Source organism: Malaclemys terrapin, chromosome 1, assembly GCF_027887155.1.
Source record: "Malaclemys terrapin pileata isolate rMalTer1 chromosome 1, rMalTer1.hap1, whole genome shotgun sequence".
Taxonomy (NCBI): domain Eukaryota; kingdom Metazoa; phylum Chordata; order Testudines; family Emydidae; genus Malaclemys; species Malaclemys terrapin.
In genome coordinates, this window is record NC_071505.1 from 211,260,852 (window position 1) to 211,387,197 (window position 126,346).

The following is a 126,346-nucleotide window of genomic DNA, read 5'->3' on the forward strand; positions in this document are numbered from 1 at the left end:
TTGGCAAAGGCCAGGTATTACATGTTGATTTGTCTAAATCTGGCACTAATGAAGGCATGAGGTACCTGCCAATCAGGTGCTGGAGATGTGATCGTAGTCTCTAAAGGGCTGGATGGGCTACAGCATGTGCCTTTTTCAAGGAAGGGTATCATCGCTGGTTTCAAGCCCCATGGTGAGAGAGGGGTGGCACTACATGGAGCTACGCTGAGTACTAACACCCACTGTCCCATTTACCACAGCTGTGATGAAGAGGAGGGCAGTGGGGAACCACCTCTCTGCCCACATTAGCTTGACTCAAAAGAATTAAAATGTCTCAACTCTCACATGAGAAACTGGAACTCTCCTGGCTATTCCCAGTACTTCAGCTAACATTCTGGTGAAATGGTCACAAGCATACCAGCATTTCCAGCTTCCCGCTCTCAACTTCTAGGAGTCAGTCTACACGTCCAGTCTGCTTTTGAATGAAAGTCTCCTCAGAACTGGGGTTGTGACAAATAAGTGTTTGTCTACCAAGGCTTAAAAAACACTCAGGAAGTTGCACAACATTTCAGACAGGGATGTACAGGACTATTATACAGCAGAACCAAAATACATGTGCTCAAAACTGGTGCAAATTTGTTATCCAACTGAAGGAATGAACAGTTTTAATTATAGTACTGGATGCCCAACAAGGGACAAAGCTGCAGCTACAAAGAATATCACATTGCTGTGGCCTAACGCATGGATTTACCCTTAGTGGTACATACTGCATTTAAGTTCTGGAGCTTGCAGATGTGGCTGCAGCCCATTCTGTGCCTTTTTTTATTGTAATGGATTAAGGATGTAGAGTAGTCGGGATGGGAATGTTCTTTTAGGAGTGAGTAACAATAGCCCAAGGCTTCAATTTTAAAATTGGGCTCTTGATAACTAAAGTGTGGTTCTACTTTGAATATCAACTTGTAGAAAAGACATTGTTTATTTGTTTTCAAAATTGTACCAGTTGTGCTCAATTCACTAGAAAAACATTTTTACTTGCTGTTAGCTCTGCAAACTCAACTGGGGATCTGACACTTAAACCAGATTAATTTATTACTGGCAATGATACATGGAAAACAAGGTTCTACAGGCCTTGTGGTCAAAGACTAATTATTTTCAGTGGGTTTGCAGAGGTCTGCTTCCCTATAACTTGATAAGGCCCAACTAGGAAAAGAATTGCAGCTCTCTGTGTTGGCTCAGCAGGACAAAAAAAGGAGAAAAAGCTGATTTTAATAATTGCAATTAGAGGATATGAGTTTGAATACACACACATGAACCCAATCTAGTAGTAAGAAAGTACCATTTTTACATATTCAGTTTAGATTTAACCACTTTAAAAACCAGTCTTGGTACAGTATTGGAGGAACAGCTATCACTTTCTTTGATAACGATGACAGGTATTGCTACCCCATGCAGTGTTCTTGGGATCCATTGTTTTAAATGAATGGTTTATGTATGATTGTATTCTACTCCAGGGGGAGGACTACCACAGCTCCTCCAGGAACAAAAAACAGTGGGTTTGTGATTAAGGCAAATCCAACCAGATTGTAATCCCCTCAGAAAGGTACTGTTTAGGGTTACCATATTTAAAAAATAAAAAAAGAGAACACTCCATGGGCCCTAGCCCTGCCCCAACTCCGCCCTTCCCCCCCTTCCCCAAAGTCCCCGCCCTAACTCCCCCTCCTCCCTCCCAGCCACGCGAAAAGCGCTGCCTGAGCGCTACCGGCTTTACGGTTTGCCGGGCAGCCTCCAGACCCTGTGCCCCCGGCCGGCGCTTCCCTAGCGCAGTTGGAGCCTGGGAGGGGACGCGCCCAGCCGGGGGCGCAGGGTCTGGAGGCTGCCCGCCCAACCATGAAGCCGGTAGCACTCAGACTTCGGCTCTGTTTAAGATCCAAGCTGCCCGAGCCAGCGCTACCGGCTTCGGGCAGCCCCCGTGCCTCCGGACCCCAGCCGCCGGCTGGGCACTTCTCCTCCCCGGCTCCAACTGCTCTGCTCCGGCAGCGCAGGGTCCGGAGGCACGGGGGCTGCCTGAAGCCGGTAGCGCTGGCTCGGGCAGCTTGGCTCTTAAACAGAGCCGAAGTCTGAGTCCGGGGAGGAGCAGAAAATCACTGATTTTCTGATTCTCTATTTCTCCAGAGACCAATAGACAAAGAAAGTAGCTTTGGATAAATAGCCTGAGTTGAAAATGACTAGGGGCTTGCTTTCTGATCCAGCAAATGGACAAGACCTACTGTCTGGGACTGCAGGGCAGTCCTTGCAGAAGAGGTGGAAGGACTTGACCTGTGAGGGCCTCATAAGACTGATGGGTGACCTCTGGTAAACTTTTAGCATGCATATAAGAACTTATTTTTTCCTCTGTAATGCTTTCACCTTAATAAAGGTGCTTACTCACCAAGAGCTGGGTGGTAACTTGTAACACACTGTTTGTAGCCTTTGGAGGGAGAGGAAAATGCAGGCCACCAGGCTTTTTAGGGAGTCTGGTTTGCTGGGGTTATCAGAGTGTAAGCAGGGACCTGTGCAGCCATAAAACTCCCAGTCACAAAGGGAGTGAGATTGTAGATCTACTCAGAAAAGGTGACAGCTGGGAGCCAGAAATTTTTAAGTGGTTGCCCTCAAGGGACCACATGGGAAAACAGGATCACTTACTGTCTCATGTTCAGAGTAACACCTAGCTTCTACTAATATAATCTGTCCAACTCTCACCTCCTAGTCAAGCCATTTTCAGCTATTATGAAAGAAAAACTTCCTGATTTTAGTGTTCACTGACAGACCTATAATCCACAGGTTCCTTGTTCTTGACTTAATTTAAGCAAGTTCATTCAGTTTTGGCCCTATCTACATTATAATTAGAACTAGGTTGGGGGGACCCCATTGTAACATGATTAACTGATGTAGTATAAACATGATCCTGCCCCATGCTAAAACACTGTACTATTCACATTTAAAATCAATACTTGTGGCAAACTTTCATCTTCCCCAATTCTTACTACTACTAGTGGGGAAAATTAAAGTTTCGGGGAGGAAGCAACCAGGTGAGAAAGAGATTGTATCTGTGTTGTCTCAGAAAAGGAGATAGCGAAAGCAAAAATGAAAAATCAGAATGGCAGATGCATGACACTCCCATGGATTATAAATTCACAACTCTTTTAGGAACCAGCTTGAGGCCCCCTACCTTGACCACCACCAACCTGACACCTCATATTAAAGAGCATCTTGTAGTCAGGACCAATTGGGGTGGCGGGGTGGGGAAAAGGACACCCAAAAGGGGCAGTTTTCCCTGGGGAAACAGAGTAGTCCTGTGAGCTGGCAGTAGGGACACAGTGCCACTCAGGTTTGGCCTGACCACCCTCCCCACCCTGTCACAAGGAGGGGGTTGGGCACCAGGCCAAACCTGAGTGGTGACGTGACCCCGCATACCAGGTTAGAATGCCACTCACTGACATTTGGTACTGGAGGGGCAGCGGGGCCAAACTTGAATGGAGCTGGACCCTACACGCCAGGTCACAACACCTGGAGCAGGGAGCTGGGCCCAGCCCTGTGGGACAGGAGTCAAGCTGCTGCTCTGGGGTAAGTGAAGGGCAGACTTACTCTTCAACAGTCCATTCTCCCCACCCCCATACTTTTTTTTTAGGTGGAGGAAGGCCTGAGTTTCAAATTTTGCTCTGGTCCCCCCAAAACAGCGGGGCAGCCTGCCCACAATTCCCCTAGCAGTGTGCTGATGTACTGGCTCATTAGTGATGGAAGGAAAAGCTTCAGATAGTTGCATCATTGGTATTTCCTCTGCAGTATTTTGATTTTCTGGGGGGCCTAACACTGCCTCACTTGTGAAATATGCTGCTATCACAGTCTAAGTCACAGTGACAGTCGTTGCAGCATTTCACTTAATACTTCTAGAAACAGTTTTTAATTTCCAAAATCAAAGTTGAGAGTTTCAAAGCTGATTAGATGTAAGTACCTTTGTTAAGGTTTATCTAGGGGAGATTTTTTTAGTTATAGCAGTACAATAACTAAAGTACTATCGTTATACTGGAATAACTCCACCACTGGACATTCTTATTCTGGAATAAGAATGTTTTTTTTTTCAGTTTAGCTTAAACCGCTTCCAAAGTGGCAAGCTAACCTGCAAAAAGCCACTCTTTTATACTGGAATAAAACATGTTAGTTAACATATTTTTAAAAACCACTGATTTTCTGAGTCTGAGCAAGCCATGGAAAATTATCCAACATAAATGTGCAAAGAGAAAAGACTATATTGCCATCTTCTCCTCTACTATGTATCTCAGAGCAAGAGACAATTAGTCTCCTTTGGAATTTAAAATTGGGACAAATTTACATTGGAGTCTATGGTCCCTGTGGCACATTCCAGTGGGAGCCATACAAATTAGTCTGCAGTATTACTGTTTAATGAAAGAAGTTCTGTGTAGGACTAAGTCTAGTTACAAACAGCAAAGCAATGTCTTAATCAGAATAATTTTCCAATCAACCTAAATATACCGGACCCTCGCTAGAACGCAGGATTTGGGATCCATGAGTGGTACTGCGTTAACGCGGGGACCGCATTAAAATGAATTGCAATTAAAGTAATTACATTTGGGTTCCATGGCCGCGACCGCATTATATGTGAATTCGTGCTATATAGAAGTGCGTTCTAGCGAGGGTCTGGTGGTACTGAACAATGTAGGCAAAACTGAAGAGCTGGTTTAGGAGTTGTAAAGGATTTGTAGCTGAACAATAGTAGTATCACCATCATATGCTTCAGCTAGTCCCCAGATTAGAGACTTCAGTTTAGGTAGTCAAACTATGTTTAGTGTTAATTCAAAATAACCTTAGGCCTTGCATCCATGAAATATCAAAATACAACACTATATTCTAGAATATAAAAACAATTGCTTGGATGCTTAGTGTTCATTTGGTGCCAGTTGTGAAGTATGAGAGGCATGCTTCTCACTATCCAAGTATCCATAATTTTTGTCCTTGCTGTTTTTCGTGACAGGTTACCTAAACACTGTAAAACAGTACTCAAGAGGAGAAAACAGGTGTTGGTGAAATTGAACTTCAGCTTTTAATTGAACAAATCCTTATGTTCTTAAACCGCATGGAACTAGATCCAACTCCCAGTGAACTGAGTGTGAATTTCTCCGTTGATTCCTAGTGGAGTTGGATTGGGCTTAATTGGCTCACTACTATACCCACTGAAGCCAACAGGGACAAGACTGAGCTCTAGGTACAGTTAAGTAAACTAAATTTGCCATCAAAAAACCTTCAGGAAGTACGTTTTAGTGCAGTTCAGGTAGCAATCAAAAATCAAAATAAACAACCCCTTCTTTCTTTACAGGAATTCTACACCTTACCAAAAAAAGTCATTAAATTTACATCACTCACCTAACTGTAGTTTTGCCCAGTCTTGTTCTGCAATGGAAATAGCCTGTTGATTTTATTTATTTTTTGTTTAATTAAAAAGTGTCCAAGTTTCAAACGGAATAAAATTTTAGGGTAAAGTTGTATTGGTTCTATATATTTTCGCACTTTCTTCATCGAGAAAAAGGGCATGGACATGTCCATTGAGAGTACCAGCAAACTGTGACACAAAGCTAGCTTGCTGGCTCCACATCATCTGGGGATTGTCCTTTGCTGGTAGAATCTTCATATAATTGATTAAGATGGTTTTAAGTTGCTTTGTTCCCAGAGCTGTATAAAATAATCTTAATATGGCCCTGTATCTGGCCCTATAACTTTAAAATTGCTGTTAGGATTTCATTTCAACCTTCCCAGAAAAATTCTACCATGGAATGAAATGCTGCACGTGAATTTTCAGGCAGACTGGTTTCGTTTTGGGAAGTAGTGAGCAGAGGCTGGAAATTGAGGGATGCAATCTTCACCATTAAGTAGCTAGTACTACTCCATAATGAAAATGAAATAAACAATGGCACAGCAAAACAATTACTGTAATCCTGCATTGTACACAAAATATACAGTGTTCATAGATAACCCATCCGTAGCTCAAATTCTAAATCTGTTACAGTCAAGGTGAAAGCAATTATATGTATTTAATCCATGTTCTCTATGATTAAAATTTGCAACATATTTACAGCAGGGTAGAAAAGATTTGAAAATGTTTTCTGTTTACCACTACTGCTAATGTGAAATAACCATTATTAAAATTCAGAAATTAGGTGTGAGCGAAGATTCTCCAGTGTCTTCAAGAGATAACGCCTGAGACCAGGCATACAATTTAGCTGCCTCATGCTCCCACTCTTCATCTGAAAAGACAGAATGCTCCTCAAGGTCTTCAATTGGTGCAGTCATAGTTTCTTGATGTTCAGTGAAGTGGCTTCTATTTGTAACATCCAATTTCTGTTCCTGAACAACATTATACACACTATTACATCAAAGCAGGAAGAATTGTCTACTACAGATCACATTATATAGCTTTGTAGTAAATTCAGATACACCAAACAGAACTCAACATTAGAGATTTTCTATTTCTCACTGTTACATGAATGCCAAAGCAAAGCCAAGACATGCATTTTTCAAATCTAGAGGAGCTAATTCTGTGACAGGATTGTGTTGCAGTTACTAATTCAGAGTATGAATGTTAGGACAGATACGTTTAAAAGGTTTTGAACACCACTGTTGAAAGAAATATTTAAGTGTATTTAACAGTTCTTCTTCGAGTGCTTGCTCATATCCATTCCATTAGGTGTGCGCGCGCCGCGTGCACGATCGTCGGAGAATTTTCTACCCTAGCAACACCGGCGGGTCGGCTGTGGAGCCCCCTAGAGTGGCGCCTTCATGGCGCTGAATATATACCCCAGCCGACCCGGCGCCCCCTCAGTTCCTTCTTACCGCCCCTGACGGTCGTTGGAACTGTGGAGCGCGGCGTAGCTGTTCTCCACTCTCCCTAGCTTATCCAGTTATTCACAGTTATAGTTATAGTTCTAGTTGTTTATAGTTATATAGTTGGTTATTCACTTGTTTATAGTTGTTATATAGTTAAAGGGGATTCAGGGGGTTGTCTCCCCCTTTTTCCCCGGCCGCGTGGCCGGGCTCATGCCCAAGGCTCCCGGCTTCAAACAGTGCGCCTCCTGCGCTAAGCCTATGCCAACAAGCGATCCGCACGACTCGTGTCTGAAGTGCCTGGGAGAGTCCCATCAAACAGATAAGTGCAAGATCTGTAAGGCCTTCAAACCGAGGACCAAGAAGGAGCGGGACTTTCGACTCCGGCAACTCCTTATGGAGGCGGCACTTAGCCCGGACGCTCCATCGGCGCGTCAGGCCCCGGCACCTAGCACCTCGGTGCGCAGTGCCCCGGCGGCACCGACCATGCCGACCACGTCGGACAAGCCTCCACGGCACCGGACCTCATCGGCACCGCACTCACAGCAAGTGCCTCGGCGCCGTTCATTATCCCCGGGACATAAAAAATCCCATAAGGCGGGGACCTCAGTGCCGAAGACGCCGGCTCCCCCGGTGCCGGGGGTAGAGCCGCGTCCACCTGTGGAGCACCGAAAACAGGTGCCTCCAGCACCGTCGACTCCGGCTCCGAGGCCGTTGAGTCCGGTGCAGACAGAATCACCACCGAGACCGGCGGTGATACAGTGCCTCCCGTCGACACCGGAGACCTTCGCGACGGCGAGAGACTTGATCGCCCTCACGGAGCCGGCACCGCCCCAACCACCGGCACCGTCGGCACCGTTGACTCGCCCGGTCCAATCTAGAGGAAAACCTGCCTTGATGCGCCCTCCATCGCAAGGGCTGGAACCACGGCACCGGTCCAGGTCCCGAAGCAGGTCCCCACGCCGCTCGCAGTCCCGGCGCCGGATATCACCTCGGCACCGGTCGTACTCGCGGCCAAGATCATCGCGGCACCGCTCTACATCTCGGCACCGTTATGATCGTCGGCACCGATCAACGTCGAGACGTAGTTCTCGGCACCGGTACGATCGACGTTCGACGTCGAGAGGCCGCTCCCGGCACCGGGCCTACTCCAGGTCATCGTCTCGATCCAGGTCCGACTCCCGGCACCGGCGAGGTCATCGGCACCGATCGCGATCTCGGCACCGATCGCCGGCACCGCGTAGAGATAGAACATCTCTAGACCGGCACCGTACGGCACCGTATCCCACGGGATTCGTCTCGGCGCAGTCGGCACCGCCATGGCCATCGAGATCGGTGTCTCGCTCCTCTGAGGACTTGTCAAGATCGGCATACCCCCCTCAGGGGCAAACCGGGGAGCAAGATTTAGGCCATTGGCAAGAGGGAGCAGAGGACCCTGACCATGGCCCATCTCACTGGTCGTTCTGGACCCCGTGGGCATACCACCAGGCGCAAGGGGCTCCAACAACCTCTCGCTCGGGTCACTCTGATACAAGGGCCCCAGAGTCCACCATCTCTCGCCCTCCTTCAGGGGGCATGGAGGCCTCTGTATCTGCACCACCTGACGTCCCGGACCCAAGGGCAGGTGATGCTCCGACCCAGGAACAGGGAGACCAGGATCCTCCCCTGGATCCCTTACCACCAGAGGCATCTTCCTCTTCCTCTCCGGATGAGGCAGTGGCGGGCACGTCGTGCACAGGTCCACCCCCAATAGATCTTCGGGCTCATCAGGACCTGTTACGTAGGATGGCCCGTAACATGGACCTACAGACGGAGGAGATAGTGGAGGTGCAGGACCCCATTGTAAATATCCTCGCGGCGGATGTCCCATCAAGAGTGGCGTTGCCCCTGATCCGCACGATCCAGGCGAACGCAACTACGATATGGCAAACCCCTGCCTCTATCCCACCTACAGCGAGAGGGGTGGAAAGAAAGTACTTTGTCCCTTCCAAAGACTACGAGTACTTGTATACCCATCCCCAGCCGTGTTCACTGGTGGTGTCATCAGTGAATGCAAGGGAGCGCCACGGTCAACAAGCTGCAGCGCCCAAATCAAAGGAGGCTAAGCGACTCGATTTGTTTGGCCGTAAAGTTTATTCAGCTGGAGGGCTGCAACTTAGAGCGGCTAACCAGCAGGCGCTCCTGAGCCGCTACAACTTTAATTCCTGGAACTCTATGGGGAAGTTCAAGGAATTGGTTCCCCAAGAGTCCAGGGAAGAGTTTGGGGCCTTGGTTGAGGAGGGTAAGAAGGTGGCTCGGACCTCCTTACAGGCCTCCCTGGACATAGCGGACTCGGCCGCGAGAACCCTGGCCGCAGGTATCGCTATGCGAAGGACCTCCTGGCTCCAAGTTTCGGGTTTGCCCCCTGAATTACAGCAAACCCTACAGGATTTGCCCTTTGAAGGACAGGGGTTGTTCTCGGAGAAGACGGACTCTCGATTGCAGAGCCTCAAGGACTCCAGGACAATCATGCGCTCCCTGGGGATGCATGTTGCGGGTCCCCAGCGCAGACCATTTAGGCCCCAGCCTCAACGTTTTTACCCCCCTCCACCTCGTCAGAGACAGGACCCTGCCAGAAGGCGAGGGCGAGGTGGTAGGAGAAGATGGGCTGGCCCTCAACCCGGTCAGAACCAGGGGCCACCAAGACCACCTTCAGGTCCTAGACAGAACTTTTGAAGGTGCGGTCGAGGACGGCGCCCCAGTCATCCCCCAGGATCCAGCCCCCTCCTTTTGGGATCGCCTCTCCCACTTCCACCGTGCTTGGTCCCTTATAACTTCGGACCGTTGGGTCCTCCGCACGGTGGAGAGGGGATACGCTATCCAGTTTTCTTCTATCCCCCCCTCCCACCCCCCTTCCCCGTCCCTCTTCAGGGACCCTTCTCACGAGCAACTTCTTATACAGGAGGTTTCTACGCTCCTTGCCATGGAGGCCATAGAGGAGGTTCCGATAGAGTTAAGGGGCAGGGGATTTTATTCCCGTTACTTCCTGATCCCCAAGTCCAAAGGAGGTCTGCGGCCCATCTTGGATTTGCGCGGACTCAACAAATTCGTAGTAAAGTTGAAGTTCCGCATGGTCTCTTTGGGGGCCATTATCCCTTCCCTCGATCCTGGAGACTGGTTCGCCGCCCTCGACATGAAAGACGCTTACTTTCATATCGCAATTTACCCGCCTCACAGACGCTTCCTGCGATTCGTGGTAAGCAGAGTGCACTATCAATTTGCAGTCCTTCCCTTCGGCCTATCCTCGGCCCCAAGAGTGTTCACGAAATGTATGGCTGTCGTGGCAGCGTACCTTCGTCGACAAGGGATACAGGTGTTCCCGTACCTAGACGACTGGCTGGTATGTGGTCGCACCAAAGAGCAAGTTCGAGATCATGTCCACATAATAGTGCACACATTCAACAAGTTGGGCATCCTTCTCAACAAGGACAAATCCACTCTAGAACCTACCCAGAGAATAGAATTCATCGGCGCAGTCCTAGACTCCAGACGTGCACAAGCCATCCTGCCAGACAACCGCTTTTGTACCATCACGAGCCTCATTCAAGGGCTCAGGGCCTTCCCAACTACCACGGTGAGGTCGTGCCTCACCCTACTGGGTCACATGGCTTCCTGCACGTACGTAACCAGGCATGCCAGACTTCGGCTTCGCCCACTCCAGACCTGGGTGTCATCGATATACCGCCCACATCGGGACAGCCTGAACATGGTGGTCACGATCCCGAACTCGATCCTGACCTCCCTCACCTGGTGGCTAGATCACAATGTGGTTTGCGAGGGGATGCCATTTCACGCACCACAACCCTCTCTGCAACTGGTTACAGACGCTTCATCTCTGGGTTGGGGCGCCCACCTCAACGAACACCATACTCAGGGCCTGTGGACTGCATCTCAGTTAGCCCTGCACATCAATGTTCGGGAACTGATGGCGGTGCGCCTGGCGTGCCAGGCATTTCTCAATCTCCTACGTGGCCGTTGTGTGTTAGTTCTCATCGACAACACCACGGCCATGTTTTACATCAACAAGCAAGGAGGAGCACGTTCGTCAATTCTATGCCAAGAGGCCATTCACCTGTGGGACTTCTGCATCGCCCACTCAATCCATCTTACGGCATCGTTCCTCCCTGGAGTCCAGAATACTTTAGCGGACCGACTCAGCAGGTCTTTTCAGACGCACGAGTGGTCCATCCGTCCGGACATCATACATTCCATCTTCCAGAAGTGGGGGTTTCCCCAGATAGACCTGTTTGCATCTCGAGACAACAGGAAGTGCCACGTGTTCTGCTCCCTACAAGGTCGAGCTCCGGGCTCCCTCTCGGATGCGTTTCTCCTTCCCTGGAAAGACCACCTGTTTTATGCCTTCCCTCCGTTTCCTCTGGTCCACAAGGTACTGCTCAAATTGCGCAGACCAGGTAATTCTGATCGCTCCAGCGTGGCCGAGACAACATTGGTACACCACACTGTTGGAACTCTCGATTTGGACACCGATCCCGCTTCCATTATGTCCGGATCTCATCTCTCAGGACCATGGCCGACTGCGTCACCCCGACCTGCATTCTCTTCACCTCACGGCGTGGCTGCTCCATGGTTCTCCCAGACAGAACAACAATGCTCACTATCGGTCCAACAGATTCTGTTGAGCAGTAGGAAGCCCTCAACACGAGCCACGTATTTGGCCAAGTGGAAGCGGTTCTCCTGTTGGTGCGAACAACGAGCCACGTCCCCGTTACAGGCACCTATTCCTCTCATATTGGAATATCTTCTCTCCCTAAAACAGCAGGGGTTGGCGATATCTTCAATTAGAGTTCACCTGGCCGCTATATCAGCCTTTCACCCAGGGGAACTCGCGTCCTCGGTATTCTCTAACCTGATGTTCGTTAGATTCCTCAAGGGCTTAGACCGGATGTACCCACAACAACGTCAGCCCGTCCCGACGTGGGACCTTAACCTGGTTCTCTCCAAGCTCACAGGTCCTCCATTTGAGCCACTGGCCACCTGTTCACTTTTGTACCTATCCTGGAAGACAGCCTTCCTCGTAGCCATCACCTCAGCAAGGCGCGTTTCTGAACTCAGGGCGCTTACATCCGAGCCCCCTTATACAGTTTTCCATAAGGATAAAGTGCAGCTTCGTCCACATCCTGCCTTTCTCCCTAAGGTGGTTTCTCCATTTCATATCAACCAGGATATATTTCTCCCGGTCTTTCATCCTAAACCACATGCTACTCGCCAGGATCAACGTTTGCATTCTCTGGAAGTACGCAGGGCCCTGGCTTTCTATATTGACCGCACAAGGCACTTTAGGAAGACGACGCAACTCTTCGTTGCAGTGGCCGACCGAATGAAAGGCTCACCGGTCTCCTCACAACGCCTATCCTCCTGGATTACGTCTTGCATCCGGACTTGCTATGACCTGGCAGGTGTCTCAGCACCGCACCTCACCGCTCACTCCACGAGGGCCCAAGCTTCCTCGACTGCTTTCCTGGCACAAGTTCCGATCCAGGATATTTGTAGAGCGGCGGTTTGGTCATCAGTCCACACGTTTACAGCTCACTATGCACTAGTGCAGCAGTCCAGGGACGATGCTGCATTCGGATCAGCGGTTTTGCACACAGCAATGTCTCACTCCGACCCCACCACCTAAGTTGGGCTTGGGAGTCACCTAATGGAATGGATATGAGCAAGCACTCGAAGAAGAAAAGACGGTTACTCACCGTTGTAACTGTTGTTCTTCGAGATGTGTTGCTCATATCCATTCCAAACCCGCCCCCCTTCCCCACTGTCGGAGTAGCCGGCAAGAAGGAACTGAGGGGGCGCCGGGTCGGCTGGGGTATATATTCAGCGCCATGAAGGCGCCACTCTAGGGGGCTCCACAGCCGACCCGCCGGTGTTGCTAGGGTAGAAAATTCTCCGACGATCGTGCACGCGGCGCGCGCACACCTAATGGAATGGATATGAGCAACACATCTCGAAGAACAACAGTTACAACGGTGAGTAACCGTCTTTTTTAAGAAATAAAGGAAATATTAGTATGTCTGTTCAGTTGTTGCTATCCATTACCTTAGAGATTTATATCAGGGGATAGCCGTGTTAGTCTGTATCCACAAAAACAACAAGGAGTCCGGTGGCACCTTCTGTTAGTCTTTAAGGTGCCACCGGCCTCCTTGTTGTTTAATAGATTTGCTATTTCTCACTGTTATTATTTGTCACTGTTACTTAACTGAGGAGCCTACTGGGTGAGAAGTCCAAGCTAGGAGGTCTGCAAAGGACTGTGAGTCAGGAGGGAAGGCTATAAGCAAGGATGATGAAGAGCTGGAAAGACTTTTGATTAGAGCTGGGTGAATAACAGATTTATTTTTTTTGCAGTCGGAAATAAATTATTAGTTTGGGTTGAACGGAATTTTTTTTTTTTTTTTAATTTCATGACTCCAACTAGTTGGGGAAAAAAATTGGGTTGAATGAAATGTTGGGTTTTTTTTTGTTTGCTTCAAAGTGAAACCCTTTGGGTATTTTTAACCTTTTTCATAAGAGCAAAAGGAAATGAAGGGCTAGAGTCACAAAATGTTCTAAGCTGTAGATTTGTGGTTAGAGCATTCACCCAGGATTAGGAGACCCAGGCTCCAATATCTCTTCTGCTTTATGTGGAGCAGAGATATGAACCCACATCTTCCACACTGCAGGTGACCATTCTAACCACTGAGTTAAAGATACTACTGTCCATCGTATGCAAGGAATGAGGCTTGGATCCTGTGGAAAAAATGTGTGATCATGTAACTCAATACTATATCACACTGCATACACACACAGGGGTGTATTAAGGTTTCACAGGCAACTTTAATTCTGACATTTCCTAACTTTTGTGTGCTGGACATAATATTTCAGCATAGCTCTTGTGTGTATAATTTCCTAGATGTCTAAAAAAACAAACAGAAAAAATCAGCAATTCCATTAGGTGACATTATACTGACAGCTGCAGGGTTGAAACCTTAGATCCATAGCAAAGACCTCTGCCATTTGAGCTGAATAACTGATAGCAATAGTAGGTTTTTTTATCCTCTATTAGGACCAGCACTAGAGGGTGTTGGAATTGGACAATTTCATAGATATTTGCTGACAGCAGAGGAATGCTGCGGCTCAGGAATCTTGGGTTCCAGTCCAGATTCTGGAGGTAAGTGTGCTCTACGGGTATAGACTCTTCTGTCCATTCCTCTCACCAGCTTGACCCATCCCGCCCCATCCCTCCAACCAGTCACTCTCCCAGTTCTTTCTCTACCCCACCATAGCTCCTCATCCCAGTCCTATTCTCTTAACCTAATCTTCCCAGCCTCCATCCTCAGACTTCTACTGCTAGTCCTAGTCTCGCCCCTCCAGGCTTCTTGCCAGCGGCTCCTTGCCTAGCCAGTCTCAGTTTCTCCCTCCTCCTTGACTTGTCTCTCTCCGTCTCCCCAGCCTCCAGTTGCCTGCCCACATTGTCTCTCTACTGGCTCCCAGTTCCAGTCTCCCTTCCTGCCCTTCTCATCTAATGTGTCCTCTCCTCCCCCAGCTCCTTGGTTCAGTATCTTTATCCAGCCAGGCCCAGATCTCACCCTGCATCCTGGCTGCTTGTCACATCTCTCTCTACTTTCTCCTACGCCATTATTTCTCAGTCTCTTTGCCCTATCAGTCCCACCTCCCGCTCCTGATCAGATTTTCTTCTGCCTGCCTCACCTCCCTGCAGCTCCCAGCCTTTAGTCCCTGCAATGCCTTAGGTCTGTTTTTTGTCCAGGCTGCATTTGAATTAGAGGGCTTTCTCCCCCATGCTGCTTGGGTACCTGCCTATAATTGCAGGCCAATGAGTATTTCCAATACAGACTTGGTAGAGTATTCGCCTGAAAAAACATTCAGTGCATTTTCTATTTTGTATCGTTAATGATTGATTTACCTCTCTTTCTTTTTCAAGTGCATGAACTCTTTTCATTTTTGCTACTTTCTGTCGAGCTTGGCGAGAGCGACGCACTGAGGGTCTAGGCAGTGAAGAGGGTTGATAAGACCTGTGTGAAGAGGTGGCTGTTGAAGGACAAGGTGTAGGAGACCTAGAAAATGTGAGCATTATGTAAAGAACCTAAATATGAAACATCTTGAAATTTATGTCAGATCTGCAATGCTGAATGCTTAAACCAATGAAAGATTTAAAAAAAGCAAAACCTCCTAGACCACATACATGAATGCAAGTTATGAAGCCATATCCATTATTTCAGGAAAAAATGGTTATAATATGTTTAAAAAATAGAAAATTCTATTTTAGTTCTAAATCCTCAGAATCCTTTCTTTATATCAGGAGCCCCACTTCTCTTAGTACATCCCATAATCCTTCCGCATAGCAGAGCCCAGAGGTATTAGTGTCCCCAGGTAGCTTGCATGAGATTGGAGTGCACACATCAGACCTCAAAGATGGTATAATGGGTGCATCAGGCAATCTGGCAATTATGTTGTTTCTGACACACAGATCTTCCTCACTATCCCCTCTCCCGGCCTCTAAGGTTCCTCTCTTGTGGCTATGTTCCAGACCTCACAGAGGTTACAATTTTGCAGACTGTGCCTAACTAAATAGTCTTTCCAAAAAAAAAAAAACAGTCAGAAGCCTCAGGGCTCACTGAAGCAGTATGTTACACTGCAAAGAAAAACCCACAGCGCTGAGTGTCAGAGGCCAGGTCAATTGACTTGGGCTTGCAGGACTCAGGCTGTGGGGCTAAAAATAGCAGTGTAGACAATCCCACTTGGGCTAGAACCGAGGATCTGAAACCCTGAGAGGGGAGAAGGTCTCAGAGCTCAGATTCCAGCTTGAGCAGGAATATCTAAACAGCTATTTTTAACCCCACAGCAAAAGCTCTGCATGCCTGAGTCAACTGACCCAGGCTCTGAGATTCAGTACCAGGGTTTTTTCTCTGTAGTGTAGACATACCCAAATACTTCAAACTTGAGTTTCTAGAACTAGCTTACCTTTCTTGGAGTTAAGGTACCAAAACAAAACAAAACAAAAAACCACACCATTTTGCAAAAAGATAAATACCTCTAGTTTTTCAAGCTCTCCTAGATCTCCAACACTTTGTCTACCACCAAACTTTCCTTAAAAAACCCGAGAAGCACACAAATGTATTCAGGCCATGTTAGTTCAGTTTTGTTAAAATTAGGAGAGAAACTTTATTTAAAAATCAGGGTTGTGATACAAATGGAAGTATAGCTCTACTGTTTCTCCATAATTTAGCTTTTACCTACTAGGGTTGCCAGGAGACTGGTTTTCAACCAGAATGCCCTGGGGGCTCTGGTCAGCCTTGCTGACTGGGCTGCTAAAAATCTGGTCAGTGGCGCAGCAGGGATAAGGCAGACTTCCTGCCTGCCTTAGCTCTGCACGGCTCCTGGAAGCGGCCCTGCAGTCCCTAGGTACAGTGGCGGCCAGGGAGGCTCCACGTGCTGCCCCTGCCCGCAGTGCCAGCTCCACAGCTCCCATTGGCTGGGAACCATGGCCAATGGGAGCTATGGGGGCGGTGCCTGCAGACGGAGGCAGCGTGCAGAGCCACCTGGCCGCACCTGTGGGACATGCTGGCCACTTCCAGGAGCCGTCTGAGGTAAGCGTCACCCAGAGCCCACACCCTGAATGCCCTCCTGCACCCCAACCTCTTGCCCCAGCCCTGATTCCCCTCTTGTGCCCGAACTCACTCCCAGAGTCCGCACCCCCTCCCGTACTCTGAACCCATTGGCCCAGCCTCCTCCTGCACCCCAAGCTTCTCAGCCCCACTCCAGAGCCCGCATCCCCAGGCAGAGCCCTAACTCCCCCACACTCCAACCCCCTGTCCCAGCCTGGAGCCCCCTCCTGCACTCTGAGCCCCTCATTTCTGGCCCAACCCCAGAGCCTGCATCCCCAGCCCAGAGCCCATACCCCTTCCCTCAACCCGATCCCTGCGAGTGAGCAAGGGTGGGGAGAGTGAGTGATGGAGGGAGGGGAGATGGAGTGAGCCGGGGGCGGCACCTTGGAGAAAGGGTGGGGTAGGGGCGGGGCCTTGAGGAAGCAGCCAGGAGAAGGATGTTCAGTTTTCTGCAATCAGAAAGTTGGCAACCCCATTGCCTACCTGTCTGCTCATTTCCTTTAGCTCACTCATGTGTTTCTGCCCAAGTCACATGATTAACAACCCTTTGTTTCCTTTTCCTGCTCTCATCTCTGTACCTTCTTCCACGTGCCCCTGATGACTAAAACTCCTTTTCTAGCCTATTCTGTCATGCCTCAATCCTCTCCTCCTTCAAGGTGACCCCCTTAAAACAAATTTAGTTAACAAGCCTATAAACCCTAGCCCACCTCTCAAGGAAATGTTAACTGATGATAACAACAACAAACAAAGTATCATGGAACCAGTTAGACAGATGGAAACAATCATTGCTGTGACATTCCCCATCCATTCTCTAGATGTATTTATTTAGGTCCCAAACTTGCAAACACTTAAACACATGCTTAACTTTAAGCATGGGAGTAGTTCCATTAACTTCCATGTAACTCTTCCCATGCTTAAAGTTAAGCATGAGAATAAGTCACAGTATTTTTATAATCTGGGTTTTAGAATGTAAACTCTTTTCAGCAGAAACTAGTTGTCTGTAGGGCACTCAACACACTTTTAGCATTATATAAAAATATAATAGCCAACATATTCAAATCCTTGAGAGAGCAGAGTATATATACATGCACTAGCAAAAATTTCTGAAAAAAAAGTCAAAAGTAACATGAACATGGTAATCCAGCCTAAAGTTACATAGTCATAAAAAAGGTAGCACTTAATAGTAAAGAAAGGATTGCTTTTCTAAATGAGAGAGCAGAAATGGATAGACTTGCAGGCACCATCATCTATTTAAGTGTGTGTATGCATTTCCAATGTAGATTGTTATATCAGTGATTGTCTAACACAATCAACATATTTATGTTTATGATTTGTTTAAAAGTAATATTCAATTTTCCTCTTCCTAGGAAACAAACTATTGAGGGATAGTTTTGATTTTGAAAATGATTTTTTAAATTGTATGTTTATGAAATTAAAAAGATAACCATGACACACTGGATGACTCGAGAGGCTGCTAATGGGATGCAGAGCCTCTCAGCTATGCTGTAAATTCAAATCCAAAGAAGCAGCTTGATTCAATTCCACTAAACGCTAAGAGCTTGTCTACACAGCTCTGCAGTTCAGACTAAGGGGGGGTGGATTGCAGCATGCAATAGCCTGTTGTGCTGTAACTCCCCTGATATACATCCTGGTGTTAATGCGTACCTAGTTCGCATTCACTTAGTCCTGGTTCACATTCACTTAGAGGAATATGTTAACATGAATTAGATATCTTTTAGTTTGCACCACCAGTAGCCACATGGGGAGTTACAGCACAACACACTAGTGCAGAGGTTCTCAAACTGTGGTCCACGAGCTCCATTCAGGTGTTCTGCGGATAGTTCCCTCTAAGGTGCGTGCCTGGGCGGCCGCACACGAGAGAATGAAGGACCACCCACCTAATTAGTGGAACCATGCAGGCATGGCTTCATTAATTAGGTGCCTGGACCCTGGAGAAGATGCACATGTCAGGTGAGGGGGTGGCTTTGGGGGGAATAGGGAGTAGGTGGGAGGGGGCAGTGGCGTGAGAAGAGGGGGGTGGGGCGAATTTGGGACCTGCAGGGCTGCAGCAGCCAGAGAAAGAGGTGACTTTCCCCAGCTCCAGGGCTCCGGGGAGAGATGACCCTCCTTCCCAGCCTCACCTCTGTGGCTGTTGTGGCGGGAGAGAGACCCCCCTCCTTCCCAGTCCAGCTCAGTGGCTGTCGCGGTGCGGGAGACCCCCCTCCTTCCCAGCCCCAGTTCCGGGGCTGCCACAGTGGGAGAAAGAGGGCACAGCCATCACATTAGAAAGGTAAGACTACTGATACTGAAATGAGTTGTGTGCTTTTATTTGTAGAACAAAAAAACGTTAATTATTATTAAAGTTTTTTTTATATAGAGCTTTTATCCAACACGCTTTACAATAGTTAGCTAACGGTACAAACAACATTTGGAAAGATCATTACGTGGTCTGCCGAGACCCTCAGCAATTTTCAAGTGGTCCACGAAAAAAAAGGTTGCGAACCACTGCGCTAGTGGATGTTGTACTTCACAGCCCCATGTTCCAAACTGTGGGACCATACAGACATAGTCTAAGACACCCTTGACCTTCACAAGGAGTTGGACTGCATGGTTGCCAGTTGCCATGAACAGAAAGCTGTTCAGTGAGCTAGGTGATCTCATTCTAATTATTAATGCACAGATGACCACATTAGAAAATTACCAGTTGTAGCACTAATTGACACCCTTGCTAGCAGTGTCAACAATCTATGTACCTTGTAAGTGAGCTATTCAATTATGCAAAGGAAAGGTGTTGACTGCAGGGAGGGAGTGGCATAAGAACTCTGGAATTAAAGCTGGGGATTGCTGTGGACTAAAGATAAGGAGGTGGGAGACCAAGAATTTAATGCACATAACTAAACAAAAGTGTCAAAATAAAACCGTCACTACTAAGATGTGTGTCTGTCATCAGGTGGATTACTTTGCTTCCATGACATATGGATTTCTTTCACCCTTCATCTGCCTTCATAATTTTAGATTATAAACTCTGCAGTGCAGAGACTGTTGTCATCTGTGTTGGGGGAAGCAGCTAAGCATACAGGGTGCTGCCACAACGTAAATAATAAAAATGACAGCTGAATGGGAATAGAAATCCAACTACCATTTCACCTAGTAGACATGGGCCCTTCAAAATACTTGAGGTATATTGGTAGGGAATCACAGGGAAGTTTGCATGATCACTGCCTACACCAGGGGTAGGCAACCTATGGCATGCATGCCAAAGGCGGCACACAAGCTGATTTTTAGTGATACTCACACTGCCCGGGTCCTTCACCAGTCTGGGGAGCTCTGCATTTTATTTTAATTTTAAATGAAGCTTCTTAAACATTTTAAAAACCTTATTTACTTTACATACAACAATAGTTTAGTTATATATTCTAGACTTATAGAAAGAGACCTTCTAAAACATTAAAATGTATTACTGGCACGCGAAACCTTAAATTAGAGTGAATAAATGAAGACTCGGCACACCACTTCTGAAAGATTGCCAACCCCTGGCCTACACCTATGCTGTGAACTACTGGTTGGAACAGATGACTTCATACTTCATGGCTGTCAATACAGTAATATAGCTGAGAATGTAACTTTTTCTAGGGGACAGGCAGAGGCCTGCCAATTTTGACAGTATTCCTTTAATTAAAATGAAAAAAACTGAAAAAAATCAGTTGACTTTAAAAAGACCAGAAAAGGAAGTTTAAAAAAAGATGTGCTGACAATCAACGCAAGAATGACATGACTCAGTGTTGTGTTTTCCATTTCAGTGAACATACTTAGAGAAAAGATTTGGAGTAAGGCCTCTTTTAAAATCAAGTAGATTTGTGATTTAAAAGAGACTATCAAGACATGCCAGCCCCTTGGCATTGACACTAATTATTTCTCAGTATGTGTTAGTGAGAAACACATTGATGTTTAATGGTAGAAGTTACAAAATGGTAGCAGTAGTTTAAATAGGAATATAAAAGAAAATCCAATTTTCTCCACTATATGTTGAGATTTGTGGTACATATTTGTTATTATATTGCCAGTAAATGATCATGCAAATCTTTTTCTACTAAAAATTAAAATGTTGACTTGTTGGACAATCCCTAAGACAATATTATTTAGTGGATAACGCAAAGCACTAGGAGTATCTCCTAGGTTCTATCCTTGACTCCATACTGACTTAGTGTATGAACTTTGGCAAGTCACTAAACTCCTCTGTGCCAGTTTACCCATCTGTAAAATGGGGATAATTTTACCACTGGTGTTTTGTAAACATTAATTAATACGTATTTTGAGATCCTTAAAATAAAGTACAAAGTATAGAAATTCAAAATAAAAATTAAGCTTGTTATTGTGGATAAATTGTTGGGTATTTTTTTACCTGACTCGAGAAACAGTCATGAGTTGATCATGCCGCAGCTCTTCATTCTGTGGCCTCAGGAGCAGAAATGTCAGTTTCTCCTTAAGTCGGTTTGACAGTGTCCCAGACTGTGCATAATCCATTATGTCATACATTATCATTGTCCTGGGAAAGTTTTCCAGAGACAATTTTCTCCAGCAGTTATCCCTGCCACCACAGTATGCTGGGGTCTCATCCAGGTTACTGATATACTATAAGGCCACAAAATAATAATATTAATTTATAAAATAAATGCTTGCAATAAACCTAATTCATTTTATTGGGGTCCCAAGTCTCCCCTATTCATATTTTCTCGTCCTCATTAATCATTTTAATGATGAACTTGCACATTAAAGAAAACCTCATTCAGAGTAAATCAAATGGTTGGAACCCCTGAAATGACCTACTCTGCTTTAAAATTCCTATAATACAATGACATCTGTTCTCTGGATATCTGTATCTACCTCTCTTACATAAATATACATATAATTATAATATAATCACCAAATTTAAACTGATCACAAAAATATGCATATGTACATTAATAGCCTGAGTTCCTTCACTGCTCTATAGTAACAAATAATTAATTGAAATCAGAGTATTGTTTATAGCCATCTTTGTGTCACCGTCCTTCCTAAATCTGGGTGGCATAGCCAGTCATCCAGGATTTGGCCCTAATTTTTTAAATATAGGAATTAACCAGAAAAGGTTTCACTGCACTACTCAAGCATCAGCACTTCTTGGTGATGATTCTTCTCTCACTTATACCACTGTAAATCAGCCATAATTCCATCAAAATCAATATACTAACACTGGTCTAAAAAAAAAGGTACTGATTCTCTTCTTACTTTTTCCATTTAAAGAGTATCACTGTTATCAGACTGATCTTTTAAAGATTTCTACCATCCTTGTGTAACCCTGACAATACACATTATAGAAATTAATCCATACAACTTCAATAACTTCTCTGGAGCTTCACAATCATAGGGCTTCATTCTCCACTGCCTTGTAATTTGTAGTCATTTACATCGGTTCAAGGTGGATGTAAAACACTACCAAATCAGATTTCTGCATTCACACGGAAGTGCTTGAGGTACCCTTTACGCTCATTTTGAGCTGATATAAATGGCTGCACAAGGTGTAAGCTGTTGAGAATTAGATCTTTAAATTTTAGTCTTGCAGTCATACTCACTATCTATATTTTAGATCACATCATAATCTTTTTTCCCAAAAAGAAGGTTTTTTTTATTACCAAAACCTGTAAGAAAATATTTGAAAACGTTTCTTACTTGCATGTAATCTTTCACTGTAGCAACGTCTATTTCGTCTATTATTTTGTGGTTTTGGTACTGAAGTTCATCCCATATCATTTGATCATAATATTTCCGATGTCCCATCAACTTGCAAGCATCAGCTGCTGCCTAAAAAGACAGGAAATATGTTGTAGCTAAAAAAAACAAAAACACACACACACAAAATTCCTAGACTCCTCATACTTCAACTCAGGGAAAAGTCTTAATCCTCCTGAAATCCCAGTGCTCAACAAAAAATTAAAATAAACAAGGCATTCTAATTAGTACACAGAAAGCTCACAGCGACTGGAGATGGATTGTCCACTAACTCTGCATTATTAATACTATTATTTATACAATTGTCACATCTAGAAGCTCTAATCATGGACCAAGAATGCCATTGTGCTAGGTGCTGTACAAACAGAAAAGCCTGTCCCAGCCAGCTTACAATTTAAGTATAAGACAAGAGACAACAAATGGATACAGACAGTCAGAGGAATGCAAGTAGATGTAAGCAGAGTCAGGATGAGCTCTACCCTGACATCTGGTGGTGAATTATGGCGAGTGTGGAAAAGTACTCCAGGGGCTGATCTTGTTTGCATAGGCACACCCACTCGCCTGGCATGAAACAACAGCAACTCAAAGTGGTTACTTTGGCTGGTGTGGGATCCCCAGTTTCTCTGTTATTGGGGCAGGAAGAATAAAGTTTTGTTACCCTGATTCTGTGAATCAAGGCCAGTGGAACTGTGTATGACAGAAGGACTGAGTGAGTCATTCACCATTACCTAAGTAGCATGTGCTTGTCAAGGGGCATGGGTTACAAAACCCAGTGAATTGAGAGAGGATGGGGACAGGTATTTGTACCTGATGGTATGGGCCCTCTCTGAGGGGTTGAAACACCAATTGCACTACCTCCTCTCTCCATTGTTGAATATCAGAGCTAACTTTTGATTCCATTAGAAGTCTAGTTACAGACTGCTGAACTGAATTCACTTTGGGCCAGTGGTGCACTAGCACTGGGGCTCCCCTACTATGAGCTGAAATCACAAAAGAGCTGAGATCACTGAGGCGGTGTTAACTAGTGGGGGAGCCTGAAGCTATAATGCTAAGCGGCTGGCAGAGCAGCTAGCGGAGCGGAGCGGAGCGGCTCACAGGTCGGTGAGCGGAGCGGAGCAGCGCGGTGCGGCACGGCTCACAGGTCGGTGAGCGGAGCGGAGTGGAGCGGCGCGGAGCGGCACGGCTCACAGGTCGGTGAGCGGAGCGGAGCGGAGCAGCGCGGTGCGGCACGGCTCACAGGTCGGTGAGCGGAGCGGAGCAGCGCGGAGCGGCACGGCTCACAGGTCGGTGAGCGGAGCGGAGCAGCTGCCAGAGCAGTTCGTGGGACGGCAGGAGTGGGACTGCGGGTGGAGTGGAGCAGTTCGTGGTGAAGGCTGGGTGGAACCCCACGGAGAAGCAGCCGGTTGGCCTCGGATCACGTAAGGTGCCCCTTAACACCCTGCTCACACACGCCCCCCCTTTTGAACTCTGGGGCTGCACTGATCAGGGACAGAGACTTTGGGGGGTTGTCGGACTTTTGGGACTTTGGTGATTCTTGGGTCGCTGGTTCCAAGAACCAACGGGAGAGGACACGGCCCAATTTGCTGGGGTGGGTCTTCGCTCATGGTTTGGTCTATGAACTCTAGTTGTGGTGTTTTTCCAATTTAATGCTGATGTCGTTTACCTCATGTTATTAAACATTTTCTGTTACACTCAGACTCCGTGCTTGCGAGAGGGGAAGTATTGCCTCTTAGAGGCACCCAGGGGGTGGTATGTAATTGTCCCAGGTCACTGGGTGGGGGCTCGAGCCGGTTTTGCACTGTGTTATTGAAGCGGAACCCCTAGATACAGAACCCGGCCCTTGTTGCTGCCAACTTAGATGGGCAGAAGGGTTACATAAACAATGAGAAAATAGTGGTCAGCATATTGGTGAAACAATTTCAGATACAAATTTGAAAATCATGCTTAGTGACACAGCTGCTTCCCCCAGATGCACCAGGTAACTAATCTAGGATTTACCTTTTAGATGGAAAATTAAAAGTTAATTACTCAGCCTCTAATTAACTCTTATTTCATTCATATAAGCTTTCACAATGACAGTTACATTTGCCTCCTCGTCCCTCTGACAGCATTATTGCTGGAATGGGTAACAAGATCTGTAGTTAGGGTCCTCTTCAGATGTTTACAGCTTTTTAAAACCTTCATCTCTATGGCTGAAATTTGTCAAGTCTGATTTTTGTCTAAGGGTGGTGGTTGTTTAAGTTTGAGACTCTGTTTAGCACTGATTCAGAAGGTTTTGCTCCACATCCTCAACTTGTATAACTTGTTATAGTGCGATTGAAGTCAATGGAGCTATGGCAGATCAGCTAAGGATCTGTCTCTTTGAATATAAAAAAAAACCCACTTTGCCAATATAAAAAAATGGATTCTTCTAAATGTTGCAAACTTTTTCAAACAGCTTTAACACTTTAGTAGTTTGGAGTAGACATTAGAACTTTAACATCCCTCTGATACAGAAATGTCTGTATTTCAGTGGTGTATAATTACTAGGATCTCTTGGTATTAAAGATGTTATAAGAAAGGTAAAGTTATTATATATAAAAATAATTGTTTTGGCCATACCCAATTTTTCTGTTGTAAGAGTGCTGAGGAACTGACTCCACAGCAGCCACCAAACGTGATGGAATTAAGAATAATTTTTTAAAAATTACAAATGAAAGCTACATGCAAACACCAGAAAAATTCTTTCTTGCAAAGCTGCCACCCTCCTTCATTTCACAAAAAGGAAATTATATTCATTCATGAGTGACTGAATTAGTCAATAACACTATATTGACACAGCAACTTTTTCCTTACTTGGGTGGAATAAACCTAAAAAACGGGCCTCTTTGCTTAAAATGTAAAGATGTTCTCACTCATGTTAAATATAAGCTAAACTGTATAGGTTGGAAGATCAGTAGATACTGACCATTTCTGACTTATCATGCTGTGCTATAAATATATTAAGACATAATATATCAAATGAAGTATAAGTCATGATGCAGTAAACTGTATCAAGCAGCACTGATGCAATGACAGAACTTCTCTAAAATATACTACTGTATTGGAATGTTAATTTCTGCAGTATTTCACTATTTGGATGTTTAGGGTAGTGCTTACAGACCACTGTAGGCAGTTTATGGGACTCCTCTTTACTCCATCATTTTTGAAACACCAGTGTGGTCATTTTGTGTTCTTAAACTATTTCCTCTAGTTTGGTATCCACCATGGCAGTGTGTTTCTTCTAACTGGAAAGCTAGATGAGCAGCCTGCTCTGAGGCCAAGGGTGATCCAAGATTCTGGCAGCTGATGTTTACAAAGTAGATAATCCCAGATCTACAAAGGGAGTTAAGAACCCAAGTCCCAGATCCACAAACCCCTGCTCTACTGCCACCTAACCATATAAGTGCCTAAACTCACTCGGCACCTAAATTTTCACCGCAAGAGATCCTATATACTTCCGTTTCTGCCTCTAGGCATGTGCACTGGTGTCTCAGGCAGATGTCCAGTACCTATCTATAAGCCCCAGCATAAGCCTCAAACCAGGTGAAGACAGGCATTCTCCCACCTTTTGCTTGTAGGGTCTGATCCAGTAGGTGTGTTCAGAGCATGCCTAATTCCACACAAAACACTTGGGTGGGGAGAGAGAGGAGGCAGCAGCCTCCCTTATAATCATTAGTTATAACCAGTGGTTAGGGTACTCACCTGGGATGTGGGAGACCCCACTTCAACTCCCTCTCTGCCTGATGAGAAGAGGTTCCCACCTCTCAGATGACTGCCTAACCACTGGACTATAGAGTCATCCTCACTCTATTTTTCTGGCCCAATGCATACTTAATACCAAGTGGTATTGGAATGGCTTTAATAAGAGAGATTGAGACAGATCCACATAAGAATTTCCCATAGTACAGTGATAAGGGTATTGATGTGAAAGGTCGGAAATCCCTATTTAAATTGTTTTCTCCAGTGTGCACTACTTCACATTTATTAACTTTGAATTCCATTTGCCATTCTGTTATACAGTTCAACCAACTGCAGCAGACTTGTCAAATCTCCCTCAAGGATTTGTCATGCACTACATACTTTCCCAAGGGTTGGCAGATACATGGCAAATCTGTACCATTCTCATTGTCTGCATTCTTCTACTAGCTGCCTTGTTGACTTTCCAAGGAAACAGAAGAAAGTGGTGAGAGAATAGGTGAAGATTATTGAAGCATTCTTCACATTATGATTCTCCTACAATCAAAGGGTCTAATATACTAAGTAAAAAATGTTTGATGTACCTGATACGTATTTAAAACGTCCTTTATTCAAGATACTACAGTCAATAAAGAATAGGCAGTTTTAAAGGAAAAAAATACTAGTATGTGCTTTCAGAAATCCAGCTTGAAACCCAACCTGCACCACACAATTGCTACAGGAGTCTTCTTGTTTTGGTCCAAAATAATTTTTGCTTCTTGTATTACAGGACTAACATACATTAGAGTGTGGACTTGCTTGAATGCTTGAAGAAGAAAAACACTGTATTATTATTAGTAGTATTATTGTAGCACCGTCATGGACCAGGAGCCCACTGTGCTAAGCAATTTTCAAATGCAGAACAAAAAAGCGATCCAGCCCCTAAAGAGCTTATAATCTAAGTGCGCACAGCTTATCCTTTATAGGCACTTGTATACTACAGAGATGAGCATAGTACAGAAGTCTATATAGAATAGAACTTCTTGTTCAATGCATCAGAAGTTGTGATTTTATTTTTAAGTACATCGTCACTGGAAGGATAACACTGCTCTACAGCCAAAATGCTTCTGAAATAAATGTAGTCAAACTTTACTAATTCTGGGTCACTGAGAACGAAAATGATGCTTAAAATTGTTGATTGGCTCTAGTTTTCAAGATATGCTATTGGGTCAGTATATACGAGCCTTGACTTGGGAATGGCGGAGGATAAGTGAGTTATAAAGGGAAGGGATCTCAATTTAAACCAGAAATGACTAAAATACATCTTTGACTGAATCTATGAATAAATCTATGACTGGGTTTGGACAGTACTTGCTTCTTAGGCAAAACAATGAATGATGCAATCTGAAGCTGGTATTGCGTCATACATGATATGAATTGCATCATGTTATTCCTAGAAGTCATGAATGATGCAATCATAACGAAGCTTACATCACTCTGCTGAACAAATTGCCCTATATCAGCTCTAGAAATCATACAGTGTCATGCTCTCTTATTTGTCAGTGTTTGATTTTGCAAAGGGACACATTTCTGTTTAGCCAAAGTGAGCAGAGATGCCTCGTACTTGTGTGAACAGTGCAGATAACTTCTGCTATGTTTGTGGCGAAGTGACTTTTGCATCACAAAAGCGCAATATAACCACTATGGTTAAGAAAGCCTATCACCTTTATTTTGGCTGCAAAATTGGAGATCATGACAAGAGGTGGGCCCCACACATATGCTGCAACACTTGTGCAACAAATCTTCGCCAGTGGTTGAACAAGAAAAGGAAATCTAAGCCTTTTGCAGTGCCAATGATTTGGAGAGAGCCAACAGATCATACCAGCAATTGTTACTTCTGCATGGTGCCTCCAGTTGGGAAAGGTGTGTCAAAGAAGAAAAAGTGGACTGTGCATTATCCAAACATTCCATCAGCTATACGCCCAGTACCCCACGGAGAAGGACTGCCAGTTCCTGATGCACCAGAATCATTCTCACTTGACTCAGACGAGGAAGAGGAAGAGGATGAAACTTCTGGTCCTGAACCATCAATGTCACAGGACCCACATTTTCTCCCATCCTCCTCCTCTGAACCACACCTCATAACACAAGGTGAACTGAATGACCTTGTCAGGGATTTGGAACTACCCAAGAGTAAGGCAGAGCTGTTGGGCTCCAGACTACAGCAGTGGAATCTCCTGGCAGGTGATGTTGGGGTTTCCATGTTCCGTGACTGTCAAAAGGATCTTGTACCATTCTTCTTCATGGAAGGTGATCTTGTAGCCTGCAACAACATCGATGGTGTGATGGCAGCCCTCAACATCGTTCACGATCCAGATGAGTGGAGACTGTTCATTGATTCATTGAAGACGAGTCTTAAAGCTGTTTTACTGCATAATGGCAATGTTTTGCCATCAATTCCAGTTGGTCATGCAGTCCATATGAAGGAAACCTATGACAACATGAAACAACTTTTGAGGTGCATAATCTATGACCAACATCAGTGGCAGCTTTGTGGCGGTTTGAAGGTTGTTGCTCTCTTGCTTGGTCTGCAGACTGGATACACAAAGTACTGCTGTTTTCTCTGCAAATGGGATAGTCGTGCAAGAGATTCCCACTACATCAAGAAAGATTGGCCACTCCAGCAGTCATTGGTGCCTGGGAGGAAAAGTGTTCAGCATCCACCACTTGTTGAATCAAGGAAGATTTTGTTACCACCCTTACACATCAAGCTGAGTCTGATGAAGAACTTTGTCAAGGCTGTTGACAAAACACAAGCAGCTTTCAAGTACCTCCATGGAAAATTTCCAAGGTTAAGTGAAGCTAAGATAAAGGAAGGTGTCTTTGTTGGTCCTCAGGTTCGTGAACTTCTTCGAGATGATGCATTTGACCATGCACTGCATGGCAAGGAAAAGACGGCATGGAAAGCCTTCCAGTTAGTGCAATAAATTTTCTCGGAAACAACAAGGCAGACAACTACAGGTTGTTGGTGGAAAACCTCCTCAAGGCATACAAAAGCCTTGGTTGCAACATGTCACTAAAGATACATTTTTTGCACTCTCATCTAGATTTTTTTCCACCGAACTGTGGAGCAGTGAGCGACGAGCACGGCGAGCGATTTCACCAGGACATTGCAACAATGGAGAAACGCTATCAGGGCAAATGGAGCCCATCAATGCTTGCAGACTATTGCGGGACAGTGACAAGAGATGCTGCATTTAATGAATACAAGAGACAAGCGAAGAAGCGCCGAGTAGACACTGAATAGGACTAAACTATGTACATAATAGTTTTTGCCTTTTGTTTCATAATAAATTTTATTTATATAACCCTTTTGCTGATTTTTAAAGTGTTACATAAACAGGAGAGGTGAAATGTTATCATGTAAAGCAACCATAAACACATGAAAAGACCTAGGTTTACAATTTATGATTAAAACTCTACTATCTACACAATATACATAGACATAAAATGTAAAAACTTAAATATCTTAGAAACAGTAGCCAATCAGTTGTTTTAATTGTCATATTTGAATTCAGCACATCAAAATAGATAATAAATAGCACATTTTATCTCTGAAGCAGACGACTTCTCAAAAATTGTAGACCAGTGTAACCTGTCAAAAGAACAAGGTTAATGGAATCCTGTTCAGCAAATTTATAAAAACAAATCTTTTGACGTAACTAATTTCAGGGGCCTAAAAATATAGTTTTAATGTCTATTTAAATAAAGGCAGAACTGAATGACAAAAGAACTGTAAAAGACAGCTATACAGAACAGTGCCTCTAGTGACTAAATTTCCTAGAAATAAATTAATCCAAATAGAGAATATGGGCATAGATATACAAAGAGTTTTTATGTACTATGCTCAAAGAATCATTGTTTCTTTGCTAACAAAAGTAATGTTGTTTAATGAATGAAGCGGTTGCTTGTTAGAATTGGAAATATGTGTGACTGAGGATAAAGATGTTATAGGATTTTACAAAATAAATTTCAGAGCCAAGATACAGATGAAGTGAAGAGAAAATGATCACACAGACATTCAGTAAGTCACCTCACTTGCTGGACTTATTGTTCTTTTTCCACTTATGTACTTGCTGCCTTGGCCTCCAGTATGGTGAAAAATCTTAAACACAATGAAAGGTGGAAACTCATGACCAGCAAATCTAAAGAAACAAGGAACAAAGTTAACTATCTGGCACTATAAAGAGCAGATTCCTTATTGAAAAGATAGGAAATGTGAAGTTGTGGTAAACATTAAAAAAAAACAACAACCCTATACTTTAGACAGTATGGAAATACCAAATCATGGTATCTTAACTCTCTTTTTGTATCTGAATCTTGCAGCTGCCCAAATTCATGAGACAATCTAATGCATGAACATGGATGGTCACATATGTATTTTATGAAGAGAGCATGACCCCAGTGTGTTTTTGTAAAGCGTGCTTTAGCTGCGTTCAGTTCTTTATATACATTTAAAACAGACTAATAAGTTAAAAAAAATCATCCCTGGAATCCCTTCCAAACTAGTAACAGGGCTGGGAATAAGGGGCTGAGGGAGCTGGAGCCGAGGGGTTTCGAGTGTGGGAGGGGGTTTCCTGGCTGGGGCAGAAGGTTGGGGTGCAGGAAGGGGTGAGGGCTCTGGCTGGGGGTGCAGCTCTGGAGTGGAGCCAGGGATGAGAAGTTTGGGGTGCAGGAGGGGCTCTGGGCTGGGGCTGAGGGGTTCAGAGTGCAGGAGGGGGCTCAGGGCTAGGACAGGAGATTGGGGTGTGGGAGGGAGTTCAGGGTGCGGGTGGTGCTAACCTCAGGTGCTCCCAAGAAGCAGCAGCTCCAATGGGAGCTGTGGAACCAGTGCTCGGGGCAGTGCCTGCGGGTGGGGGTAGCACGCAGAGCCCCCTGACTACCCCTCTGCCTAGGATCTGGAGGGACATGCCAGCTGCTTCCCAGGAGCCGTGCGGAGCTGGGCACAGAGTCTGCCTGCCCCGCTGCTGGCCTCCAGCCAATTGGACTTTTAGCAGCCGGGTCAGCTGTGCTGACAGGAGCCGCCAGGGTCCCTTTTCAACTAGGCATTCCGGTCGAAAACTGGATGCCTAGCAACCTTAGTCAGCCCACCTACGTGTTGTAAATTGCAGGATTGAAATCTTAATTCCTGCCAAAATGGAATAATACAATTGAAATGCTGACAGTTTAAAAATTGTTAAACACTATAATTCGTTTAAAACATCTTATTTAAATGTAGAAACAAGTATGGAAATTCATGGCTATTTGCATTTAGCATTTAATTAATTTTTTTAAAGGACAAACTCAAATCAAATGCATTTGTTTGGTTGATCACACAATGAATAAACAATACGAGATTCAGATTTTGTATGCAGAGCAATTGGAGGCAGTAAGTCTGCCCAGAGGGTATGGGAGTTGCAGAAATGCAAGGTATCCGCCATACCCCTTTGTTAAGGTACCTGTACTTGGTTAGTGCAGACTAGTCAGAGAAGGGACATGAACAATGCAGCTAGTGAATATGCTGATTCAGCTCATCCCCTGGTCAGGCTTCACTGGGAAAAGGCTCTCTGTGGAAGCCTGGCTGCAATTTAAAGCTGCTCTCTTCTGCCTGAAGCTATGGACGTAGTAGTGAAAACTGCAAATACCACCAGCTCCCTCCCTCAATGTCAGTTTTCACACAGAGCACAACTTATGCCCAGTATGTTTATTTGAATGTCTAAAAATATATATTTATATCTGGAGTGCTGCATGTTGGTGTGTTGTAAAAAAGAAATATAGCAAAAATAATGGTATGTGCATGCAAAATAGATAATTTTATTTCTAAATTACATTTCCTCAGGCATGTATTGAGCACTATTTCTAGATGAGATCCAAGTCCATAGTAAGTTTGCATTTTTAAAAAGAAAACATAGCTTATGGTGTGCAATAAAAGTATCTGAAATTTTTCTACTATACATAGGACTACTTACCAGTCTGGCTTTCAATATGAAAAGTTAATCACCACATATCAAAAAATTCCAGTTTTTAGAAAACAAGAAAAACAATCACTTCCAGTAGAACCTCAGAGTTATGAATACCAAAGTTACGAACTGATCAGTCAACCACACACCTAATTTGGAACTGGAAGTACGCAATCAGACAGCAAAAAAAAAAAAAAAAAAGCAAACACAGACAATACTTTGTTAAACGTAAACTACTAAAAAAATAAAGGGAAAGTTTAAAAAAAGATTTGATCAGGTAAGGAAACTGTTTCTGTGCTTGTTTCATTTAAATTAAGATGATTAAAAGCAGCATTTTTCTTCTGCATAGTAAATTTTCAAAGCTGTGTTAAGTCAATGTTCACTTGCAAACTTTTGAAGGAACAACCATAATGTTTTGTTTAGAGTTATGAACAACCTCTATTCCCAAGGTGTTCATAACTCTGAGGTTCTACTGTATTGCAAAAATAATGCCCCCATCCCAAAAAAGCAAAGTAAACAAAAAAATCATTTTCCCCACTCCGTGCTTCAATGACTTTAAGATGAACAAGTAAAACTTTATCAAACTTTCCAAAAATACTCACCTGTGAGGTAAAAATACATGAGAAATATTAGCCCAAAAGGTATTTGTTTGAGTATTACTGAACTTAGGGACCTAAAACAACATGCCCTATCAACTCTAACATTGCTAGTGTGACACTATAATAAAAACAATTGATGGCACTTTTGGTTAACTTTAGAAAAAGTCATCATATATGCTAGGTTGAATAAACAAATATGCCTACTTTACCTGAATCTGACTTTATACTGCATACTAGGATCTTTTATAAGTTCAGCTTCTAAAGGACTCACTCTCCTCATAATCTCATATGTAATGCAATGCTCCTGAAACAGATGCAGGCATTATTCAGTAAAATTGAGCAGTTTTGGTTCCTATAATAATATACCCCACACCTGTTTCACATGGGAGTTGAGTGTTAATTAATATTTTAAAGTGCTTTGAAATTCTTAAATGACAGTTACTATAGAATTGCAATATTGTTTCTTTTTTATTATTCATTTTATTCTTTTACCCAATGTTACTCTTTTCTCTACTGAAGTTATCTTTTTGCCCTTCCTTTCCAATGTTCTGAGTTTTATTTTCTCATCTTTGCACTACAAAAAAACCAAGGTAGTTTTCAATAAGAACAACAAATATTAGGAAATACATCTCACATACAATTTTAGCTCCTCCCTTTTACTAAATCCCCCAACTGTTTAGTTGCTCATCTTCTTTCCTTCTCCGTCTGTCTTTCATCTGCTCTTAAACTATCATCAATCTCTCCCTCCACCCCATTCTCTGAACACCTCCCTATGTCTCTTGCCTCTTATTCCATTCAATGGAGTGACATTATTGCAGGAGGAAAAAACAGCTTTTCTGAATCCATTCTAATATTTGCTCTGCTCAGTGTAAGACACACAGACAGTAAGAGCAAAGAATGTGGAGAACTGTCCAAGAAGACAGGAGCTAGCCTGTCTGCTTGCCTGCATAGCAGATTCAGAAGAGTGATACTACCCTAACTCCAAAGCTACAGCTGAGGGGTTTCATCACTTTAGCGTAGGGCTCCACTGGAATTCAGGGTCTTAAGGCCAAACCTTTTGGGCCTGCTGGTTAATTTGGACCTGGGTACTGGCACTTCTCCAGGAAATACTACTTTCTTCTTCAGAAGGGATGGATCAGTCAGGAGCCCATTCCACCTTTGGCAGAGTCGGGGGGATCTTCCTGAGCATATGTAATTATTCATCTGATGTGTTTATGTGATAAAATGGAGCCATGAATTATAAGCAAGGAGAAGAGACTGTGGCAATCACCATTTGTATTTGGTGCTTCTAATTGGACAGTGGCACAGTGATACATCAGGCTGGTTTCTCTTGGAGAAAAAAAATGGTGTAAGCAGTTAGATCCATATTTGGGAAACTGGAAGCCTTCATAAACAGCAATTTCTTATGTACTGTAGGCCTCTTTATGGACAGCACATGTTTACTCTAAAAACAACAACAATTATTGACATCCTATGCCTGGATAGATCAATAGGGACTATGTGAAGTTTACAGCAAACAGTTGTGCACCCCTGTGAAGAGGGCCAGAACACTTCTGAGGGATTAAATGGGCTTTAAAGGGTGCATAGACTTTGTGCTGGCTATTTGCACAGGAGTGACTTTCACCCTAACTGCATTACCCTGGAGAAGATAATTTATGGTTATTTAATACACTGTTAGAGAATTTACCAACATAACTGTTAAGATATTACTATACCACCAGTTATATCAGTGTAACTCATTGAGGGTCTTTTTTTTCCAATTTGGTTTTACTGCTTTCTGAGCTCATTCCACAAGAAGTGTCTTCCCCTAGGAAGCTGGAGTGGTGTAACTGCCCCAGCAGTATCCCAGGCACCGGTAGAGTTGTGCTGGTAAGGTTACCCCCCCATAACAAAGCCCTGGGTAGTTTACAGCGCGGACGGGCAGGGTTTTTCTGGAGGAGCATACCGCGGCCCGGATGGTGTGTGTTAGCAGCCTGAACAGCCTCCTGTTGATGTGACTCCACCAGGCTCGCTGGAGGATTTTAGCTGCAAGCTCTTCGTCCGCCCTGGCAGGAGACACGAGATCAGCACCAGCCCCTGCGCTCACAGTAGCGTGAGCATATGTCTTGTTTAGTCCCTTTTCTAAAGCCCGGTCCCAGCCGTCCCGACCTTTTTTTGTGTGCGTGGCAGAAGTGGGCATTTGTCCAGTGTGCTCCTGCCGACTTGATCAGTTGGCAACTGCTCACTTTTATCCAAAAAGTGGGGTGCGGAGGAACATGCTGGGGTGGGGGAGGGGAGATGCCAGCCCCACGCGGGGGCGGGGAGGTGCTCAGGCGAGCAGTAGGGGGTGCCCCCTTTTCGCTTTAGGAAATATGGGCACCCGAGCTCACAGCAGCTGGGTCCCTACAGGCGGACCCGTGGGTGACACCGCCAGGGCCGTTTCGGGGGAAGGGAGCGGAGCCGCCGGGGCAGCGAGCTGCGGGGACAGACAGACACGGGGGGCGCGTCCACACAGCACGTAAGCCGAGGGGGGAGGGGACCCGGCCGTGCGGACTCGCTGTTTCCAGGCCCTTGCCTGGGCGTCCGCACGGCGTGGCGGGGACCCCGGGCTGGCAATGGAGGGGACCGGATCTCACAGCCCCGCTAACTCCTCCCTCCTGCGGGCAGCGCGCGAGGCCCGGGGGGCGCCGCGGTTACTCACGGGCACGAGAGACTCCCCGCCCGGCGCGCGGCTCCGCTCAGCAGCATGACCCGGCTACTCAGAGGCCCCGCCCCCGCGTCCCTGTTGCCTGGAGACCGGGACACGTGTGTGGGGGGAGAGGGGAAACCACGCCATCCCCGCCCCTTTCCCAGCCGTTTTTGTCGTTCGGCCTCCGTAGCGGCGCGTGCGCTGTGCGGCTCTGGCATCATCGCGCAGCGACGCGGCTGGGAGCGGCGCCGCGATGTTCAAGGTGAGAAAGTCCCGTCCCGGGGGCGCAGCGCCAGGGATACCCCCGCCGCTGTCCGTCCGCCATGTCACCCGTGGCCCGGCTCAGGCCCTCGCTCTCCGCTGCCGGGCGTGCTGCCGCCGGGGGGGCTGAGGAGGGTGAGCGGCACCTTGGCACCCACTGGGTAACCCGGCGTGAACGAGCGGGAACAGCCCAGCCCGGGCCCGGGCAGCCGTTGGCAGCCTCCCCGGGTGCACGGGAGGGCCGGTGGCCTAGTGACAGATCCGCCCCAGGTCCCCATGCAAAGCGTTTGCTCCCCTGCTAACTGCCTGCTGCGTCAGGGGTTTCATTCCTGAGCTCAGGTGCCTGTGCTCGCTGCGTGTTGCCTAGGCCACCCTTCGCTTCAGTACACGGGTGTGAATCGCGTTTGAAAATATTGGGTACGGGCTATTTGGCGCTTTATTATTATGTGCAGCCTGTCAACAGAGGGTGCTACAGGCTAAAGCTGTGGCAAGCAAAATTCTTTAACGTTAGGCATCTGATAACTTGTAGCATTTGTTATTTTATTTGCGGTCTCAATTCTGCAATTCACTGCAGCCGAGTGAATTGAGCCAGACAGACCCTGAGGCAGGTGCTGCAGGTGTGTCTATGTGGGGTAGCGCTACAAGCAGGAGGGAGGCACTAGCATGGCTCTGAGACCTGGTTCCTCCTCCATTGTGAGCGTGGCTTCACGTCTGTGTATGCTCAAGCACAGGCTTGGAACCAGAGAGTCTGCAAGGCAAATTGGTTGAAAGTGTATTAAAGAACAGAATTATCAGACACAGAGGTGAACATGATTTGTTGAGGAAGAGTCAACATGATTTTTGTAAAGAGAAATCATGCCTGATCAGTCTTTGAGGGGGTCAGCAAACATATGGACTTAGATTTTCAGAAAGCCTTTGACAAGGTCCTTCACCAAAGGCTCTTAAGCAAAGTAAACAGTCATAAGAGAAAATATCCTCTCATGGATCAGTAATTGGTTAAAAGATAGGAAACAAAGGATAGGAATAAATGGTCTATTTTCAGAATAGGGAGAGGTAAATAGTGGTGTCCCCCAGGAGTCCGTATTGAGACCAGTCCTATTCAGCATACTCATAAATGGTCAAGAAAAAGAGGTAAACATGGAGGTGGCAAAATTTGCAGGCGATATAAAATTACTCTAGATCGGAGTCGGCAACGTTTGGCACGTGGCTCACCAGGGTAAGCACCCTGGCGGGCCGGGCCAGTTTATTTACCTGCTGGCGCGGCAGGTTTCGCCGATCGCAGCCTCCACTCGCTGCGGTTCACTGTCCCGGGCCAATGGGGGCAGCGGGAAGCCGCGGCCAGCATATCTCTCGCCCGCGCCACTTCTCGCCACCCCTATTGGCCCAGGACGGTGAACCGCGGCAAGTGGAGGCTGCGATCGGCCGAACCTGCCGCGTCAGCAGGTAAATAAACTGGCCCGGCCCGCCAGGGTGCTTACCCTGGCAAGCCACATGCAAATGTTGCCGACCCCTGATCTAGATAATTAAGTCCAAAGCAAACTGTGAAGAGTTACAAAGGAATCTCACAAAACTGAGTGACTGGGCAACAAAATGTCAAATGAAATTCAGTGTTGATAAATGCAAAGTAATGCATATCAGAAAACATAATCCCAACAATACAGACAAAATGATGGAATCTAAATAAGGTATCACCACTCAAGAAAGTGATCTTGAAGTCACTGTGGATAGTTCTCTGAAAACATCCACTCAATATGCTGGAGCTGTCAAAGAAGCTAACAGAATGTTAGGAACCGTTAGGAAAGAGATAAGATGAAAAAAATTATAATGCCTCTATAATATAAATCCATGGTATGCCCATATAATACTGAATGCAGATCTGGTTGCCCTGTCTCAAAAAATATATATGGGAACTGGAAAAGGTACCGGATGGGCAACAAAAATGGTTAGGGCTATGGAATAGCTTCTGTATGAAGAGAGATTAAGAAGACTGGGACTTTTCAGCCTGGAAAAGAGATGACTAAAGGGGATATGACAAAGGTCTATAAAATCTTGACTGGTGTGGAGAAAATGAATAAGGAAGTGTTTATTTGCACCTATACATAACACAAGAACTAGGGATCACCCAATGAAATTAATAGGCAGCAGGTTTAAAACAAACAAAAGGAAGTACTTCTTCAGACAACGCACAGTCAACCTGTGGAATTCTTTGCCAGAGGATGTTGTGAAGGTCAAAACTCTTAACAGGGTTCAAAAAAGAACTAGATAAGTTTATGGAGGATAGGTCCATTAATGGTTATTAGCCAAGGTGGGCAGGGATGCAACACCATCTAGCCTCTGTTTGCCAGAAGCTGGGGATGGATCACTTGATGATTGCCTGTTCTGTTCATTCCCTCTGAAGCACCTGGCATTGGCCACTGTCGGAAGAGAGGATACTGGGCTAAATGGACCATTGATCTGACCCAGTGTGGCCATTATTATGTAAATTTCAACAAGTGCTTAACTCTATGCATATGTAGCCTTTCCAGGATTGACTGGTTTCAGAGTAACAGCCGTGTTAGTCTGTATCCGCAAAAAGAAGAACAGGAGTACTTGTGGCACCTTAGAGACTAACAAATTTATTAGAGCATAAGCTTTCGTGGACTACAGCCCACTTCTTCGGATGCATATAGAATGGAACATATAATGAGGAGATATATATACACACATACAGAGAGCATAAACAGGTGGGAGTTGTCTTACTAACTCTGAGAGGCCAATTAATTAAGAGAAAAAAAACTTTTGAAGTGATAATCAAGCTAGCCGAGTACAGACAGTGTGATAAGAAGTGTGAGAGTACTTACAAGGGGAGATAGAGTCAACGTTTGTAATGGCTCAGCCATTCCCAGTCCTTATTCAAACCGGAGTTGATTGTGTCTAGTTTGCATATCAATTCTAGCTCTGCAGTCTCTCTTTGGAGTCTGTTTTTGAAGTTTTTCTGTTGTAATATAGCCCCCCGCAGGTCTGTCACTCCAAAGAGAGACTGCAGAGCTAGAATTGATATGCAAACTAGACACAATCAACTCCGGTTTGAATAAGGACTGGGAATGGCTCAGCCATTCCCAAACATTGACTCTATCTCCCCTTGTAAGTACTCTCACACTTCTTATCAAACTGTCTGTACTCGGCTAGCTTGATTATCACTTCAAAAGTTTTTTTTTTTTCTCTTAATTAATTGGCCTCTCAGAGTTGGTAAGACAACTCCCACCTGTTTATGCTCTCTGTATGTGTGTATATATATCTCCTCAATATATGTTCCATTCTATATGCATCCGAAGAAGTGGGCTGTAGTCCACGAAAGCTTATGCTCTAATAAATTTGTTCGGCTCTAAGGTGCCATAAGTACTCCTGTTCTTCTTTTTTCAGGATTGACTGGTTACAGAACAGATCCCTCCAGAGCAGCTATTTGTTTATCTGTTGCTCCAAATGTAATAAACAGCATGAATTAATTGGAGGAGCATTAGAATAGTTTGGTTTAATTCAAAAGAAAATACAGCAGCACAGGGAAATATCCAGGCTTAGCATATCATGTGAATCTGCCAAGTATGAAGTCTAAGGGCACATATACTCAAAAATATAAGTCAGCCTATGTTAGGTTGACATACAGCCACAGCAGTGATTAGTGCTGTGTTTGATATCCACGCTACCTTCCTCTTGTGAGTGGTGTGCAATCTGACTTAAGGGGCAGTGTGGGCACTTGTAGCCTGGCTCTCGGCTCCCTGCCAGGCTGCGCCCTGGGCTCCCCACAGGGAGCCTGGTGGCTACCCCAAAGTTCCCCAGCGGCTGCCCCAAGGCTCTTTGCCGGGAGCTGCCCAGACTCAGGACATGGAATTCCCCTGCTGGGATCCCGGCTGAGAACCGGGGGGAGGGAGGGGGAAGAAAGCTGGGCTCCTAGCAGCGGGGAGCCAAGAGCCTCCAAGCAGTACCAGCAGTCCTTGCAGGGAGTGGGTAGCTGGGAGCCTCTGTGCAGCACTAGGGCTCCCTGCAGCTGTGACAGCCAGCTTTCTTGTCAGTTTCATGGACCATGAAATTGACAAGAATGACAGCCAACAGCCAGTGTAAGTATAGTGGCTACAGGGACACTGAATCGCTCTAACTACACCAATATAAGCTCTACGCCTCTTGTGGAGGTAGATTTATGGCGGTCTAGTAGGGCACTTACAATGGCTGTAGTGTGTACACTGACATAATTAGATGTGCCTTATATTGACCTAACTCTGTAGTGTAGACCAAGCCTAAGACAGTTGTATGATATTTTTCTTACTACTAATGACACTACAAAGATCCGAAGAAGTGGGCTGTAGTCCACGAAAGCTTATGCTCTAATAAATTTGTTAGTCTCTAAGGTGCCACAAGTACTCCTGTTCTTCTTTTTGCGGATACAGACTAACACGGCTGTTACTCTGAAACTACAAAGATCAGCCCTTAAATACTGAAATAGTTTTCAAGATCTTAGAAATTTATGAATGTACTATACAAATCTTTCAATGCTTATCTTTTACTTTCTACTTGCTTGTTTACAATGTTTCTTATTCATTTGTATGGTTGTGAAATTAACATGTCCGTGTCTTTGCATACCATCCTCTAGGGCCTGAAGCATTTTTATTCATGTATCCAGTTACAGCTTTGGCCAGCACAGCTTTGGAAATGTTTTTTAGAACTATTGCTGTAGAATTAGCTGAAGATAACTGACTTTTAAAGTGATTAATTTCGCATTAGTTACACTGAATGTTTTACAAAACTTCTATTGCTCATATTGATATTTTAACATAATTGTGTCAGGTTAAATATATCAGGATAGCATTTTAGACATTGTTCTTTCTAACTTTCTCTCCTTATGCAATCTTTTTAGTTAGTTATTGGGAGCTATTAGGAGCTAGTTAATGGTAGCTTGCAAATAGCTTGAGTACTGTTAGTGTTCGTGTCCAAAGAGAGAGGGTGTTACAGTTATGCCTGCAATTAATGTTTAGAAAGAATATATGTTCATAGTTTTCAGAGAGTTCATATGGTTCTTAACCAAAAAAAAAAAGTTAAATTGAACATGATAGTAAATTACATCTGTCACATTCCCCCATGATATTTTAAAACTTATGGTGTCACAAGATCCACAGAGTTTGGCACAACTTTATTATTTTCCACAGAGTAGTACCCTAAAACATCCAATATGGTGTTGAACTGTAGCTAATCGATGACCTCAAAATGATTTTTTTAATGAATTTATTGTGCAGTGCTGAGCATATTATCAGCGTTCAGGATAAATAACCATTAATTACAGATGTAAGATGTCCTATGACTTACATTTTCACGTTCATTTAGCAATCTACATTCTTAAGTGGAATTGCTACAGAAACCACACTTGTAAATGTTTCCATTAAAATGTGTAAATATTTTTTTCAATATGACAGCAATGGTCTCTAGTGCCATCTATTGACAGGTAGTAGGAATTGACAAGTGGAACTGGCTGAAAGTCAAAATTTCCTTCTGTGGGAAATTCCAAAATTTTGAAAACAAATTTAGTTCTGTTTGCAGCAAAATGTAGAATTTGAAATTTCTCACAAAAGGGGAGAACCTTAAACTCTTTTGGAAATAATTTAAATGTATTTTGTTTCAAAAATTGTGAAAGGAAGTTGAATCTGGGTGACTAAGCACCTAAGCTCTGAGGCTCCCAGCTCAGCTGTGGCTCTGAGGGCTTCTGGGCTCCTACCAGGAAACTCTGAGCAGGATTTCTCAGGGATTCAAGACCCCTTACCTTGGAGCCAGGCAGGGTGGATTTGATTTAAATCAAATAGCTTTAAATCATGATTGATTTAAATCACTAGTCAGGAAGTCTCAATTTAATCATGGATTTTTACATGAAGGTGCATTCTTCGTTGTTATAACCTTAATACATACAGATGTAGGTTTCATTTTTAGAAGGTACACACTATACATTTTTAAATAGTGATTTATTTTGAAAACTTTTCAGATTAGTTTTACAGCTATATCAAAATGAATGATTGGTTATTTCATTTACCAAAGGTAATTGAAGCATATATTTATGAAGTCATTGGGAGGTTAACTATCTCCAATTCAATAGGTTAATCATTAATATTTGGAGGATTTTCTTGCCATGCTGTATTAGGAGGAGAACATCACCAGACAGACTTTTAAATTGTTGTATTTAACTAAAACAACATGATTATGTATTCTGGATTTTTTTTCTTCAGCAGCAAACATATAATGTTTTAACAAAAGAAGCATATGAATTTTTGAATTTAGTTAAACATTCAAGTTTTTTAAAATCAGGTTTGTTTTTATTAAAATTGTTTTTAACTAAAATAGTAAAAAAAAAAAAAAAACCCCACAAAAATTAAATCAACTACATCAGCCGGGTCAACAATAGAAACTTAAAATATTGGCTTCTGCAGCTAACTCAGTCATCTTCACCTTCATTTTCCTGTTTGTTCATAATCTGGAAAAGAAAAACAAGCTTTCCTGTTTTTTTCAGGTCCCAAATGATATCTCAATTTGGAAAGAATTAGTCCAAAGGAAGAAAATATTCTTTCTACACTGGCAAAAGATTATCACTTCAACAGTCTCAGAATCCAAGTGCTTAAGTGACTTCCACCAGTTCACTGGTGTGACTTTCTTTAAAACAGCATCAGCAAACATATATTTCTTGAATGGTTCTTATTCCCAAACTGGGTCTTTTTTACGGCCTGCTGCCATTATAGGTTTTCCCTTTTAGTGAGAGAATGGTATGGTAGATCTCAAATCAATGAAGGCTGCACTCAGAAAGACCTCAAGACTTCTGGAATATGCTGCTCAAATAGTTTTATTTTTGTTTGTACTGCCTGTCCCTCCCTTCTCATATTTGTCTCCAGACTTTTTCTCCTTGTCCAGATCTATTCCGCCCCCAACAATCTTCTATTCATTGAACTTTTTAAAACTTTGCACTTTTAGAGAGAGAGAAAAGGGATTGACTCTGTATACACAAATTTGCAGAGGGACAATAGGGTTGAGGTTTGTTATTTCTCACCTCTATATATTATTTATTTATTTTAGAACATTTTTGCTGTTAACAAGCATGTTATCTCTGGAGACATAAATCCACAGTTTGAGAATTGCAAAACTAAGCATCTCTGATGGTATCTTCTAGACTGAGCCCCATTGGGTAAATAGAAAGATTAACCTAAATAATCTATACAGAAGCCTATGGAATCCCATAAGATTAGGTCTCTAATCCATGAACTATTGGAACTCATTTACAAAACTTTTCTTAAACATTACATGAATATATTGTGTCATACTATAGAATTAGAATTTATAATCCCTATTCCATGATGAGATATCTTTGAGCTATAATCTATCTGATTTTTTTTTTATTTAAATCAGATTTTTTATTTTTTAATCGTTGATTTTTATCCACCCTGGATCCAGGCATTACAGCTCTGCTGCAGGGATCCTGAAAGTTCTCGGATCCACTGGGGCACAGCACATAGCAGTGCTGCCCCAGAGCTGCAGACCCTGGAAGACCTGGGGCTCCTGACAAGCTGGCAGGAAACTAGGCAGGGTTCTGCCAGAAGGAGAGCAACAAAAATGATAAAAGATTTAGAAAATGTGACCTCTGAGGAAAGATTGGGCTGGTCTATGCTACATGGGCTCTGCCAATACAGCTGTACTGGTGTAGCTATATCAGCAGAGCCCCCTGCTGTAGATGCTGCATATGTTGACAGAAGAAAGGTTTGCTCCTGGTATAATACCGCCTCCAGGAACAGCACTAGCTGGGCTAACAGAAACACTCTTATCTTGGCATAGCTATGGTGACTAGGGGGTGGATGTTTATTTGTTTTTAACACCCCTGAGTGGCATAGCTATGCCAACAAACTTGTAGCATAGACCTGGCTCTTGAAAAAATTGGGGTTGTTTGGCCTAAAGAAAAGAAGATAGTCAAAGGCGGGGACTTGAGTCTTCAAATATGTAAAAGATTCTTATAAAAAGAATGGTGAAGAGTTGTTCTCCATGTCCGCTGAGGGTAAGACAAGACATAATCAGCTTAATTTGCAGAAGAGAAATGTAGGATACCTATTAGGAAAAATCTTTCAAACTTTAAGACTAGTTAAGCAATAGAGCTGGTTACCAAGGGAGGTTGTGGAATCCTACTCACTGGAGGTTTTTAAGAACAGGTTTGACAAATATCTGTCAGGGAGGTCTAGGTTTAATTAATCTTGCCTCAGTGTGTGTGGGTCAGACTAGATAACCTCTCAAGATCCCTTCCAGCCCTACGTTTCTATGATTCCATGAAACAGATACTGTTAGAGGCTTATTCCTTCACCCTCTCACTTCCCTGGTCCTTCTCGCATGAACAGAGAGCAACAATACCCGAAGTCCGAAGGTGCAAACAATTCAACGTTTATTGGGGTGAACTTCCAGCAAGCATGATTCCAGTTTCCTTCCTCAGTGTCCCCCTTCTCAGCTCTGACACCACAGAGCCTTGCCCGTGTTCCTGTTCCCATTTTCCCCCCCCCTTAGCGAAACATGATTCCAATTCCCCCACCCCCATTCCCTGTTCCCATTCCCCCCCCCCCGCACTTCCTGATTGACTGCAGACTATATAGTAAAACTTGAGTTCTGCTTAGCTATACCTTAACCAATCATTTTACTGAAATTTAACTAACCAATCCTAACATACTGTAACATGGTTATTTAACCAATTATATCCCACCACCTTAATTGGCTTACACCCAACAAAATTAATTATACAGCAGACCGAAACAATCACAGAACCAGACAGAGATTATACAGACAAACAATAGGGAAGTGGAGACTACAGTGATAGAACAATACAGAAATGAGGATTTCACATCCCAGCTATTGATAAGTGAGTTCTTGCCAGACAGAATGCTATCAAATTAAGTTTCCTTTTATATCTTCTAGGCTCTTCCCTTTTTCTGGAGGTGATAGGAATATCAGGACAGGATTGTATTCCTAACATCCCAATAGCACCTTATTTCAAAGCGACTAGTTTGAAATGTAAGGATGTGACCATACGCTTCCCAGTTTATGGCTGGCCTCTGCTGCTTAGCCAAAGAACAGGGCTTCAGACTGTCACAGTAAGAGAAGGCCCTTACACTGGCAGACAGTGATTTTGATTCTTCCTTTTATACCTCTATAACTAGCTAAGTGATAAGAATACACCTAAATTCTTAAAGTATAGGCCTTTGCAGACAGGCCTGAATATCTATATCCTAACACTCCACCCCTTTTTTTTTTCTTTTTCTTTTGGGATCCTCCTGCCCAGGTATCCCTGGAAAAGCATAGGACATATGGCGACACATTTCCTGATAGGGCCAGGCATCAAGGTGGAAGGTGTCGATATTCCATTTGTCCCACTGCCCCTTATGTAGTATAGTGCCCTGCACCTTCTCTCGTACGGGCATACCACACGTATTCCAATTAGTGTCCACAGAGAAATGGGTTATTGTCCAAACCAACTTAACCACTTGATATGGAATCAGGCAGTATGCCGTGGTTCAGTTATTCACAGCAATAAGATTTACAGATCCATTTGTGCACTAAAGTCCAGATAGCAGCATGTAGATGTGTATAGTTGGTTATGGGCTGGTGTAACTGTGCCCCCCAGTAATATGTACATTTCCAGCAAAACACCTCATACACAGTACACCCAATTGTCCACCCCTTGCCATAGGCCATTGATCCTGCTTCTCCATAGTCATAGGAGAGGGGTACAGCCAAACATCTCTGGATTTACACCATTTTACACACTCCTCCATTGATTCCCAGTGAGCTCCTCCCCTTCTCATTATTCCCATAGGGCTTGTGGGGCCACCTTAGTTGCCATTCTATTTCCAGGCACCATGGTAGCTATTACCCAGGTGCTGGCATTTTGCATTCCCATACACATCTCTCCAGCCCCCTCCCCCCCCCCCCCAGCTCAGCCTTTTGACGCCATCCCCACCCACGTCATGAGGTTTTCTGTTCATTGAAACACAGTGATACTAGCAACAAGACAAACACTACAGACAAACAACACAAAACATAGATCCATGGTATTCTGGGTCATTCTTCCGCTGGCATCAGAATGCTTGTAAAGTGTCTGAAAAACAAAAGAAACAATTTCCACCCCCTGGTAGGGACAGATTATTGCTTAATAATAATACCAATTCCTTTTACAAATTTCCTTGCTAATTGCAGGAAAAACAGAAGAATTACCTCCAGGCTGTCCTTATTTTGTTCTATAGTCAGGCTAGTGAATTACCCCACTCACTGGTCTTTTATGAAATTCATGAGGTGGTGTACCTCAGTTTCCCCTCTTGTACAACAGACCAGGTTTTCAATAGTTTCTCTGCTGTACCAAGCTTTAAGTTCATTCTCAGGTAATAGCTGAGAGACAGCTTCAGATTTCTCTCTCTCTCACACACACACACACACACCCTTAGGGTTAACCTGTCCCCCTTATTTTCAGGCTTGACTTGTTTTTGCACCTCCCTTTTCTGGAGGGCCATAATCGGAGTCTTCTAGTAGCTTGTTTGCTGACCAGATATATTCATTATTTGCAGTTTCTTTGTGCTGCTACTTATGGGCAGTTTCCTCCTTCCCCCGTCAGCTAGGTAATTTGCATCCACACAGAGGCTTTCTTGGCTTGTTTTTGAATCCAAAGCTATCAGCAGCTCAGAGACTGTCTTAAAAGACTGTCCACTTCAACCAGAGTTCTGATTAGTTTTCACTTTCATTTCCTGCTCCAAAACACACACAGATCTGAAAGAGAGAGCACAACCTATTGTGGCTCCTTTTGGAGCCCTAATAGGATTTTAATTAAGTACCATGTTTTGTTTGCATTTCTTTTACCCCTTTTCCAATATACACTGCACACGTCCTGGGAAATAGTTTAACCTCCGTAACATTATATTAGCCATATTAATTCTACACAAGGTGTAACTGCCTCCCCCCGTGCCCACAGAGTTTTCATGCACCCCCACCAAAGCGACAAACCAATTCCCCAGAGCCACCCCAAGGCTCAGTGTTCCCATCATTGCTCCCCTTTTCCTTTTCTTTTTCCTGTGTGCGCACACAAAATTATCTTTTGCCTAACATCCCTTGCACTGTGATTACTTTACCTTGATTACACTCCCATCTTGTACAACCAGAGACAGCCAGGGGCAGTCAAGTTAAGTTCCAGTAGAAACCCCTGACATTCCTTTAGTGATTTTGATTACATTACCCAATAGTCAAATAATTTTGATCAGATTATTTCTCTGCCTGCTGCCTGCAGCAGTCCCTTATAGACCATTTTTGTGGGAAAAGGGCCCATTTTCCCTCAGAATAGCTGTAAAGGCTTCTGGGGACAGAAGCATAGTGGTGGTAGTAGCCACTCTACCTGACCCCCTGGTATAATTTAATTACCAAGCTTCCATCCAATGTGACTGCACAGAGTTGCACATACAGTTACATTTATATAACTGGGTTTTATTATCAAACCAAAAACTTGCTTCTTGTAATACCACAACTCTTACCTTTTACCATTTCCACAACTCCCAAATGTTTGCTTTCCTCCAAACCCTGTATTATCAATTTTTGCAAAAGGTATTTGTAACTTTTCACTTACTTCTTTAAATCACTTACTACTACATTTAGTTCTTTAAGGTAGTGCAATTTGTCTGTAACATCTCAGCCACCAAGTACAATTATTGCCACACAGCTGCCTTAACCTGTGCTGTCTTTACCTTGAGACTGTTCAAAAGGCAGTAAAACATCTTTTACTCCAAAAAATTCCAGTGGAATATAGCAGACCTCTGTCATACTTTGTCCCAAACAAAACAAAAAAAACAAAAACATTTCGCATAAGTATCCAAAGTGTACCCTCCATTAAAACTTCTGAAAAATAAAAGTGTGGAAAGGCAGGGAGAGCAGAGGAGAAAGAAGTGGAAAGAAACCAATGAAGCCTGTCAGGTCAGTTTAAAGTATAGGCTACCAGCAGCAAATTAAGTAAACTGAGAAAAAGAAGATAAGGATATAGTTAGCTCTGAACCAAGAGTGGGCTCCCCGGGTTGAAACAGTTGTGAACCTTTACCCCCAGGCTGCCAGCCTAGCTCTGGGAGAAGAATGGGGGTTGTTACCTGCTCCTGCAAACCCTGCCATTTTTCACTTTGAAACCTTTTCTTTTTTTCCTCCACTCCTCCAGGACCAAGTCCAAGCTCCTGTCTCTAGGTGGTCTGTTAACTCTGCTTCTGACTCTAAACCCTGTTGTGCCAAATCATCTTTAACCACCCCAACTAATTTACAACCCTTCAGCAGCCCTTGCTGAAACAGCACCAAATTTGAAAGATTACTGGCAGCTTCCCATAATGCTGCCCCTACTTCAAACCTCTCACAAGTGGACTGAAGTGCCTCCTTTCCCTGGAAGGCATTCAGTCCCAATGGGCAGGGACCTTCTTCCACTACCCATATACCAAAGGAGGGTGGGCTCCTCAGCCATCCCGCATCCCTCTGGGTCCCCTAACACTGCCTCCATTTCCTTTTTAATCTCATCCCAGGTTGACCCCTGCACCTGGTATGGGCCCTGGTTCTTCTTTCTTTATTTATCCAAAAATCCTTTACCTTGGCTTGCCAGAACCCTCAACTACCATCACAAGAGTTCGCTATACCCCCTCTAAGCAGCTGCACGGACTGTTGGGGAGGGGGACTTACAGGCTGCCCCTCACCTATCCAATGCAATCTGAGTCAATGCGATCCAAGAACAGGTTTGACAAATATCTGTCAGGGAGGCCTAGGTTTAATATCTTGCCTCAGTGTATGTGGGTCGGACTAGATGACCACTCAAAATCCCTTCCAGCCCGACATTTCTATGATTCCATGAAACAGATACTTTTCCAAAACATTTTGGTTTTGACAAAGTGGCATTTTCTGATGACAACCTGTTTTGTCAGAAAATTCCTGACCAGCTCTATTCACACCAAGTCAAGTGGGGACTTTGAATTTTACAGCCATTTGAATGGATGATTTGCACTAATTTCCCTTTATAAACTGTATTTTTCAGTACATTAGAACCTCAGAGTTATGAAACCAGAGTTTCAAACTGATTGGTCAACTGCACACCTCATTTGGAACCAGAAGTACTCAATCACGCAGCAGCAGAGACCAAAAAAAAGCAGCAGCAAATCCAGGACAGTACTGTTTTAAACATAAACTACTAAAAAAATAAAGGGAAAGCAGCATTTTTCTTTTGCATAGTAATGTTTCAAAGCTGTATTAAGTTAATGTTCTGTTGTAAACTTTTGAAAGAACAGCCATAACCTTTTGTTCAGAGTTAAGAACAACGTCCATTCCTGTGGTGTTCGTAACTCTGAGGTTCTGCTGTATATGCCACATAGTTCCAAGTGATGATAATAAGCAAAGTTGGCATTAAAAGTGAAAGCCTTAATTGTAAAATCACTCGTAAAATTCACTCCAGAAAATTGAGGTGTTGTGGGTGATAACTTGTTAATTTTTGTTTGAATTCCAGTTGTTTACAGTCAAAAGCTCTGATAGATTGGAATTATCTGTACGCTTTTAACAGCATGTTATTTTGCTGTTGCTTTTCACTGTGAAAACAACTTCTTGAGTTGTCATGATTCAGGCTCAGACTGATTTTTAATTTCACTACTCAAAGTTAATTACTGTTACCCTTGAGCTTTCTTTACCGACTATATTAAAATATAAACAGCACAAAAATACTAAATACACATTAATATTTTAATCACATTTTCGTTCCTTCTAGTTATCTACATTCAGTACTGGTTCAAAGTGGTTTAGGGTGTACACAGTAGTAGGCGTTTTTAAACTTCTGAAAAAAATATGCTGTGCTGTTGAGGTTTTCTGCTTCTTAAATTCATGCATTTCCATTGCTGTCTGTTCTTCATTTCTCAGAATACACGTGCTATTTCCAAACTTTGGAATATTTAAGTCTTTAGATACTTATAGAGTATGTGGTTTTGTTTTAAAAACTGTTAACATTTATTCGGTGCTTTTATTTTCTAAGGAGACCATTTGCTCTTGGCTAATATGCCTGCATGATATTTTGTTAGTTGTAGCTTTACAGTTAGGACAAGAAAGAATTGCCAGTTATTGTCTGTTAGAAAAACAAAGATAATGTAAAATGTATATAGTTTGTTTCCAATTAAATTATTACACTAGATCAAACCACTTGTTTTAAGACTTTGTTACATTGTATATAAATGAAGAAACTAGTGATAATTAAAGGAAAAATAAACTTTCTTGGGTATTTTAGGACAAAATTCTCAAGTCCAAAGCTGAGCAAACTGTACTATGTTGATAAATTTACAGCAGCTAAACTAGAAATTATTTTTCATTGGTTAGATTCATATCACATGTTGAACTGCTGTTTTTTTTTTCTCTTTTGTCTTTACATAATCACTTCCTGCCCACAGTCTCAGTAGACTTAATTGCTTGCAACACCAGATTTGATCTCTAATTTACATGTAATTGTAGAACACAAACTTTGTGTCATAAGATTATAATAAAAACAACGAGGCGACTTTGTGGCACCTTGGAGACTAACACATTTATTTGGGCATAAGCTTTCGTGGGCTATATCCCACTTCATCAGATACGTGAAGTGAAAAATACAGTAGGCAGGTATAAATATACAGCACATGAAAAGATGAGTTGCCTTTCCAAGTGGGTGGGATCAGTGCTAATGAGGCCAATTCAATCAAGGTGGATGTGGCCCATTTCCAGCAGTTGACAAGAAGGGGTGAATATCAACTGGGGGAAATTTTCCTTTTTTGTAGTGACCCAGCCATTCCCAGTCTTTATTCAGGCCGAATTTGATGGTGTCAAGTTTGCAAATTAATTCCATTTCTGCAGTTTCTCATTGAAGTTTCTGTTTTGAAGGGTTTTTTTTTGTTTTTGTTTTGTTTTTGTTAAAGAATGGCCACTTTTAAGTCTGTTATTGAGTGTCCAGGGAGATTGAAGTGCTCTCCTACTGGTTTTTGAATGTTACAATTCCTGATGTCTGATTTGTGTCCATTTATTCTTTTGCATAGAGACTGTCCGGTTTGGCCAATGTACATGGCAGAGGGGCATTGCTGGCACATGATGGCATATATCACATTGGTAGATGTGCAGGTGAACGAGCCCCTTATGGTGTGGCTGATGTGGTTAGGTCCTATGATTGTGTCCCTTGAATAGATATGTGGACAGAGTTGGCAACGGGGTTTGTTTCAGGGATTGGTTCCTGGGTTAGTGTTTCTGTTGTGTGGTGTGTAGTTACCGGTGAGTATTTGCTTCAGGTTCGGGGGCTGTCTGTAAAAAAAAAAAAAAAAAAAAAAAAAATCCCTTAAATCGCCCATAAAGTATAGTATACTGTACATGGTTTTGTATATACAACACTGTACAGTAATATGTATAGTGTACGCATAAATAGCATTTAATTTATGTTACACTCTTGGCCATTCAATTATTTGTCTGTTTTATTTTGTTTGTAAGAGTTAGCAGTTTTCTTTTAAAATATATCTTGCAGAATTTGTTTATAGGGGGAGCCAGTGCCAGTAGAGGACGCTATAATGACACACCAATCTCAGTGAAGAAAACGAATGTTTGAAGGGCTATTTTAGGAACATAGGATCTGCCATATTAGGTCACATGATGGTGCATCCAGTTCAGTATCCTCTCTTACAGTGGCTAGTACAGATGTTTAAGTTAGAGGAAGTGTGATACATCCATGGTAGATGATGATGGAGTATCTGGCTCATCACAGGTGGGCAAATCCCAGTGCCTAAAATCAACCCCCTGACTTCAGGCAATGGGGAAATGGCCAGTTGTTTCTTCTTGGTATTTGTACTCAAGGATACAAGAGGGAAAGAACACCTTCTCTGTGTACTAGGGCAGTGATTGCCGACCCTTCATTATGAATGCATTTGAGATCCTGACAGTTTAAAAAAAACAAAAAAAACACAGGCAATCCAGCAGCATTTGGGGCTTGTCTATATGAACATATGATTTGCTGGAGTACAAATGTACAGGTGAGTCACATCATACGCGCATTTAACTTATGCAAATTCAACTATAAGCACTCGGCAAAAAAAAGAAAAACAACAAGATACCTGTAAATAGTGTGAGCGATTCCACCCACCATTCCACTCAATGAGCATATGCCCCGGAGTGAGCGTGAGATGGGAGACGTGAATCTGCTGTTCCCTCAGTCGGTCTCAGTTCCCGTGTGCCTCTCATAGTATGATCATCTAGCCGCGCTGAGTGTGATTCTAGCATTTAAAGATACGTATTTTTCGTACAACATGGTCCCTAAACACAAGCCAACTACTTCATCTGGTGCTCAACCAAAGAAATAGCGACCTGTTCCAATGCTGGAGGAAAAACTGACTGTGTTGGACTTATTGGGAGACGGTATGTTGGTCTCCAACGTGGTGCGTAAATATGGCCACAATGAATCTAGCATCCATGCCATCAAGATTTGAGAGAGAGAAATTCGTCAAGCCGTGGCATCAAGTGCTCCAATAACTGCTAAGGTGACGAGCCAGGTGCGTGATAAGACTTTAGTGAAGACTGAAAAGGCATTAAACTTATGGCTGGAAGACATGAACCGTAAACGTGTGCCTATCGATGGCAACACGTTGCGAGAAAAGGCTCTTAGCCTCTATGCGCTGTTCAAACCTCCTGCCGAAGAGGGACAGCCTTCTGATGAGAAGGAATTCAAAGCCAGCCAAGGTTGGCTTAACAGTTTTAGGAACCGCTTCAACCTCAAAAACGTGCAGACTACTGGTGAAGCTGCATCTGCCAATGAAGAGGCAGCAAAAGCCTACTCCGAACAATTAAAGAAAATCATAGAAGAAAAGGGCTATCTTCCGGAACAAGTTTTTAATACTGACGAGACTGGGCTCTTTTGGAAAAAAATGCCCAACCGCACTTACATTTCAAAATCAGAAAGACAAGCCATTTAATAAAAGCATTTAATAAAGCCGGGCTTGCTCTACAGGGCTGCAAATCCCCGTGCCCTAAAAGTCAAGAACAAAAATCTCCTGCCTGTGTTCTGGCAATCAAATAAAAAGGCTTGGGTGACGGCAGCATTATTTCTGGATTGGTTCCACAAATGTTTCCTTCCAGAGGTCAAGCGGTACCTCAAAGAGAAAGGACTTGACTTTAAAGTGTTGCTGATCGTAGACAATGCTCCTGGCCACCCTGCGGCACACCAGTTTGCACACAACAACGTTGAAGTTGTCTTCCCCCCCCCCCCCCCCGCCCCTCCAATACCACCTCCACCCTCCAACCTCTCGACCAAGGCATGATTCAATGTTTCAAGGCCACGTACACGAGGCTTACGTTCACACGGATATGTAGCGCTATGAATGCTGATCCCAATCTTAATGTGATGGAGTGTTGGAAGTCCTTTAACATTGCCGATTGCATCACTTATATTAAACAGGCAGTGGATGCAATCAAGCCTGAAACAGTCAATGCATGTTGGCTAAATCTATGGTAAGAATGTGTGAATGATTTTAAGGGTTTCCTGACCATTAAAAAAGAAGTGAAACGCATTGTTCAGGTGGCCAGGCAAGTGAGTGGTGATGGCTTTGTCGACATCCTTGAGGAAGAAATTGAAGAATTAATTGAGAGCCATAGAGAAACATTGACTAGCGAAGAGTTAAAGGAACTGATAAAATCGTCCACAGAAGACGACGATGATGACCGCGAACAGGAAGAGCCAGCAAGTTGGAATCTTCATAAATTTGCTGAAGTGTTTCAAGCAGCGAAATACTTTAATGATTTAATTTCTGAATACGATCCCTCTATGGAACGAAGCCTCAAAATCACACATAGTATTACAGATGATTTGAGACCGTATCAAGAAATGTTTGAGCAGCTCAAGAGACAACAGCAACAGTTGCCAATCACCATGTTTTTCAAAGAAAAACAACCAGCAGGAGATGAGCTTACGCAATTAACTTCTCGAGCTGAACCACTTAGTCTACGACTCGTTCTCCATCACCCAAGGTCTCCATCACCTCCGTCTCCTGGATCGACATCAAGCCCCGACCACCCCCTGTAATTACACCCTGTAATTAAAAATACAATACTGTAAAATTATATTTTGCATATGTACTCTTTATTATATACTGTACATTACTGTATACATTCTACATATTACTGTACAGGGTTGTATGTACAGTATACTATACTTTATGGGCAATTTAAGGGATTTTCAAGGGTAATTTTGACTGAATGCAATTTTCTCCTTACACGCTGACTTTAGAACCTAAGCCCCCGCGTAAGATGCGACTCCACTGTACACTGCAATACCCTGCAGTGCACTGTGTTCATGTGAAACCTGCTGCCCTGCACTAATAGTTCTCTAGTGTACTTTAATCTACCCTGTTTGAAATGGGACCGTTAGATCAAAGAGTACTAGGGAACATTTAGTGTGCAGCAGCAGGGTCCACACAGACCCTTAATATGTGGCAGGCTGGTGTGGGGTAGATTTACACTCCAGCTTGCCCCACACTAATAAGTGTTTGTGTAGAAAAGCCCTAGGAAATTTACATAGAAGAAATCATCAGAGAAAAAAGCTCCACTTTATCCCTTAGCTCCTTTTTCCTGTTTATCTTGTGAGACAGAATAGGATTTATTTTCCTATGGGAATTTTTTGAATTGTTAAATATTTTTGAGACAGTAGAAAGTAAAACAAAACAATGCAAGATGAAATATGATAGCATTCCTCCACCAGTTTGCTGATGTAGTTTGCTCTACAAATAAAGCTGAACTCTGCTCACAATTTGCAAAAGCAACAAGCGTCACTTATTTTTTTGTCAGCTATAAAAATACAGAGCATTGGCTGGAGAAAATCTGTGCACTTATGCAATCTTTTTTTGCTACCCACTGAATAGCAGTAAGAGTGACGCAAGTCGAAGATACAATTAATATCAGAATGCTTTCTAAAATAGATAAGTTAGGAATTATTCTTAGTACAGTATTACAAAATCAGATTCTAAAGTAAATTCTGAAAACGGAAAATGGGACAAGCTAACCTTTCATGATCTAAAGTAAATAAAGTTTCTATACATATAAAACATCTTTTAGCAATGGTTTTGTGTGGTACAAACTTTATTGATGTATAGGGCCATTACAGTGTTGCTGTGACTTGAAGGGTGCCTTCTCTTTAGAAGTGGAAGAGTAATATAGTCTTGTAGCTTAAATTAGTTTGTTTATTTTATAATGAGAACAAAAACACCCGGTTGAAAGTGCCTGGTGCACTTCTGGTACTACTACAGTATGAAAAATAAATCTAACTCCCTTGCTCTGTCTGTGTGTACCCCTATAAATACTGATTCTTATTTGAGAACTGAGATGTGCTGGAATGGAGCCATATAATATATACTTGAGTGAGACTTTTTATACATCACTTTAAAAATAAAAAAAATTACAGTAGAACCTGGGAGTTACGAACCGACCAGTCAACCACCCACCTCATTTGGAACCAGAAATATGCAATCAGGCAGCAGCAGAGACCAAAAAAAAAGGGGGGGGGGGCAGTAAATAAAGTACTGTAGTAAATGAAACTACTAAAAAAAGGGGGGGGAGCAGCATTTTTCTTCTGCATAATACAGTTTCAAAGCTGTATTAAGTCCATGTTCAGTTGTAAACTTTTGAAAGAACAACCATGACATTTTGTTCAGAGTTATGAACAACCTCCATTCCCAAGATGTTCATAACTTTTGAAGTTCTACTTAAATCTACTATACTAGATTTAATACTTTTGCTCCATTGGTTATGGCTACATAATCTAATTTCTTAACAAAGAAAGAGTGGTAATACTCCTACTTACTCTTCTTAATTCCAAGTTCCTTTGAAGTCCCGATAGCTCGCATCCATGTGTTTTCTTTTCTAAATTATTTTTTCTGTTGTAATAAGATACTGCAGAAAAGAGAAACCTCGAACAATCTGGAAATAATAGTCAATGAGGTTTTTCTCCAAAAGAAGTAAGAAGACTACTTGAAAATTTAAATACTGATTTTTCTCTTCTATAAATACATAACTACTTGTTTAAACTTTGGTCTGTTGCCTAACAGTACAGTAGATTATTAATTTGTTTTCTTACATTGGAGTTGTCGTTAAGAAATTGAAAGATAATTCAGTGAAAGCAGCTTGTTTTTGTATAGATATGGGATGTTTCTACAATGAAGACTCATTGCAGAGGAGATTGGATTGAAGGCACAAACATTGTATCTGCACATGCTAAATAGAGGAAAAATAGATTTTGTGCATAGCTTACCAGAGAAGTGGAGAACCATTTTGGAGTTGCATTTTTTAAGTTTTATATCACAAAGGAGTTTATTCCTAATTACTGACTTCTTTGAAGTGTAGTTCATGGTTTAGTAGCTATCACAGTAAAACAGTTTAGTTTTTTACTACTTTGTGTGAAACATATGCTAACTTTAAATATTTGAACTGTTCATTATGGTTTTGGAAAAACTATTATTGAAAAATCCCAATGGATATAACTTTCCTGAAGGAGTACTTACAAATGAAATTGCACTTTGGATTTTTGTCTGATTTAGTGGCAAAACAGGCTTGCAGTAAAATAAAAATAACATTCAGCTTCCAAGTAGCCCAGAAAAAATAGACCCTAGAATTAATCATTAGTTAAATATTCTCGTCAAGGCCTATTAATGTGTATGTAAAGGCTTCTTGTTAGCTTAAGCAAATGTTTTTTATTAACAAAGTAGGTCACATCTTTGCTCTGCTGTGTAACAGAGTTCATGGTTCTGGCAAGAGTATTGTTTTTATATAGAGCTGTGCTAGCAAGGCACTAGTTATGGCTGATAAAGCACTTTCATTGTAAGCAACAGTTCTTTTTTTTTTCTATCCTCCTCCTCCTCCCCCCACCTTCTCCTTCAAACACTTAAAACTTCCTGAAAAATACATGATCCTATGAGCTAGTTCTCACATGATATGTCTTGGCACATGAGTAAAAAGCTTTAAGAAGTTTGATAAGATTCTATTTTGAGATGTTGGATCACAAAATACAGTGTGCCAGGTTCACCCCCGTTGTTACAGATGCATCCAATTTGCGTTCCTCTCCCCCTTGCAGACCAGCTATGCTGAAGGGTGTATTGACCTTGGTATAGAGCAGAGATCGGCACCTTGGCAGGCCGTGTGCCAAAGGTTAAGCCCCCTGGCGAGCCGGGCCAGTTTGTTTACCTGCCGCGTCCACAGGTCTATCGCGGCTCCTGCTGGCTGCGGTTCGCTGCTCCAGGCCAATGGGGGCTGTGGGAAGTGGTGGCAGCCCGTGCCGCTTCCTGCAGCCCCCATTGGCCTGGAGCGGCGAACCGCAGCCAGCAGGAGCCGCGATTGGCTGAACCGGCGGACGCAGCAGGTAAACAAGTTGGCCCAGCCTGCCAATGGGCTTTCCCTGGTGGGCTGCGTGCCAACGGTTGCTATCCCCGGTATAGAGGAACTTTATTTCTCAAGTGGTGGACAGGAGATTCTCATGCAGACCTTGCTTGGTATTCAGCCCCTTTCCTACCGTGTCTAGCTCTGGCCTCTTCTGGGCTGATCCTACATTCACTTAGGGCAGTGCCAGCCAGCTCTAGACCACATGGCAGACCAAGAGTCACATATGGCTTGTTCCACTGCACTCAATCCTGGTGAGCTGCCTTCTGCTGGGGGCCATGGTGTCTATCAGTTTGCCCTGTTATCTGGTATGTGGATAATTAAAAAACAGTTGCTGCTATCATTTGTTTTATTTATATAAATAAAAATCTTCAAACTTAAACTGTACTTAGTCAGCACGCAGTCTCTGACGTGATGGAAGAAATTTGGTTTAAAAACACTGTGTGTGTGTGTGTAAGTAAAATAAGTACATATTCTCTACATAATTGGTGGTTGAATTTTTAGATAAGAAAGTGTACCAGCTGTGACAGAGGTGAGGAACATGCCTCTAAGGCGGGGTGGGCAAACTTTTTGGCCTGAGGGCCACATCGGGTTTCTGAAATTGTTTGGAGAGCCAGTTAAGGGAGGCTGTGCCTCCCCAAACATCCAGGCGTGGCCTGGCCCCTGCCCCCTATCTAACACCCCCTCCCCGCTTCTCGCCCCCTGATGCCCCCCCGGGACTCCTGCCCCATCCAACCCCCCCATTCCCTGATGGTCCCTTGGGGATCCCTGCCCTATCCACTCTCCCTGTTCCCTGACTGCCCCCCGCCGTCCAATCCAACCCCTCCTCCCATTCCTGACTGCCCCCCCCCCAGGACCCCTGCCCCCATTCAACCCCCCTGTTCCTTGTCCTCTGACCGCCCTGCCCCCCATCCACACTCCTTCCCCCTAACTACCACCCCGAACTTCCCTGCCCTCTATCCAACTCCCCCTGCTCCCTGCCACCTTACTGTGCTGCCTGGAGCACCAGAGCACCAGGAGAGGCAGCTGTGCCGCCCGGCTGGAGTCAGCCATGCCACCGCGCAGCACAGAGCACTGGGTCAGGCCGCAGCTCTGCAAGAGCCCCGCCGCCGAGAGCACTGGGCCAGCTTCCTGGGCCAGGAGCTCAGGGGCCGGGCAGGAGGGGCCCACAGACTGGATGTGGCCTGCGGACCGTAGTTTGTCCACCTCTGATCTAAGGCATTTGCACTATTACTAAGGGCTGCTATAATCACCATTATTAAAACATAAACATGTCACTAGTTTAACTAAATTGGTGCAACATAACATCTTTAATTATACTATACCAGTGCAACTTCATGTGTAGACCAGCCCCAAGTTTATTTGTGAAAAGTACTGTATGTATGGAAGGCTCTCGTATGGGTTAACTGGCTTTTTTGGATTAAACCTCTTGTTTTGGGCGAGTTGTGGGGGCAAATAACTCTTGGAAAAATGTCTTCCTTGCTCCCAGTTTCAATTCACAGTCGTCTTGAGTGGCCACATATTCAATTTGTTTCTGTTTTAAACTCCCTCACTCTTTGCTGTCTATTTAAAAGATGCATTGCAGCACATATCCTGGAAATGGGAAAGATATCTGCTTTCAAGATGGTAGTCTTGTTATGTATTCAGATACAATAGTCTTTCCTTCTTACTTGAACCTGGCAACATCACCTCTGTTGCTAGTGCTTAATTTGTGCCAGGGCTGAACCCCGGCACCTCTAGGCTTGGCAGTTCATAGCCCCAGCACTCTGAGCTTGCTGCGTCAGTTATGAAAGTAAAAAAAATTGCTTGAGCCATGGCACCTCTCTCTTTATAAATTAAGCAGTCTGTAGCATCTTAATTCAAGGCTCCCATGTGAGTGTAGGTAGGCGGTACTTCTGAGTCACTGAGATGGCTGGGATTATACGTCAGAACTTTCATATTTTGGCACCGTAGTAGAAGTGGGCCGTCTTTTATGGGTGCTGAGCAGGTTCTACTGGAGGAAATGTGATGACCCCTCCAAATCCCAACTTCAGTAAAATTGGGTGAATTATGAATTTATGAGCACAGCTTCAGGTATTTACAATTCAAAATTTGGCCATAATTTGTAATTCAAGCGTGTGTGTGTGTGGGGGGGGGGGGGGGGAATCTTATGAGGTGAAAATGCAGGAAATATACACTCCTAGATATTGTGCCATTCAACTCTACACTTGATTTTCTGAGTATTTTGGCTCTTACTGTTGAGTATGTTGCATTCTTCAGTGCTAGTACGCCCTGCCTCTGACCACAACTCAGATTTATATGTGCTGTGCATATAGCTCTCTGTATGGAAAGTATTCAAACATACTTGTCTAACGTGTTTCTAGCTGAGTGCATAAACTATGTATAATCATATATTGTGTTTAGGTAATACGTCTGGGGGCTGCACCTGCTAGCCTGAGCTTGCTGTCCATCCAAGTATATGCTTCATCCTCTGAGAAGGAAACTCCAAAAAAAGAGTTGTTAAAAATTGATGAGGTAAGACCCTACCATTCTGGTTGCATTCATAGTGTTTTGGTGACGGTGGAGTTATGTTAGCAAATTAAGAAGCACGTGTCTAACAGAGTAAGATCATTTATTTTGGGAGGGCAAAAATGTTTGCATGGCTGTCTTCATATTACAAGGACAAAAGAATAATTAATTTAAACTTGCAATGGAAAAGTCCATAAACTCTGCTTTTACTTTCCTAACTATATGTTTTGAGGTCTGTTTGACATTTTGAGACTTGCTCATGTACAAAATACTGTAGTATTTTTCCATATCTGAAAACCTCTAATAAAATATTTTTGGTTGAGTAGCTCTCTGTCCTAAGAAAGCTGCCCATACTAGTATATCTAATCCACAGGAATGTCTTTATCTCCTGCTTTTTCTCCAGCAGACACTATGTGCTATTTATATGATGTGTTCTGTTGGCTTACGTAAAGCAACAAAGCCAAAAGCTTGTCTCTTAAAATACAACTGTATTTATCATTCACTGTAGAGATGAAACATGCTCCCTGCCCTCTCTGGTTTACAATCCTGCAATGCAACCTATTAGCTTGTAATTCTACATGTGTACAGGGATCCCCAGACTTTGCACTGAAGGATCAGGGCTTAAATATGGATAAAACGCAATGAACAACAACAGAAAAAAAAAATCAGGGTGAAAAGCAGGGTTACAGAAATAACAGCCTATGGGCACTTTAGTTATGCATTCATCTGGATAACGGTTACTAAAAACTATTTGTTTATATACTAAAGCTGCGAATGGATTGGCCGTTAATTTTTTTTTTTTTTTTTAAATCTGAATAGTTAGTCAAAATTTGAGGCCTTGTAAGTTGCAGGGCCGCCGGGGGGGGGCAAAGGGGGCAATTTGCCCTGGGCCCCACAGGAGCCCCCATGAGAGTTTTTTTCGGGGCTCCTGGAACGGGGTCCTTCACTCACTCCAGGGTCCCCGGAAAACTCTTGCGGGGCCCGGGCCCCCGGAGCTTCTTCCGCTCTGGGTCTTTGAGGGCAATTCGGCTGCAGGGGGTCCTTCCGCCCTGGGACCCGCCGCCGAAGTGCCCTGAAGACCCACGGCGGGGGGTCCTTACGCTCCCGGACCCGCTGCCGAAATGCCGGGTCTTCGGCAGCAATTCGGCGGTGGGGGCCCCCCACCACCGAAGACCCCAGACCCCCTGAATCCTCTGGGCGGCCCTGGTAAGTTGTTCAGTTGGGAATAGAAACTGATCATGGAATCTGATATATTCTTTGATGCCATCTTGTTCACAAGGAATGTACTTATCTTAGGGCTTTCTATAGTGCTGACCACCACAGTGTCTAGTCCATTAGTCTTGCTCAATTTAACTGAAAAAGCTGTGCTGTGAAACTCCCTCCAGCCCATTTGCAACCCACACATAACTTGATTTAACACAGTGTAGAAGCTTTGGATTGCAAGAGAGGTATTTTAATCTCCAAATGCATGGGGAACACAACAAACCAGGGGGTAGCTTCTTTGCTTAGAGCCCCAAGTCTGTTTAGACAGCACCAGACCCAAAAGATCTCTTCAGGCTTCTCCAGGAGTCACTCTGTGCTTAAACTGGTGCTTGGCTTTCTTGCCCTCTTCGGAATCTTTTTGTTTCTTGTCTCCCCTTCTACCTCCAGTCATCCAGCTTGCACTGTTTTCCACGGACACCTGTAACTAGTCAGAACAATACCCCGTGGAACCGTCCATGTACATGGTGCTAGTTTCTGGGCAGACTTCATTATGCCTTATTTCAAAGAGACCCCTTGTCTCTAACATCTATCTTAATTGAAGGGTGCATTCACACATCAATTGCAACAAGGTTTAACCCAGCTCATAACACTATATAGCAGTGGTTCTCAAACTTTTGTACTGGTGACCCCTTTCACATAGCAAGCCTGTGTGCGCGACCCCCTCTCCCCCCCTTAGAAATTAAAAACACTCTTTTACATATTTAACACCATTATAAATGCTGGAGGCAAAGCGGGATTTCGGGTGGAGGCTGACAGCTCGTGACCCCCCATGTAATAGCCTCGTGACCCTCTGAGGGGTCCCAACCCCCAGTTTGAGAACCCCTGTTATACAGCAAACCTCAGTGTTCCTGAGAACCCATCAGTAGCTCTAATACTTTAAGATGTAACCAAAAGACATATTGGAGAGTGTTTATTTTAAGAATTAGTTATAGTTGCCCACGCTGTCCTGCTCCAGCCTGGAGTGTGGATCTTTCAAGTAAAGATTTGGCTACTGTTACATGTTGCATTCACTTAATTTTTTTTTTTTAAGAACATTTTGCACTCTAATAATTCTTTAATGTCAAAAGTATTTTTCTTTCCTACAACTAAAAACGGCTTTTGGTTTGTTGAAATTTAAAGAGCTTAAATAAAAGTAGTTTTGGAGTAACACTAGGGATGAGAAATGTCAACCTAAAAAGGAACTTATTGGAGAGTATTATGAGGAACTGAACTTAAGATTTAGAATGAAATGACTGTCAAGTTGCTTGTGTATTATGTCAGCAAATCTGCAGTTCATGTTTCTTATTGCTTTAGAAAAATAAGTTGTCATACTTTGTTTAAGAGAGTACTAATTATATATGCATTTTCTTGCATGCATTCCAGTTAACTGGTTGTAAATATCTGCCAAAACTTCTGCAGCTCATATTTAAGAAAATAAACAAAACTCGACAATAGCATGTAAAATAGAAAGAGTATTAAGATATCAGTCTTCAGGTAGTGTGACAAGTTGACACTTTTTTTTAAAGGCTAATATCCAATTACTATAGCTGTGAGTCTTTCACAGAGGTCAGGGAAGTTCTGGATTCTGTGACTTCCGCAGGGCTGGTGCCATGGCCTGAGCGGCTGGTGCAGCCCTGGGGCCAGCCGCACCAGCCACTGCTCCAGTGGCCCCAGGCAAGTGGTCCCGGACGCTGCCCCAGAGCAGTGGTCCAGGAGCTGCAACAGCGCCCCGGACCGCTGCCCGCCCGGAGGAGGAGTAGCATCCACTGGAGCACCTCTTCCTCCCCAGCACCTAAGATTTAGTTGGGGTATTTTTAGTAAAAGTCACGGACAGGTCACTGGCTGAGACTTTTTGGTTATTGCCGTGACCTGTCCGTGACTTTTACTAAAAATACCTGTGACTAAATCATAGTCTTACTAATGACATTAGGTGTGTCTTCATTATGTAAATACTACTTCTTTAGATGTCCCACCTATGTCATTCACAACAGTGTTGCTAATGCTGTCCATTACTACTGAAGGTAACAATTGCAACATCCCAGACATAGTACAATTTTCTGTAAATCTCAAATTCTCTGCTAAATAAAAAGCCCACCAGACTGTTAATTTAAAAACTACTTAAAGTCTTTAATAATGGCTTGGGTAAATATAGAAAATGACTGCTCTAAGATCTAGTACACTTAATACAAACGCTGAGAACCAATATTGCTGATTAAGTATAGAAAACACTTCTCACAATTATGTATGTGATTTTTTTGGGACCAAATGAGTCTGATGTTCTAAACCTGTAGTTGGATTAGCCATCAATTTGTTTGGCTGAACAGAGGAGCAATTAGTAATGCTCTCCTCATGATGTGTAATTATTCTTTAATTCACATAGCGTTCTCACAGCTTGACTGTATTTTTATTTATTTATTATTGTCTTGTAGTATCATTTACTTTGCGCTAGGCACGGTTGAATTATACAGCTCCGGCCCTGAGGACCTTCTTGTACAAGTCTACCTTTTTAACCTCTTGTTTGCAAATATTCACAGCTTTCACTCTACTCCTGTCCAACTCATGAATCTAAATATGTGGAGGAACCACAAACCCAGTTGGAAAAGGGGATCTCATATCTGCGGCATTCTGTGGAGCCATATACATCTTGGTGTCAGGTATAGCAGTTTTATCTTACGGAAGTACTGATATGTTTCCATAGTTAAGGACGATTGAGGATTTTGCTTATGACAGGATATTAAAACCTGTCTTGATCTGAATTAGTGAATTGCTTCTTTTTTTTCTTTTTAGTAGAAAGACATCTCTGAGGGGTCTGAATATTTAAAGATATTTTAGTCATTAGGAAGTGTTTCTGGAAAAAGAAATAGTTCTTTCTGTCTGCAATTGTGCATGGTGTATTTCACCAAATCTTGTACCCCTTTTTGGCCAAAATAATAATAAAAAAAAAAGCTTTAGAATCCTTCCCCCCCAAACTTCTAAACTCAACCTTGATCTCCCTTGTCTGAGCTGGAAAAACCTTTCCCCCCCCCCCCCCCCAATCTTTTAGCTCTTAAGCTTTTAACAATTTCTCCTTGCCTTAAAAATAGCAGAGTTGCTATCAATCCTCAATTTCCCTATCTTTGTGTAGGTTGTTAGCAGGGAAAAGGAACGTGAAAGTTAGATACTGCAATGTACATAATAAATCGTATAATATAGAAATTGTATAACATATGCAATGCATTGTGGTCCTCTGTACAGATCATTTGAACCTAGATTTTCTGTTATTCTCTCAAATACAATTAAATTCTATACAATAAAAGTTAAAGGATTGAACAACAATATAAAAAAGGTTTGAGTAGCAGCCGTGTTAGTCTGTATCCGCAAAAAGAACAGGAGTACTTGTGGCACCTTAGAGACTAACAAATTTATTAGAGCATAAGCTTTCGTGGGCTACAGCCCACTTCTTCAGATGCATAATATAAAAAAGGAGGCCCTTCAGGCTCTTAAAGCTGGTCACATGCCCTTGCATGCTTCGATGAATCAAAGCAGGAGCCATTGCCTATATTCTGACTAAAATATTGACAGGAAAATCCATCAGGTGGGGATAAGCTTCTTCCATACCTATTGTGTTTGTTGATGGGCCATCAACTTGAATATTGTAGTCACAATGTGCTGTCTAGACCGGATGTAAACTACCTCCTGGTTGTTACGCAGAAGCAAATGAAAATAATACATGTGTACAAATAGGATAATCACATTCAACAAATCGTAACTTTTCCATTGACACCTCCCATGACATAATTTGTACAAGATTTGTTACAATTATATAACAGTGGTAGCAAAAATGATCTACGTGGTCAAATTTTAAGCATAGAATGTCACACCTCCAAGGCCACCAATCTGTGGGAGGTCTGGTAGCCTACTTACACACCTAGGGACGGTACTGTCAGTAATGCAATGAACGTAGGCTTAGTGAAAGAATGTGTTAGTCACAAATGCTTTTACTTTTTAAACAGCACAAGAATTACAGCTCTTGGGAAAACGACAAACCCCTGAACACAGTCCCCTTCAGCCTGACCTCACCACATTTTTGAACCCTGGATTCGGTCCAATCCTTAGGCCAGACAGCTCTTCATGCTTGGCCCAGTGTTCTGCACATGACAAAGGAATGGCCTCCTTTGCTTAGAACGTTCCTTTTTTTAAAACAACCTCTGACGCATTTCTTGCCCCTGCTCTTCTCCTGGGGAATTTCCAGGGTCTGAACTGTGGCTGTCCCCTTCATGGCTTCTGGGTAGAGTCTCATTCAAAGTCATTGGCCTGCTGGTTGCTAATCTTTGTTTCACTAGGGTACAACCAATGTCCTTGATTGCTCTGTCACAGCTTGCTAGACAGTCTATCCACTGAGTTGTCTAATCCCTGCTACAAAATGGATGCCCAACAATGCCACGCTAAAGGTGGCAATCAAAATGGAGGTTGAAATACCTGGCCTTTTCAAAATAAAATGGATTTTCCAATTTGACACTGACCTAATCCCTGATGTGTCATACCCTTTACTGTGGTATCTGGGCTTCCATGTTAAATGGGATCTGAAAGGCTTTCTGCTTTTATGGCTGTTTACATGCAGGGTCTGACCTCTTTAAATTCCTGTGTTCTATTGGTTGCCTGGAACAACCAGTGTAAACATCATGCTGGGAGTGGAACTTCAGAGAGGACTGACCTGTCTGGAAATTCAGTTGGACTGACTGAGAGTACTTACTGCTCTGTACTGTAAGGCTCTGTGGTCTGTTAATCTCTTACCCTGTCTTATTTTTGTTTACATGGTAATAATTTGTATAGTATGACTCACTGGTGCTGTATGTATTACACACTTATTCATGACTGATAGCTTTCCTGTCTGTAGTATCACCATACTGTGGTGTTTTTAACAGACATAGTTGACACAGTAGGCAAGGAAAGTGCACAATTTTAGGGACTTGATTCAGACTTCGATCTCAAGAAGAGCTTTTCTCCCATTGTGTTACAGAAAGTAGCATTTTGGGGTGGCTCTTTCAGATATTTAAAAATTGCTTTAATCCAGAAAACAAATGAAAACCAGTTTTGAGTAGATTCATATATCATTTTATGCCTTTGATAATTGTTAACTGTTAGTTAAAGTAGCCTTTTAAACAATTTTTCTATTTAAAGCTGTAAAACAGAGAGCATCATACTCTGCATGACAAAAGTTCAGGCTTTTATTAACATGCTATAAAATCTTTAGACCTTGCTCTTTTGTACCAGCTGATAGCATAACCAACTCCCATAAACTGATTTATTTATGCTTAAATCTACCCCGTGTGAACTCTTTCTCCCTGGTAGATTTTGGTTGTTGTTACTGCTGAAAATAAATAAGAACCCTAAAGATATTGTTCCCTTACCCAGTATACTAATTTAGTGCTTTCATTTCCCTGTACCTGAAATTTAGGGTGTAAAATTATTTAAGTGGTATTGCAAGATTGTTCTCTACATTTTAACTCTAGGCATGTGTGTGTTACCTATTGATTTGTTTACCTCTCTGGAGGTAGTTTTGTGCAGTATCTCCCTGTAAATATTAAGATGTTCTTCTTCTGTCAAGGCAGGCATCAGTGCATTTGTATGATTAAGTTTCTCAATAGCTGAAGAATAAGAGCATTGTGAATTCTTGCTTCATGAGCTGAGTGCTTCCAGTACAGGAGAAGTCTCAAAATTATTCCTGCAGTTGGGACAACTATCGGTAGCTCCAGTACTGAGCGTCTTGACTAATTCACTTTTTCATGAATTAAATTGGCGTCCGTATGTGTTTAACCCTCATATCCTCCAAGAATACTGTTATACCAATTTGTCATAATCTAGTCCGGTGAAAGAGAAAATAACTGCGTTCAAAATCAGTAATGTCTCTCCATGGATCACTAGCAATGAGTTATTGTGTAGCTATGTGACCTTCCTCTTCTGTGATAACTCATTTATTTTGTAATGCATGGATATGCCAAAATACCTGAGCATGGTGTGGTAGGAGAGCAGCTGCATAATTCCTTAATTTCTGCTCTATCATCAGGATCTTGGTGCAGTGCTGAATTTTGTCTTCTATTCATTTTTGAGGCAGTGGACACAATCTTCATTCAGAATTTATGGTTTGAAAATATTCTTTGCTGTGTTTAATGTCAAATGTGAAACTAGGCAAACAGAACTGTGAGTGGAGAAGGGAACGGGAGAAGGGGACCGATGGGAAGAGGTCTTGGCAGCATGGATAAAATCAGAACTGCACATAGGTACCAGAGAAGTCCTTTTTAGTTTTCCGAATATTCTATGATGACTGTTAGATTATTCAGTTTTGGCAGAAAACAATGCTTAATTTTGTTTGCTGATTTGATCCTGAATAAAAAGACCTGCAAGCGTATTTAACAGTCTCAAACATACAAGGCTGCTGTGCCTGAATTGACATGGAATGTATAAAACTAATGTTGTTGCTCTTCATCAGGTTATTATAATCAACAGTTACTTCTGTTTTGCTATTGTATATTTAAGCTTTTTTTTTTTTTTTCTCCCCAGGATCTTTACACTAAAGCTATGCCCAAAGTAGAAAAAACGGTTGAAAGTGGTAGAGGTAAATCAGCTTACGTTTTTCTTTACTAATAGGTGAGGTGCTTGATGGGGAAAAATTATGATGCATGGCTATGGTTACATGTACCTTCTATTAGCTCAGAGCTCCATTAAACATTATTCAGCACATTGTGTGAGTAAAGGAACTTCAAATCTTTCTGCTATTTGTGCTATGGATTTCTTGGATTTCTTTTGTGGAGCATCATGGTATTCTGTTTTTGATAATTAAAAGCATAGTCCTATGTCTGTCGTAAACAGTGCAAGAGTAAGGGCTGGTCTACACCAAAAATTTAAGCAACGTAGCTGGGTTGAATTAGAGGTGTAAAAAAATTAACAACCCTGAGAGATGTAGTTAAACTGACCAAAGCCCCAGTATAGACACAGCTAGGTCCTCCTAGTTCCTTTCTCTCAAGGGGGTGGATTAACTACAGCAATGGAAAAAACACTTCTGGCTCTATACAGGCACTACTGTAGCATCTGTGGTGTGAACAGATTATGGCACTATACAGGCACACCTGCAGCATCTGTGGTGTGAACAGACTCTAAGTAATGGGTCCACATAAAGAACATCCACAGTATAAGTTAAAGGGGCATCTAGGATAATTGGGCCAGGCAGGGAATAAGATGCTATCTGTTCATGGGCAGCTATACTGAAGCCAATGCAAATCACTCTGTGAAAATAGTAGAATCTACAAATAGCTTTATTTGGCCTTACCTGTGTCATTCAGGATTAGTTGGCCAAAATCTGACCTCTCCAATCTCACTATGGGATTGCCTGGGTTGGTGGGACGTGAGAGAAGATAGAAACCACTCACACAACTTAATTCACATGCTAAAACTAAGCACGCTTTGGTAGTGTTCTCAAATTAATCTGAGCTGGCTGTTTTAAATTCAATAACTGAATCTGCACATTTCTCATCTCTCTAAACTAAACTGCCCCAATCTATTTCTGGTATATCTTTGAGATAGGGTGACCAAAACGGACTTCAGCGAGGCACCACATGGGCATAGGGATCTGCTAGAGCAGTATTGGGGTACAAGAAAGGATGTGATAGCTTTTAGACCAGGGGTAGGCAACCTATGGCACGCGTGCTGATTTTCAGTGGCACTCTCACTGCCCAGGTCCTGGCCACCGGTCTGGGGGGCTCTGCATTTTAATTTAATTTTAAATGAAGCTTCTTAAACATTTAAAAAACCTTATTTACTTTACATACAACAATAGTTTAGTTATATATTATAGACTTAAAAGAGACCTTCTAAAAATGTTAAAATGTATTACTGGCATGCGAGACCTTAAATTAGAGTGACTAAATGAAGACTTGGCACATCACTTCTGAAAGGTTGCTGACCTCTGTTTTAGACCATTCTTTATTTTGCACCTAAATCAGCCTCTCTTATTTACTAGTTCTTGTACTACAAAAACAAGAACATGTTCAGCTAAATTGAACAGCCACAAACACATAAAAGGAAATACCTTTTACACACTGTCCCAAATAACTCTTGGGAGCTTATTGCCTCAAGATTATTTTGAGGCCAAGAATTAATAAAAGGATAACATATTTATATGGATATTGATTACTTCCACCCTTGAATCAGATAAGCTGATAAATGTTAGAGATATAACATTTCTGTTCTTCAGAGCATAGATGTATTATTAGCTGATGATACTAGATAGAAACTTCCTCTAAAGGCCGTTTATTCCATAATTAGAAAGTTCTTGCATCTCCTGAAGCATCTGGGACTGGCTACTGTTCGAAACAGGATGCTGGACTATTGCTCTAGTCTTGGCAATTCCTATGTTACAATGAAAGAAAAGGAATCAACTTTTAAATTACCTTAATTCCGAGGCCTGGTGCAGCAAGGGATTATATACATGCATAAGTCAGGAGGCGGGGAACACTTTTTTATGTTGTATACTTGTAATGGCAAGTTAAAATAATTGTTTGGATTTCATTTTTAACTGAAATTGTGTGAATGGGGAAGTAAAATAAATGCACAGTTGTCTTCCTGGTTTTGTCAGCTGACTAAAACATAAAGCGTATCAGACGACAAAACCACAAGAGGTTTTGTAGCGGAGAACGGCAGACAGCAAAACTGCAGGAAACTCGCTTACGGGGAAATGAAATTGTATGCATAACCAGGTGGCAACAGGATATAAATGTAATTGTTTTTTGTAAATATCAACACTGTTTATGCGACTGATGAGAGCCTAATAAGCTAAAGTTGAGTTATGGACAGATTTCCCTCCCTCCAAATTACATTAGTTTCTGAAAACGTTTTTTGTGTAGTACACTAATTTTAAAAATTGTTCTACAATGCTGATGTTCTGTTAAGTGGCAGGAGGTCAAGGGGCGGGGACCCCCTTCTGGCTTAATAAATGAGTGTCCATAGATCATTGCATTCCAATACTTACTAGTGTTAGTTATTAGTGCGGAGCACTTGAATAATTGTACTGTTTGAAAATTTTGGTAAAACTGCATTCTGAAACTCAAATATCTGTTCAGACTGGAAATAGTGAAGTTCTGTTTGCGCGCGCGCACACACAAAACTTGTGTGTGTGTCTATAAAAAATTAATTTAAATAATAAGTATTACTCTAGCAAACTCTAAAAATACAAGATATTTACATGCACTTTCCTGAAATGGACTGACTCTAAAGACTTTTTTTTTTTTTTTCTCAACACCTATCTTTATATTGTATTGGGAAATAAGGACTTTAACACAATCAAGAGGTAGCTAGAACCATTAAATTCACACATTCTGCAAAATGACTCTGCTTCTACTGCAGGAAGCCCACAGCTTTGATGGTGTATAGAACTCATTACTGTGCCAGTCAATCTGTCACCTAAAACACCCTCAGAAAAACAGTTTGAAAAAGCGAAATGCTGCTACGAACAGATCCTCTTTTCCAAAGGCAAATGATAACATGTAACAGTCCGCATGAAAAGATGTGCCTCCTAGAACTTTCAAGAAACATTATAATGTTTCAATTAATGTTCCCCAAATAAATGAAGCAACAGCCTCCCAGTGCATCAACAAATAGTTCATATATGTGTCAATAGAGAAGATTGCAGAAGTTTTAAATGTTTTGACACTAGAGCCAAAAAATACATGACAGTTAAAATAGTGTTTTAACAACACTTTGTTTTGTAACACTTGCTCGTATGTGTTAATGGTTCATTTTCATCATAAGGTCTTTCCATTACATTGATGCATTGTGGTCTGATTTCATTTTAGAAAGTTGTGAATTTCTCAAAAATCCCCCGCCAGGATTTTACCCAAGGCTTGGTGTCATTGGTTTTGCTGGAATTGTTGGACTGTTTCTTTCTAGAGGTAGGTGCTCTTTTTAAATGGCTTATTTTATTAAGTTGGGGTAAATCATTTAACATCCAATAAAAATGAATACATCTTTAACTACAATATGTGCTATTAAATCAGGACTCAGAAATGTATCTTGACGCACATTATTTCTGCTACAAAAGTTTTTTTTAATATTGTTTAATTTCAGTGTTATGGATTCTGTTGGTTACAGAAATTTGGTCTATAAAAGACACCACTACTGAATGGCGCTTATAGTAACAATATGATGAAATCTAAGAGGAACACCAGAATTGCAGTTATCAACCAAATTTAATGCTAAAGCCTTCAGCTTATAAAACTAATCTTTCTCTTGATTTAGTTGCATCACCACTACACCTCACAATCCCAGTCCCAGTCCTGGTCTACACTGGGGGGCGGGGTGGAGAAAAGATCTAAGTTAAGCAACTTCAGCTATGTCAATAACGTAGCTGAAGTCGATGTACTTAGATCGACTTACCATGGTGTCTTCACCGCGGTGAGTCGACTGCTGCCACTCCCCCATTTACTCCGCCTGCACCTCTCGCGGCTGTGGAGTACAGGAGTCAACAGGAGAGTGATCGGGGATCGATTATCGCGTCTTGATTAGACACGATAAATCGACCCCTGCTGGATCGATTGCTGCCCGCCGATCCGGCGGGTAGTGTAGACATACCCTCAGTGTGGTAGCATGTTTTTTGGGGGAAAAAATAGTAATTTTTAGTTAAGGGAAATTGGATGCATTTCTTAAAAACTTGTTTGCAGACTTTTTTGTTTTTGTCATAAGTATTCAATTAATTTAAACATGGCATTTTAAATATTGTTACTGTGAAGATTCTGCTTTGTAGTAATTTTGCAGATAATGCTCTCTAAAGTGTGCATCATTCAGTTTACAGAGACAGTTACCAATAAGCAGCTATTTCTTTACAGTTTACTTAATGAAATTAAGGAGACTATCCAATTATGAACTAGTGATTAAAGGGACGCTGCCAATTCCTCTGATAGTTTTCTTTAAAATTATTTTTAATTAGTTTTTGTGCTCCTCTGTTTGTTTAGAAAGGGCCTTTGGATGGGCCTGAAAGCTACATAATCAAATGTGCTTATGCACCCACTTCCTCCCCCACCCCCTTTTGCTGTCTTGGCTCACACCTGCTTCTGCTTGCCGCTTGTTCTTTCAGTTTCAGCTCTGATAATGCTATTACACATAGTGAACACCCTTCTCCAGGGCCTATAGCTATCGACAAACAACGAAACTGACCGTAAAGTAAGCCAACTGAAAAAAGAGAGTTTTTTTTCCTTTAATCTTTATTATATACTCGGAGTTAATTTTAACAATAGTAGGCAAAAAAAACCCTCAAACATTTGGTTCTGAAATTTTTTTAAGTTGACTGTGTCCCTCTAATTGGCAAGTTAACTGACAAAGCAAGGTTCTTGAATGTGGTTGTGGTCTCATCTCTACGTAGAGCTTACCTAGAAGTAAGTTATAGTATAATGTAACATGTTTATACATATTTTACAGTGTAGAAATTCAGTGTAACATTTAATTACATTGCTTAAAAAATAGTATATTTAGGCTTTGTTAGGAAAGGGAATTTGAAATACAGTAGAACCTCAGACTTACGAACACCTCAAGAATGGAGGTTTTTCATAACTCTGAAATGTTTATAACTCAGAACAAAACATTATGGTTGTTCTTTCAAAAGTTTACAACTAAACATTGACTTAATAAAGCTTTGAAACTTTATTATGCAGAAGAAAAACGCTGCTTTTAACAATCTTAGTGCAGATGAAACAAGCACAGAAAGAGTTTCCTTGCCTTGTCAAATGTTATTTTTTAAACATTCCCTTTATTTATAACAGGGTTTAAAAGGAAACTAGATAAATTCATGGAGGTTAAGTCCATTAATGGCTATTAGCCAGGATGAGTAAGGAATGGTGTCCCTAGCCTCTGTTTGTCAGAGGGTGGAGATGGATGGCAGGAGAGAGATCACTTGATCATTACCTGTTAGGTTCACTACCTCTGGGGCACCTGGCATACGCCACTGTCGGTAGACAGGATACTGGGCTGCCTCGACCTTTGGCCATACTGGGTCAGACCATTCTTATGTTCTTATTTTTTTAGTAGTTTACATTTAACACAGTACTGTACTGTATTTGCTTCTTTTATTTTTTTTCTGGTCTCTGCTGTGGCCTGCTTGCGTACTTTCAGTCCAAATGAGGTGTGTGGTTGACCAATCAGTTTGTAACTCTGGTGCTCAGAACTCTGAGGTTCTAGTGTATGCTCATTTTTGTAGAAGTTCTTAGTATGTGACACTACTGAACTGTGTCTGTGGTGAATCATTATATTGATATGGATGAATTCTGTAACTCTATAGGAAATATTGTTGATAATGGTATGCACAGCCAAATGGTGTTTTCATTAACAAAATCAGAAATGAGCAGTTCTTTGAACAAACTGGAAGTGATGTGTGACTATAGCAGACAAATGTATTAACACTTCTCCAATTAAATTTATTTTGATTATTCTCTGGCAGTGAACAAACACACTGCTTAACATTCATGATGGTATTTAATGAGAAGAACATTGCCAGATCATGGTTGTAGATATTTTTCTTAAAGTTCCAACTTCAGGAGTCATGTGATTATGTGAGAAGCTATTTTTTTTTTTTTTTAAGGAAAAAAATATATGGCTATTGGGGTTGTGGAAAATGAGTACCCTAAAGGCTTAAGAACTAGAAGATAAATAAAAAGAACCCATAATTTTATCTTTTTAACCTCATCTTATGATTTTGGGATGGACCTGATTTGAAATGCAAATCGCTTACTTGCAATACAAAAATCAAAGCACTTTATTTTCGCATCTGAGCTTGAAATGTCAAGAAGCTAGTTTGCAATAAGTTTTAACTTTGAAGTATATAATGAGTAAGGCTACGTTTTAGTCATGGGTATTTTTAGTAAAAGTCATGGACAGGTCACCGGCAGTAAACAAAAATTCACGGCCCGTGACCTGTCCATGACTTTTACTATATACCCCTAACTAAAACTTGGGCCCGGGTGCTGGGGGGTGGGGATGGCCTAGGACCCCTGCTGGGGATGGGGGACGGCCTGGGACCCCTGCTTGTGTGTGTGTGGCAGGCAGGCAGGCTCCCTTCCTGGCTCCAACCAGCGTCTCCCTGCAGCTCCTGGGGGAAGGGTGGCCAGGGGGGCTCTGCGCGCTGCTCCTGCCACTAGTACCAGCTCCGCAGCTTCCATTGGCCGTGAACCGCAGCCAATGGGAGCTGCAGTGGTGGCACCTGTGGGCGTGGGCAGTGCATGGAACACCAGCTGCTGCAGAAGTCCTGGAGGTCACAGAAAGTCACGGAATCCATGACCTCCATTACAAACATGCAGCCTTAATAATGAGTCCAACAGGAAGAAAACCTAAATCACAAGTGTACATGTGGTAGAACTATATTTATGGCAGCTGGTAAAGGCTGATCTCTGTTATGGAACATGCCTTCTGCTTGATATGCCAAATGGATTTTATTTTAGCATATTAGAAGCATTTGATTCATTTCTTGAACAGAAGTTTATATAATTCTCATAGCAATATTTCTTTAAAGGTTTTGGTTATTCCACCCTTTAAAATTTTTTTGAATCCCCACATCAGATTTAATTAATTATCACTGAAAGATTCTGTTAAAAAGTACTCTCAAAAGAGTGAAAAATGAGTACATCGGTCTAATAAGATTGTGTTTCTTAGGAAAGTAGTTAAACTAAACAATTACTGATGTGGTAAATTATAATGTACCTAATGAATGATTATACATAAAAAAAAAAAAAGTACAGTAACACTATCGAAGTTTCTGGAGAACCAGTACTCTAACAGAAAATATTTTCTTCCATGGAACAGGTTCAAAAATAAAGAGGTTGGTGTATCCAGTGGGCTTCATGGGGATTGGTGCCTCACTATATTATCCACAACAAGCTGTTGCTATTGCAAAGGTCAGTGATTACACTTTTAGGTGTGGGAAACCCCTCTTACTTCCTGTCACTTATTTCTTCATAGCTTCAAATTAGTGAGTAAACCATTTTTTATTTAAGAGTTGTCAGCAGGCTTGGCCTTCATACACAGAAGGCACATACATTTCTTCTCCCAAGGAGCTTGCAGTTTAAATTGGACATAAACTGGGTGAATTGATTTAAATCAAAATTATTTAAATCAGCAAGCAGGAAAACTGATGTAAATAATCAATTTTAATTATGTTTTGCATTTGTACTGTTTACTTTCCTAAAGAAAAGTTGATTCTCATTGGTTGGTAACTATTAAAACATGTTTGCAACTAAATACAGTGGAACCCTGCTATAACGCGATCATTGGGGTCCAAAAAATTCAATCGCGGTAAATGCAGGGTTGCATTATAGCGGGGTTCCACTGTACTTGTGTTCAGCTTCCGCGCCCTGGCTAGGGGGAGGGAGGGAGCAGAGGAGAGAGAGAAGGGGGGTGGCCAGGGCTTCCTTCAGCTGGGGGGAAGTGGGAAAAAGTTCCTCGGAATATGAAAGGCAGACGATTCTACTCCTGCTAATTCCTAAGGCAAAAGAGGGCCTCAGACCCATCCTAGACTTGCATCGACTCAACAAGTCGCTCCAGAAGTTGAAGTTTCGCATGGTCTCCCTGGCTTCCATCATCCCCTTCCTGGATCCGGGAGACTGGTACACCACCCTTGATTTATTTTCATATTTCCATACTTCCATATTTCCATCTTCCCAGGGCACCGGTGCTTCCTCCACTTCATATTGGGCAGGTGCCATTTCCAGTTGACAGAGATGCCCTTTGCTCTCGCGTCAGCCCCGAGAGTATTCACGAAGTGTATAGCACCAGTGGCTGCTTACCTGAGACGTTGGGGGTATGTGTCCAAATATACCCGTACTTCAACGACTGTTTGATAAGGGGCTGGTCTCTGGATCAGGTGCGGAGACATCTCGACCTGGTATATTCGACCTGTCTTGACCTGGGGCTAATAATAAACGAGAAAAAGTCAACCTTAACACCAGTTCAACACATAGGTCATGGTAGTGGTTCAGATGCACACGGATCTTCATTCAGCTTGTTTCCTGGGTCCACTGGACTTGTCACTGTGGTGAGGGGAAAGAAAGCTCCTCTGAGTCATTTTTCTCACACTTCTCCACAAGATAAACTAAAAAACTTGTGTCCACATTGCCTAGATGCTTCTCTTCCACCCCCTAAGACTCAGCAGGGCTTCCTTAGGAAGCTTGATTTTGTTCTTCTCTGTTCTTCAGATGCCAGGATCAGTGACTTTGCAGATAGTGTCTTTGTTGGATAGGAGTTTGGAACTGCACTCTGAGGAAGAATTGAATTGCACTAGTTATGAATGTGTCTTCTGTAGCAGAACACTGATTATATAGTTAGATACGATGCGCACAGGTTATCTTGTCCTACAAGATATGAAATGTTGCTGGAAATTGATTACTGGCAAAATTGACAAGTTCCACGGACTGGATGCCCTATTGGCCATTGCTCAGACACCATGGAGACCTTCAGTCTTGTCACCATAGGCATTCCTCTCCGCCTAGCAGTCAAGCAAAGGCTCGCACCTTGAATCCGAGAGCTAGTTGCTCTGCCTACTTACAAGGAGCACGCTCCCACTCTAGTGCTTGGTGCTATGTCTGAAGAAGAGGAGGAGCCTGTAGTTTAAATGGAATATCCTCATTTGGACCCTGAGCTTGAAACTGAGTCTTCTGATGAGAGGTTTGGTGATGTTGCAGCAGCTTCCTCATCTTCTGAGGATGGTTTACAAATCCATGACCTGGTAAACAGAATGACTACATGTTATAACTTCTGTGGGTTATTTTGGAGAAAAATTCTCACCCAGTGTGATGTTCCCTTGGTGTTATCTGGACCGGTGATCTGCTAGGTCACTCCAATCCTTGACTCTGGGAGCCAGCCTTACCCTACTTTGCTGTTCACGCACAGCCTCTAGCATGTAAGCTGCTCCCAGCTACGTGAGTGAGCACTGTTGGCCAGCCGCTGCTTGGATTGTGCAACTGAATGACACTAGCCAATATCTCCGGTCCCAGACACAATCCTAGGAACCTTGGTCTTGCAGTGTCCAGTTATGCCCGCTGGATGCTGCAAGGTTATATGAATTCGTCCATTTAACAAAGAAATTGATATGCCGTGTAGCGGTGCCTGCTCCCGGCCCCGCCACAAACTCAGTCAGAGACCGCTCCAAAGTACATGCACCAGTGCTCTTTTATTGTCCGTGCATATCCCCACCACTTACTATTTACATATCTTACAGACCAACGCCCTGAGAGACCGCTAGCTTCTCCTGCCAGCAGGGATCTAGAGCTCCTTGCTCCTCCCTTCCCTGTCAGCCATGAGGACACATTTTCAGCCTCATAACTCTATACATGAAATTACAACCTATAATATTACTATAACAACAATGCTCAATGCATCATGAGTAGACACAGCAGGTAAATGTTCTCGGGGGGGGGGTCATTCAACTCCCCAGCTCCATTGTTGACCATCATCTTGGTTGCTTCCAAGATTTGGTGGGGAGTCTACCTCAACAATCTATCGGTTTGAGTTCACTGGAGCTCAAGGAAAATACATTACATATAAACATATTGGAGTTAAAAGCACTCATCTCTCCCCCTCCCCCCAACCCCCTCACATCCAGAACAAAATAGTGGTGGGTTGTCACAGAGAATGTGATGGCAGTGTATTACCTGAATGAACAGGTCTCAGCTCTGCAAGGAAGCAGTTAAATTAGGGGATTGGTTTAGCCACTAAAACATTTCACTAATTGGCCTGCCCCTGCCAGACAAGGACAACAGCATAACATATCAACTCAGCAAAGATCTCCTGCAATTACACAAAAGTCTGTAAAGAGCTGAGAAGATATTTGCAATCTTTGAAGGTTTCTGGACATAGATCCCTTCACCCTCAAGCAGAATACTAAGTGTCCCCATTTCTGCTCAAGAGTAGTAGACCGAGACTGTATCGATATTGGATATTTTTCTTCTGAATTGGGGGATGGATTCTCCCTTCCCCCATTCCTCTTATGCAGAGGGTGATAAAGATAAGAAGACACAATGGGGCTAGGATAATTCTAATTTGCTCCAGCATGGCTGAGGCAGCAGTGATATACAGATCTTCATCTTTCCAAGGGAGTATACAAACTTCCAGTGATGCCACACATTTCGCAACAGGTGAGATTTATCACTGGGAACCTTCTTTTGCTACACCTAGCTGCATGGGATATGAGTCTCTAACAGACCTTGTAAAATCTTGCACTTCAATGGTGGAACAGATTCTGATTGTTTCATAGAGTTAATCAGTGAGAGAGTGTTACGATCTTATGTGGTTTAGGTTTGTGGACTGGATAAGTGACAAGCATGTCGATCCTGTACAGGCATCAGTTCAATATGTTCTTGAATGCTTAGTGCATTTAAAGTCTCTGGATCTTTCTATATCTTCTCTGAAAGTACACTTAACAGCAGGGGCAGCACATCATATATTTATAGTTAACAAATCTGTCGTTGCACATGATACAGTTCAGAAGTTTATGGAAGATGTGGTCAGTATGTATGCACCAATAAGACCTCAGTTCTCCATGGGAACACAGTTTAATCTTAATACAACTCATGAAGCCTCCTCTTGAGTCAATGGCAGATAGTTCTTTGTTTCATTTGATCTGTTAAGACCACTTTTACAATAGCCATTTTTTAGCCAGAAAAGAGAGTGAGTCACATGCCGTCATGGCAGGCCCCCTCATTCACTATCCTTTATAGAGATAAAGTTGTTCTTAGGCCTCACCATAGATTTCTTCCCAGCGTGGTTTCTGAATGTTATATTAATCAAGCAATTATCTTGCTGGTTTTCTTTCCTAGACCTACATGCCCATAAAGGGAATCTAAATTGTATACCTTAAGCACAGAGAGCTTTAGTTTACTTTCTTAATAGGGACTAAAGAATTTCAGAAGTCCCTAATATTTCCTATGCTGATAGCCCTAAAATCTTGCTATTTCTTCAGTCATTATCTAGGTGGGTATACAGAAGAGGAATACTGGATTAAATCTGTTCTACTGCATTGAGACCACAGTCATCTCATTGTAGATATACATAAGTGTGTGCAGCACACTTCATTAGGGTGTGCACCCAGGGCGTCCTGCCCTAGCCCCACCCCCGCCTGGAGGAGCTCCGGGCCGGCCAAAGCCCTGAGCTTCCCCCACCTGCCCGGAGCAGCCCCAAGACAGCTGCAGCCCTGCATCCTCTCCCCTTCCCTCCCTAGACCCAAGCCGCCCAGATGTTTTTCATTATTATTTGGACTTCCGTTATGTCAAAGCTTTTTTAAATTTACTTCAGAATTGTTGTTACAGACAACCCTCTTACTAAAAAAGCAAAAGAAATAATAATAAAAAAGACAAGAATGTGCAGAGCACCTTATTTGTGTTTCTATTCTGTTAGGTCCAGTAAAGAATAGAGATAACTTGCATGATTTTCATTATTGAGTCTGCAAAAAAAACCACACCAAACCTTACATAAATAAATTACAATGGTTTGGGTGTATATATGTGCATATTACTTTACTGACTTTAGGAAAAATAAATAATTTTAGGGAAAAGTGTCAGTGGGGCCACCAGCAAGAGTTCGTGGCTGCAGTCTGAGGCCACCAAAAAATTTGTTGCGAGAACCCTTGCCTAGTCATATCTTTACAAAACACTATTGCCTAGATCTGGCATCTAGATCATGCGCTCAGTTCAGTAGGCTAGCATTCCAATCCTTAGTCAGTCATGTGAGTTCTCCATATCCAGTCATGGGGTACTGATTGCCAAACTATCCCCTGAGTACAACTATGTAGAGGACACCCAAAGAAGAAGTGGAAGTTACTCAGTTGTAACCAGACTTCTTCGAAATGGACTCTGCATATTCACACTTCCTCCGCCCTCTTTCCCGTTATCTTTGGAGTTGTGTAAAATCCTTATGCTAAGAAAGTGGTGTGAGTGTGAATATGCAGAGTCCATTTCTAAGCACTCTGGTTACAAGTAACCACTTCTGCAGTGTGTTGTTTTGGGAGGGGAGCAGGGGTTGGGAGAAGGAGTTGGGATTTTACTTCCTCCTTTCCATCTGTTCCTGTTCCAACCTTCATGTCTAAAACAGCCCTCTTGCTCGCCTCCCATTTCTGTTTCCCTTCCTCATTTTAGGTGTTGGATTGAGTTTGAGAGAGTTTATGTCATGAAGAGATTTTTAAAAAGCAAATATCTAGCTTCATATAAATAAAATTATTTATAACAAACCTTTTTAAAAGTCCAAGGCTTGCTTGGGTTGACCTAAGATGTAGCAGTAAAAGCTTAAGATTAATTAATAAGACATAAATAAAATTAACGTCGTCTTCTGTTTTAAGGTTCATAAATGTGTGAGTCCTTTAATTTGGGAACAATTAAAACTTCGCAATTCAAACATGAACACTTTTCTAACATGGCTCTTTGGAAAAAATGTATTTTTTTTTTTTTTTTAAGCTTTTAAAATGTGAATTATTCTGTATTGAGTTGTTTACCACTCTGCACTTCCTTGGGTGTCTCACAGTCCTGATGTTTGTACACTATGTTGAATGTTGCCGAATACCTAAAAGTACAAAGGAGCACATTCATCACTTAATTAAGGCTTTCCACTGAAGAATGGTTAGCTCATCAAAGAACTAGGAAATATGTTGAGCAGAGTACAGTGTGGGATTGTAATACAGGTCCTGCACATCTGGCTATAAGAAAAGTCACATCCCTTTCAGTTACAATGTTTGTATTGCTGAATGAGGTGTATTGGCAACAGACGACCTGGAATACCAGGTACACAGGGAGTACAGTAGCAGCCTGATCTGTTCCACAGTTGCTCAACAAGTTGAATTGTTAAACTTAATGATCAAGGATAGTTTCCGGGCATTACTTTCTGTAACTGGAAATCTAAAAGACTTTTTTTTCTCCAGGCACCAATCTTATGGAGAACAAACTCGTAGCTATTTATCACAAGATTGCAAAATTTAAAGCTCTGTGTTGTGAATATCTGTTCAGCTGTCTTTGACCTGCACCAAGCAGACAAACTTGGGCAGATTGTTCTAATATTTGTGGCTTTGGCAGAACTTCCACTGGTGTGTTAAAGTTGTTCTGCTTTCTATCCAAGATAAAATATAGATCTGTTATTACACTTACCTCTGGTTCAGCTTCAATCTGGAAAAAGCATCTGCTACTAACCTACCAAAATCAACCTCTTTGCACCATAGAAAAGTTTTCAGTCATTTTTAATAATCCTTCTCAGGATTGAGTCTTCTCAACTTGCATAATACAGCACACGTACTAGTCATTTTGATTCATGCTCACTGCTTACTCCAAGGAAAACCTTTGCCAGTTCACAGCTGTTGTCAAGATTTATTCCCTTGATAATAAACTAAACTGACTACAGTGTTTAAAGATTACAATATAAATGCTAAAAAGTCAGCAAATTCTCAGTTAAGGTTCCCACAAGGCTGTACAGATAGAGAGCCATTACCCTTAATCCTGCTTGATAACCGATATGTATTGAAATAAAATACTGGAGTTAATTTTCTATGTACACAATAAGAAGGGAAAAGTTGTTTGTGCTTGGGGCTACAGTAGAACCTCAGAGTTACAAGCACCAGAGTTACGAACTGACCCATCAACCACACACCTCATTTGGAACCGAATGTACACAATCCGGCAGCAGCAGAGAGAGATACACACAAAAGCAGCAAGTACAGTACTGTGTTAAATGTAAACTACTAAAAAAAGGGGGGGGGGGAGGAAAGCCGCATTTTTCTTCTACATAATAAAGTTTCAAAGCTGTATTAAGTCAACGTTCAGTTGTAAACTTTTGAAAGAACAACCATAATGTTTTGTTCAGTTACCAACATTTCAGAGTTACAAACAACCTCCATTCTTGAGGTGTTTGCAACTCTGTGGGTCTACTGTATTGCACTATGCCCAGAGATATTTGGGACACACTAAGCAGAACGTAAGCCCACTTTCAAGTTTCTTCAGAACCTCTCCTGACAACTTGCCAGTCCGACTTTTCAGTGTTTATTTAAATATTACCGTGGAGTTAAACATATTTGCTCTTTTATGTTGAATTCAGTGGAAGTTAGGAAGTATTTTGGCATGCTAATGAAGAGGGAACTATATTTTGTCATCTTTCGGTTTAAGCCAAGTCTGGAGTACTTTTCTGAAGGCCTGGAGAAACTGTTGTCTTCTGAAAGCTCTCTGTTGAAAGTTTGAGATTTTGTATTCCTCCCTTTTACTTGCTGTGACAACTCCAGCAAGTAAAAGGAGAGAAACTGGAATGTGGCAAAGCTCTTGAACATAGCTCCATCAGAGCTAATATTTTTTGAAAAAACAGTAATGTTAAATCTACAGGACTGTACCTAACACTTAAGAAATTACATACCCCTGGAGCTATAAGCATATAGACAAGGGATGGACATTATAATTTAAATGGGTAGTCTGTGCTTTGAAAACATTTTGTTTCTGTCTATCTGACGCCCTCAGTTTGTTGCTTGCAGTTTTTGTTTATGCTGTGTTTTTCTCTGATAGAAAACTGGGAAAATTTCTTACTCGCAAAAAAGAATTTCAAAATGTGAAAATAAGGCCCAGTTCTGCAGTCCTCCATAATTCATAACTCCATTGAATTCCATTAATTCAAATATAGTGAACTCTGGGATATTTAGGTTTGTAACAAATGCAGGACTGAGCCCATATGCAGCTTGAAAATCTTCAGTCTTAAAAACAATGCAAAGACCCAAAATAAGAGATTAAATCAGTACTTTATCACAGTTGACACTTTTTTGCATTGTGTTGCCCTTTGCTGTGTATAGATTAAAGAGCATGTACTGGAGGAATTTTTATAACCAGGAAAAAGCAGCTGCTGCCTACAGACAGTTGTTGGTTTTCCTTCATCTTGTTTTGATAGCTGTATTCGTACTGGCACCACAGATAAAAGGAGTGTTTTTTATTTTTACTCTGGTAAGTTTGCACTTCTTGCAGCTTTCTGATGATGATCCCCAGGTAACTGCAGCATTCTATGTTCAGAGGAAGCAGATTCTTTTGCTAATGAAGTATAACCTGTTCCGAAGCACAGGGAGGGGGAGGGATAGCTCAGTGGTTTGAGCATTGGCCTGCTAAACCCAGGGTTGAAAGTTCAATCCTTGAGGGGGCCGCTTAGGGATTTGGGGCAAAATCAGTACTTGGGCCTGCTAGTGAAGGCAGGGGGCTGGACTTGATGACCTTTCAAGGTCCCTTCCAGTTCTAGGAGATAGGATATCTCCATTAATTTATTTTTATTTTTATTTATTTACTAATTTGTCTGAATATTTGGGAGAAAACATTTAAAAAGCTAGACAAGAATACAAAGGTTTATACCTTCAGTGCCTGTGCGGATTTTGGAGAGGTATAGCACATTCATTGCCAGGTCTCTGGGTGTTTGCTTTTTTTCTTTTATTACTCCCCATACCACCATCAAATGCAGATAAAAATCTTATTTCTCTCAATAAGGCATGCCAACTAGCAACTTGTTTATATCTAAAATTTGACCTACTTAAACTAATTTAACATGGTGGCCAAACAGGCTAAGTATGTGTTTCTTTTTTTTAAGACAACTTGTCCAAAGACAGCCTGCATCTCACATCTAGTTGTCTGACTAGAAAACTTATTTGTCACAATTCTTTTCTGTATTCAAAGTGAATCTAGTTTTAAAATAATTGTATTGTCTGTAAGTACAGTGTATGGCTATGACTTCCTGTTGGGCTCAGTTATTGGTCCTTTTTAGTCCATTTTCCTATTCTAAATGGTACAAGGTGTGTATCTTTAACTACACACTGATGTGGGGTACGTTGTATGGAGAAGCCTTCTCTTAGCTTAAACAGTAAAGGTTAATGGTGCATTGTAATCAGGGCCGGCTTTAGGCCGATTCAGCCAATTCAGCTGAATTGGGCCCCGCGCTAAGAAGACCCCCGCGCCACAGCTCTCCACTCCGCCCCCAGCTCACTTCCCCCTCCTCCCCTCCCCTGAACGCTCCGCCCCCTGTTCCTCCCCCTCCCCTGCTTCCCGTGAATCAGAGGTTCGCAGGAAGTCTGAAAAGAAGCAGGGGCGGGCAGGCAGCACCAGGAAAGCTGGGGTGGCGGGGCGGGGGGGCGAGAAGGACTCCGGGGAGGCGCGGCCCAGTCCGGCCCCGGTTCCGGCTGAGAGTGCCGGCCCCAGCGGCTCCGGCCTGGCTTGGAGCACGGCACGGCTCTGGTCCGGCCCAGCCCCCACGGTGCGGCTCAGGTCCGGTCCGGCCTGGCCCCAGCAGCACGGGTCCGGCCCCCCGGCCTGGCCCCCGCGGCTCTGCTCGGCTCCGGCCGCCGAGTGGCTCCGGACTGGACCCAAGCCCGGTGACACCGGCTGGAGCGTGGCTCGATTCCTGGGGGCGGGGCTTGTGGCAAGGTCTGAGAAGGATCCTGCAAAGGGTGACTCAGAGAATAGAATGATACAGCTGCTTCTTACCATTTGAAAATTCAACTTGATTTTAAGGCAGGAGGAAGGTTCCTGTATGTTGTGAATTATTTTCCCTCTCTCAAGGATATGTGGTGGGTTCATTAGAAACTTGTAGATAGGCAGACAAGCTGTTGATCTGACCTGCATCTAAAAATCCTAACTATTTGGATTTGAATGGCAGATCTGACAGCAGTCAGAAAAGGAGAACTGGTCTTTCTTATGTATTCCACAGAGAAGAAGTTGCTCCTCATTGCAGTTTGGATGGAACACGCACACGATTTTGTTATCCACACTCCTCCAAAACTGTGGTGTGGTGTGTGTGCATAAAATTTACAGTATAGTCTAGAGCAGTGGCTCTCAACCTTTCCAGACTGCTGTACCCCTTTCAGGAGTCTGATTTGTCTTGCATACCCCAAGTTTCACCTTATTTAAAAACGACCTGCTTACAAAATCAGACATAAAAATGTCACCACATGCTATTAATGAAAAATTGCTTATTTTCTCTTTTTATCATATAATATAAATCAACTGGAATATAAATATTGTACTTACATTTCAATGTATAGTATATGGAGCAGTATAAACAAGCTGTCTGTATGAAATTTTAGTTTGCACTGACTTCACTAGTGCTTTTTATGTAGCCTGTTATAAAACTAGGCAAATATTTAGCTGAGTTGCTGTACCCCTTGGAAGATCTCTGCGTACCCCCAGAGGTACGCATGCCCCTGGCTGAGAAACACTGCTCTAGAGGCCTCAGTCAGGTTCAGGACTCGATTGGGGTAACTGCTGGGACTCCATTGTGCTAGCTGCTGTACAAACATCATAAGATACAGTCTATGCCCTGAAGAGCTTCCAGTCTGAAAATTGTATTTCGTAGGGGTCTAGGCAAGCAGAATGTCCATTTCTTTTGTTCTTTGCCATCTGAAAGAAGGCCAGTATGAGGCCATTTTTCATTTTCAGCCTTTGGCTGAAGACAGGGGCAGCGGGTATAATAGGCCAGGGGAGGCTAAACCTCCCCAAACAGGATGTGACGCACCTCCTTCTGGAGACGTGCCACCAGCCTGCCGCCTTTGGAGTGCCACTGCCGAAAGGGTGCCCGGGCCATGGCCCCTCCCATGCTCTGCCCCAGGGCCCCGCTCCTGCATCTCGCTCTTCCCACATGGCCCCCTGCTGCTCTTGTTTCTCTGCCCCTTTCCCTCACGGCCATCCCACCCTCACTTGCGTTTCTCTGTTGGTTTCCATATGGCCCCTGCTACTCACTCCCTAAGAGGCAGAGAGGTGCGGGCAGGGGGGCTCTTGGGGGTGGGGGCGGAGAGAGGTGTGGGAGGAGGGCCCCTTAGGGGGTGGGTCATATGCAGGGCTTCAGGGGGAGAAGGCTGAGTGGGGGCGGGTCTCAGGGCACCTCCATTTTGGTGGGATATAGCCAAAACTGTGGGCTTGACTGGTTCCTTTGTACATTAGGAGTTTACTAACGGATACTTTTCAGGGAACTATGCATAATCTTGCTGACATTTGTGGTGATGGTGGACAGACAAAAGTAATCAGAAGGGAGCTACTTATGTTGATTCCTGTTGTCGGAGCAAAGCTGTGAAATATAAAATTGTCAAATAGTGGCAAAATCAATGGGGAAAATATTACTAATCTTTCTAAAATGGTATTACAAAGACTAAAATCTATTTTAAAATTTCAAAATCTGAAATGCATAGAATGCAGTGTACTAGGGTTTCAAAACCCCTAAATTGCTTACATTTCAGAACTGCTTAAGGTTATTTTGAAATCCATCTCTCTTTATACTTTGTTCCAAACACTGTATCAAAGTAAACCATTTGTATGGGTATTTTTTGTTGTCATCCTTTTTTATGGTCTGTTTTTAGTGAAGCTGTACATTCCATACTTGAGTGGCATGAATGTTTTGTAAAGCAGTCCCAGTTAAGGGTCTTGGTGGATTATGAAACCATTTAAATTGTAATAAGAATAAACCCTTCTCAGATGGTTCTGAAACTGATTGATTTTCTAACCTCTTGTTTTAAAGGTCACTGGTTCAAGGTTGTATGACTGGAGTTTGCAAGGATATGTAGCTGTAGAATCTCTCTGGAAGGATAATCCTAAAAAGAAGAAATCTGGAAAAAAAGCAAGTGATAAGGTAAGAAGTCAAAGGGATTTAATTTCCAAAATAGAAGATAATTTAAAGGCACAACATTGATGGTCAGGCTACAGGATGATAGATTGAGACTTGAATTGCTCTGTTTATAAACAAAAAAAAAAGGTTGATCTTATGTCTCTGAAGACAAAAAAAGATACTTTCTAAGTACTGGGAATATCTTAAACTAGTTCCAGTCTAGACTTCCCAGAAATTTTGTTGGGAATTTTTTCCCCCAACACTAAGATATAATCAGCTAAGGGTATTAAGAAAGAAGAGGGGAGTGTTGTGAGTGATAATTCTGATCCTGCCATGTCTGCAGATGCAAACTTTTATGGACTATATTTGAACCTTAAGGAAAAGCTTACCAATTGCTTCAAAGGATTTTGTCTACTTTAAAGTAACACTAAAATTGTTAAAGTTCATTAGTAGTAACTCCTTGGAAAAGTAAAGTAGAACCCCTTATCAAACTGCTTTCCCCAATTTTGCTTTATTGGGGACTAGGGGGGTAAATATTTGTGAAAATTGATGTAGCTTTGTTGTCACCTTGGTAGGCAATGCGGCAGCATAATGACTTCCTCTTGCACTGTTTTACTAGACTCTGGACACGCCTATCATCCAGGCCTTAAAACAAGTAGTACTTTATAGAGGTAAATAGCTTATATGTGTTTAGAGAGAGAAATGTACTATTTTGTTTAATATCTTTGGACAAGTTACCTAAAATTTTGATGATAAATTCTCACAAGTTTGATTCTTTCAGAGGTAGTCATCTTCTGAATCTGTGCCCTGTCACAGTGCTGCCAACACTGTATTACTGAAGGTGCAATCTTTCAAATACTGATTAATAATTATTTTTGGCACTTTTTGCAAGAGCCAAGATGTTGACCTAGGGTCCCCGCTAAAATTGAGTGATTATTAATTCTAACCTACCTAACATTCATTTGTACTTTCAGTTCATAAAGCATACGTCCCTTCTGCCCTGTTATATGCTGCTCAAAGATCCTGGCTTCCTGCCACAGATGTGGCTGCATTTTGATGATGAAGCAGGATGTTTGGATAAATGTATTTTGTGTAGAGTATGGCAAGCATTTTGGGATCTTAATATCATTCACAATACATTATCAGCATTAATAAAGATTATTAAATGTCTGCATGTTAACTATATTTTGAGTTCCTTTGAATTAAATTACTTTTTTTTTTCTTTTCCCCTTTCTGTCCTGATTCAAACACCAGTAGCAGTGTCAGATTTCCTTCCACCAGAGAGGAGTGAAGCCTATGTTCCAGCCCTGCTATGGTTCATTTCACATTTCCATCCACTCATAACTCCTGCATGTCCCTAGTTTCTCCAATTCTCACTCCCCTCTCAGCAGACTAACTTCTCAGCTCCTTCAGTCTGAGTGTAGGGTGGTTGGACTTCAAGGTACTAGGGTTCCAAAACTCCTAAATTACTTTAATCTCAGCACCGTTTAGTTGGACTTTGTTCCTTGCATGTTTCCAGCCACCCAGTCCATAGTTTGGTACTGGCATTTCTCAAAAGACTTGTTCTGGCCTCTGGTCAGGTGATGTGCAGTTGCAGTACGTATGGTTGTCTGCAAGAGGAGGTGCAAAAGGCTTTATGATCTAAGAGGAAAATAGTAATATTTTGAACCAAGAGGTGGCTTGGCAAACATAGAACTCTGTTGTGATTGGCTTTGTGTTCGGATTAGTTGTAATGTTGGAAAATACTTCCTCCAATGTCTGGGGGTTAGCTACTGCACACCAGTAATTATCTTAGTAATACATTGCATGACTTATGAGACTGATATACTTGAAGAGAGGAAGGATGGTCTGGTGCAGGGATTCCCAAACTGTGGGTCATGATGCAGAGGTCACTGGGGGGGGCTGTGAGATTGGGGGGAGGGGAGAAAATGCAAGAAAGCTTAAGCAGACAGCTGGGCAACACCATCTGCTCCCGGAGCAATATTGTGCTCTTGCAGCAGCATCATGCCTTCTATGGCCAGCAGAAGGTCCCAAGCTCCATGTGGTGGATGCATTACCAATGCAGTGAGATCGGGAAAGGTGGGGATTCCCCCCCCATTCCAGCATGCAGGGTGGAGGACCAAATAAAATGATCTGGCAGGTTGAATGTGGCCCCCGGGCCTTCAATTGCCTCTCCTTTTTGTTTAGTCTGGTAGTTGGTGCCGCTGTGCAAGTAAGTGCACCAAGCTCACAGTGGTTAATCTGGGCCTGGCTACCCACCCGTAGTTTTCCAAGTAGACTGTGTAAGATGGAGTGTTTGTTTGCACAAAACCAGCCTGAATACTAAGTATCGGGGAGTTGCGTTAACTGATATGAGCGCAAAGGAGGTCACGGCATGAAAAAGTTCAGGACTCACCGGTGTAGTGGTTAGCCTGGGACTTGGGAGACCTGCGTTCAATTTCCTGCTCCACTACAGACTTCCTGGGTGACTTTCGGCAAATCAGTCTGTCTTGTGCCTCAGTGCTCAATGTGGATAAATACTATGTTACTCCTCATGGGGTGCTGAAGAGAACTACATTGAAAGAATGTGAGGTGCTCATATGCTTCAGTAATGTGGGGGGGGGGGTTGGGGGGGAAGGCATGTAAGTACCATAGACAGATATTTAGAAAAAGGGGTGGGGGGACGCCAAGGGATGGAGGAGGATGGGGTAGGGGCAGATTCACATTTTTAGAATGACTGTATAACTTACAGTGACAAATTGCAAAGTCACACTGAAGTAAGGTCTCTGATTTAGACTTAGGCCTCATCTACATCTAAATCTTAGGGTGACCTAGCTACATAGTTCAGGAATTTTTCATGCCCCTGAGAGATGTTGTTAAGCTGATCTAAGCCCCAGTTTAGACATCACTAGGTCAACGGAAGAATTTGTCTGTCGACCTAGCTACCTCTCAAGAGGTTGGATTTACTACAGTGACAGAAAAAACCCTTTTGTCACTGAACCAAGTGTCTGTACTGCAGTGCTACAGCAGTGTTGCTACAGCTGTGCCACTGTAGCGCTTGTAATGTAGATATAGCCTTACACGTGACATCATTTCCCTTGGTTTTGAAGCAATGTTAAGGCTACTAATGGAGCACAGTAGTGTTTAAGCTGCATCTTTATTACAGCATATTGAGGCTCACAATCACAGCAGAAAGTTAAGCTGGTAAGGATTTGTGGGAAAACCCCTTCTGAAGGACTTAAGTACATGAAGAGTTTAAAAAAAAAAATGCCCCTCCTGTTTGAAGTGGTCAAATGTGCCCACAGATTTAATTTTGTAATATAAACCTAAGGATATCAAAGAAACTCCTGACCCTAAATCAGAGAGAAATGTGAAGAATGAAATGAAACCAACAAATCAGCATGCAGCATTAGCACTAGGGAGCAGAGAGCCACGGATCAGCAGAGCCACAGAAGAATGACTGACTTATCATTTTGCACTAAAATTGTGGCTATGCCTTTTCTGTGAATGAGTCAAACTTAAATTGCAACAGAAACTGGATTGTGCTAAAAATGAAAGCTATGTGTACCTGGTAATTTGCACTGGCTTGTTAAGAAATGTGGACCTTTTAATGAGTGGTTACTTTATGAGAGAATGTCTAATTTGTATTTTACATCCTGCCTCAAGTTCTTGTAGAGGGTTTCCTGTTAAGCATCGTAATGCTTTGCTTGGGTTTTTCTAGCTAATAGAAATTTCAGTTACCCTTCATACAGACTAGTGAATTATAACAGCTTTGTCTCTATCTCGTATGGCTCATAGAACAGATTAAACAAATTGTGATGGCTGAAAAGTGTATGCAGACAGTTCAGTGAAGCACAGTGCCTGTAAAAAGCCAAAACAATTATTTCCAGGGAGAAGTTTACTTAGAATTATGTGCAGTGGAGAGAGTCTGTGCTGTCAGATCACTGTTTTGATTTTACTGGCCATTTAAAGAAATACAGGTTCAAATGCATAACTTAAAGCAACTGTACCTTTGAATTCATGGGCAATTCCATCTCTAGACTTGAGTCTTACATTCCTGGCTCCTGAGCTGCTCTGCCTCTTCCGTTGATACAAACAGCTGGATTATAGGGTTGCCGTCCATCTCATCTTTTGCAGATTAACCCCAGTTAAAAAGCTAGTCTTGCAAGACTAACAAAGTGTCCTGAAAATTGTGAGCCAGAAGAACGTGCTGTGATATAGCAACATGACAAACTAAACTAGGATGGGTATAATGTGATGTACTGACCCTTTAAGACTGAGGAAGGAGTTATCTGGGGCTGTGCTATCCATTCCAGGAGGTTTATTACAGAGACACCCAGGAAATGAAGCAGCCATTAATAGAGAGGAGGTAGTCCCAGGTGGCAGTTTGTGATCCAAGACTATCTGTCTGTGTGGGACCAGAGTCTTGAAGTGTAGGTGCAGCAAAGCTTCCTTCTCTCTCAGCCATCTGGAGGGAGGCCTTGGATGAGTGGCCCTAAGAAGGGCTACTGGAATGTGTATGGGGCATACTGGGAATGGGGGTTGGATAATAAACAGGCTTCTTCTCTGAGGGCAAGAGAGCTGGAGCTGTTAGTCGCTCACTTGTTAATTGGGTGATACCTTCAGATGACTGGGGACAGCCTGGAACCCCAGCATAAATGCTGGGGAGGAGTTGTTTGACCTTTATTGCAAGTTTGGTCATCTTATTTCTTTGGACTTTGTCACCAGACCCCTAAAGCGTTGTGGCTCTCTGGAGGCAGAAACTCACCCCAGATATGGGTCTGTATTACTTTTTAAACAGTCAGTAGGTATGGCCTTTAGTGAGCGTTTGCCTGGGGGGCTGGAAGGAAAGGGAGCAGCAGCCCAAGTATGTACTACACGTATAAAGAAATGCTTTCCAGCTGGAAGTGCCTCCCTGCAGACATATATACTTTGCAAAGAAACTAGGGAAGCTGGTCTGGGGAAAATAGCAAGAGCCTGCTGATAACTAGGCAAAAGGAAGCTGAAGCTCTCTCTTTGTACACACCAAAATACATCATCCCTTCAAAATCGGGCAGGATTTTAGAGCACTTTGAAATATTGGTTCTTAACCCAGATGCTTTTTTCTCAGGGTAAAATTTGCAGAATGCAGGTGGAGAGGGACTAATGTGCACAACATATATTCTCAGAAAGTTACTGACAGCACTACTCAGACTTGCAGTACCTGGGTGCTACTTGGGTTCAATGCTCACAGCATGTTGATTTGAGTCACTCAGGCCTGGTTTACCCTACAGCATTAGGTTTGCTTAAAGCAGCTTACATCGACCTAATTATGTCAGTGTATGCACGACAGCCTTGCTCCCGTCAATGTAAGTGCCCTAATACACTGACATAACTCCACCTCCATGAGAGGCGTAGGTTTTATGTAGGTGTAGTTAGGGCCATGCAGTGTCCCTGTAGACACTGTGTTACTTACATCTATTGGTTGGCATTCTTGTCAATTTCACGGCTCTGCTGGAGCCATGAAATTGACAAGAAAGCTGGCTTCCGAGTCCCCAGCCAGGCTGCTGCCCAGTTTCGGCTCCAAACTGGACTGCTGCCCAGGCTCCTCACTCCCCGCGGAGAGCTAGTCTGCGCCACTGGGCTCTCTGCTCCCCACCGGGAGCCTGGCATATGACCGGACTCTGGGCACGGATCTCTCTGCTGGGAGCCCAGCTGTCCCCCTGGTGTCTCAGCTTCCAGCTCCCCACTAGGAACATGGCTGTGCCCAGCGGGGAGCTCTGCGCTTGGTGTCCAGCCTCGTTCCCAGAGGGGAGCCGAGAGGGGAGGAGGCTGCTGTGGGGCCCTGGGAGTCCTGTCTCTCAGCCCCCCATACTGCCCCTCTTTAGTCGGTGGGAAGCGCTCCTGGTGAGGACGTGCATCGCTGACAGAAGAAGGCAGCGTGGTCATGAACCACTGCGGTAATTACTGTGGTGGCTGTAAGTCAACGTAACATAGATCCACTTCAGTTTATAGTGAGGACATGCCCTCAGTTACTCTGACTGGCAACAGAGCCCCAGTCCTGCTACATGTAGGTAAATCCCTTCCTCCTGTTCATCAGCTTGGCTCAAGTCACATTGTAAATCCAACTTGTGCTTCAAAAGTCTTTTTTAAATATTATTTCCCCAAAGCAGCAGGGAAAGCCTGTCACTAGCTGAGATCAAACCCCAGTTGGGGATGATCAGATCCATAGTCTGAACCATAGGTGTATGCAAAAAAAAAGTTATACCCCCCACCCCCAAATTTGATATTACTTCTTTTTAAGGTGGCTGTATTTCAGGAACTCCTTTTGGAGCAGAGGCTCAGCAATTTTCAAGACAATCTGAATAAACATATGGATTTTAGAGGCTTCCAAACAGATTGAGCTTTGTATTAACATCAAGTAAAGTAATTTAAGAAGATGGATTTGGTCTTTATTTTATTTTTCTTTTGATTTAGGAAAATACATTACAAAATATGCACCTTAGCACTCTGCCATCACTGGAAATGACATAATTTGTCACAAGTATTCAATCTGCTTCATCCCTTTACAACAACTGAGAGTCCCAATAAGATACTGCCCCATATCCCACAATACCTCAAACTCCACCCTGTGCCACCTGTATTCTAGCAACACCCAAAAAGCCAAAAGAAACAGTTGAGCCATGTAGCATGCCCTAAATGTTAGTAAAATTGGACTATTTTGAGCCTTAAATGAGTAAAGTCTTGGACATCAGTCTGCCAGCTTTACCCTCTTGATAGTGAGGATATTCTAACTCGAGAGCTGCTACAGTCTATAGCTGCAGCAGTATTGCATAGGGGGAGAAGCAGTCTCTCAAGTAGGCACATCCAAGTATCCTATAGAATTTAATAGGTTAGAATAAACACCATCAGTTCTACTTGGAAGCCAGTTGGTAACCAGTACAGATCCCAGAGCACAGATGCCATGCTCTATATATTAAGTAGGCAGGTAGTTGCAACTGTTTCAACTTGAGTATTCATACCACTTAGCTTCAAATACTTCATATTACAATAGTTGAAGTGTTAAAGGCATGGATTATGGTATCTACTCTGCTAAACAGAGTTGTTGGTCCAGCCAGACCTCCAAGTTATAAATGTAGGAAGGAAACAAATGGTGAACATGTAGGTGCAAGAATCGAGTCTGATATAATCCCCATGAGCAGATGAGGTTTTCTCAATTAGATGCTGGATTGCAAGGGGGATTGGCCCTCCGTAACAGGTTTCTAGAGAGGATAGCAGGGAAGTCATGGGTTCCTGTGACTTTTGCTTCTGTCTGAACTATAATGCTATGAACAAATTGTTAGAAAAGGCAGCCCACTCTTGGATGTGTAGTATTATTCTGATAGCTGGCTATGGTGCTTCTCTCTCTTTCTGTATAGAAGGAAAATATGCACACAAGTGATTCTAATCATTTACATCTATTTCTTCTGTGTAATTAATTTTTAAAAATTGTTTTTAATTGATAGAGTGATGGTTAATATCTGTCTTCCTTAGGCATTAACATCGGGGGTATAAAATGCCCTGAGATCTACTTTTAATTGCTAACTCAAATATTGAAGGTTTAAAGCAAATATATTCTGTGCAGTCATTTTCTGTTCAATATTCTCTTGACATTCAAATGGTGCTTTTTAGCCCAAAGGATCCCAAAGCACTTTAATTCTTTTACTGTTGTACACACTGTAGGGAACACAGCGTCAGCTGTGTTCAAACATGGCAGATGTTTAACAACACTACCCACAGTTTAGGGTAGAAAGTGAAAAGTATAGTATCTGACTGAAACTGTAGGGGAAATTTAGGTAGCCAGAATGGAATTATCTGTACTGGCACTCCTACGCTTGCAAAAAGTGGCTAAGTGGCCTAGGTTCCTAAATCCCATTTTCAAAAGCGGCTTGGGAATTTGAGCCTAAATTTCATGTATGTCAGAGTCAAAAGACCCCTCCATCCTCAACACTGTGCCCCTAAATAGCAGACTGGGGCCAGTGATCCAAGGCAGAATTCTACTATTGGGTCAACACCACCATTTTCTGCAGTGTTTGGTTGGTTGTAGGAACTCTGCCATCCAAGTTCTATCCGTTTCTGACCTTTGTTAGCTTTTTGAGGCTCACAGCATATGGTGATATTTGTTACTTTGGTTTAATCCTGAAGACAATGTAAATCTAAATAGATAGTGCTGTCATATACAGCCTTTTAAAAAAAAGAAAAAAAACTCATGGATATGTCTGATGTAAAGAGGGGAGTGAGTGAGCACGTTAAGGACTCCATTGACTATTCAGCCTGTGTTTTTATTGAACACTTTTTTTTTTTTTTGTCTCCTCTGGTACTCGGAAAGTGTATCTAAACAGTATCCTTAAAAAAAAAGATATGTACTGTCTGACCAAAATAGGGGTATAAAAGTAAATTTACTTATAATGTATACAGTTTTGATTACTTTGCTATTTCTCATATATTTAAATTCCTTTTTTCAGTTTTTGTTAATGCTTTTACACACGAGATACATGCCAAAAGAAAAAGCTTCTTTTCATTTCAGACATTTAAATAGTTTTGCCTGCGTCTAGCTTTAAGGCATTAGAATGAATCTTGTGCACAGTTATTGCTCATATACAGATCCACTTTGGGAGAGCTAATGTAGTGTTATGGCATTTCCGTCTACTAAGAGATCAACTATTTGATGAAATCCTTTGGTTGGTATGATGTCAACAGATTTTTTCCATGAGTTTAGTTTTTTCTTTTGTGGAAAAAGAAATTAGCCTAAATTCTGTTTGTTTTGGCATTTAAAAAACAAAACAAATGAGAGGGGGGGGAAAAAAAGCAATGTCAGAGCCCTCAATGAGTAATTTAATTTTAGTTCATTTACCGAGGAGTGAGCAGTGATTTAGATCTGTCCTGACATCAGTCACTTTAGGAAACTGAAATTATTCACCCACCCCTGAGGAAACACTTCACATTTTAGAGTGTAGTACTTTACAAGGTTTATTTTTGTGTTCTTTATCCAGGTGTTTTCAAGTGAGTGGGGTCAGCAGATGTGAATTCATTTAAATATGTAAAGAATGTGCCTGGTGTCAGAACAGGAGGCTTTCTTTTTTTAGGAGGAGAGGTCCTTAAAATAAAAAAGCCCCAAATGCACATGTCTTTAAATGCAGTAAATAAAAACCTGAGACCATTAGACTAAGCTTCAATACTTAAATTTTATAAGTATATTTGTTTGAAACTCCAAACACTTTGAGAGACATGGTAGGAAGAAATTCTGCAAAGCAGTTTGGGGCGGGGGGGAAAAGAGAAGAAAGAAGAAAAGCCCGAGTTGTTTGAAATAAGTTACTGTGCAATCCAAATCAATGGGACCTTGCATGAGGGAAACTATTTGCAGGATTGGGATCCACTCCTGCAACCACATCCGCATTGATCATGTTTACATATCTATCCTGGCTTAAATGGGGTTCTGCATAAGGATCCAGCCACATGGATGAATGAGGCCTTATTAGATGGTAATATTTTTAAGCAGGGATTTTTTTTGTGTGTCTGTAAAAGTTAATGCATCAAAAGGACTATTGAAGTGATATATAAACATAATTGTTTGTTAAATGTTGACAGCATGCTTGGTGATTATAAAAAATAAAGGAAAATGTGGTTCCTTATTCATAGAGTTTATATGTGAACTCCCGTTACAGTTTAACTGTATTGTGAAAATTTAATTTGTCTCAAACCTTAGCGCCAAATAATTTGTTGCTCACAATTGTACTTAGGTGAAGTTGGTAAAATATTCTTTATTACTATAGAGAGAAAATTAAATTAAATTTCAACCCTATGCTACAGTAGCACACTTATATTTGGAAATGTTTTGGAATTGCATAAAAGGGGGTTGTTAAAACCTGATGTAAACAGGCTAAATCCACTTGGAAGCAGATATAGAAGAGCCTCATCATACCACAGAGAAGTCCAAATGGGTTTAACTAGGAGTAATGGAATAAATAAAGCAAAAGCTTAATGTCCGAACACTTGTTGAAGTAGTACGGTCTGACTGTGGAATAGTCTCTTAGTGGAAGTTATGGAAATATTCTTAGTGAAACCCATTTGAATATATGCTGTAGAGAACATTCTTGCATTGGCAGGGAGGCTGAAAAGATGCTCTAAGCAGCCTTTCTTCAGTCTTTAATTTCTGTTAAATTAAAGGTAGCGTGAGAACACACTTTCAAAGGGTATAGTATAAAAGAGATCTATTGTATAAATCAACACGGAATTCTAAGAATGCAAAATGGCATCTACAACATCTGTGGGAAATTTTCTACCTCTGTAATTAGTGCAGACAAAAATGAATCAGTTAAAGTATCTTTCACTGAACTTCTGTTCTTCCATTACTTAGTGTTAAACCAAACACTGGATGACTGAAATCTAGAAATACTTTTGGAGCGATTTTGTGTGTGAGGGGGAGAGAGAAAGTGAATGTCAGATTCATCGACCATTTCATTTTGCAAGTGATTGTCCTTTGGGTTTCCGTCAGCATGGATCCCAATGTAGGTGCACATGAGACTGGGGTTTTTTTTGGAATAGCCGTGTCCCTGTTCTGTGCTCCCATGTGAGGGTATAAAGAGTGGGGTGGCCGTGACACTCCCTAAGTTCCCTCTTATCACTCATACCAGTGAGATGGAATCTAGTTGGTGTGCAACTGCTAGACTTTAGGTTTGGCCAAACTTCTTAAAAATTTTCTGAAACTCTTCAGAACTACTTTTTCCTGTATTTTGATCACTCTAATCTGTTCTAGTGCTTGTTGAACCAAAAACCGCTAAGCAGACAGGGACTTAGAACTGGTGGACTCAAAACCTGCAGGCATCAAGCAAGTCTAGACTGTCCTGTGATGAACTCTTTCTTCTGAAAGATGGGCACAGCATATACCTATTCTGCTTGGGAGAGTCCCACATCCCAGGCAAGGGCTCGGTCTGCCTCTGCTTCTCTGAAAGAACCTGCAATTTGAAAGGGGTGAGGCTGAAGCTCCCATCTGCGGGAGCAATCTGTGGTTCTTCTGTGTCAGGATCGTGACCAGGGCTGTTGGGACTAGGGGTCAGAGCAGGGTCACACTTGAGGCTGAGAGCAGCATAGGAGTTCATAGTCAAGTTCCAAGCCAGGGTTGATACTAAGGATCAGACTTTCAGGGTCTGAGTCAGGAGGTGAGGTCCAAATTGAGGTGAGGTTTAAGCCAGGAGTTCAAGAACGTGGAGCAGGAGTGGTCAGTAAAGCTACAGGAGATCTGTGCTGTTGCCTGGACACTTCCTGGAACATCCCTTCGGTTTATAGAGAGTCAGGAGCCAGGAGGCTGCTGTCTGTCAGACCCCTGGAGGTGGGGCTTCCTTTTGTCTGTGTCCTCCTTGGGTCATGGGTAGTGGAGCACAAAGTTATTATAGCTCCCACTGGGTGGCGATGTCCTCTGCCTAGCAGCTCTTCAAGACCCAGAATATAAGGACAACTGGATCTGATTCCACTTTCAATCTCAAAGACCTCTTTAATGCTCAAGCTTGCATCTTCTAGTGTTCCATCTATTAGGGCAGGTGGCTCCAAAAACTGCACAGAAAATTGCACAGAAACCAGATGAAGCATCAACATTGGCATTAGTACCACGCCTGGCACCAAACCTGTCAACATCTCAGAAAGGGAAGCCAGGTGCTGGAAGAGGCTTTCTGAGACATGAGCTTGAGAAGGAGCTTGGTCGTCTCATAGAGAGACAGGAGGATGTTTGGTGACAAGTCATCCAAGTCCTGCAGGGCATTGAAGATGGATGAAAAGGAGCAGACTCCACTGGGCCTGGCATCAGAAATACTTCCCCGTGGATGTTGACTCTGGCACTGACAGGATGGACTCAGGATGCACCAGAGCCACTCTCAGCATCACCTGCACTCATATTGCCTTACCAATCAATGCTAACTGTAGAGTAGATGTACTCCTCATAATACCCAGGACATGCCCTTTTGCTGGTGTCCAGCAGGGACCCATCTCTGCTAGTGTCTGAGTGGTGCCACCAGGAGACCCTGAGAGTCTCTACAGCTCTCAACCACTAGCATGCCGGGATTGGCGCTGGTCTGGCCTTCAACCTGCTGCCCTGTCTGTACACATATGGAACACTACTTTGACACTGTTGGGGCTATAGAGGGCTCACCAATCTCTGGCTGTTGTGGAAGAGGAGGAGCCCCCCCCCGCCGCCCATCCCATGGCTTTGTTAGCAAGACCTCAGTCACTGGAATACAGAGAGAGGAGCAAGATCAAAGCTTTCACTTTCTGAGGACCTCTACTCGTCATCCGTGGACAAGGTGGTAGCCTCTGCAGTAAACAATTTCAAGGCCTTTCAGGAGTTCCTGATCCAGATTGCAGTCACCTTGGTTTCTCTACAACTCTCCAGCAAAACTCCCTCATGAAGGGAGAGAGGAGCTGAAAGATATCCTAAAAGGAATTGTTTTTCACACAACGCACAGTCAGCCTGTGGAATTCCTTGCCAGAGAAAGTTGTGAAGGACAAGACTATATTCAATCAAATGTCCAGTCAGCCTCTCACATGTCTTCCCACCTGTCTGGGCATGCTATCACAGAACCAGGGTCAAATATTGCAACCAGACACACAATCATTGCACATGTTGGCTGGATGAGCAGGACCAGGAAATTATTTTACAAAGCTAGGAACCTTCCACCAGGAAACTGTTCCTCAAAGTGGAAAAGATTTCCCATATGGACAGCCCAGAACTATGTGAATTCAGTAGAGGCTCTGACAATAAAGATTCTGGACTATATACTTCTCCTGATACTGGCAGGTCTACTGTCTAGCTCCCTTAAAATCTATCTTGCAGTAATATTGGCGTCTTATGCCCCAATAAAGACTCCTTCAGTCTTGTGTGCCTCAATGGTCTTCTTCATACCTGCCCTCCATTTAGAGACCCGACTCCCATATGAGAGCTTAATGTTGTTCTCCTACAGTGTATGGCGCCTGCATTCAAACCATTAGCAGAGTGCTCATTAAACCAACTCACCATCAAGACCCTCTTTCTTGTAGTCATCACATCACCATGGAGAGTCAGTGAACTGTAGCATCTTATGGCTGGATCACCTGATGCAGCCTTCCACAAGGACAAAGTGGTGATGGAACCACACTTTAAGTTCATCCCTAAAGTGGTCTTGGAACTGCACCTGAGCCAGTCTATTACTTTACCAGTCGTCGTCTTGAAGCCACGCTCTTCGCCCAGAGAAAAGAAGCTTCATACTCTAGATATTTTCAGGGTCTTACTTTGACATCAACAGGACCAAGGATGGGCAGTGGGTATAATAGGCCAGGGGAGGCTGAGCCTCCCCTGGCACTGCTGCGGCTGCCGGACCCCCAGTTGCAGGGTTTGCGGGGGAGTTTTTGCTTTATTATGCCCATGCAGGTTCCAGGTTGGCTGAGGAGGTGGTATGTGCTATTCAGCTTCCTGAGTTCATCAGTAATCTCCCAGAGAGATTACTAAGCAACCCAGGAAGCTGAGTAGCAAATACTGCCTCCTCGGCTGCCCTGGAACCTGCATGGGGCATATCTAAAGCATCTTTGCGAGAGTGAGATTCTTTTCCCCAGGGCAGCTTGGGGTCTGGACAGGGGAGGTTGGCCCGGGGCTCCTCCAGCCGGTGGGGGTGGCACTCGGGGCTCTGGCGGGAGGGATGGGGGGGTCAAGGAAGGAAGGGGCTGAGCTGGGGGCTAGCCTCCCAAGGAGGGTTCCACCCACGGGACCAAGCCTTTCAGACTTTCTCTGTGCTTCTTCGTGGCCATATCCAGCACATTGAAAGGCCAAGCCATCTCATCCCAGAGAATCTCAAAGGGGATCACACTGTGTATTTCCACCTGTTATTAGTTGGCTGGTGAGCTGCTCCCTCTGAACCTCAAGGCACACCCCACTAGGGCATAAGCAACATCCGTGGTCTGCTTCAGAAAAGTGCTGATCTCCAAGATCTGTCTGGCAGCCATGTGGAGCAGCCCATTGGCTTTTATTATACCCTTGACGTGGCAACCAGAGCATATGCTAAGTTTGAAAGAGCTGTTCTTCAATCAGCCACTTGATTGATACTCCTTACTTGCATGTCCTGAGAGCATACTGCTTGCCAGCCACCTACAGGGGGAACCAGACTGACGCATACCCAGAGGGGAAGATCAGCACTAACAAAGGTTATGCAGATATGACTGAATGCACACATTTCTTGAGTACCAATGCCCCATTTTTACATAGTCACTTTTAAGAATAGAGCTGCACTTTAATGTTTCCATTAATGTATTCTTAATTACTGTAGCTAACTCCTGACAGTTCCAAAAGTAGACTTAGTGACTGATTCATAGACATTATTTCATACTTTAACTACCTCAATAAAAATGTATTTATGTACCCTGCAGTACCTATGGTTCTTTGAGGTGTTGTAGTCCATGTGGATCCCATGCCCTCTGTCCCTGCTTTTTAGAGTCCTCAGCAACACAGGCTTTGACTTGTGAGGGAGATACAGACATGTGCACTGACATAGGCCTTGGCTACACTGGCGTTGTACAGCACTGCAACGTGCTGCGCTCAGGGGTGTGAAAACGCACCCCCCGAGTGCAGCACTGTAAAGCACCAGTGTAATCCGCGCCTGCAGCGCTGCACGGTCGCTCACAGCGCTGCAAGCTGTTCCCCTCGGAGAGGTGGAGTACTTGCAGCGCTGCGAGAGAGGCGCGCAATTACACTTGTGGCAGCGCTGTGAATCCCCAAGTGTAGCCAAGGCCTGACACTAGCATTCAAAAAACCCAGCCTTGTTCACTTGAGGTGCGGGCGCACCTACAGTGGGATCCACACTGATTACATAATCTTGAAGAACCACAGTTACTGTGCAAGGTAAGTAACTGTTCTTTTTTTAAGCTCTTGAAGAGGGTTTCTGTTCTGGCAGAATTGTTTACCATGGGTTGGGCTTCATTTTAAATACTGTGTTTTCTTTTGAAGTCTGAAGCCAACAGTGACATGCCAGTGGAAGTACACGTCAATTCAGGTGAAGAAAGAACCATGAAGTAGAATGCGCCATCACTTCCCATCAAAGAGGTAAAGGACAAGGATTGGTCACAATTGTTTCTCAAAAGAGTCTGGGCAAATGAAGGCAGTGTTAGCCTGTGCTTAGAGCAGGAGATGTGGAAGTGACTAGAGTTCTGTTTCTGACTTTGCTGATGACTCATTGTATAACTGTGGGCAAGTCACATGACCACTCTAGCCTTCAGTTTCCACATTCCTGGAATGAGGGTAATCAACCTTTTTAAAGCAGGTTAAGATAACAGGACAAAAAATGCTATGTAACTGAAGAGTATTACTGCTGTTTATTGTTAAAAATGTAGAATAATCTGTGGCATGAATGAGGTTTGCATTAAACTCTGCTGCCTCTACATTTTTATTTGATAAGATAGTGGACCTGTTTAAAATGTACATATCGTAGTTATATAGCCAGCCAATTTTTTTAAAGTGCTGTTTTGAAGTTTGCAAATACAGTAGAGAAATGTTTGGTTTGGTTTTGTCTGCAAGATTGACAGTGTGGTTGACAGATGCAGTGTCAGTTCTCTGGGCTTACCTGCCAATTCACTCATCTTTACCATTTTCATCTGTGTTACACAAAAGAATGATTCTACTCTAGAAAGTGACTGTAAAAGTGATACTGTGGGTTTGTGTTTGTTTCTCAAAGACTTCTGTATCAAATAAGCTCAGTTTAGAAGCAAAATGTTCCTCCCCCACCTCAACTGCCAGCCCTGTAAACTCCATCTAGGTTTGAAAAACAGGTTGAGGTCATTGAATTTCATGAGTCATCAGCACTAACAAAGATTCTGCAGCTATGACTGAATGCACACATCTCTTGAATAACAATCCCTTATTTTTACATAATCACTTTTAAGAATAGAGCTGCACTTTAATGTTTCCATTAATGAATCCTTAATTACTGTAGCTAACTCCTGACAGTTCCAAAAGTCGGCTGACTGATTCATAGACCTTATTTCGTACTTTAACTACAACAATAAAAATGTATTTACCTTTTTCAAAATAGCTACATAAAATAGAAATAAATATAAGAAAGAGGAGAAAAGGTTTGGCTTGAGTGAGAGGCATGAGGGAAAACAAAGGAAGGGGATGTGTAATTAAAATATTTTTTCACTGTGAATTGGGAAGGATCTAAATGCTACAAAAACATTAATATTGTCTTCTGTATATAAAGATGCAACTGCAAGTGTCAGGTTAATCAGAAACAGCTGTTTTTATTTCACCTTTTGAGAACTTACCTAAATTATTTGTTTCTAATTAAGCAAAGGGAGGGGGGAATCATACTCTTAACATTCACTTTACACATTTACGTTTTTCAAAGCTCTGTTCCCAAAATCTATCAGTCCCAGTACTGGACTCACACTATGCAAATAAGTTTGAACAACATCTCTAGTGCAAGCTGGTGTCTGAAGTCCTGATTTGTGAAGTGTCTCTGGTGTCCATTTTACCATATCTATTTACTTAACTCTTTTAAACATTTAATTCTTTAAATATGTTTGAATGGTTAAAGGGGGGAAGTGTAGCCCTTGAAATACCACTTACTTTTCCATAAGTTATCTGTAGAGACGCTACAATGAACTTTTTATAAATTGAGCCACTTAAAAACCTCAGTCCTTGGCCTGAGAGAGATGGTGAAAGCTGAATTCTGTGTCTTTTGTCAGCTGTGCTGATGAATGGCTGGTGATTTGTGATCACTGCTTAGATTAGAGTCATAGACTTTGCTTGAGTCAGGGCTTTTTGTTAGATTTGGGTAATCCCAGCGCTGGAGATCAGTACTGTAAGCTTTTAACAAGACACATTTTTTCTACTTACACTGCTTAGGATATATGCTTAAGTATGTCAGATTGTGCTTTTTTTTCTTTTTATTTCATTCTCCTTTTAAGTCACTTGCAATACTAATATTTGAATCTGGCTACTAAAATAAGGCAAAATCAGGCCCATTGATGGGGAGGGGCAAAGGGGTCAATTGCCCCGGGGCCTGGGTGATTTAAAAGGGCCCGGGGCCCCCCGGCCGCCGCTCTGCAGTAGTGAGGGCGGTGGCTAGGAGCCACAGGCCCTTTTAAATTACCCGGGTGGGCCGCAGGGCCCACTCTGCTGAAGCAGTGGGCTGGGGAAGTCAGTGGCTGCCCCACGCCACCCCTGCAAGGAAACGTCTCCTCTCTGCTGCGGGCCCCAGCACCAGGCAAGTAGGGGTGGGTGGGGCCCTGGGGGGTGGGACCGCTCTTTGTGCCCAAGCTTCAGTTAAAAAACAACAAGGAGTCCGGTGGCACCTTAAAGACTAACAGATTTATTTGGGCATAAGCTTTCGCGGGTAAAAAACCCACTTCTTCAGATGCATGGAGTGAAAGTTACAGATGCAGCCATTATATAATGACACATGAAGAGAAGGGAGTAGGGCGCTTCAGTTGTTCTGTCCCCTAGGACTGTACTGGGAGAGGGGATCCCTGCTCTGTGCTGGCTCAGCAGGGCTGGTGAGTGCGGCCAGGGGGCAAGGCATGGGGGAGTGGGTCTGTGGGAGTGTCTGGTGGGCTGTAAGGGGGTGGGGGGTGCTGGGCAGTGGGGGAGGTTTGTGTGTTTTGGAGTGCTAGACACTGGGGGGGTGCTTGGTGGGGGGCAGCCTGTATGTGTTGGGGTGCTAGGCAGTGGGGGGGGGTCTGTGTGGAGTGCTGTGTAGTTGTAGTGGTGGAGCTATGGGGAAGGGCTTTGGGTTGTGCAGGGTTGGGGAGATCTGTGTGTGTCGGGGCGCTAAGCAGTTGCGGTGGGGCTGTGGGCAGGGGGAATGCTGGGCAGGGATGGTGGTGTGCAGGGCGCTGGGGCTGTGGGCGGGAGGCTGGGCATAGGGGTTGGCAGGGGTTGGTTGGGGGGGCTGTGTGGTACGGCATGGGCCCGCCCCAGAGGGGAAGGGGCATGCTGGCAGCACAGGACTGGGTGGACCGGTGGACATCAGGTGGCTGCCAGTCTGTAAACCATGCTCTCGCACTTGGCTGGACAGAGCTGGGCCGCCCCATCCATGTCATACCCCATTGCCCTTGGCCGGCCCCTCGCTCTAGGTACTGACCTCCCCGCATTATGTTCTATTGCTCCTGTGGGGGCCCACAAATATGTTTGGCACCGGGCCCACAAAAGGCTAATCTCCACCGGCCCTGGCTCCGAGGCACGCGCGGGGTGGTACCAGTGGCGGCGAATGCAGCCAGGCAGGCACATCCCTTTCTAGGGGACCCATTGACAGTTCCGTCTTGGGGCCTGGAATTGCTGTCCACAGGCCTACGCAAAATCCTGCCCTCACTCATCTGAACTTGCTATAGGATAGATCTTTGGGTTATGCTGTTAGGACAGAATAACTGCAGTGATGCTGTGGAGACCCCCTTTAGCAATGTTTCCCAAATGGTGGGTTCTGGGAAGAGTCTCAGTGCCCCAAAGACACCCCCAAATCCCACAATCTCACTTCCCCTAGGCAGCAGGCAATGCCAGTGTGGAGGAAGCAGGCAGAGGCGAAAAGTGGATAGTCAGCAGCCTGGTTAGACAGGAGAGAGAGGTGATGGGGCTGCAGGAGGGGGCAGGGCTGGGAGAGGACAGCATGGGGGCTGGGAGGAGCTGCGCAGTGGGCTTGGGCTGAGATGGGGAAGAAGAAGTGGGGGCCTGGAGAAGGGGAACCAGGGGGTAGTGGTGTATCCCCAAAATTAATGTTTACTATTAGTTCTTCATCTATCTAATTTTGTTAACTTTAGTGCAGTTACTCAGGATTTACACCAGTGTAAATCAGATTAGAATCAGGCCCTGTATATTTAACAGGTGTGAAAAATTGTTCAGTGGTAAAAAGGTATTGGTTACTCGAATTCAAGTTGGGATGTATTGTTGGTGCTCTTCCTATGTTCCCCAACCACAACGTTCCCCAGCCAGAGGAGCAAAGTTCTCTGTGGCTTATGTGATAGTTTATAGTTATATATGAGCTCCTTGCAGCAGGGTTTTGCTGTGTGTTTTGTACAGCACCTAGCACAATGCATTCTACTATAATACCAATAAGTAAATCACTGCACTACAAAGATATCTGTATTTATCAGCATATGCCTTGAGCAATTGCTGGTTAAATTGCAAACCAAAATAAGTATGTTTTTAATTGCAAATTAGCAGTGGCATAAAATAAGCTTATGATATTAATTTTATTTCTTCCCCTTCTTTGGACACAGGTGCATAGAAGATTTAGACAAGATCAACATTTTTCTATATATATATATATATCTATATAGAGAGATGACTGAAGAATCTGTTTTGATTACAAGTATAGTTAACCTGTGTTCTGCCTCAGGAAGGACTAACTTTGCACAATCTGGTACTCTGGTATGGACACTGCCTAGGATTTGTCAGCATGGAAAGTTTTAGGTCTCAGTCCTGCAACAGCATCCAGAGAGCTTTAAGAGTCTGCCCATGCAGAGCCTACTGGAGGATCAACACTGCAAGTAGCAAGTCTCAAAACTCCTCAGTCTCTCGTTACTATTTATATACATAATTAAAATTAAAATTCAATAAATTTGTCATGCTTTTTTTCCTTTCTCTTCTCACATTCTTTAAATGAACTTAATATTATCTGATATTTGCACCGTTTCTGAAGGGAAGTAAATTAGAATGATTCTCGGGGCCAGCTAACAATGTGTTGTTTTTGTGGTTTTTTTTAAACTGAGGGCGGGGGAAGCATAAGTAGCATGTCGGTAGTGTAACATTGGTTAACAGATTATCAATGAAAACAATTACAATGACCCTCTGTTTTGTCTGAGTCTTCCCTCTTTTTTATACAAATCTTCTGCCTCATCTGTTCCAGTGGGAGGTATATAATGGAGCATCTGTGAGTTCCTTTCTAGTAGATGGATGGGAATGGAGTTGTTTATGTTTGTTCCTTTTTTTGCTTGAATGCACAGCTCAGTGCAGATCGGAATGTTGTGTTGGTGGGAACCAGCTATAGCATAACCGGTGACTGTTTCCTTATTCTCAGCCAGGCGGAGGAGAGACTGTGGAACAAAGGGAATGCAAAAGGATTTTCAAGATTTCTAAATGGTTCTGTGCACAATAGATACCCTTTTCATTATTTGCTGCCACATACATTAATCATATCCAGAGTGAGAGATTCTTTGAAGATTAATGAAATGTCAATAGCTCACAGCATTTAGCCTTTGTTAGTGAGACTTTAATACTTGCAAATTAACTCAAACGGGTATATGTAAAATACCCTCTGCAGTGCTTGGCATGATTTAACATCCTCAAAAGATCAGGCAAGAGGATAAAAGCAAATTGGATCAAAAAAATATTCAGCTACTACCTGGCAAATGTTCTTGCTGCGTTTATTCCATGGATAATGAAAAACACAAATTTTTCAATACAAATATTAGTTTGTGGGGGGATATTAATCAGGGCCACCTCTACAGCTCAGCCAGAGTGCGTATGGTTACCTAGAATCATGTCCCAGCAAAACGTTCCACACATGTTTGAGCAATTGATGCTGGATTGGGTGGTTGTGCCAATTCACTGAGGGACACGGAACCCCTTTTTTAGCATGAAACTGCACAACAATCTTTGGTTTTATCCGGCTATAGAGTACTGAAGTCGTGTTTCTAATGTTAGCATATTTAAAAAAACAAACAAAAACTCAGACCAACCCAACGGTAGGGTTACCATATTTTGTGCCTCCTAATGGAGGACACTCCCGGGGGCCCCGGCCCCGCCCCCAGCCACGCCCACGCCCCCGCCCCAACTCCGCCCCCTCCCAAAGTCTCCGCCCCCTCCCCTGCTTGAAGCCTGAAGCAGGTAAGGGGGAGTGGGGGGGGGAGGAGGCGCGGCCCAGGCTGGCCCCCGGCGGCTCCAGCCTGGGTCGGCTCGGGCCCTGGCCGACCACCCCCGGCGCACCCCCCGGCTCCCAGCCCCGCGGGCCGGCTCCCGGCTCCCAGCCCCGGGCCCGGCTCCCAGCCCCGCGGGCCCGGCTCCCAGCTCCCAGCCCCGCGGGCCCGGCTCCCAGCCCCACGGCTCGGCTCCCCGGCCCCGCGGGCCCGGCCTGGCCCCCGGCTCCCAGCCCCGCGGCCCGGCTCCCGGCTCCCCGGGCCCGGCTCCCGCCCCGCGGGCCCGGCTCCCGGCTCCCAGCCCCGCGGGCCAGCTCCCGGCTCCCCGACCCCGGCTCCCGGCCCCGTGGGCCCGGCTCCCGGCTCCCAGCCCCGCGGGCCCGGCCCGGCCCCCGGCTCCCAGCCCCGCAGCTCGGCTCCCTGGCCCCGCGGGCCCGGCCCGGCCCCTGGCTCCGCGGCTTGGCTCCCCGGCCCGGCTCCCCGGCCCCGCGGGCCCAGACCGGCCCGGCACTGCGACCCTGGCCCGGCCTGGCCCCCGGCCCGGCTCCCGGCCGGGCACCATGCCCCCGGCCCCGCACAAAGAGGCCCCGGCCGAGCCTCCCGATTTTCCCGGACATGCCCGGCTTTGGGGGATTTCCCCCCGGACGGGGATTTGAGCCCCCAAAAGCCGGACCTGTCCGGGAAAATCCGGACGTATGGTAACCCTACCCAACGGAATTTCCTAATCAACCAACCTAGCAACTGCCTCTCCGGGAGGTGGATTACCTACACCGATGGGAGAACTCCTCCTGTTGGCATAGGTAGTGTCAACACTGAAGCACTACAGGGTGCAGCTGCAGTGCTGTTACTGTGCCCTTGTAGAGTTTCAAGTGTAGACAAGCCCTCAGTGTACTCTCTCTTCCATCACATAAGTCTAACAAAACACTCACTGTTTTTTGTTCCGGTGCACACCACTCCAGTACAAATACAAATTGCTGCTTTTCTGGTTCAGGAGAATAACATCTTGTATGTGTAGTTTTCTCCCAGAGAAAACAATTAGTTCTGGTTCAGTTAATTAGAAAAGCAGATGTAGGTGCATAAATCAGTAGTGTTAGGCATACAGTATAATATCTTTTTGTTCTTGGTGCAGAATGTAAAACTAATACTGTGTGTATTGTTACATTATTTTAAAACAACATCCAAATGATTCAGAGATTTTGCATCAGTATTTGAAGAATACAGTGGTTTGAAGAATCCATAACTGTAGGATTTTGTATAGTACCCAAATCCCCAAAGAAGCTTGAAACTAACATTGCCAGAATGTATTTTCCTACATCTCCCATATTCTGATTTGTTTCTGTAACTTAACAAATGTCTTGTGTTCAGCACTGTTCAGATGTGTAGGTTGTGGAAGGTTTAAAGCAACTGCCCCTAACATTTTCTGCTTGTTGGCCATTGGCCTGATTTTTCAAAGGTGCATAATTTGCTTTTAAGTTAATTTTGTGAGTGCTTGACCCTTGATGGAATTGGGCCATTCCAGATCTTCCTTTAAAGCCATCACTGCAATTTTGTATTTAGACTATTTATATTCAAAACACACAACCTATTTTACCAATCTGGCTGTCTCGGGGGTAAAATAAAAGTGTGGTGCCTTGGCTTAGTCTGTTTATTGATAGGAACAGAAAATGAAGAAGATTAGCACCAGGACTTAGATGCTCAGATACCACAGAGATGAGTGCAGAATAGATGCGTGGATAGACTGATAAACAATAAAGTGTTAACAGCATGGAAATTACTATGGTTTAAATATCTCTTTCTGGATGTAATTAATGAAAGATTGCAAAAAGAACAACAGAAGAAATGGTTGTGAAAATTAACAATTGCAAATATCTCCACAATCAAGATGCAGGTACCCAAGTTAAAAATGTAGCTTTCCTTGCAGCAGTGAAGGAACTGCAGTGACAAGGAGGGAAACCAGAGCTGCTGCAGATGAACAGGACCATCATATGGATGGCCCTCTGCAACCTGCAGATTTTGGGGTATCAGTGTTATGATTCTGACTCCTTTTTTCCATTGGAGGGAGGGACAGATAGACAAACACACACACTTGTGCATGGCAGAAGCTTACAAGGGTAATTTTTGTGGGTATTACTGTACAATAGGGATGATCTAGACTTAAGTTACTAAGATTTGAAAATTTTGCCGTTGCGTTTGTACAGTAACTTTAATTTTCAAAATCTCTGTGGGCTTTACCATGGTGGCTTCGTGTTACGACCTATTACACTGATAATTAAGGTGAATTGCCTGAAATGTGCATCCAGATTTGTTAACTTGAAATACCTTCATTCAGGTCCAGAGCTCAACATCTGCTTCTGCGAAGAATTTATCATCCTACCCTTCTGAGAAAATTAACCACATCTGCCACTGTCTCTTGGGACAGACATCTGGACCTGTACACTGGATACTGGCTTGTTAATATAATGCCTTCCTTTTCTATATTCAGTCCATTCACAGGGAAGAGGTCTCAACAAAGATGAATAGGATTTGGAGGATTGTAGAAACACCCCCTTCGCATCAACCAGCAGCATAAGGTGGGATGGAGAAGAGACAGAAAGCTCTTTCTCTTTCAGCTGCTAGGTGATGGAGCAGCCAACTTATTAGCTGATGTGAAAGATGCAAATTGAAATGGAGAAGTTGTAGGAACAGCACCCTCCCCTTTCCAAATGTTTTGTTTTGTTTTAAAATGAAATGCTATAATAAAACTAGCCAGTGTATTCACTCAGAAAGCAAGAAAATAAAGTTTCCTATTTTTCTTCTGGGTTGAGTTTACAAATTGATTTTATGTAAATTTAGCAACTTGAAGCCTCACTTCCTTTTATAACAAAGCCACTAAAGGAGCATTTCCTTCTTCAGACAGCATAGCTCTATGCAACCTGTACTTTCCAGTTTATACCATGAGTCAGAAAAGTAAACTTGATTCAGAACATTATACTTTTGCTTCATCGATGTGTACAAAGAGTTGTAACTTAACACAGTGCACAAGATTCTTCCTTGAGCTCATTGGGAATGGTGCCAGCTTAGTGTCCAGGCTTGAATTTGGCAAGTGTTTTTGATCCGGATTGTTTTATATCTTAAAATCATTGTTTGCAAATGGCTTGAACTAAAACTGTCTGGTAAAAGCAATGAAGCTGGCCTAAAGCAGTATGTTTGCCATCACGTACCAGACTTGACACACTTTCCATATCCTGCTAAAGACGTGAATTAGCTCCAGGCCCCCTCAGTGAGTCATTAAGATCTCTGGAGGGAATGCCTGGCTCACGCAGTACTCCCTGCTATCGAGTTCAGACAGGCATATTGCTCAACAGTTTTGTGTGCACACTAAAGAAAATGAAGAAGGCAAACAACTTGAATAATTATTGAAGAATCCTGTTCTAGTATTGACTGTGGCAAATGGATTATTTCAATTGTCAGTGGTTAGTTGCCAGGTTACTGATAAAATGGTATGTTGTACATTGTCCCTCCTTGGGTCCTCTCCATTTGCACCTAACAATAACAAGATGCTGCTTGGCTGTCATGCATCTCTTTGCCAACCAAGTTCAAAAGGAGCTGGAGCCAAATCATACACAGTCTTTGGCTGCCTACTAATTTAAGAGCATGTACAGCACCCAGCCTCTATAAGGATGTGTCCATGGGGCCTTACAGATGTTGGCTGTACATTAGCCTTCATGGCGTGAGATCAGTACAATCTGTCCTTAGAGCAAAATGCATAGATGCTAAAGTTAGCAATTGTGTTTTGGCCATGAAGCATTTTCCAGGAATGAATAGTAAAGGGGGAAAAAAAATCTTAGCTAGTGAAAAAGAGGTGAATTGTAATGGCATATATAGGTTTTCTTTTTCCACTAGCAACACTCTTCTTCTAAAAGCTGTTTCTCAAAGGCTGGATAAGTAAAAGGTGTTTCTTACATATGTTTTATGTATTCTATGCTTCCGTTTCCTAAGTGTAAAATGGGACTCCCTAATAGCCTACCAGAGGGTTTTTTTGATAGACTGAAGAATTTTGAGAATCTTAGGGGCAAGGTACTCTAGAAATGTAAAGTATTACAATATTAACATAGATCACAGAGTCGGCTCGTGGCTAGCCAATCAATAGCTCAAAACACTAGTGAGGCAGGAAGGCAAAGAGCAAATTATTTTAGTTCTCTGTTGGGCAAGCTAAGGAAGTAAAAATATGCAGAGATCTTACATAAAACCCCAGTCTCTTGTATTAATCATGCTTTGCACTTTCATCCGAGAAACTGAGTGCTCTATTAGCATTAATATATTCACAGTTCCCTTAGTAGGTAGAAAAGTGTAAAGTAGAAATATTAATGATAATTCTGTAGGATTTACCATTTGTGGATGGGCCCCTGCCTGTTTTTCCCTGTGGCATTTGAAGGGGAGGGATAACACATAATTACAGTTTGTTTCTTTTGAAACAGTGAGTGTAAAACCAAACCTATTCCCAAAGCTTTCTGACTAGAGCTCTGGTTTTGGTTCCAGTTTCCACAGTAATGAAAGCACCTTTTCAGAAAGTAACCTACTTTAAGGAGGCTGGGAATAGCCATCAGACACACCTGAATGAACCAAACAGCTAGGCTAATAAATAGCTGAGGAGAGAGAGCCGAGAAGTGTGGGGAAGTTGGATGGGAACTTCTGAAAGGCAGGGCCGGCTCCAGGTACCAGCTTCTCAAGCAGGTGCTTGGGGCAGCCGTTCCGGACAGGGGCGGCAGTTCCAGGTATTTGGCGGCAATTCGGCGGAGGGTCCGTCACTCCACTTGGGAGTGAAGGACCTCCCGCCGAATTGCCGCCGCAGATCGCAATCGCGGCTTTTGGTTTTGGCTGCTTGGGGCGGCCAAAACCCTGGAGCCGGCCCTGCTGAAAGGACAGAGGTACTTAGCCCATATTTACTAAAGGCGGTTAAGACCAGAAATTTTGAGATTTTATGCAAAACAGGGCATTTTAATAGTTCCTTATTTAATTATTCATTTCCTCCTTTGCATAAGCTTGCTTTCCCTGTTTCCATTTTCCCCTCCTTCCGTTTCTGGCTGGGTTCCCCTTCCCTGATTTTGAGTTTGTGTCCCCGTTTGTCCTTGAGCTCCCTCCTATATCCCCCATGGCTTCCCTTTCCCCTCATTACTAGCTCCTCTCACTTCCCCCTTTTTCATGGTTCCTTCCCTACACATTTCCTCAAGTCCCCTCTCCCCCACCCCTCCCCGGTGTTGATAACTCTTGCAATTTTATCATGAGTGCTGTGAGATATGGTGTGGTTTTTTTTTTCTTAAAATCCCTGTGCCTGCATGCAACTGATTGCATGAGTCTCGCTTTATTTTTATTTTTTTTTAATGAGAGCTAATATTCTAGCCCTCATGGTTGTGGAGAAAAGCCTGAAATGTGACCCAAATGAATGCTGATGGCTCAGAAGGCAAACAGAAATAACCCACATTTCATTATTTTGAAGCTATTCTCATAGGGGAGTCTGACTCATAATTTTTGAACACATGGGAGTGGTAATAGCACCTGCCCCTCACAACAAGTGGCCTGCTCATAAAGACGCTAGAGCTCAGCCTGCAACCCGCCCAATAGCCACAGTCCTCTGACTGCCTCCCTGGCACCACTCTGTCCACACTGCCCAGTGCTCTAGCTAGATTTCTGTGAGGTATATGGATTAGGGGCTGTGCTCCAGGCAAAGTCTCTATGGTTAGAGTCTTGGGGTATGTCTATTAGGTCGATTTAATAGAAGTTGATTTTTTAGAAATCGATTTGATACAGTCGATTGTGTGTGTCCCTACTAAGCACATTAAATCGGCGGTGTGCGTCCACAGTACTGAGGCTAGCGTCAACTTTTGGAGCGTTGCACTGTGGTAACTATCCCACAGTTCCCGCAGTCTCTGCCACCCATTGGAATTCTGAGTTGAGCTCCCAATGCCTGATGGGGCAAAAACATTCTCATGGGTGGTTCTGGGTACATGTCGTCAGGCCTCCCTTCCTCCGTGAAAGCAACAGCAAAAAATCGTTTCTCACCTTTTTTCCTGGGTTACCCATGCAGACAACATAGCACGGCAAGCATGGAGCCCGCTCAGCTCACTGTCACCATCTGTCTCCTGGGTGCTGCTGGCAGACGCGGTACTGCAGTGCTACACAACAGCATCTCCTTGCCTTGTCTTGCGGACAGCAGATGGTACAATACGACGGCTAGCCATCGTCGTCGTCCCATGGGTGCTCCTGGCTGACTTCGGTTAGGTCGTTCGGGGGCGCCTGGGCAGACATGGGTGCTCCTGGACAGCCACGGTGAGGTCGGTCGGGGGTGCCTGGACAAAAAGGGGAATGACTCCAGGTCATTCTCTTCTTTAAGTTTCATCTAATGGAGATTCAGTCCTGCCTGGAATATCATGCTAGCTGGAGGCTTCTGCCTCAGGCTGATCTCCCAGTTGGCAGCACCGTGCAGTCGGACCTACCCCAGCCTACCCCTTGCTCCCATGGCTCATGAAGCCTGGACAGTAGTAAGAAGCAGTTCAACTATAGGCTGAACAAGTGCATAATGATGGTAGAATGTGCCTTTGGATGTTTAAAAGCTCGCTGGCGCAGTTTACTGACTCCGTTAGACCTAAGCGAAACCAATATTCCCATCGTTATTACTGCTTGCTGTGTGCGCCACAATTTCTGTGAGAGTAAGGGGGCGGGGTGGGAGGTTGAGGCAAATCGCCTGGCCGCTGATTACGCGCAGCCAGACACCAGGGTGGTTAGAAGAGCACAGCAGGGCATGCTGTGTATCAGAGAAGCTTTGAAAACCAGTTTCATGACTGGCCAGGCTACGGTGTGAAAGTTCTGTTTGTTTCTCCTTGATGAAAACCCGCTCCCTTGGTTCACTCTACTTCCCTGTAAGCCAACCGCCCTCCCCTCCCCCTTTGATTTCCACTTGCAGAGGCAATAAAGTCATTGTTGTTTCAAATTCATACATTCTTTATTAATTCGTCACACAAATGGGGAGATAACTGCCAAGGTAGGCCGGGAGGGGTGGGGGAGGAGGGAAGCACAGGGTTGGAGTAGTTGTAGGGGCACCCCCTAGAATGGCATGCAGCTCATCATAGAAGTGGCATGTCTGGGGCTCTGACTTGGAGCGGCCGTTTGCCGCTCTGGTTCTTTGGTAGGCTTCACGCGGCACTGCTGTGGGTCCCTGTTATAACCTCTGTCCTTCATGCCCTTGGAGATTTTTTCAAATATTACGGCATTTCATCTTTTGAAACGGAGTTCGGATAGCACGGATTCATCTCACCATACAGTGATCAGATGCAGTACCTCCCGTTCGGTCCATGCTGGAGCTCTTTTGCGATTCTGGGACTCCATGGTCACCTGTGCTGATCAGCTCACTACGCTGGCCAAACAGGAAATGAAATTCAAAAGTTCACGGGGTTTTTCCTGTGTACCTGGCCAGTGCATCTGAGTTCAGATTACTGTCCAGAGCAGTCACAATGGAGCACTCTAGGATAGCTCACGGAGGCCAATACCGTCTAATTGCGTCCAGACTACCCCAAATTTCAGCCCTAATCCCGTCATTGGGGAGGAGTACAAAAATCGATTTTAAGAGCCCTTTAAGTCGACAAAAATGGCTTCGTCGTGTGGATGGGTGCAGGGTTAAATCGATCTAACGGTGCTAAATTCGACCTAAACTCGTAGTGTAGACCAGGGCTTGGAGAGCTCCTAGAACTCAAAGGTTTTGAGTCTTAGAGCAGGCCATCCTCTAACCAGAGAGATGCTGCCTAGAGAAGCTCCCCTGCTCTTGCAAAAACAGGCATGCCTAGCCCAGCCAGGAGACTGAGTGGCTTTGGCTTGTCCCCTGCAACTGACTCCAAGGGCCTGCAAGCTGCCAAGCTCCAGGCCAGAGAGGAGAAGAGGCCCAACTACCTGCCCTGCCCCCCTCAGCACCTGTGCAGCCAGGTGTCTCAGGCCCAGCGAGTGGTCTGGGGAATGCCTGCAAGCAGTTTGATTAGAGTAGGCTCCACAGCCTCACCCTTACACAGAGACTTGGCACGTGAAGCACTATCTGTCTCCTGTCCTTGCTTTGTTCTCCTCTCCCCCCCCCCATCACTGGAGTCTTTATCTGCAGCCCTGGGGCTTACTGCCTGCAAGCTGCCCTACCTGTGTACGCTTAAAACAGGTTTTTGGAACTGAGTGCTCATTGTTAGCTAAAGGGGATCTATTTAGGGGAGATGTTTGAGGGTGTGAAGTTATAGTTGCGGGTATCCCTAGTATCAGTCTATTGCTGTTGGATTTATTATCTTTTTTTCTAGTTTCTAATTTTCAGTTGACCTACTTTTGCCAGTATAAAAAAAGTCACGTAGGGTGAAGTACGCGCTTCCTGGGTGTCACTATGCATTTGTATATTGGCTGCTCAGACTGTAACCATTGCTCCTATGAGGATGGGTTACTCTGAGTTTCCTGGTAAGATTTCCTGAGAGGACTGAAGCCTGTACTGAGGGAGTAAAAATTGTTTCCCCTGGGTACAGGCAATGCACATTCTTAATCTGGTTCCTGACTGAACAGCCTTCGTGAGGTTCCAGTGGACCCATGTTTCCTACTTAAGATGTGAAGACTCTTGCCCAGCTGCTGATGCCCTTGCGAGTGGGTGGAGTCCCCATCAGGGTGGCATTAGGAACAAATGGAGAACCAGAGTTGAGGTTAGGCAACTTGCCCAAGGTCATGCAGCCAGTCTGTGGTAGCACCATGAATAGAACCCGTTTGTTCTGGTTCCCAGTCCGTTTCTGTAACCATGTAATCCTTCAGGGGAGGAGGCCATAGAGTTGTTTCTTCCAGACATTTCTTCTGAATTTTGGCCAGAGTGTGGCATGCAGGAAGTGGCCAGCTGTGGGGGATAACAGCCAAGTTCCCTATCCTCTAAGACACCAGTCCCAGAATAAGGGGTCAGTTTGGGGTGCTTTACAAAGAAAATAAATGGAAAAAAATAAGGTACAGGGGGAGAAATAATAGACATTAGAGAAAACAAAAGAAAAATTGTAGAGTGAGTGGAAGATGGTAGAAGGGAGGAATGTAAAGCAAGACCAGAAATGGACAACTTTCAGTTTAGTGCCTTTTATTCATGTTTTGTGATTTTTACTGTGTTTTCATGGCAGCCACTGTGTTTTCATGGCAGCCTCCCTCTGCCTTCTCTTCCCCACCCCCCATTCCCTCGCTCAACAGTACTGTCACAGGCAGCCGCAGACTTCCTTTGAGGCTGAAGGTTGGGCCGTGCATTTTGTGGGGACTTCAGCCTTTAAGAAAGCAGGTTACTCATCACACTCTAGCAGCCTTTACTGAAACTTGGCACTTTTGATGATTCTAGTGTAGGGGAGGGGACCATTTCCCCAGATGCTGGGTGTGGAGAGGAAAACAGACTGTGCACTGCCTTTCAGGCAGCCCGTTGGAAATCTGCTAAAAAGTTAATACCTGCTGCAACTGTGCTAACTTTATGCAGCCTTCCTTCAGTCTTTGCTGTCACTGAGTTGGAGAAAATGGCAGCTTTGACAGGAGACACTACAAAAGCATAGGGCCTCTACAGTAAAACCCTGTGCTTCCAGCGGATGTGGGGTTGTGTTTTTCTTTTTTCTTTTTCTTTTTTTTTAATAGCGAGTGGGGGAGGTTGAACGCTTGGTTGTGATGGGAAGGCAAACCCTGCCCCCTGAGACAGCAGTCTGGGGGAAATTGGGAAGGAAACCTAGTGGAGTTTTTCTCTTCTTGCCAGATAGATATTTTTTCTGCAAGAAGCTGGCAGTTCTCCATGCCTATAATGTATATTTATAATGAGTGTCAGAACTTGATCTAGCTTTAACATTGTAAGATGAAGCTCAAAGGAACACTCTTGAACATTCTGTTGCATGGAATAGGGAGAATTCTCCCCCGTCCCTTTCTTGGCAAAACCTCTTAAAATGAGATGCAGTTTTTAGATTCATTAGGAAGCTGAACCTTTTTTTGAACGCCCCCACAAAAGATCTGCTTTATTCTCCTAGAACGGGAACTGATTTGATCTGCCTTAAAATATTTTCTTGTCATCATAGACAAAGAAGGAGTAATGCTGACTAGGCTGTAGGACCAGTTCTCTCACACTTATGCCCATACAACCCCTTTGTTCTCGTTATAGTCTAACAAGCATAAAAAACTGGATCTATGTTACTGAATACTAAAGTAGACCTACCAAGGCATATTTTGCTAATAGGATAATTCCAGCCTGGATTGACAAAGCATCTCTTTAAAGAGAGTGCACCAGATGATTTGCAGAATGTATGTTTGAAGATTACAGCTGAGTTGCGTAATAACTTTTGTGCCAGCCACAGCAAAGGAAAGTATTTCCTGTTGAACTCAGAGTTGCCAGGACACAATGTTCACATTAAGGTTGAATCAATGAATACAAGTTGTGAACAAACCCTTGTGGTAACAAAGCAGTCAGGAACAGATAAAAGCAGGTGTATTAGGAGCTCTGGCCAAGACTTTCCAAAGTAACTAGTGACTTTGGGTGCCCAACATGAGTCACCTCCAAGGATCTTAATTTTTCAGGATGAGCTGAGCTCCCTCCACCTGAAAAGGTGACTCAGGCAAAGACACAAGCATCCAGAATCACTAGTAGCTTCTGAAAATCTCAGGCTTTGTTAGTACGATTCCTGTGTTTCACCTGAAATTGATTTATTGGGTGGTTAAAATCTGTTGGAAATGATGTATCAGTATAGATTAGTTTGAAAATACTATTACACTGAGGTTTGGGCAATCACACCACCACATGAAGTTGCTGGGCATGATAGGCACCATCCATTCAGGCTAAATGAGGGAACATTTAAATGCCTCTTTTTGTTTAGTGATGGCTGAAAAAATGGAAACCCACTGCCCAAAGACTAGCCTGCATGCAAGCCTGGGCAGAGGCTGGGCTATGCAGTCCAAAGAGTTTCCGGGGGGTCTGACAACTAATACAGGGATGGGGGATTGATATTTGTTGCTGCTGCGTGTGAGAAGCAGGAGAAACACCACAGAAGCATACAAAGGAAGCAAGAAAATTGGATGGACAGAGAAGCACTTTCAGCATGAAACTGAAAAAAAATCTAAGGAAGCAAGATTTTGGGTAGAGTACTGGATGGAAAAAGGCTTGGAATTGTGAGCAAAGAAACTTCCCTCCTGCTCTTTGATACCTACTGTTTTCAGGGATACAGGACTTCATGTACAGTCCTTGTAAATAAACAGGATTGCATCAAAGAAATACCCGACTCCATCATCTGTTACTCCTAACAGAAACAACTGGCCAGACCCTGAATATTGGCAACTAGGGTTAAAGGGGGTTGCAATATTTAGACTGCAAAGGCTTGATGCTTTGCTTCTCCCTGTAGTTTAATTTCTACCCAACTAGCTATTAATTTCACAAGATTTTTAAGCCCTGTCAGTGGTGAGTCAGGAGCAGTGATAGCTAGAGCCTCTTATTTTGCAGTTGTCCTTGGTGCCAATTCTTTGCCTTGATGATGTGGTTTTAGACCTTCCTAGTTGGTTGAGTATTGGACCTACAGACCTAAAAATCCATCTACTGAAGCTGTGCAAAGTTCTGTAAGTACTGTTGGACATAATGCTCTTCTCTGTCCACTTTGAAATGGGACATACTAAACATATTATCTAGTGGAATTGGACAGTACTTGCACTATGTGGTATATGTGTACATCATTCTTTACAGGGAGTTACAATGAGCTTTTATTTAAAGCTACAATAATAGGGTTACTTATTTCAACAGAAAAATATTGAGAATAAAATACTTAAGTCCATGGCATCAACTGAAATGAATAGGCATTTCTGAGGAGCCGGTGGGGCATCCATGTACCTCTCGGTTGCCTCGTATGTGCCTGACTGTGAAACTGCAACTCTTTTTGAAATCAGTAGGAGTCTTGTTTGCCCAGCAACAGCAGAATTCTACCTCATGCACACTGACTGGTTATGCATATGTAACACATTCAACATGTCATGGGGGTATAAAAGTTTTATTGTCACAAGTTTGTGATGATCACATTACTGATGGAAATGGGGAAGACCATCGGTGCTGAAGATGCTGCCGCACCCCCTGGCTTGAAGTAGTTTCCACCATATACAGGGTTTACAGTTTGTCAGTGGCTCTCAGCACCCCCACTGTACAAATTGTTCCATCATCTCTGGGGAAGACACAAACGAGCTAGGTATGTCAGCTCAAACACATGTCAGCACATCATCCTATGGTTGGTTGTTTTATGTCACGTGTGTTACAGAAATTTTTTTTTTTAGGAATCCTTTACAGAGTGCTATTGAAACTGTTTTGTTCGTTTTTATTCTTTTGTATTGTAGCCCTCCACTTGTAAAGTCATGTGCCTGAGTTACCAGGACTTCAACTGAATCGGGAATCAATGGTCAAAAATATATAAATAAATAAAAAGAATAAATCTTCCAAACATGCTCCAAAATAACACTTGTATACATGATTTTTAAGTATGATGCCTTGGGCCTTCCCTAGGCAAGAATCTGGGTCCCATTAGGAAGGTGTGAATCTGCCATCTCCAGTGGCATGAAGCTTCTGTTTCTAGCCCTTCAGCAATGGTTTGCAACCTTTCCCGGGACATCTTTTTCCATACAGGGGCTCCCACCCCTTTATCATGACTCCCAATACTTGTTCATGAACTCTTTGGGAGTTGAAACCCCCAAGACTGAGAATCAGTGTCAAATTCCACCCCTGGAAAGAAGCATTCAGAGAAAGCCAATGTTTCTCAGTGTGGTCAGTGCATCTTATACCTGTGCCTGATCCTATCTGACTCTATTACAGTCCCAGCTACAGAGACTGGCTGCAGAATCATGGAATACACAGGGTCCTGAAGACAATTACTAGTAGTTAAGATTGCAAATCATCAGAATGATCCAACTTGAAAAATGGGTTCTACTATTAAAATTAAATGATAATACTTACAAAAACTCAGTTGAAATGAATAGGAATTGGTGAGAGGGGGGAAATTTTACAAGGGTTACACTCTGTCCACATGCTAGGCTTGTGCTGATAATATTGGGATTGGGGAGGTCTCTTTTTCTGAACCTGGGCCTCACTTTGCTGTCACTTGGATATACCCACTGTGTGACACCGTGGACTTCATTTCTATCAGCCTTGTTGATAGACTGCCATCTTTCAAAGATATTCAGTTACATAAAAAGGGGGTTGTTTCTTGTAATGACAGAGGAGCAGCATATGCTACAATCTTTCCTTACAGTTCATAGCTATTTTTGTTCAGAACTGGCTTACTGTTGATGTAATTTCTTTGAGTATGGAGCATATTGCTGCCTTTCTCTGCCAGTTCTGCCCATTAATTTTCAGCAACAAGTAACTTTTGTCTTAAACAACTAAATCATTATCCGGTTTCGTGCTGATCTGCCGAGCTACGATTAAAGCAATCTCACAGACGTAGAAATAATAAACCGAGGGCTAGCAAAGTATCTGGGATCTCTCTATTTTTAGCGAAATTATTTAATTTGCATTTTAAATGTACTGTTCGTCATATCATTGCTTCCACATAGCCCATAGCTAAGTGGAAGCAATGTGTGCCCAGCCAACCATTTCTCAGGGTTGGAAGGAATTAGGGAATGTGCATGTGAAACTGAGGGCATCTCTACAGTACAAACTTAAGTTGACTTAAGTCAACATACAGCCACCGCAGTAATTACTGCAGTGTTGTTTTTTTTTTGGTGCCCTTCTTTTGTTGGTGGAGTGCATCCTCACTAGGAGTGCTTGCACTGACTTAAGAGGGACAGTGTGAGGGGCAGCAGGGCTCGAAGCGGGGAGCCAGGAGCCCAGGCCGCAGCCGGGCTCCCTGCAGGGCATGGGGAGCCTGGGCAGTAGCTAGGCTCAGAGCAGGGTGCCCGCAGCCCAGGTGGCAGCGAGGGTCCCTGCAGGGAGCTGGGAAGCAGCCGGGCTCTAGCCCCCCCTAGCCCCAGGGTGACCAGAGCTGTGAAATTGACAAGAAGGCTAACAGCCAATGTAAGTAACGCAGTGTCTACACCAAACTGCATGGCCCTAAATACACCAACATAAGCCCTATGCCTCTTGTGAAGGTGGAGTTATGATGTCAGTGTAATAGGGCACTTACATCGGCGGGAGCAAGGCGACAGTGTAGACACTGACATAATTAGGTTGACGTAAACTGCCTTACGTTGACCTAACTCTGTAGTGTAGATCGGGTCAGTCTTCCATTCCAGACTGAGGTCGTACATATTTCACCCACTCCAGTACTATAGTCCATCTGCTTTCCAGAGCTACAATAGAACTTGACTCTCCGTGACAAGAGGAGACCTTAACGTTTTGTAAATAGTTCAGAGGGTTAACTAAAATAGATTCCATTCCTGCAGTGAGCTCTGCATGGCCAGTCCCTGAGCTCTCACAGAGACCAGCTGAGTCAGCGGAGCTCTGTGTGGGTGCAGGGCTCTCCTATGCAGAAGTCACAGCAGCCTTAACTTTTGATGGGTATTTTTGTTAGTTTCCCCTGCAGTACACTATACTACACACACAGTTGCTTTTGGAATCCGCTTTAGAAATAATGATATCAGGTGAGTGTGGAATTAAACTCTATAAGAAAATAAAGGAAATTGTATAGCAAAAGCAATCTCTGGATTTTTATTATAATAAAAATCATGGAGGTGAGATTTTCAAAGGCACTTAGAAAAGCCTGTGTTAGGCACCTCCTAAGTTATTGCCTATGTATTTCCATAACACCTATCACTGTAGTCTCTGTAAAGGCTGAGTTATTTATGATGTGTAAAGGTAGCAACTAGTTTTAAACAAAATGTTTTTTTCTGCTTTCCTCTTTGCTGGTGGATCTTGGCGACATTTTTTCTTGGAGGACCTAGATAACATCACATACAGCCTAAGTTCCTTCTAAGCTGCGCGGCCAGGCATCAGCCTACTAAGCGTTGCGCAGGTGCCCAGGGCTGAGGTGGAGAGAGATGCCTCTTCTCCAGCCCCAGACCTGCTGTGGCCAGGGGGAGAGGCACCTCTTCCCTCCAGCCCCAGCCCAATCTTGGACGTGCCACAGCCGAGGGGAGAGGCACCTCTCCCCTGGCCCCAGCCCCAGACCTGCTGCATCTGGGGGAGAGACCGGGGGAGAGGCGCCTATCCTGCAGCCTCTGCCTCAGGGCTGCTGCAGTGGGGAGAGGCACCTCTCCCCCTCACAACCCAGGTGCTGCTGTGGGGCGAATCTTCTCTCCCTGCTGTAGCCCTGAGGCTGCCTGCACCCCAACCCCTCACCCCAGAGCCCTCACCCCCCCATGCACCCCAACCCTCTGCCCCAGCCCTGAGCCCCCTCCCACACTCTGAACCCTTCGGCCCCACCCCCACCACATTATTTTTGTTGTCCTAAAATTAATTCTACACATGCGTGGGAAAAATTAGAGGGAACACTGCATATGGCATAAAACAAACTTCCAAACAGGGTCACAAGAGGTGACCCTGGCAACTACAGGCCAGTAAGCCTCACTTCACTACTGGGAAAATTGGTTGAAACTATTGTAAAAAACAAAATTGTCAGACATATAGATGAACATAATTTGTTGGGAAATAGTCAACATGGTTTTTGTGAAAGGAAATCGTGCTAGAATTCTTTGAGGGGGTCAACAAGTATGCGGACAAAGGGGATCCAGTGGATATAGTGTATTTAGATTTTCAGAAAGCCTTTGACAAGATCCCTCACCAAAGGCTCTTAAGCAACATAAGCAGTCGTGGGATAAGAGGGAAGGTTCTCTCATATATTGGTAACTGGTTAAAAGATAGGAAACAACGGGTAGGAATAAATGGTCAGTTTTGAGAATGGTGAGAGGTAAATAGTGGTGTCTCCCAGGGATCTGTACTGGGCCCAGTCCTATTTAACATATTCATAAATGATCTGGAAAAAGGGGTAAACAGTGAGGTGGCAAAATTTGCAGATGATACAAAACTACTCAAGATAGTCCCAGGCAGACTGTGAAGAACTACAAGAGGATCTCAAAACTGGGTGACTGGACAACAAAATGGCAGATGAAATTCAGTGTTAATAAATGCAAAGTAATGCACATTGGAAAACATAATCCTAACTATACATACAATGATGGGGTCTAAATTAGCTGTTACCATTCAAGAAAGAGATCTTGGAGTCATTTTGGATAGTTCTCGGAAATCATCCACTCGATGTGCAGCAGCAGTCAAAAAAGCTAACAATGTTGGGAATCATTAAGAAAGGGATAGATAATGAGACAGAAAATATCATATTGCCTTTATATAAATCCATGGTACGCCCACATCTTGAATACTGCGTGCAGATGTGGTCACCCCATCTCAAAAAAGATATATTGGAATTGGAAAAGGTTCAAAAAAGGACAACAAAAATTATTAGAATGGCTTCCGTATGAGGAGAGATTAATAAGACAGGGACTTTTCAGCTTGGAAAAGAGGCGACTAAGGGGGAATATGATAGAGGTCTATAAAATCATGAGTGGTATAGAGAAAGTAAATAAGGAAGTGTTATTTCGTCCTCATAATACAAGAACAAGGGGCCACCAAATGAAATTAATAGGTGGCAGGTTTAAAACAAACACAAGAAAGTATTTTTTCACGCAACACACTGTCAACCTCTGGAACTCCTTGCCAGAGGATGTTGTGAAGGCCAGTACTATAAAGGGGTTCAAAAGGGAGCTAGATAGATTCATGGAAGATAGGTCCATCAATGGCTATTAGCCAGGATGGGCAGAAATGGTGTCCCTAGAACTCTGTTTGCCAAAAGCTGGGATTGGGTGACAGGGCCTGGATCACTTGATGATTACCTGTCTGTTCAGTCCCTTTGGGGGCACCTGCCATTGGCCACTGTCAGAGGACAGGATACTGGGCTTGTTGGACCTTTGGTCTGGCCCAGTATGGCCGTTCTTATGTTCTTAATCAGCATCCACTTTTGTCTCCTTAGTGTGTTTTTTTTTGTGTGTGAGAGCGAGAGAGAGAGGAGGAAAACACAATTTAGTGAAAAGAGTGATCTCTTTTCATTAACCACAATTTCCTCTTTACAATGACAGAAATCTCCTAAATTCTTATAAGGGTTTGGCAACCCTCTTGTTTTTTTTGGTTTTGTTTTGTTTTTAGTTTTCATCGACTGATCCTTGCCCTCCTAGTCTTTTACTTCGTGTTTTGCTGTCAAATGAACACTCAAAAGTGAAAGTGAAGCTGGACTGAAAATAGCTTGTTTTGGAGGAGGGTGGGAAGGGGTTTTTATATGAAACCCTAAATTCATTCTCAGAAGCTCTGAAGAGGTTCAATAATACTTGATTCAGATTTTGAACCTGAGCTAAGTTTCAAATTTGTAATAAAATTCAATATCAGATTTCACATAACTCTACTGGTTGAAATATTATCTTTTGTTTTCTTCCATGACCGGTTAAAACCTTTATCTGAACTGCAACCATCTCTTCCAAAACCTGGTTCAGCAAAGCATTTATATAAGGGCAATAAGATATTCTCCGTCTTAGGGTACGTCTATACTTACCCGCTGGTTCAGCGGCAAGCAATCGATCTTCTGGGATCGATTTATTGCGTCTTGTCTAGACGCGATAAATCGATCTTGGAAGTGCTCGCCGTCGACGCCAGTAATCCTGCTCCGCGAGAGGAGTAGGCGGAGTTGACGGGGGAGCCTGCCTGCCGCGTGTGGATCCACGGTAAGTACCTTTATGTTCGAACTAAGATATTTTGACTTCAGCTACGTTATCCACGTAGCTGAAGTTGTGTATCTTAGTTCGAACTGGGGGCTTAGTGTGGACCAGCCCTTATTCTCTATCCCTTTTTGAATGATTCCTAACATCCTGTTTGCTTTTTTGACTGCCGCTGCACACTGCGTGGACGTCTTTAGAGAACTATCTATGATGATGCCAAGATCTTGTTCCTGATTAGTTGTAACTAAATTAGCCCCCATCATATTGTACGTATAGTTGGGGTTATTTTTTTCAATGTGCATTACTTTACATTTATCCACATTAAATTTCATTTGCCATTTTGTTGCCCAATCACTTAGTTTTGTGAGATCTTTTTGAAGTTCGTCACTGTCTGCTTTGGTCTTAACTATCTTGAGCAGTTTAGTATCATCTGCAAACTTTACCACTGCACTGTTTACCCCTTTCTCCAGATCATTTATGAATAAGTTGAATAGGATTGGTCCTAGGACTGACCCTTAGGGAACACAACTAGTTACCCCTCTCCATTTTGAAAATTTACCATTTATTCTTACCTTTTGTTTCCTGTCTTTTAACCAGTTCTCAATCCATGAAAGGATCTTCCCTCTCATCCCATGACAACTTAATTTACATAAGAGCCTTTGGTGAGGGACCTTGTCAAAGGCTTTCTGGAAATATAAGTACACTAGATCCCCCTTGTCCACATGTTTGTTGACCCCTTCAAAGAACTCTAATAGATTAGTAAGACATGATTTCCCTTTACAGAAACCATGTTGACTTTTGCCCAACAAATTATGTTCCTGTGTCTGACAATTTTATTCTTTACTATTGTTTCAACTAATTTGCTCAGTACTGACATTAGACTTACCGGTCTGTAATTGCCGGGATCACCTCTAGAGCCCTTTTTAAATATCAGTGTTACATTAGGAATCTTCCAGTCATTGGGTACAGAAGCTGATTTAAAGGACAGGTTACAAACCATAGTTAATAGTTCTGCAATTTCACATTTGAGTCCTTTCAGAACTCTTGGGTAAATGCCACCTGGTCCCAGTGACTTATTACTGTTAAGTTTATCAATTAATTCCAAAACCTCCTCTAATGACACTTCAATCTGTGACAATTCCTCAGATTTGTCACCTACAAAGGATGGCTCAGGTTTGGGAATCTCCCTAACATCCTCAGCTGTGAAGACTGAAGCAAAGAATTCAGTTTCTCCACAATGACTTTATCATCTTTAAGTGCTCCTTTTGTATCTCGATCATCCAGGGGCACCACTGGTTATTTAGCAGGCTTCCTAGTTCTGATGTACTTAATATTTTATTACCTTTTGAGTTTTTGACTAGCTGTTCAAACTCCTTTTTGGCATTTATTACATTTTTACACTTAATTTGGTAGTGTTTATGCTCCTTTCTATTTACCTAGCTACAACTGAATGAGGTGGGTCTTTGTATTGTAGTACAGTGAAATGATTCCTGT

The 126,346-nt window shown here is 43.3% G+C and overlaps 2 protein-coding genes and 1 long non-coding RNA gene across 4 annotated transcripts; 1 reads left to right on the forward strand and 2 right to left on the reverse strand.

The window, feature by feature from the left end:
- Nucleotides 1-5,058: 5,058 nt before the first annotated feature.
- On the reverse strand, nt 5,059-35,496 carry C1HXorf58 (chromosome 1 CXorf58 homolog). Of its 2 annotated transcripts, none has more exons than XM_054005999.1 (8): nt 35,255-35,496; nt 34,520-34,619; nt 32,784-32,878; nt 30,070-30,181; nt 22,221-22,352; nt 20,914-21,143; nt 14,810-14,960; nt 5,059-6,375 (listed from the first exon to the last, which is right to left on the reverse strand). In XM_054005999.1, the coding sequence occupies exons 1-8, from the start codon at nt 35,461-35,463 to the stop codon at nt 6,178-6,180; spliced, it is 1,227 nt and encodes a 408-aa protein (XP_053861974.1). In that variant the 5' UTR covers nt 35,464-35,496; the 3' UTR covers nt 5,059-6,177. The 2 variants fall into 2 exon arrangements, with proteins under 2 accessions (XP_053861974.1, XP_053861983.1); XM_054006008.1 differs by having other exon boundaries at nt 14,810-14,918; nt 35,255-35,369.
- On the forward strand, nt 35,440-105,861 carry APOO (apolipoprotein O). The gene is made up of 9 exons (XM_054006020.1): nt 35,440-35,504; nt 59,348-59,458; nt 63,229-63,348; nt 67,235-67,289; nt 70,522-70,617; nt 74,513-74,604; nt 86,198-86,308; nt 101,244-101,339; nt 105,506-105,861. The coding sequence occupies exons 1-8, from the start codon at nt 35,496-35,498 to the stop codon at nt 101,310-101,312; spliced, it is 663 nt and encodes a 220-aa protein (XP_053861995.1). The 5' UTR covers nt 35,440-35,495; the 3' UTR covers nt 101,313-101,339; nt 105,506-105,861.
- Nucleotides 53,295-56,472, reverse strand: LOC128824487 (uncharacterized). The gene is made up of 2 exons (XR_008442480.1): nt 55,377-56,472; nt 53,295-53,610 (listed from the first exon to the last, which is right to left on the reverse strand). It is a non-coding gene; the product is annotated as an uncharacterized LOC128824487 (long non-coding RNA).
- Nucleotides 105,862-126,346: the final 20,485 nt, after the last annotated feature.

Coding starts and splice junctions, on each gene's coding strand:
- APOO (XM_054006020.1), top strand. Junction 70,618..74,512: donor TGGACTGTTTCTTTCTAGAG/GTAGGTGCTCTT, acceptor TCCATGGAACAG/GTTCAAAAATAAAGAGGTTG. Junction 74,605..86,197: donor AAGCTGTTGCTATTGCAAAG/GTCAGTGATTAC, acceptor CTTGTTTTAAAG/GTCACTGGTTCAAGGTTGTA.
- C1HXorf58 (XM_054005999.1), bottom strand. CDS start 35,463: ATGATGCCAGAGCCGCACAGCGCACGCGCCGCTACGGAGGCCGAACGA. Junction 30,182..32,783: donor CAGTATAAAGTCAGATTCAG/GTAAAGTAGGCA, acceptor TTGTTTCTTTAG/ATTTGCTGGTCATGAGTTTC. Junction 21,144..22,220: donor CAGTGAAAGATTACATGCAA/GTAAGAAACGTT, acceptor GTGGCCTTATAG/TATATCAGTAACCTGGATGA.